This window comes from Chrysemys picta, chromosome 2, assembly GCF_011386835.1.
Source record: "Chrysemys picta bellii isolate R12L10 chromosome 2, ASM1138683v2, whole genome shotgun sequence".
Taxonomy (NCBI): domain Eukaryota; kingdom Metazoa; phylum Chordata; order Testudines; family Emydidae; genus Chrysemys; species Chrysemys picta.
The window spans coordinates 80,087,094-80,231,272 of NC_088792.1; the positions used below are offsets into that span (position 1 = coordinate 80,087,094).

The 144,179-nt window shown below is 43.8% G+C and overlaps 4 protein-coding genes and 1 long non-coding RNA gene across 13 annotated transcripts in view; 3 read left to right on the plus strand and 2 right to left on the minus strand.

Annotated features, from left to right (window-relative positions):
* Positions 1-47,351: 47,351 nt before the first annotated feature.
* On the minus strand, positions 47,352-63,298 carry MTURN (maturin, neural progenitor differentiation regulator homolog). Its single transcript, XM_005278667.5, has 3 exons — positions 62,824-63,298; positions 56,550-56,672; positions 47,352-49,471 (listed from the first exon to the last, which is right to left on the minus strand). The coding sequence occupies exons 1-3, from the start codon at positions 62,983-62,985 to the stop codon at positions 49,361-49,363; spliced, it is 396 nt and encodes a 131-aa protein (XP_005278724.1). The 5' UTR covers positions 62,986-63,298; the 3' UTR covers positions 47,352-49,360.
* Positions 63,299-84,970: 21,672 nt separating this feature from the next.
* EAF1 (ELL associated factor 1) lies at positions 84,971-111,123 on the minus strand. 2 transcript variants are annotated; one of them, XM_005278665.4, is made up of 6 exons: positions 110,990-111,123; positions 106,032-106,126; positions 102,723-102,859; positions 100,820-100,986; positions 92,673-92,903; positions 84,971-87,476 (listed from the first exon to the last, which is right to left on the minus strand). In XM_005278665.4, the coding sequence occupies exons 1-6, from the start codon at positions 111,090-111,092 to the stop codon at positions 87,430-87,432; spliced, it is 780 nt and encodes a 259-aa protein (XP_005278722.1). In that variant the 5' UTR covers positions 111,093-111,123; the 3' UTR covers positions 84,971-87,429. The 2 variants fall into 2 exon arrangements, with proteins under 2 accessions (XP_005278722.1, XP_065439654.1); XM_065583582.1 differs by lacking the exon at positions 110,990-111,123 and adding an exon at positions 108,364-108,405.
* On the plus strand, positions 111,077-120,890 carry METTL6 (methyltransferase 6, tRNA N3-cytidine). Of its 8 annotated transcripts, none has more exons than XR_006172308.2 (7): positions 111,127-111,214; positions 112,594-112,662; positions 112,765-113,146; positions 114,358-114,492; positions 115,593-115,763; positions 117,189-117,298; positions 120,229-120,890. XR_006172308.2 is itself a non-coding variant. In XM_042840767.2 (7 exons), the coding sequence occupies exons 3-7, from the start codon at positions 112,850-112,852 to the stop codon at positions 120,375-120,377; spliced, it is 870 nt and encodes a 289-aa protein (XP_042696701.1). In that variant the 5' UTR covers positions 111,127-111,214; positions 112,594-112,662; positions 112,765-112,849; the 3' UTR covers positions 120,378-120,890. The 8 variants fall into 8 exon arrangements, 7 of the variants coding, with proteins under 7 accessions (XP_023963412.1, XP_042696701.1, XP_023963411.1 ...); XM_042840767.2 differs by having other exon boundaries at positions 115,593-115,771; XM_024107643.3 differs by having other exon boundaries at positions 111,145-111,214; positions 117,157-117,298.
* Positions 120,891-129,442: 8,552 nt separating this feature from the next.
* LOC135981371 (uncharacterized) lies at positions 129,443-133,895 on the plus strand. Its single transcript, XR_010598363.1, has 3 exons — positions 129,443-130,063; positions 131,223-131,297; positions 131,520-133,895. It is a non-coding gene; the product is annotated as an uncharacterized LOC135981371 (long non-coding RNA).
* Positions 133,896-142,943: 9,048 nt separating this feature from the next.
* The window catches only part of LOC135981372 (uncharacterized), a 2,356-nt gene continuing 1,120 nt past the window's right edge, over positions 142,944-144,179 (plus strand). The window contains exon 1 of the mRNA XM_065583583.1: positions 142,944-143,873. Coding sequence (XP_065439655.1) covers positions 143,336-143,873 — 538 coding nt within the window. The 5' untranslated portion in view covers positions 142,944-143,335. The remainder of the gene's footprint in view (positions 143,874-144,179) is intronic.

Consider the following 144,179-nt stretch of genomic DNA (forward strand, 5'->3'; position numbering starts at 1 on the left):
GGTGCCCTGGTTCGACAGGGAGGATCCGCCTTCCGGAGGCACCGGAGAGCCAGAGCGTCGGCTTGTGGCGGTGGCGAGCCCCAGCCATGGAGGAGCCGGCGTGGCGTGGCACGGTGGGCAGCAGCCCTGCAAAGGCGGCAGCGCTGCTAGCAGGAAGTAGCCGTGCCCCCCGCTCCTCCTGCCCAGGCTGTGGTCTGGCGCCCCCCCCGGGGGGGCTCCTGCAGGCTACAGCAGATGCATGCAGGCGCTGGCCCCTGTGTGCCCCCCGGCTCCCTCCTCGCCGCGCTCGGGCTCTGCGGCTCCTGGGCATGTGAGTCGCTGCCAGGGGGCTGTGCATCCACCAGGGGAGTTCAGGAGGCGGGGGGGGGGAAACCTGGTCTGGGGAGCAGCCCTTGGGCACGGCTGGCCCCTGGGGTCTATAAAGGCTTGTTGGGATTTGCCCCTCAATGAACCGATGTGCAGGGAGGGGGGCGCGAGGTGGAAGTTTTGCCTAGGGCACAAAATATCCTTGCACCGGCCCTGGGGGGAGGGGAGCCCTGGGCGATAGCCCCAGGTAGTGTCCCATTTTCCCTTTGGGGAAATATGGTCACTCTAATGAGAGAAGAAGGGCCTGCTGGGGACCTTGTGCCCCCAGGGTGGAAGGGGTCCCTGCTTACCTCCAAGTTTCAGCCGGAGCTGAGGGCGCTTTGCAGGATTGGGCCTGTTAAGCATCCAGCTCCAAATGCCATGGAACCAGGAGCTCCCAACCTTTCTGCTCTGTCTCGTCCTAAAGGAACATGACTCAAAACATTCACAGCTTGCCCTGGAGATAGCATGCGTGAAGTGGAGGGACAACAAAGCAGCTGGACACCCCAGTAGAAGTCACTCAATCCTCCAGGACTCTCACTCTTTCTGAGAGCTCCCAGGGAGCACAGGCTGCAGCAGCAGCAGGTCTGCCATTTTTCCAATGGTACACCATGTGCCATTGCCAGACCTGGGCAGCTTTGGTGGCCACTACAAAGGAAGAGGGGGGGCACTGGCCATGGCCTCCTTCCCCAGGCCTTTTCAGGTAGCTGGTGTCCAGAGGGGCTAACAGAGAGCAGCTCTCATTCTGGGCAATCGGATTGTGTGTTGTCCCTGCACAGGGGCACTAAGCTGGGGAAGGCCATCTTCCCCACTGAATGTGAGCACCCACCAGGCACACTCTAGCCCTGGATTAGCTTTTCAATATGGTAGAGGTGGGGCTTAGGGATGCTGTAAATGAACTGACCCTGGCAACAGGCCTGGACTACGAGAGTTTGGGATCTGGATCTGAACCTCCACAAATGTCAGGAGAGTTCACAGATGGTGGTCCAGTTCTGGCTTATCTCCAGCATTAATCTGCTGACTGAAAAGAAGAAAGAGCAGTGACTGATACGGTAATGCAGCATCTCCCATGCAGTAATGCATCCACCCCTAAAACACTTTTCATAACCAAACACACACCTGGTTTTGCACTATAACAGATGTGGGAATGAGATGTGATAATGAGACACAGACAGATGCATCTCAGACACCTGTGCACTGGCAGTGAACATAAAGACACACACACACACACACAGCCTCCCATAATTCTTTCGATCATTCCTCAGAGCAACTCCAGATCCAAACATTAAGCATCAGGTTTTCTGACCTTTCGTGCTAGCACTGCTGTGCTATGAAATTGTTTCACCTCTTTTGCATACATGCGGACCCACAACATATGACCATTGAGTTGATGGCCTGTCATGAGGTGAACTAACAGTAACGGACACGTGAATAGATTTTCCTTAGGGACATAATGTCAAGACAGACGGACATGCAGCAATGGTAAGTACGAGAATTCTCATTTTAAATGGTTGTTATAAGTGTCCCTAGAAGTGGGGCTGACAGATGTTATTTTACAGGAAGAAGGGTATTAATTCCATATTAGAAGATACACATGCCAGTTCTCTAGTGACAGCTAATGGGTCTGATCCTTCGAGGAGAACTCCCCTAGAAGTCAATGGGAGTTCCAAGCATGGAGATGCAAGATCAGCTCCACGAATGTTTCTCCATGAACATTTCATTTTGATGAGCATACTTTGCTTTTGTTATTTCTTCAGATTTGACAGCCCCACTGCGTATCTACTCTGGTTGAATGCAAAAGCCTTGTCTAGTTCAACGACTGCAGCTGTGGGATTTGATTCATTCCAGCTGCCATGGTGGATGCACATTGCACCCTCCCCTCCTCCTACATCATCAAGGTCCAGTGTGTCTGGGGGTTGGGGTTACTAGACCAACTTTCCTTTCTCCCCAGGAGAAGTTAGGCAGAGATTGTGCATTAGCGCTCCCTGTGAAGTTTTCAACTTGTGTCTGGAGGTGTGTTGGCCATGCCCCCTTCCTGGACAGCTTAGACCAGTTTGGAAGTTATGTTGGCTGTGGTCTGTTCACTGGAGTGGGAGTTGTGTCTGCCTTGTGCCACAGCAACCGCTTTTAGGCAAACCTTTGTCAGCAGGGGTCTTGCAAAGTATGATTTGTGAGCCCTTCAGGGGTTGTGTGTGTGAGGGAAATACAGGTGGGACCCAAAGATGAAGAAGTAGTTACACTAGTGCGCACGCCTTTGTGTGCTACTCATAACACACGCTCGGATCATCCTGTAACGATTTCTCTAACAACAGATAATTATTTCTCAATGTAAACCAAGCTTCTGAGACCCATTAACCATACCATTTGTTGAGGGCTGGATGAGTGATTTTGAAATAGAGAGCAAAGAAAACCCAAGCTGCCGTGTTTATAGAACTGAAGCTAAAGAGATTTTGAAATAGAATAGATTCCTTATTTTCCTAGGCAAATGTACCTTGGTTATAGGGCATTTTTTTCTTATATTGTGGAGAAGATGGCAGCACAGGAAAAGTTGGTGCAATGGGTTAATACACTATTCTTTCAACTCTAGACACGGAGCCAAACCAACCCTGTTTCTAGGAGCAGCAGGGATGAAAGGTACACAAATACTGGCCAAGAGTGGTTCAAGGAGGGTCTTAAGGGGAAGAGGCATTCATCTTCATTCCAACTTGCAGAAGCCCCTCCGAAATGCCCCAGGATTGGGGCTTTGGGAAGGCAGAGCTGAGGGTCATTCACTCTTCACAGCACCCTTCCATTGCAAAACTGGGGTAATTCCTGCTACAGCTCTACATTGTCCTTAGGCAGGAAGACCATTGCCACCTTAGGGGACCCATCTGGCAGGGGATGGGGTCCCTGTGAAGTAGCAAGGAAGGCCAGTCCTTCAGTGATGCTCTGGGATTTCCCTTCAGATCTCAGGACAGCTGGACATTTGGAGGGCCATCTCCTCTGCTCACTGCTGCAAATGCCTCCCCTTCCTTCCAGGAGGAAGGTGTGTTGGAAACTCCAAGGGCTTTGACCCTGTACAGTCCAAGTGTGACGTGCTGTGGAAATAAACACACATAAAAGTGGGCAGCACAGGAGTACGTCAATTCTGCATGAGAGCACTGCTCTGCAACAGCCAAGTTATTCCTGCCTAACAGCAAGAGTAAGATCAAAGACAGTGGGGGAGAGAACACAACTAATTGCTTCATTAGTAGGACAATTCCACCAATTCCCATGTCTCCTCTGCCACACTCATTCAGCCCCCCTATTTTATCTTGCACTCAGGAGTACAAGGGAGCAAGTCAGCAAGAAGACTGAAACAGTTCCACACACTTCAGAAGGCTATGCCTGCTGCTTAGGATTTCTTACCCCCAACAGGTGGGCATTTACCAAGCCAAAAACTATTAGGAGAGCTGTCAGTTTCAGGAGCAACTATCACTGAGATTATTTGTCACTCAGCTGGGGGTGGGGGAGGAAGGGTGTAAAACAATGAAGTAACTCTTCTCAAGTGCTTCGTATAGCTTGATTGTACTATTGTGCCATTTAGTGAACTGAGTCTGATAGGACTTGGGTCAGATTTTCAAAGTAATTAGGCAGATAGATGCTTAGTGGGATCTTCAAAAGTACTAAATATTTTTGAAAATCTCGCCCTTGGAGTACAGAAAAGTTAAGTTTCTCTCTCTCTTCAACAGCTTATTCTGATTCTTGTTCTTTGATAATGAGAACAACTGAGTGTGAGTTGAGTTCCACCTCACTTCCCCTCCTTGTTGTTTCAGACCATTTGCAGATTCAGGAAGACATCACTGCATTGGTTTATGTTTGGTTTGGGTTCAGAAGGTTTTCTTCACAACCACGTGGGCTAGAACTTATTTTTGTTTTTAATTGTAAGTTTAAATTCTACAGAACGTGGCTGTTCCACACAGACAAATATAGCAAGTGGTTCAGGTGTTTTGCCACCACATATTACTAGGACTGTGGTAGCACCTTAGAACCCCAGTCATGACTCAGGACTTCCACTATGCTAGGCGTTGTACAAACACAGAACAAAAAGATGCTCCCCGTCCTAAGAAACTTACAATTTAAAGAGAAGACAACAGAACAGGTGGTTAGACAGGCAGGCAGATGGGGGTGCAAAAAGAAAGAACGTGACAATATTGATCAGCATAATGGGCACCGCTCTAACATAATGTCCCCACATTTAAACACACCAGTAAGTGGAAACAAGTCCAGCCAAAATGCTAGTTTATTACTTTCCATGTTGGTGACCCCAACTCAATATCCCACATGCCTATCTTCAGTGTGAATTATTCCTCTTCTCACCCTCTCTAGGCACTGGACCAATATTCTCCATTCCCATAAGTCAAAAGGCAGATAAGGGAAGTCCATATTTCTAAAAATGGCTGCCTGTCAGGGATGCTGAGTCTCCCCTACACACTGCAGGCTTGTACTCTAATAATTCTTACCTTCTGCCTCTACTTCTTCAAAAGGATTCTTATAAATTTAACCAAAGACAGAGGCCCACATTTCAAAAGAGCTGTACATCTAAATGAACTTGCCTAACCGTCCCAATGCACAAATGCAAGTTGGTTCTACCCTGTTTCCCCGAAAATAAGACAGTGTCTTATATTAATTTTTGCTCCCAAAGATGCGCTAGGTCTTATTTTCAGGGGATGTCTTATTTTTCAATGAAGAAGAATACAGTACACATTTTTTGTCTTATTATCGGGGAGGTCTTATTATCGGGGGGATGCCTTATATTACAACGAGAGGCAAAACTGTAAGTAGGCCTTATTTTCGGAGGATGTCTTATTTTCGGGGAAACAGGGTATGCACGTATAGATATGAATGCAGTGTACACCACTAGGGGCGGGGTTGTGTGCCCAACCAGTGTGCATGCACTTTTCGAAAACACCACCCATATCTTGGCTTGAATCAGCATGAATATCATAAGTAATTCAAATCTGCTTCAATACCAATAGCATTGTGACATTAATGAAGGCTGACATTTATTATAGCCAAGTTTCCATTTGTTGTCTGAAGTGTATTGATTGTTACAGCGATCAAGCCATTAGACTTTTTTCAAACAGATTACTATTTACAGTATTTTCATCGTGTGGAGTCTCCAATGTATTATGTCCGCTCTGAGTATCTTTGCTGCAAGGCCAATGTCTCCTGCAGTAATGAAGAAGCTGGTTTACATTTATGAGCGGTCAGCACCTGGCTATCTGGATCCACACCGAAGCATTCACCGGAACAGTCAGATTGCCAGTGTATAGCCCTTAAATGTTGTCAGAGGGAGGCAAGATATTTAATAAGAGTAACATACAAAACCAGTCAATACCTATTCTTCCTAAATCCACACATTTCTTTTAACCATTACAAAGTTCACCATTTGGAAGGAAGGGAACAAAAAATTAATATACAACATTAAGCTTGACTTTCTCCAGGTGAAATAACCTGATGGGAGCAAGCTGAGATTCTGCTTCAGGGCTCATTTTAAGAAGTGACTCAAAACTAGACAGGGTGGTGGAGCAGGAATCCATGAATCAGAAGGGGTGGAAAGAGGTCAGCAAAAGCAGTGGATGCCAGGAATCGGCAGGTATCCAGGGCCTAAACTGCCAGGATCCCCCAGCCAGGTGAATAGTTCTCTAATCTAACTGGACCCCAATTAGCTATGGCGTGCATGGATCAGTAGCTGAGTAAATATTGGCTCTCATCTCACAGTCATGTACTAGGGAGTCTTTGCCTTTTGCTGGTTTGTTTCCTGTTCGAGGTCATCTGCTCTGAGCATTACACCCACCATCTATTTTTGGATCATTGGTTATTCACGCCTACATGAGTCACCTGGTATTTAACATCCTAACATTGAGCCTCATTTTGAAGGTGCTGAGGGCCTCCCAGTAGCGACTGAACACATTAGACTTCCACTGAAGAGAATGGGAGTCAGCGGAAACTGAGGGCACTGAGCAACTCGCTGGATTGTGCCCTAATGCTGCAGGTCATAGAGGTGCTGATAAACGTCACCCTGACGTAATTGTTCCATAGCTTCCTCTTTTCTAGCTGCCATCAGTTCACAGATATGAGTAACTGCAATGCATTTCATGAAATACTGCAGTGAGGGAGAAGGGCTCGTGAGCATTGCTTGACCCATAGGATGCATTATTAGGATTTTCAACCCACTTAGCAATGTCTATTGGAAAAGTCAGTTTAATGCAGTTGCCAGTGTTGCAAAGCAGTGTTCTAATTATCTATTAATCCACTTTTCTTCTTGACAAAGTCTGCCCAGAGGGGGAGTTGTGCTAGCACAAGATGCTCCACTAACAGACTCCGAGACAGCAGTGAAGGCCCAAAAGCACTGATTCAGCTTACTTCTGGACAGCCTCTTGCAGAGGGGTTCTGAAGTTACCCTCTGTGACAGAATCCCAGAGGAACAAACCATGCAAATTGTGTCTACCCTCCCCCACAGCATAGTTCCCTCAGGGTTCTGAACAATTATGGCCATCTCAGGAAGAATGACTGTCTTTTGCCAGAGATGATCTGTCCTGTGATCAGTTCTTGTAGATCAGTTTCTCTCCCCCTTTTCTTCTTGTCTGAACAGACGGCCAGTGCACTCTTTTGGGGCCTAATCCGACAGTTTTGATGAAAGCAGAACTCCCTATGAACTGAAGGACTAAAGAATCAGGACCTATGTCTGTCCTTTCCTAACTTCCTTTACAGAGTTTGAGAATCCTTATCACTGGACACTGCCTGTTTGGGGTTAGGAACCTGAGGGAATCATTACTGGGCATTCTGACTTTGCTCCTTTGCCTGCTCCTCAAGCGAAGACAGTAACAAGTATAAACCTGCTCAGGGTACTCTGATGGTTGGGTAGGGTCCTGGGAACCTCCAGAACATGGCTGTAAGGTGGCTGAATACTGCAGTCTGTCAAGAGGCCACCAGGGCAGGCCCAGAACAGCCTCAATGGCTGCAACAGGTGTCACTGATTGTGTCTAACTTGGGAAAGCACAGCAGGCATCCATGCCTTAGGCCTCAGAACCCAGAGGAGAGGGGGTTTTGTTCATTATCAGACAAATAGGTGAAATTAAGCATGATGTCTGAGTCAGAACCTGGTGCCCTTATTCCTGTGGCATGGTACGTTACCCACCAAGTGGCCCGACTGATTTCAGTGGGACCCCTTGGGAAACAAGGCACTGTTCATGCTGAGTGTGGGAGTCAGAGTCTGGCCCTTTCTGAACCTGATCCTCCAAGGCTCTGAGTGCCTCTTGAAAGATGCTGAACAACTATCACTGACTGTAGCCACTGGGAATGGATGGCGCTGCTGAGCACCTGCCAGGATCAAACGCTAAGAGACGTTTCTGGGAGCTCCTGGAATGTCCCAGAGCAGTCGAATGGACTTGGGAAGAACAGGCCCCTGTAAAAGAACTCCCGCTTCAAGACCTGAAAAGAGCTAGCCTGAGATTTCCTAGACGTTACTAAAGAAAAAACACACTGAACTGGAATCTCCATTTTGCAGTTCGTCACAATGTTTACAATTTAAAAGCCCCACTTTTATTTTGGGACACTCAGCAACTTGTTGCAGAGTCAGGCCTGCAACACAATATTGAGTGCTCGTGACACAGTGCAACTCTATTGTCACACTGTGATGTCATATCACAGGACATGTGACTTCCAAGAAACAAAGACACAAGTTATTTGTTTCACAGGGCAAATTCAAGAGTGGGGAAGCCCTGCCCTGGCTCACAGTAAGAAGATATTGCTTAGTTTTCCTTTGTTAATTATAGTCCATGAAGTTATGCACATGCATAAGTGTTTGCAGAACTGGGCCTATATTTAGTAAAACTTCCTTCAAACTATACCTGAAAACACTTTGCTACATTTAAATGATACAATATGACATGTAGTATAATGAAAGCAATAGCCTTGCAAGGACATTTCATGATAAATAAACAGAAGAGTTCACTAATATGTAAGGGTAATGGTAGTGGGCAAGGGAAATTAGAAGCACAAGAGATTTTTTTCAGAAGACATGTTCAATTAATTGGAGAGATATAGAACAGTTGTGGCAGGGGCGGCAGAAGAAGAGACAATATAGAGCATTAAAAGGCATTTTACATTGTACTACAGAATTGCTATGGTGGGACATATCCTCTGCTCGTGTAGACTGGGATAGCCCCTTTAAAGTCAATCCACAATCTGAAGATGGGCTACAAAATGTTGTTGTTATAAACTATGTGTATAAGTCACCAATTAGGTTATTTCAATGTAATTTATTTTGCATTATTAAAACACTGTCCCAGGGCCAGATTCAGCCACATTGATGCCTATCAGTTTTATAACCCACTAACCAAATCAGCGTAATTGCTTTTGGTTTTTGCGTGGATTTATCCAAAAGCACCATAACGTCCAGCAAACGACACATGGTGAAGACAGACAAGTCATGCATGTCAAGTCAGTGGTAACAACCAGCTGTAAATAAACGTGAACTATGCTATCGACAGCCACCATCCAGGCCTGCCTTCTCTCAGCAGAACATGCGCAGGGGTTGGAAGAGTCTAAGGCAGGCAGGCAAGCAGCCAGTACTCCTGGATGACATGCTTCATCTGCTCCAGCTATGAGCTGCTACTGTCTGTCCATTGTTTCCAGGGGTGCAGCAGCAAGCCGTTTGACATCTGTACATACTGGTCAACCAATTGCCCTAGCGCTCACAACATCCCTATCTTCTCCCAGGGTAGGCCTGCTTTGACTGTCTCTCACCCAGCAGGTGCAATTAGAGACCGAGATCTAGCACTATGTGAACACAGCGCTTAATAACAACTTTAAAGAGAAGCATAAACCCTGCTAGTTTGCCACAAGAAATATTGTCCCCAGGAAATGAACGGTTGTACTCCATAATATATATGACATATGTGCCTGCCTGTGACAGAGCGGCCAAGCCATCTATCACTGAGCAAGAACAGAACTAGCCATAAGCACAGGATATTTCTTGGGAGCCCAAGGGCTCCTGTGCAGATTCTCAGGCCACTCCCATCTCCACCCTCTGAAGCATGAATAGAAGGAAAGAAATGTTCAGCCTGATTTTTTCCTCCCCTCTCAGCCCCAGCAGCTTTGTACTCTGCATATCAGAAGCCAGGCCCCAGGCAAAGCTCAGAAGTGAGGACTGATTGAATCAGCTCCACAGGTAAGAGAGAGAGTACATACCCTCAGGGTCGGTGCAAGGAAGTTTCAAGCCCTAGGCGAAACTTCCACCTTGCGTCCCCCCACCCCCAGCCCTGCGGCAGCTCCCCGCCTCCCCCTCCACCCTGAGGCGCCCCCCCCTGCAGCAACTCCCCCCCTGCCCTGCGGTGCCCCCCCGCAGCAGCTCCCCCCCCCCGCCTTGAGCCGCCCCCCCTCCCCCGCGGCAGCTCCTGCCCCGGGGAGCCGTGTGGCAGCTCCCCACCCCAGCTCACCTCTGCTCCACCTCCTCCCCGAGCACGCCGCCCCCGCTCTAATTCTCCTCCCAGGCTTGCGGTGCCAAACAGCTGATTGGCGCCGCAAGCCTGGGAGGTGGGAGAAGTGGAGCAGCGACGGTATGCTCGGGGAGGGGGCGTAGCAGAGGTGAGCTGGGGTGGGGAGCCCTGCAGCAGCTCCCCCCCGCCCTGAGGCACCCCCGCGGCAGCTCCCCACCCCCCCCCGGCCCAGGGAGCCGTGTGGCACTTCCCCACCCCAGCTCACCTCTGCTTTGCCTCCTCCTCAAGCAAGCCGCCCCCACTCTAATTCTCCTCCCAGGCTTGTGGCGCCAAACAGCTGATTGGTGCTGCAAGCCTGGGAGGCAGGAGAAGTGGAGCGGCGACCGTGCGCTTGGGGAGGAACACTGTAAAAAAAAATTGGGGGCACCGCTTTTTGGCGCCCCCAAATCTTGGCACCCTAGGCAACCACCTAGTTTGCCTTAATGGTAGCACCGGCTCTGCATACCCTATAAGTTGTAAGGCTCACTGTATTAAAACGAGCCACTCTGTTAGTCTTTTCTCTCTTTCTCATTGAAGCTAGCACCTGCTTTTTTGTTTTCAGCCAAATATTCCTTTAACCATATAGAAACCCAGTCCCAAATACCTGTTTGTGTGAGGTGGAATAGACTTCCCTGAGACAGCCTGGCACAGCTGTATTTCCAAGTACCAGGAAGAGCTTTGGGGAGAAGGGGAAATGAGCATGGTACTGCTTGTACACACTCCTGGGGATGTTTTTTCTTGTGTACTCAGTGAAATGCTCTGAGAATTTTTAGATCTCCTGATAGCTTTTTTTCATTTGTTGGATTTAGTGCCTGTTTGGGATGTTTTATTTGTTCTTCTGATAAATAAAAAGTGCGATTGTATCAAGTTTGCCCTGGGAGATTTTTTTCTCACCCTTTTCATGGGCAGTTTTCAGACACAAACTCCTCTCACTCACATGTAGTGGTGACAATTGTTTGATTTAGCACCATGGTCCGAAATACAGGGCAGAGCATAGCGACTCACTCAGGCTCTCTCTAGGGCTAGGACACAACAACCAAGGGCTGCTAGTCCTCCAATACCTTCCCATAATCCCTCATTCCATTGCTTTTTCCTGCCCTCTACCTATTCCCTGATCAGAAGTCACCTACCACTGAGAATAGTGCTGGAATGACTTACTCCCCTGATTTGTAATGAAAGGAGGCACAGAGGTAATATTGCCTGCACTCTATCTCCTCTGCCATCCAGGGAGAACATTCTTCACCTACTGCTACTCTTGAGACAGAGCTGGGAAGGAGAAGTTCATGAATCCTACATACTCCCAGCTCTAATATGAGCAAATCACTTCACCTCTCTGCCTCAGTTAGTACTAGTGTCAGGGAGCTCATAACACAAACCTACCTCATGGGGGTGTTTTGAGATGTGAAGTACTGAGGAGGAAAATTCTAAAGAGTGACACTACATTGGCTATGGTGGAATGGAAGAAAGCTCTTGTCTGTTAGTAACAGTGGGAGGGAAATTTGTATTAAAGCTAATGTTAAAATTAGATAATACGCAGGTTAAGGAAAGAGTGTCTATACATCTGGGTATAATGCTTAAATTATCCAAAAGTACAAAGTTTGGTTTAAAAGTCATAAAATGCACATAGTACCTAATCTGCAATATTCTAAAGGTTAGTACATTCAGCGATACAGTTAGAGTATTAGCGTAAATACAGTACATGTCCAGCAAGTGCGTGCCCAATCCAGCAAGGCACCAAGCACCCATGGAATTCCAAAGCAAGTGACACATGCACACTAACCCACCCCACATATAGAATAGTAACTTTTATATAGCACTTTTCATCAGTAGATCTCAAAGGACAAATATACAAGATCACTGACAGAGGTGAATTTGCAGCCTTACCCATTACTCATCAGACACATACGGTGACTTTGGCGGAATGGAAATGGAAGCCCAGTTTGTGGTGCTTGTGAGCCACAAGTGCTGGCACCAAATCATGAATGGAATGACTGGATAAAATACATGCATACCACAGGGAAATAGATCAGCAATTCAAAATGGTAATACCCAGCATGTCTTAGCCATTCCTTTACCTTTAGGGCTAGATTCTGCTAGCTGATCCATGCAAACAAACACTTGTACCCATGCAGAGATGAAGGGTTGGGGTCTAAGTGGCCACAGCATACCAGATATAAAAATGAGAAAAATAACAGCATCCAGAATACTTATTGTGTCAATGTCTATGCTTTAGAGACAAGTAAAACCATCACGGCTAAAAGGACTCCATTACTTTCACACGTGGCAGCTATGTTAGAGTCAGACAGGAATCCCCTCTCCACCAGGAGTAAAGGAACATAAGAGACTAATTACTGATATAAAACAGTGAAGCTGCTAAATCAAATATATGTTACATCATATATTTTGTCATATGCATTACCTATATAGAGAGTTAATCAGTTATTATCAGCAGCTAGATAACATCTTTATACCGTATCTGATTCCCACTGACTGTACGTAACCACAAGAACTTCATAGCACCCTTGTCTGGAAAGCTCAGTCCTTAAAGGCACAGCCCCTAATTTCACAGGCTGGAGCCTAAGACACTATCATGTTTCACCACCACTTTGGTGTAGGAATACTGGTACCCTGTATTGTGCTATAACATTGTAATCCATTGATTCAGTTTGTTTCTTTTGCTTTCAACTTACAATAATGTGTACGTCAGTCTGATTCAAACTCCACTGGAGCTAAAGATGGTACATTTACACTAACAGGCAGGGAGATGATTGGCAGCAAGCACAACACTTTGTTACGATGTCAAGGATTTGGCAAGTTACCTAGTGGGAAAAAAAATTCCATCACAACATACAGCTTCCCACTGACTGACAGGCTTGTACATAACAGTTTGTGCATTGAGCCAGTCATCTGGGGTCTCTATCCATCCCATGCTGACATTTTGCATTCCCAGAGAATAGCAAACAATATGGCACCTTTTCTGCTTTTTTCTTTTGAGTGTTTCCAATACATTAGTTCAGTGGTCCCCAACTTGTTATTGTTACCGCGCCCCAGTGATGGGTTGGTGGAGGGACACTCCCCCTACTCTGCGTGCCTCATTGCATGTCCTGACGTACTTGCCTCTGTCTCCCCTTTTATTCTCTCCACTCCCTCCTGTTGCTCCTCCCCACTCCCACTTGTTTCTCTCTCTTTACAGTGTAGTTTTTTGCTGCCTCTCCCTCAACCTACTGTCTTTGGGATTTGTTCTTTCTGGTTCTCTTCCCCTATTCCCCCGTTCAGCCAAAGGCTACGTGCTGCTTAGGGTGTGGGGAGGATATGGTGTCTACAGGGGCTGTGAGGCACATACTTTCATGGCTGAGAAGTGGGGAGCAGAGAGGAGCTGCCCCTCCTCTCCCTGGCTTATCCAAGCAGCACTTTCCCTCCTCCTTGGCTGGTGTGAGGAGATTGGGGTGTAATTGTTTCAGCTTAGGCCCACCCTATACAGTTTTGTACCAGTATAACTATGTGGGTTAGGGGTGGGATTTTGCTACTAAAATCATTATAACCAGCACAACCCCTAGAGTGGATGCAGTTACACTAGGATAAATGTGCCTTTTACGGTATAGCTTCTCCCCCACCACACCATCATGATACCTGTATCAGCCCTTTTATACCAGTATGACGGTACCCCTACTAGAGGCTTGTACCTCTTTAATTATCATATACTGGTGTTGTTAAAGCAGTATGACTTTTGTGTCTAGACAAGCCCTTACTTTAACCATTGAGTGAGCACAGAAAGGCCTGTGGTGACAAGCTGTAGCCTCAGCCCATGGCCCTGTGCCTGTCAGAGGCTCCTAGAGCTAGTTCATTAAACGGCATTGCAGAAGGAGGGAAGGAAGGCAGGAGGCTTTCAAGGACCCATGAGCCCATCTGCGTGGAAGCACATTTTTAGTGCAGGGATGAGGGAAGGATCCAGGGAAACATGCAGCTTCCTTTGCCCTCTGTCGTTCTCTCCTCTGCCTCCTCTCCCAGAGTCCTTCAGGCCCAACCCCAGGTTAGAAGATGTGAGTTAGTGCAAAGATTCTACCTTAGAGTTTGAATTCACGTCTTTTTTTTTTTAATTGTTTTTTGGTAAAGGCTCCAGGTAAGGAGGGCTCTTTCCAATACATGACCTCACTGCCTGTGTGCTTGCCCACATATTAGGGACTGGAACCTGTGAACTCTACTCACAAATGTGAGACATGCGGCGAGTGAGGGCTACTCATGGGACCAAGGAGTTGCAGGTTTGGGCCTGAAGTGACTAATTTTTCTAAACATGGGCATAATCACCAAGTTAATATTTAATTTCCCATGGAAAAGCTGTACGTCCAGCTGCTCAGAGCATTTGAATAGATTAGTTAAGTTGAAAAGGGCTCTTGATTTCTTATTTGCATATTAATTTCTTTGCCTCTGCTCAGGCGGCATGAATTAATAGCTTTAGCAACCACAGCACAAAAGATGTGCTAGGGGACGTCTGGCGACTGGGGAGGCTGCTGCCTTACCAACAAAAAGCATGGAGTTTATTAGAAAAGGGATCAGATGTCAGACTACCTGAATTCAATGAGGTGTGTTAATGAATCCTGATAAAGCAGTAACTGAGGAAAGGAAAGACAAGAGGGGCTGGAATTCACAGATACTTAGAGCCAGCTCTTCAGTGATGGACCCTTCCATACAGCTCCACTGGTTGCAGTGCAGTTATACCAGTCCACACCAGCTGAGGATTTGACCTTCAGGGTGTGATTTTTCAGAGGTGCTGAGCACTTACAGCTCCCACTGGAGTTGAGGGAACTCGGTGCTCATGAAAAATCAGGCCCACGCTGTTCCTTTAGGGCTTAATCCCACAGACTCTTACCTCACACATGTAATCCCCTGGATTTTTCCGGGATTGGGCACGGGAGAAATTGTTATTGTAGTAAGGGGCTGCAGGATTGGGCCCTTGAGGAGCAGGTGTCTCCTGGCCATGGCTAGGATGCTGATTTGGGCAGCCTCAGACACTGAGGATAGCAGATGCTAGCCAGAGGAACAGCAGAGCCCAGTATGTGGTTACACTTCTGGCACACTGCATCTCGTCATGTTAAATCAAAGCCCGTGGTCAGTCAGTTGTGAGTTAACTTTGCGTGACATGAGCTATCAAGACAAGGGATTTCTTTTAAAGTCAACTAAAAATAGTCCCCTCCACCCCAATGGATTTATGGTCTTTGCTTGCTAAAGCTTGATCAAGGGCAGGCCCTTCCTCCCTACCTCATTCTGTTAAACGAGTCCGTTTCATGTAGCTTTTCAAATTATTCTTTTCTGTCCTACTAGCACAGTTCACTGCCTCAAACAGGTCAGCCGGAGGGGTTGCCTGCTATACAAATACACATTTTTTCAGTCTTCATGCCTGCGCCCTGGGAAGCAACATTTTCATCTGAAAAGAAGTGGCTTGAATAGCTGCCATGAAGAGCTTAATTTGATTTGTCCAGGAATAGTTTTATCAACTCTGAATTATACTCCCATTCGAAACCTGCCTTATTTATCTTAAGTTTGCAAAGTAACTAATGATGTACATTTATCATAATTAACATAGGGCCCAATCCTAAAGAAGCAGTGGGTCTGATTCTCCATTACTAAGTTTCTGTGACAGCAGGGGTAGGGACAGAGACAGGGTGCAAAGGTGGCCAATTTTGTGCTCCCCCTGTTGTGGGGCTGTGCCGGGGCTTGCCCATCCTCTGGTGCAAGTTAGAGCGGCCTTGAGGACATGCTTTGAGGCTGCTCAAACTTATGCTTTGCTTTCCAGGGCCCCCATGGACCCTGGAAAGCAGAGAATAGCATGGAATGCCCCCACTGCACCTACAATGAGGGTTTGGAGCAGGGTCAGTGTCTTATGCCAGCTCTACATCTGCCAGGGAAACCCTCTACCCAGGGGAGTGTTCTCAGGGGATGATTTCTGTCCCCTTTCAGGTCTCTTTACACGCCACTGGCAGTGTAACTGTCACTCAGACCCATTCCATGGCCATCTGGTCACACATGTTCCAGATCTGCACGTCCAGGCTGAGTGCAAAAGGCCAGGTATCCTAGCTATGCTCTTGGTAGCCAATGAAGAGGAACTTTGGGTTAGCAAGTAAAGGGAAGGGGAGGGGGGAAGAAACCTAACTCTGCATTTACAAGATGTGGGGCTGCTCTGAGAAGGGGAACTAGCAGCTGTGGAGACATACCCGGGCTGAATAAGTCTCTTGCATGTTGCATGGCCTATAATAGAGCCTTCTTGCCCAATTCACCTTTGGCAGAAGAGATTTGATATGCTGCAATTCTGGTTATTTGCCCTAACACCATTGCTATTACAGAAACAATCAGAGTAGATTATTGTTTTGATTGATCCTCAATTTTCTCTCCAGCATTTCTACCATCATTTACACTGGGCATGAAGAGCTCCCGAGGTGCTGACATAACATTCAAGCATTTGTATTCGAATTCCAGTAAAGCTACATCGCCTAAATTCATCACAGCTCACTGGAGTTGGTAGGTTTTGAATGTCCAAACTATGTGGCCTAAAACCTCCCTGACTATGAGTTTCCCTTTGAACAATCTTTACCCCATTCTCCGGCAGGTGACGGGAATGTAGTTTCCCTTTATAAAATAAATTAAACTCTAGTAAAGTGAGAGTTAGGCCCAATGCTTAAAGCACATGCTTAAATCCATCCCTATTCAGAAACCACTTACACATGTGCTTCAGTCCCATCAGCTTTAATGAGACTTAAATGTGCTTAAGCACTTTGCTGTATAGGGCTGAACTGTTGAATCAGGGCCGTAGTGAGAGAGGGGTTCTTCTACTTTTCTCCTTGTAAATGGCAAGAGAAAGATCTCTGGAATGTTCAGATTTCCTTTTCTAATGCTACTTGTGCTTTACAGCATTTTGCTCTGGGCAGGTGGAGCAAGGGATGGTCAATCTTATCTACTTAGCTTCAAGCAGCACATGGGAGGTTATTCCTTTACTGTTTCAAAATGAACATGTAAATTCCAGCCACATTGGAGTCAGTGAGCAGCCAGAGGCTCTTTGCTACTGTTGATTTAGGAATGCCCTACGACCAAGTGACGGGAGTGGGGCGGAGATATGAATCTACTGAGATTTATTCATGGGGGCAGACCCTATACTTCTTCACCATCCTTCTCAAAGGGTTGTGGCCACTCGTCCCGACTGCCCAAGTATGTTCCAAAAAGCTGCAGCTTGGTAGTTGTAGTGTTGCAGCTGATGACGGACACTCTGGGGATTAACATTTGAGAACAGAAAGTGCTGTTGGCCCAGGTAGCCTCCTTGTGATGGGCTGATTTATAGAAACAAGACAAGTGGCAAACTGATAAAATTTTATTCTTCCGGGGTCCTATCAGACAGACCAATTTTATAGACACCGAGGAAAGGCCAGAAAGAGGCAGAGGTAGAGACTGAAGTTTGGAATATTTTTAGAACCCAATCGTGCCACCCGTACTCAGACAGAACCGAAATAGATTTTCATAGGCGTTTTGCTGGAGGACTGCAGAATCAGGCCCTTGCTCTGCTAAAACAATGAAGGCATCCACAGGCAGGTCCGATCATCCCCATTTTGTAGACGAGGAAACTGAAGCATAAAGTGATTTGTCTGAGGTCACACAGAAGTTAAATGCAAAGGAAATCTACAGAAAAGAAGACAGCACCTGATACTATTCCTCACCATTGGTGAGTCGAGACTCCTTTGATGCAATGACTGCATATTCTTCAGGCCATCATTCTCAAGGAGTTCTCTCGTCTTCCAGGGTAATGCCCTAATTACGGCTGCTTTGGCCATATCTGGGCAAACACCCCCTTTAAAGGTCTCTGTCAGCCCCATGATGCTGCCATCCCAACTTCAAGCATGGAAGTCCTTAGCTGTATGTAAGGCAGGTTCACACTTCTAATGCATACATGTAAGTCAAGGAAAGCCGTCTTCGTAACAGATTTGTTTAAAGATCATAACACAGCAAGAATATTTACTTTCTGTTTCGGATGGAAATAAATATGTGAGGCCAAGGCCTCAAATGTTTAGCTGACAAGATAGAAAAATCAATAAAGAAAACAACATTAGTCAAGGCAAGCAGAGCCTGCCCAGAGTTGGATTATATCAACTATAAACTCTGCCTGCAGTTGCAAACAGCTGTTACATGTGTGCTGAAGGGATTCTGAGATTGTTTGCAGAAGCATGAAATTCCAGTAAACTTGCAGGGCTCTGGGAAGAGACAGTGACATTGACTTGAAGAGATGTCATCCAAGTTGTGTTAGTGGCAGTTCACAGGGTATGCATGTTGCAATAACTGGAAATCCAGAGACAAGGATCAGATTAAATCTTTTCCTTACATTATTAGTCTGTGATGACAGCAAAAATGAGAGAAATCCCAATACACATGGTTTCATGCACACTGCTAAGAAAACCCAAAGAACAAGATCTGTCAAGTGGCAAAAACCAGCCATGGATTTGTCACTCCCTGTGTGGGGGCAGAGGTATCCTAAATATTCGTTTGTACCTAGGACTCGAGACTAAGGCTGATCCTGCAAGGAACTGAGTACCTCGAGAGAATGGATGAGAATTCAGCATCTTTAAAGATCAAGTCCTACAAAGCAATTAAAATCACAGCCAATGTAACCCTGCAATGAAGTAGGCAGCTCTACACTGCCACAGTACCTAGCATATGAAAATGCATGGAATACACAAGTCTATTCTGTCTCCTATGAGCAATTTTTTAGCATGGGCAGGAGCAGAATGTCTCAAAGTGACTCAGCGGCTGGATGTTTACTTCACACCAGCAGGAAGCACAGCAAGCACTTAAGCTGTCTGTACATGGTGAAGCGGCTGGCAGCACATCTTCAATTTTTAACGGAGACCTGACCAATGAGAGTTAATAGTCCTGTTCTATAAATGTATCCAACCCTACATTATGATACAACCTAGTTCTTCCACAGCACTTATCAGTAGATCTCAAAGCACTCTACAAAGGTCAGTCTCATTATTTTACAGATGGGGAAACTGAGGCACAAGGCAGTGAAGTGCCTTGCCCAAGGTCACCCAGCAGGCGAGTGGCAGAGCCAGGAAAAAAACCCAGGTCTCCGAAGCCCCAGTCTAGTGCTCTATTCAGTAGGACACACTGCCTCAGCAATGTTACAGAGCTGCATGGCTAAGCACCGATGAGTCAGGAAATGTCAACATTAAGATTTTCTGCACAACCTTAACTCTTCCAGGTACGCATCAGGATACTGCCTTACATAATCCCTAGTTCTGAAGTAACGCAATTCCATACACAGGAAAATATGGCAATATTAAACGTATCAGGCTAAATGAGACAGGGCCCCATGAATCCCAGCCTCATTTAGTGCCCATCTTGAGGATGGGACTGGAGAGAGGTGGGGGGAAATATCCCAAGCCAGTGGTTCCCTCCAAAGTCAGCAATCCCCCCCTTCAGACACTCCTTTCCGGTAGAGCTCAGGAGAGCAGATATTTTGTGGCTGCTCTCCTGCAAACTCCCGAATTCCCTTCCCAGGGCTCTTCCTCAGCTGCCAGGTCAGCATTATCCTACTCAAGGAATATCCATGGGCTCAGGAAGATGATGCCACAGAGGAAAGCCACGGCGCTGGCACTAGCAACCTTGCTACTCTAACAAGCAGCCTTAATGTGGAAAAATCGTTCTCTCTTCTGTCATATCCAATCCCTGAACAAAGCAGTATGGCCAAGCATGTACTGAAGATACAATTGATACTGTGTGTCAATGCTGAACTAAACTAACTACAATTGCAAGAATCAGTTCCATTCCCCCTGCCTCCACCACTGATTGAACAGGAGACATTTTAACTTAGGACATTGGCTGACTTTTCAGTCAGAAATTTTGACATAGTTTTTTCATTATTTTACCAGATATTCTTATAACTCAGTTTAGATAGAAAAAAAAAACCTAAACCTGAAAGTTATTTAATGTAATCACAGGCTTGTAGGGGTTCAGACCCACTGAGGCCAGGTCTACACTAAAAAGTTAGGTTGACCCAGCTACGTCGCTCAGGAGTGCGAAAAATCCATAGTAGTTAAATTGATCTAACTCCCGGCGTAGCCAGTGGGCAAGTCTACACTTAAAACACTGTGCCACTGTACATAGATGACTCGTGCCTGATAATACGGGGGGAAAGGGCACAATGTAAATGGGGGGAGCCACATGACCACCCCATGTATCGCCTCTGGGAGGAACATTCCACCCCACCTCTCTGGGCCAGGGCAGCCAATCCCACTGGGATCACAGGAGCGGGGAGCATGTGCTGTGCCTCTGGGCCAGGCCTGCTGGCTCCTGCCTGACTCACAGCACTAGTGTCTCCCTGGAGCTCCCATGCCCTCACAGACACCTCAGCATGGGTAAGGCATGGACAATGCCCCTACCTCTGGCTGAACAGAGGGACTCTGCTCCCGGCACCTTCCCCAGCGACCCCCCTGCCCTGCGCCCAGCCCAGGGCCTCCGTGCTTTCCCCATCCCACCACAGTTACCTGTGGGGGACTCTGTCCTTCTCCTGCTGAGCCTCCCCACAGCACTTTTCCAGCTCACTTGGCCCCTGTCCCCAGCAACCGGCCCAGGTGGGGCAGAGCTGCTTCTCACACCGGCTGACTCTGCTCAGGGTTGCTGCCTCTGTGCAGCTCGGTACTGGTCTGCGAGGGCCCGGCTGGAGGTGGCCCCTCTGCTCCCCACCTGGGCTAGCTGCCGGGGCAGAGGCCGAGTGAGCCGAAGTCCCCCTACCCTCCAGCACGTTTCCGTCTCGCTTGGCCCGTCCCCAGCAGCCGGGTCCAGGCGGGGAGTGGAGGGGCCACCTCCCCAGCTGAGCTCTCTTGCAGACAGCGACCCTGAGCGGAGTCAGCTGGCATGAGAACTGGCTCCGTCCCATCCCCTCAAGGGGCTGAGTGATCTGGAAGTGCCGGGGGAGAGGCACAGCAGCAGAACAGAGCTGCCCTCCCCCAGCGGCAGGGCGAGCAGAGCAAGGGCTGCCAGGGCATCTCGGCACTTGCTGAAATCTTGGGGGGGAAGAAGGAGAGACACAGGACTTTTCCATCTCTGTAGGTAATCTACCTCTCTGAGCAGCATTAGTTACGCTGATGGAAGCGGTGTGAATTTTTTACACCTGAGTGCCATAGCAATGTCCACCTATCTTTAAGTGTAGAACCAGCAACGTTAACTTAAAAATCCTGGGCCTAATTCTCCATTGCCTTGCAGCTTGTGATTTACACCTGAGAAAAGAGTGGAATTTTACACCCATTTTGCACAGGTGTAAATGGCTTCACATGGTGAAAATCCATGGGCAATCAGACCCCTCTGTTTTACACAAACATTTCCTCATCTGTGTTATTAGCCTTGTAGATAACAAGACAAATCCAGTTTACTGTTTCCCCCATCACATGCTTTTACTTTTTGTGCAATGACAACTCTCTCCACTAGACATTGGGTGGGGTGGGAGCGGAGTCACTGAGGCCCTTTTCCTGCCTCAAATTGCACCACTACCATGCTAAAAATTAAGCACATGCACAAATCTTGGCAGGATTAAGGCCTTAGTATAATTTCATTTGTGTCCTACCCAGTGTGCAGAAGGGAAACGCTATCACAGTAATCTATTTTGCCAGCTGGACAGTGCCAGAAGCATTTTAATTCTCATAAACAGACAGATCTTTTCTAATTAGATATCCGACTGAATTGCCTGCAGAGTGGCATAGCATGTAAAGCTCACTCTTCAATCAGTTCCGAACAGTAAATCTTCCGATTACAAAACTATTGAGAGATCCTTATATCTGGGGATTCTTTTGCTGGAGAACAACTATGATTCATAGTAATGAAAATGCTTTGGACTGCGAGTCAGCTCCCACTCAATTATTGATTTCCATAGGAACTGATTAATAACTGTGACAAAGCTCTGTCTGTGACTCAATGGGTCCTGCATTTCCTGGCGGATTTTGCTAGCTTCAGAGGCTCACTGTGACCCTCCACGTAGCCCTTCTCTCTCTCTAGAGACAAGGGTCACAGCTTACTGAGCCATTTTCATCATAAGCCAACAAGGGAGGTAAGGAGAAGCAACCCTCCCTCACACAATCTCTGTTGTCTCCCAGTCTCAGTGATTAATCAGGGAAGGGAAGGGGGAGCCCGGGCCCGCCCTCTACTCCGGGCTCCAGCCCAGGGACCCCTAAAATTAGTAGCTATGGTAGCTGACATTTTAGAAATAGGATGTGTACAATTCCCTAGGCCACTTCCCCACAGCAGCCCCCACTCAATATCTCCTTCACCATTACCTCAGGGCCTCCTTCCTTTCACCTGATATGGATTTGTACTACTTCATTCCTCCCTCCTATAGCTCCTAACACCCACAGCTCACTGACTAAGTGGGAGGCTTTTAACTAGTTCCAGCCAGCCCTTGATTGGCTTCAGGTGTCCCAATCAATCTAGCTATCTCCACTGCCTTCTAGAAGGATCTTAATTGGCCCCAGGTGTCTTGATTAACCTGGAGCAACTGCCATTTGGTTACCATGGTAACAGGGATTTGTTTAGCCTGGGGCTAACATACCTGTTCCTCACTACTTTACAGTAGCCATCTGGCCTTGCCCCATCACATAACCTAAATGTAACAGAGATATGTAGTCTATTCTTGCTAACCTGCAATATTTGGATAGGAAATCACAATTGAGAGCATCCTCAAGCCTACAGAAAGGGAGAAACATATGTTGGACATGATAGAAACCCACTGGGCCAAAGAGCCAGTTAACTATTCTGCCAGTTATTCAGAGGCCACCTGCCCCCACAGGAGCTGAAGGATAAGTGTTTTTATTGAAAGGGGGGAATTGATTAATGAGGGCAGCACTGATTAATATTATGATTTAGTGGAATAGAGCAGCTGTAGTCACTCTATTTTTACACTAGTGAAAGAGTTCTCCAGACTGAGCAGCCACTACTTTGGGTTTCAGATCCATAAGATCAGAATATGAGTACCCATATTAATGAGAAAGCGTAATGTTAGTAGGGAAGCAATTATGCCAATACCTGTGGTCAGATTCTGACTATGCCCACTAAGAATCAGAGGTTTGCAGAAGCCAGAGCAGACTCCATCTTATCTGAGTACTTGTGTAGTCAATAAAAATGCTGTGCCTTGTTTCCAAACAACCTGACTTTTGAGTGCTCATTAGCCATCACAACACCTGACCAGAAGCTAATCAGGACTCTGCAAATTATACATTCCCCGAATGCAGGTTAATCTTCACCCCCTCCCCAAGCAGGGATCTCTGTTGGGACACATGCAAGACCCAATTGCTCACCGTGATGTAACGATCTTAGAATAGGATTCATAAGTGGGACACAGATACCAGGTCAGAGAGGACAAATCTTCCAGTTGTTTTAAAGACTGAATGAATTCCTCTGAATTATAGTTTGAACTTACGGAAATCAGATACTTTTAAAATTGTATGAGGCACAACATTCCACCTGGGGCCAGGTATTCTTGTTGATACAAAGTAGCCAACCAGTTTCAGGTTCTTCAGGGATGGTGGTGGGGAACCATGCTGCTCCTGTTCTTGGTCTGCCTCCTCCCACTGTATGAAGCTCAAACTCTTGGGAGTTTCCCAGAGCAGCTTTAATGAGGAAACCATTCTCAGAAGTTTGATCTGCCAAAGGCCAGTCCCCTCAGCTCATGAAAATGAAGAGGATACCATGCCTGATATTCACTTATCAAATGGACTGAATGAAAGCTGTGATCTGATTGGCTAATGCAGTTTCCAAGCCCTGTAACTATTAAACTGCAGCACCTCATAAGACTGAGTGGTGAAAAGCCCTAGCCTGATCCCACTTGAAATCCATTGCAAAATTCCACTGATATGATTTCAGCAGGAGCAGATCAGTCCTTTTGTTTGGCAAAACTTGTTCCACAGTTTGACTGCTTATCCAAACCTTTTCAGACTCCTGCTTCCTCCTACTCTGAAACTGTAGGCTTTGCCCCCCTTTATCCTCTAAAAACCTTCCTCCATCCCCCCTCGCCCCAAATCCTCAGGCTGCATCTCTTCATTTACTAGGGTTACCATCCATCCATATTTCCCCGGACATGTCCAGCTTTTTCATCTTTAAATAGCCGTCCGGGAGGAATTGGTAACAAGGTTAAAAAGTCCGGGATTTTCCCCCCTCTCCTCCCTCCCTCCCTTCCATGCAGAGTGCGGCATAGCTGATTGGGCGGCTGGGCCTGATTGAGCTGCTCCCATTGGCCTCCAGCAGCCAGTGCCCTTCCCCTACTGCCTCAGCACTCTGTGGGGGAGGCGTGTTTTGCCTCAACGTGGAGGAATCAGCATCTGACCGGCATGGGCATGGTAAGGGGAGTCCCGGGGGGCAGTCAGGGAGCCGGGAGAGGGTTTGATGGGTCGGGAGTTCTGGGAGTGGGGGTGTAAATATGAGGTGCGGGGGGCAGCGGATTATATTCTTTTGTGGTGCCTGAGCTCCAGCAATATCCAGGGCCCTGCTCCAGCAATAGTTGGAGCTGGGTCTCTCCCCCGGCCCTGCCTGGAGCAGGCTCCGGCCTCCACCTGCCACCCCCCCAACACACGTTTTCCCCCCCCCGCCTGAAAGAAAGCAGCACGCGCCTCTCCCGTGCCTGCTTGTGCTGCCGGAGTAGCACATTCCTACGCGGAGCCCTGCTCCCGGCAGCAACTGCTGTCTGCTGCCCCAGGGTCCTAGTGACCCCCATCCACTAATGGCAAGGCAGGCTTCCCTTACCCTTCCCTTCCACCCTAGCCCTGAGCCTCTCCAACGCCCCAAACCCCTTATCCCCAGCCCCAATCCCCCCACACCCTAATCCTCTGCCCCAGCCCTGGGCCTCCTCCTGCATCATGAACCCCTCACCCCTGCACCCCTCCTATCCCCAAACTCCCTCCCAAACCCCCCTCCCCCTTCCCACAGCCCCCTTCCTGCCCTCAAACTCCCTCCCAAAGCCTGCACCTCCTCCCTTTGCACTGCCTCCAACCCCCAAACTCCATCCCAGAGCCTGCACCCCTCACCCCCTCCTGCACACCCACCCCCTGCCCCAGCCCGGAGCCTGCACCCAGCACCCAAACTCCATCCCAGAGTCTGCACCCTGCACCATAGCCCAGGACTTGCACCCCAGACCTCCTCCCTCCACCCAGCCCCCCTCCCAGAGCCTTAGGCAGGTGCGGGGGGCAGAGTGGAGGGGGGTGGGTTCTGAGCACCACCAAAATTTCTACAAACCTGCCACCCGTAAGGGTCGGGGCAGTCAGGGGACAGGTAGGGTCCTAGGGGGGCAGTTAGGGTGGGGGGTTCTCATGAGGGGGCAGTCAGGGGACAAGAAGCAGGGGGGGTTGGGGATTCTGAGGGGGGCAGTCAGGGGGTGGGAAGTGGGAGGGAGTGGATGGAGGCAGGGCGGGGCTAGAGTGGGGCTCCCCCCCCCAGTGTCCTCTTTTTTGATTGTGGCAATGTGGTAACCCTACATTAACTCCCAAACTTCTCCCAGAACACCCACACTCACCACTTCAGGTCATGCACAACTTATAAGTGCAGTGATTCAAGGTCCCAACTGACAGGCTGCCTCCTCTGTCCTCAGGTGGCAATCGTCAGATACAGACCCCAGAGAGTTTCAGGGAAAGAACTGAGAGCAGTTTATTGTAGGACGGAAGGCAGAGGAAACCTCAAACTTCTAGCACTCAGGCTAACTTGGAGATGGGGGTAACAAAATGGACCATGTGGTTGGCCTACCCCAGCATCAAATGGTATTGGCAACACCTCCCTGAAAGGCAGACTCAGACCAGACTCCACCCACTCCTCACCCAGCTGCTCTGGGGATGCGATATCAGTGAGCACTTGCCTACTCCTACACACCTAGACCCACTGTCCAGCTAGCTCACACAGGTCTCTAGTCTAAGGCACAAACTAGCCAGTCCATGTTTTTTTCTCCTGAGACAATTTTAATTAGTAGCTTTTGGCCCTAGTTCTAGTGTAGTTGCACGGGGATAGCTAAAGGCAGAATTTGCCCTGTGGAATTTAAATAGTTAAATGGTTATTGTTTCAGAGACCACAGGAAATGTAACCAGGATAGCAGAGAGAGCCTTGCTCTCTGTAATACTGACCATCAAATCCTCCGCTGGCAATAACAGCTCTGTATATAGTTATTTATTATTGTGTCATCTGGCCCAGTTCTCAAAGATTCATAGACTCTAAGCCAAGAAGTGTCCATTCTAATCATCTAGTCTGACCTCCTGCACAAAACAAGCCAGAAAATGTTGTTAAGTGGCTCCTGAATCAAGCCCATCCCTTCTGGCTGAGCTAGCACATACTGTTCCTTTTAGAAAGATAGAGAGTCTTGATGTAAAGACTCCAAGTGACGGTGAATCTCCTCTCACATGGCTGTAAATTGGGCCTCACTCCGCTAAGTCAGAGGAGTTAAATCAGTGGAAAACTGATGGATGTGAGAGGACAATCAGGCTCAGTGTTTTTCATGAGGTTACAAACCAAGTAGCTGATCACAAGAGAGAGATGCTGCAGCATTGGGTGGGGTTTGGTGTGCATGGTTCTCTTTTTTGGTCATGTGTCTAAACAAGGGGTCGGCAACCTTTCAGAAGTGGTGTGCCGAGTCTTCATTTATTCACTCTAATTTAAGGTTTCGCGTGCCAGTAATACATTTTAACATTTTTAGAAGGTCTCTTTCTATACGTCTATAATATATAACTAAACAATTGTTGTATGTAAAGTAAATAAGGTTTTTAAAATGTTTAAGAAGCTTCATTTAAAATTAAATTAAAATGCAGAGCCCCCTGGACCGGTGGCCAGGACCCGGGCAGTGTGAGTGCCACTGAAAATCAGCTCACGTGCTGCCTTCGGCACGCATGCCATAGGTTGCCTACCCCTGAGGATTTGGGCCTTACTGCCTTGAGGCCTCTCCAGTAGCACAAATCCAGCATAAGACAGCATTACAACATGCTCAGTTGTATCTAAATTAAATAGTATGCTTGCACTGGAAACGAAGGGTCTGATTCCCTCTTACCATGTGTACCAGGAGTAAACTCACTGAAATCAATGGATACACACTGGTGTAAATGAGAAGACAATCAGAATCACAGGCCCCAACAATGCAATTGGAAGGGGCCTGCAGGGGAGCTTTAGACCTAGGGCTTCCATTCAGGAGGACACCTGGGCCTGAATAGTCTTGCTGATGTCAATGGGCCCCTATGCAGAGGGCAGTTGCAGGATCAGGGCTTAGGTTAGCATTAAAAAAACCATAAACGAACACTCTCAACCTGGAAATGGCTCAGTTTCAAAAAATGACTTTAATGTAGTTTATGGAACTGCCCCTGTCCCTGACCCCCCCCTTTCACCCACCCCCTAACATTTTTTGTTGTTTTACGATCACATTTTCCTATTTTAAAAAAAACACGTTTCTCCCCCTTGCTGGTGGTTGACAGACCAACCCAAAGGACATGGGTAACTAACAGTCCGAATAGTGAAGCTAACTCCATACAAAATGCTGCCAAATGCACTGAGGATTTTTTCTTCTTCTTCATCTCTTTCATTTCCAGTAAAGTAATGTTATTAGGAACAAACGTCTCTGACAGAGTGATGTTTAAATGGGGAGTGTCCCTTTAAACTACATTTTTCTAATCAAATACATAATTTTCAAGCACCCAAAATCAGTGTTGTATATTAGACATAGAAACAAACTGATTAAAGCCTCATTATGAAACGCACAATTTCTATCAGCTTTTACTTCCCCTTGAGGGCTTTCATATTAAAGCAGGCTTTGGGTTTTTTAATTAGCCCTTTTTACATGGCCAAATTACCCTGGAGTCTTCTACTTGATTTTCCAGTACCCAGGGAAGGATTTTTTTTTTTGAACTGTTCAAAACTTGACTAGAAATGTATTTTCTATTAGTCTTCGCTACCAGTGATAATAAGGCTGTATTAAAGACATTCTGATAATTTAAAGAGAGGAAAGCAGAATGGCAGAGCACAAACTTCAAAGCAGCAATAGCTTTGATACTAGAATCTTATTAATTTCCTCACTTACACAAGGCAAGTTAGCAATTCACTGAGGTGAAATTCACTCTCGCAGCTGGGGCTGTGGGAGGCCTCCACTGAGCAAAGCCAGCATGGCTGATTGCAGCCATTCTGCAGCCATACTGTGGGCGGGGAGCCGGGTGTGAGCTGTTAATGTATTTTTATTCCGCTTCTTGGCTTGTTTTATTTTAACGTTCAGTATCATTATTTATCATTCGCATTGCCATACTACCTAGGAGCCCTGGTCATGGACCAGGGATTGGCAATCTTTCAAAGAAGAAGAGACTTTTTGTTTTCGTCTTTGACGAAAATATTTCGAGAGTCGCATCACACGCAAAGCTACCTGTAGAGTTAGAGTTTATCAACTAATAATAATTGAACATATTAATGTTATTACTACTCACAAATACTTTTAATGCGACTTCTGCTGTTGTTCAATATGCCGTGATTTTCATTTCAAGCAGGACTCAAGACTAACATCTTGCAGTTGGCGCCTCAGTTTGTATTTGATGAAATTCATTTTGAAAAACACGTGTTCACAGAAGTATGTTGAACCAAAGATTAAGAGAAGCCCAAATGCATATTTCTTCAGCTGACTGTACGTATCTGGTAGATAATTCCACCTGTTGAATATAATCTGGTCTTGCTGTTTACGGTTATCCATTTCAGACCACTTGTGTTGTAGCGCCAGGGTAAATTTCTGCCTTTCCAGATTTTCAAGTTCAGTGACAAGATCTTTCAATTTTGAATTCCATAAATCCTTGTCTTGCAAGTCCGCTAATTCAAGTTCAAATTGCGCTTGATTGATTCCCGCAAATGCTGAAAAATTCAACGTCAGCTTCAAGCGGTTTTAACAGAAATGACAAAGTGGCCTTTTCCCTTCTGAACTCGTGAAATTGGTCAGCAAATGTAGCTTGTATTTTGATGACTGTTTCTGCAAGGAACCTAACATCAATGTCACAGTCGTTTGTTTGTTTGTATTGCTTCGGTTTTGGGAAATGTACTAACATGCCCATCTCAATGTCCCTTACAAACAAAGACAGCTTTCGTTCAAATGAAAGAACTTTTTCCAAAAGTGAAATTGCAGTATTTCCTTTTCCCTGTAGCTTCCGATTCAACATGTTCAAATGAGAAGTTAAATCCACCATGAAATTGAATTTCTGCAGCCAGTGAGGATCCGTTAGTGCCACATCCATTAGGCCCTTTCCTCAGAGGAACACCCAAATTTCCTCAAGACATGATGCAAACCTCACCAGGATTGCACCTCTGGAAAGCCATCTTACCTTGTTATACATGAGAAGATCAGAATATTGGCTGTTAACTTCTCAAAGAAGTTCGCAGAACTGCCGATGATTGAGAGCGCTTGCCATTATTTTGTTAACAATCGGCACAACCATTTCCATTACTTTTGAGATTTCCTCTGGAAAGGTTTGTGCACACAGCGCCTCCTGGTGCATTATGCAGTAAAATGAAATAACACCGTGCTCCATACTTTAAGTAAAGAAACAAAACCTTTGTGTGCCCCCTTCATGCCTGGTGCTCCATCTGTAGCAATAGAAATTATTTTCTTGGTGTCTATCTTTTTGTTTGACATTCAGTGACAGCAGATGCAATATCTTTGCCCCAAGTTTGTCCTTTGAGTGGCAATAACGTGATCAGCTCTTCTTGAGGACCTTGATCTTTAATGTATCTGCTGAGTAAGGCAACCTGAGCAATGTCATCCACATTGCATGTCTCATCGCAGGCAATAGAAAAACCTGGTGCTGATCTAATGTCACTAAGCTGATGGCTGGTTGTGTATGTGGCCATCTTAATAGTTCTGTCCTTTACAGTCTTCGCAGATAATGGCATTTCTCTAATTTTCTTAACTATTTCATCTTTGCTTTTAAAATTGCTCAAGAGGTGCTCAGGTGTTTTAATGAAACATTCTTTCACATATTCTCCATCTGTGAATGGCTTCCCTCGTTTGACAATTTCTTGAGCTGCCACGAAACTAGCAGTAGTGATTCCGCTCGGCACTGTACAAACACAGCACCCCAAGACAGGCCCTTCCGCAAAGAGCTTACAATCTAAGTGTAAGACAAGACACAACAGAAGGCTACAGACAGAGGGGGGAGTACAAAGAAACAATGAGACAATATTGGTCAACGTGACAAGCTGTGGTCTAAGCACCTTGCAGCCTAACTGTTTTCTGGTGTTTATCTGTTTCATTGGTCACACCTGGCGGGTTCTCTCTACCATACCCAAGCCCCATGCTTTTCCCAAGCTCTGACTGCCAAGTCCTAAGGCTGCAATCTACCCCTCACTGAAAAAGTCAGTTCCAGAATCTATGCTTTTTGGGTAAAATTTCTAGTGTCTAAGAGACATAAGGAGTCTAAGACCCAGTGAAAGTCAATGGGATTCAGGCATTTTTGAAAAATGTATCTGTATTTTTTTTTAATTGCTTATACACTTAACCCTCATGACTATGGCTGTGAAGAAAACCTTAAAAATATGAATAGTGCTGCTGTCTTCCTCAGTTTGCAAACAGCTTGAAAGAATCATTTTGAGAGTTATATTCACTATATTCTCTATTCACCTCAATGGATTGTTGGCTTGGAAACATCAAGAGGACAATTTAAATGCCAACATTAACTATTTCATTAACTGAGCATTGTAATAGACACATGCAGAGAGGGAGTTTAACCTACAGTCCCAAACTCCCTGGGCTCCAAAAGCCCCACTTTCAACCTAGCTGCCAACACCTCCATGTCCTGGTGACTTCCATGAAGCTCTGCAGCGTCAAGACAAAAATCTGCACCATACGGAACTCTGCACGTGTGAGAAGAGTGCCAAATAAATGGCCTTTAATATCAAAGGGCCCAATTCCCCCTCCCCTCCCACATTTATTGCTTTCCTCAGTGGGATTATTTCAAGAGTAAAGTAATACTTGATACAAGTACAGGTGTCTGAATTGTGCCCCCCCAACAATAATACAGGCCTTCATGTACCGATTAGACTATTCTTTTTCGTATTCCAGGCAACAAAACGCCTCCATTTTAGTATTTAAATTAAGCAGCCAAAGAATTTCCAATGTATACCACCAACACAATGCTCCAGATGCCACGGGCCTTGTAGCACAGTTCAGGTCCATCTTACCGGGCTGTACTGGATCAGCCTTGGATGTACATACTTTCTTTCCATCTCTTTGTGCTCACTGCTACTGAAATAATTGTTACTGCAAATATGGGTGTTTCTTTTCCTAATATTTCCATAGGATCATGCCACATGGGGGCCCACTTGCTGGTATGGAAGAGGGGCTCCTTTGCAGCATATGCTCCTCTCCAATGCAGCTCATCATAGCAGGGGCTCCATGGCAGTTGGGGCAGGTCCCACAGGAGGGAGGGAGAGGCGCATGGACTGGCTGCACTCTGTGGCACAGTCCTTTTTGCTTTAACTGCCTGTTGATTCCCTCCACAACTGCTGCACAACAAAGGTGGGCTGGCCACCTCCTCTGCAGTTCTGAGTGTGCCCTTCCTCCTGTAGATCCCCAGGATCTGTGAGGTTGAGAGACTTTACGGCTGCGCGCTCCAAATCCTCTTCTCCCTCCCACTACAGGGTGTAGTTTGTGGAAAATTCAAATTCAAATTCTCTTGCTTCTCTGGCCTTCTCCCATGTGTTTCTCCACAGGCAGGGTGATCTGGACCTAAATGTTTTAGTCATCAACTGGGAGCAGCAAGATCCAGTGGACTGAGAGTCAGGAGGCCTGGATTGAAATCCTGGCCTCTTTGAAGTCAATGGAAGTTTTGCCATGGGGCTGAGGATTTCATCCATGGGTTTGCTTCCTGGTTCTGTGCTTTGTTCTCCCCAACTATAAAGTAGCAGCTATGTTCCTTAATCCTCCTTTGTAAAAGTATGTTAAGATCTATGGATGAAACGTACTATAGGAGAATTAAGCATGACTTAAATTCCTGCAGTGGTGAATCCTTTTGACCTCAGCATCCAAACTGTTTGTTGAATTTTTTTTCCAGCAGACTTTGTTCTGCAGAGATCTTTGGCACCACATAGTAATGATTAATGGAAACCTCTAACATGTTGTGAGAGGTTTGGGACAAACTGATCTAGTGACCATTGGGAACTGCTGCAGAGCTGCCTTTGATTCCGAAGAACCCCTGCTAAAGCAGTGGTACATGGTGAGAGTTGCTGTTTTGCCTGGCTCTAAAATCTAATCTGCACTGATTATACAGGGAGCTTTATTCCAGAATCTCTGGATGTAATTTTATTTATATTTTTCACCCATGTTGGATTAGATGGCGAATGTCAGGGTTTTGTTGTGGCTGGAGCTGCACGTGTACTGTACACCAAACCAGGGTAGCTAATGCTGCACTTGGAAGTAAATGAAGCTCTGGTGAGTGCTGTACACCCAGCCACTGAAATGGCATGTGGCCAACAAAGCCAAATGAAGGACTTCCGCCTTTCACCTGCTAGTGGCCTGCCAAACATGCGGTTTTGCTTTCAGATAATAATAGCACCTAGTTCTTACACAATGCTTTTCATCTGTAGGTCTCAAGGGAGACATCACAACAACAGAACACCAGAGTGAGAGGAGAATCAGGCCAGGAGGGGTAATATTACCTGCTCAAGGCAAATCAGCAATTCAACTGGGAAGCTGGGATTAGAATGCAGGATTTGTTGACTCCCAACCATTAGCCCATCTTGCCTCTCACTACAAGGATTTCATTTTGCTTTGCAGTGAGAAGGTGGCTTTCATTTCATTTCTAGTCATAGATTCATAGATTCTAGGACTGGAAGGGACCTCGAGAGATCATAGAGTCCAGTCCCCTGCCCGCATGGCAGGACCAAATACTGTCTAGACCATCCCTGATAGACATTTATCTAACCTACTCTTAAATATCTCCAGAGATGGAGATTCCACAACCTCCCTAGGCAATTTATTCCAGTGTTTAAACCACCCTGACAGTTAGGAACTTTTTCCTAATGTCCAACCTAGACCTCCCTTGCTGCAGTTTAAGCCCATTGCTTCTTGTTCTATCCTTAGAGGCTAAGGTGAACAAGTTTTCTCCCTCCTCCTTATGACATCCTTTTAAATACCTGAAAACTGCTATCATGTCCCCTCTCAGTCTTCTCTTTTCCAAACTAAACAAACCCAATTCTTTCAGCCTTCCTTCATAGGTCATGTTCTCAAGACCTTTAATCCATTGCTTCCTATTCAGTGCTCAGTTCACGACCCTCTGTCTCTGCACACCAGGCAAGAAGTTATGTGTCAGACAAGCAGCTTTCCTCAGAACACACCCTTTTATTGGTCAGAGGAGCATAGCGGAATGGAAAACAGGATCACTTTAAGTCGTTAGCATCGCAAGTGGCCTTTTTATTTATTACCTGCCAGACTAAAATAACATTAGTAGATCTCATGTGAACAGCCTGTACATCTGGAAGGAGAACAAACCATGTGAATAGATGCCAGAGGCTGTCATCTTGTCTGCAGAGAAACGAAAGCTCCAGGAAGCCATGGCTGAAAGGAGCTACAGGGAATGTGCAGCAGGAAGGGACAGCTGTTGCAGTGAGCAGTCTCGCAACTGTCATCCCCAGAATGAAGTCCCCTTGTTCACTTACCTCATGCCATCCCTTCTCTATCAGATCTCCCCCAACTTTTCCCTCTTTGTCATTGACCAGCTGTAATGGGTTGTGCTCACCATGGTGGCGCCTCCTGCTGGTTGCTCCAGGAATCATCTCTGTCCATCAGCAGGGCACCCTCCTCTTGTGGTGTCTCATTCTTTGTCACTGCTTCTCCACCACCTTCGCTGTCTGTTGGGACCCGGGTCACTCCGAGACCATGGCGGCCTCTTCAAGGCACAGCACAACTCTAACCCCGTTGTCTCCCCCATTCTGGGGGAACCGGCAGTCCTTTGCCCAGCCTCTCACCGCAGTGGTGAACTGCAGCCCCTAGTCCAGCCCCTCACTCAGGGGCAAACTGCAGTCCTTTGGCTGGCCACTTCCCTCGGTGGTCAGTGGGGCAAAGGGGGGGCCCAGGCCCTCCTGCTACTCTGGGCTCCAACCCAGGGACCCTATAGCTGGTAGCTGCTCACTGCCTCTCCTTCCCCTCTGCCGCTACCTGCTTTCCCTGGGCCACTTCCCCATAGCCCCAGCACCTACTCATCCCCTGTATCAAGGTCTCAGTCTGAGACAGGGCCGGCTCCAGGCACCAGCCTGGCAAGCAGGTGCTTGGGGTGGCCCCTCCGGAGAGGGGCGGCACATCCAGCTATTTGGCGGCAATTCAGCGGACGGTCCCTCACTCTGGCTTGGAGCGAAGGACCTCCCGCTGAATTGCCACCACAGATCGTGATCGCGGCTTTTTTTTTTTTGTTGGCTAGTTGGGGTGGCCAAAACCCTGGAGCCGGCCCTGGTCTGGGAGCCAGCCAGGCTGGAGCTCCACTTGCTCCGCTGACCCTACCCAGCACTGCTCTGTCCCAGGTACTTCTCTCTACAGGCAGAGAGTTCTTCTCCCTCAAGCTCCAGGGAGAGACTGCTCTCCTCTCCGCCCTGCAGCCCTTCTTATAGGGCCCAACCTGGCCCTGACTGGCTGTTTCTAAGCCTTCCTCTGGTTGGCTGGGTTCTGTGCAGCCGCTCCAAGGGCTGCTATTAACCCTTTGTCAACCAGTGAGGGGCAGCTGCCCTGTCACACCAGCCCTGAGAAATGTTCATGTGAATATCCTGTGTCATTTAGTGTAAACTGTTCCCTTCAAATGAATGGGAAGCACTGTCTTGAACTAGGATCAACTAGAAGCTTCACTCCATTGATGAGACATACTTTTGCTTTTTGTTTCATTTTTTTTCCTTCCCCAGAAAGCTGATTTGAAATAATCAGCCAATTTCCCGCACCACTAGAGGTGTAATTATTTGTGACCATTCCACAGAGATTAGAATATGTCAAAAAATGATTAAGTTAGACATTCGTGCTTGGCACCATTCAGTTGTTCTGCTGGTTGTTCTCCACTGAACTCTGGACAATAATCACATTTAGAGATGAGAATATATCCCCTTTAAAAACAGACTGAGGCTGATTCCATATTATTTTCCTTGAGAAAAACTCCCTGCTTTGAAATTCCCACCTCCCCCAGAAAGAACAGAAAAAAAAATCATATGTAACACCATTTAGACAGGATGATGAGATGTCTCTGAGATTCCCATCTCAAGTGCACTGTGATGGGGTCTACAGTCCCCACACTGAACCAGGGCAGGGAGTAGAACAATACTGGGCTAGGGAGGCCCCAACCCTTAACAAGGGCAGGGCATGTTCCCAGGAGAGGCACAGTCAAAAGGACAATGGTAGCCCAGGGAGGGGGAATGAGCTGGATGTAGCGCTGGGAAGCCAGGCTGATGCCGAGCAGGGAGACGCAACCACTTGGTGATGGCTGCTCTAGCAGCAGGGACTTAGGTCCTGCCTACTCTCCCTTTGGGAGCTGAAAGCCCTCAGAGAGATCGACTGACTGAACTAGACACTGAGAGACCATGGAAACTGGTGACCATGCTCCAGACTGGCAGGAAGTGACCCGGGGATAACATAATTTGGATTTGCTCAGTAACTGGGATGGACACTTTGAGACACCTTTAGCACCCTGGGTTGGGATCTGGTGGAATGGGTGGGCCTGGATCATCTTGCCTTCCCCCCCTTTCACCTCCAGCTTGTTTGTAGTGATGAGCTCTGGGGCAGCAATCAGAGCATCGGGGCGTGATTGAGACTGCAGCTGGGGCCCCCTCTAGGAGGACTAGACCGGCAGCACCTGAAAGGCCGTGAGCTGTTCACTAGTCCAGCTGGTCTCCAGACCTTCCCACTACATGCACACTGCTGTAAACACTGTTTATTTGCTACTTTCTCCACTAACCAAATGTTGGTTTCACTGGCATGACACATGTGACTTATCGGTCAGTGTGTTATACATTGCATGCAGAGCTGACCATACAGTATGTCCCTGAAACATTGTCCCTTGTGTACTAAGGGTAAGAGAATTCTTGCCTTGCTTACAAGTCTATTCCAAACCAGGAGATCTTGGATCTTTTTTATTCTTTCCCCAAGGGCCTAATCTAACTCTCGTCAATGGAAATATTCATAGGATTTAAAAAGGAGTTGGATCAGGCACCAACTTTTCTTTTTTCAGTCAGAGGCTGAAGAAGTAAAGAGCCCACTACCTGCAGCTGCAGCAATGAATCCTGATGTTATCTCAGGTAATTGGGATGGGTTATGTCAGAACAAGGGGATGCATTTTTACTTCTTTAAACATGGCCCTTCATTGTATTGTAAGGAGCGTTGTGTGTATGTCCCGCTTACTGCAGTTTTCAGGGGAAGGAGTCTACTTTTAGTGTTTTTGCACTGTCAGCAACCCACATGGCTTCAAATTCCTTGAATGGACTCTTTGCAAAGAATAACTACTCATGAGTTAGTGGGTCAAAGTTTTATTTTTATTCCTGATACAGTTCCTAGTTTGTTAAATATATAGTGCTCATGAACCATTAAAGCAGAAGTAGCATGCATCGTTGTGTAGGCGTGTAAATAAAAACACTTATAGAAAAAGTGGCAGCTGCAATAAATAAGCCCTTATTTCTTCCCCCTGATGTTACCTACACTACAGCAGAAAAAAAGAGATGAGAAACACCCAAGCAGTATATCTGGCTTTAACAATCAAAAAATACACTGGGAAGTGCAAGGTGAGCACTCTTGTAACTGCTGAGTGGTGAATGCTTGAACTGTCCTGCCTGATTATGGATTATCTATTAAATGTGTATATAATGTGGTCACACCCAGAGGTCCTAATCAAAGGCTCAGGACTCGACTGTGATCAGCACTGTACAAACACATGCAGAGTTGTGATCCCTGAAGAATTTACAATCCAAGGCCCCAACCCTGCAAACACTTGCACAGATGATTGATGTCAGCTTGGACCAACTCGCATGCATAATCACTGGCAGGATCAGAGCCAGAATGACCTATGGAGGGACTACACTCACGACGTAGACAACTTTCACACACATTTGCAATTTAAAAATTACTAGAAACAGATGATACTTCAGCAATCCCCAGCAGCCATTGGCCCACTTCCAATGGGCATTGCACCATAGATGGGAATGGGATGGTGTTGTGATGAAATCGGGATCATTAAAGCAGCCTGGTGGAGACAGGCTTCAGAGCGCTCCTTACTGCTACCCCAAAAGAGAGAAGTGTCTGACTCTCCGGGTCCTGCTGCCAATCACAGCACATGCTCGGGGGAGCTCCCAGCCTGTCTTCAGCACCAAACCAGCTGACTACATGCTCTTGGGTCAGTTAGGACCAAACCTGACTGCAAGGAGTTACAAAGGGTTCTCACAAAACTGGGTGGGCAACAAAACAGCAGATGAAATTCAGTGTTGGTAAGTGCAAAGTAATGCACCTGGGGAAAAACAGTTCCAACTATACATACAAAATAATGAGCTGTTACCACTCAAGAAAGAGATCTTGGAGGCAACATGGATAGTTCTCTGCTCAATGTGCAGCAGCAGTCACAAAAACTAACAATGTTAGGAACCATTAGGAAAGAGATAGCTAATAAGACAGAAAAAATCATAATGCCACTATATAAATCCATGGTATGCCCACATCTCGAATACTGCATGCAATTCTGGTCACCCATCTCAAAAAAGATGTATTCAAATTGGAAACGGTACAGAGAAGGGCAATAAAAATGATTAGAGAACAGATTCCATATAAGGAGATTAAAAAGACTGGGACTGTTCAGCTTGGAAAAGAGATGACTAAAGGGGGGATATGATACAAAATCATGAATGGCCTGGAGAAAGTGAATAGGGAAGTGTTATTTATCCCTTCACATAACACACAAACAAGGGGTCACCCAATGAAATTAATAGGCAGAAGGTTTAAAACAAACATAAGCAACTACTTCTTCACACAACGCAGCCAACTCGTGGAACTCGTCACCAGGGGATGTTGTGAAGACCAAAAGTATAACTGGGTTCAAAAAAGAATTAGATAAGTACATGGAAGATAGATCCATCAATGGCTATTAGCCAAGATGATCAGGGGGCAACCCCATGTTCTGGGTGTACCTAAAAGTCAGACTGCCAGAAGCTGGAACAGGATGACAGGATGGATCACTCAATAATTGCCCTGTTCTATTCCTTCCTTCTGAATCACCTGGCATTGGCCACTGTCAGAAGACAGGACACTGAGCTAGATGGACCATTGGTCTGACACAGTATGGCCATTCTTAGTTCTTAATACAGTGTTGGCGTGTGTTAGCTGGCTTCCCACCCAGTGCATTGAGGATACATCTACATTCCAAAAACAAACCCGGAGCAGTGAGTCTCTGAACGTGGGTCTATGGACTTGGACTCATGTTCCTGCTTGGGTTGGAGCTCGGGCTCCAAAACCCAACCCCTCTCATTGGGTTTCAGCGCCATAGCACAAGCCCTGCAAACTTTGTAGACCTGGGCTCTGAGACTTGCTGATTTTTGTTGTTTTTTGTGTGTGTTGCAATGCAGAGATATCCTTAAGAGAGCTAGGAGTATATCCTGCCGTGCTCCTGCAGGGGCCCTCTGATAAAGGATCAGGGCCCCAATTCAGCAGAGCTTATAAACACAATTGTCATCCCTATTCTGCAAAGGACCAAAGCATGTGCATAAAATTAAACATGTGCTTAAGTGCTTTATTGAAATGGAATGTATTACCAACTCAAGGCCTAAGCATCCACCTACCCAACACCACAGGATTTTATGCACAATCATTTTTTTAATTCAGTAGCTGCTTTGGCTTTAAGTAAGAAGCAGAAACACGTTCCCCTTGCATCTGCAAACTATTACAAACCACACTACGTCACTAGGAGCCTCTCCTCAGAGAACAATAAGTTGTATCCACTAAAACCCTAATGACAGGTTTCAGAGTAGCAGCCGTGTTAGTCTGTATCCGCAAAAAGAAGAACAGGAGTACTTGTGGCACCTTAGAGACTAACAAATTTATTAGAGCATAAGCTTTCGTGGACTACAGCCCACTTCTTCGGATTCTTCGTGGGCTGTAGTCCACGAAAGCTTATGCTCTAATAAATTTGTTAGTCTCTAAGGTGCCACAAGTACTCCTGTTCTTCTTTTTGCGGATACAGACTAACACGGCTGTTACTCTGAAACTAGGACAATTAGGTGCCCAATTGGAAGTATGTGGGAGCTGGTGCCTGACTTCCTTTGCCCTCTTTGGAAATCCCAGCCTAAAAGTGGCACGTGACCACTTGAGTTTGCTGTTTCACTGCTGTGCTCTCTAATGATCAAATTGTAGGCCTGGACCTGTTGGCAAACGCACCCTCCAAGCATGTCTGACTCTACCTGAGAAGCTGGGGAAGGCAGGAGAGCTGGCTTTTACCCATTTTTAAAAACCATTTGAGCAAATATCTTTTACCCATTTAAAAAAATAAAACCAAAGCAGATCCTTCTCCAGTTCTGAGCTGCCCTAACTTAATTTGCTGAAACCGCGTTAGGCAGAAGCAGCTTTTCGCTATAGCCCCGATTCACATGCTTAAACCCCATTCACTTCAGTAAGGCTTTAGCACATGCTCAAGGCTTTGCTGAATCAGGGCCTATATTAGCAATTGCTTCTTCTAATCTAATGCAGTATGGGACCTTAAAGGTGATGGTAGTTTTGCCATCACGCTCTTTTATAATGGGGGCGGGGAGGGAGAACCCACTACCTTGCATTTCACTTTTCTTTATCTGTTCCTTACTTCTCTGTTTTGGCTGGAGGACTCAATTGAGATCCATGGATGACCAGACTAGTGTTCACATGGAAAGCTCTATCCTGAGCAGCAGCTCTCCCTTCCATGGATATAGGGATGTATGAGTAGTTGGAAGGAGTGGGGAAGGATACGGATTCTACAGCTTGTCTTCCCATTCATTTCAACAGAGGGGAAGCTTGAGTGGTCCAGCTTCATTTGACATCACTGTTCAAGCCCCATGAGAACACGTCAGGGTCCTTCAGCAAAGAGCAGGATGTGGGGATGTGAGTGATCCTCTTCATGGGTTACATAAGAATGGCCATACTGGGTCAGACCAAAGGTCCATCTAGCCCAGTATCCTGTCTTCCGACAGTGGCCAATGCCAGATGCCCCAGAGGGAATGAAAAGAACAGGTAACCATCAAGTGATCCATACCCTGTCGCTCATTCCCAGCTTCTGGCAAACAGAGGCTAGGGATACCATCCCTGCCCATCCTGGCTAATAGCCATTGATGGACCTATCCTCCATGAATTTATCTAGTTCTTTTTTGAACCCTGTTATAGTCTTGGCCTTCACAACATCCTCTGGTAAAGAGTTCCACAGGTTGACTGTGCATTGTGTGAAGAAATACGGCTGCTACTCTGAAACCTTCCTTTTGTTTGTTTTAAACCTGCCTATTACTTTCATTTGGTGACCCCTCTAAGGTGCCACAAGTACTCCTGTTCTTCTAATTGTCCTAGGCTCATTTGGGGGGGGGGGGGGGGGAGGGAAGCCTTACCCTTAAAGTTGCCTTTCTTCTTCACTATTTTTCTGTGCCAGTCTCTTAGCCCATCCATGTCCAAAGCAGGATTTCCTTGTCTCACAACCTATGCTGTAATTAAGTTTTTCTGTCCCTTACCCGTTTGTATTTTGTTTTCTTTTACCCTATTCTGACCCTCTTCCCCGGCACTGAGCAAGATATGCGACACTGCAAAGAAATCTCACAAGCCAGTACTGAATGCAAATGGAGAAGTTAATATAATTGGGAGTGAATCACTCAAAATTTAGGTTATACTGACCTCTAGGGGACTACAGTAAAAAGCCAAAAATATAAAGGCCTGAATTTCCATTTACACTAAGGCCCCTTCACAACACCATGTGGCGATGTAAAGGGGCCTGAAAGTACATGTAGTGTAATTATACCCGTTTTCAGACCCCTTTACACTGCCACAGCTCTGTAAAGGGACCTTAGGTCCAAATTGTTCCCATTCCCTAGTTTCTTTATAATTTTGATACCTTAAGAAAAGCACACACAACCATGCACCTGTGTGTTTAAAACAAAGCAAGATATACATTTGCAAGTTATATAGTATTTTGTCAATTGCTGGGGCCAAGTGAGAAATGTATGAGCAAAATCCTTCTCCGATGCGGGAGGTGAAATATGAAGACTTATAGGACAAAAGGGTTTGTGGTTGTGGGCTTTTTAAAAGGGTGTATGGATCTGCTTAGATGGCATGCTTTTATTATGTTTCCTTTTGCTGCAATTGTGGTTGATGATGGAGGTGGGGCGGGCAGGGGCGAGATTTGCAATGTGTAGGCTACTGCTGGAACAAACTCTAAACCACAAAGCTAAATTTATCACATCACTGGAATAGCCTTGCTCTTTTACTGACATGGAAGAGGGAGTGCCCCAGACAGTTGTGCTGAAGCCCTGTGCCTCCTGAAGAGCTGTCTGAAACTCAGAGAGACAAGGTGGGTGAGGTAATATCTTTTATTGGGCCAACTTCTGTGACTGAGAGAGACAAGCCTTTGAACTTACACGGAGCTCTTCTTCAGGTCTGGGACCCAATTTCCTGCCTGATCCACAAAGTGTGGACACCTTGCCCCCAATGGGAATGGTTCAGGATACTCCACTGAGCATCCAGTGACATTTTCCTCTTAAATGGTGTCCCCTCTGTTGAAGGGAATGATTCCAGCCACAGAACGTATCAAAACAATATGTAGAGCGCTACGGTTAAATGCCTGTTCTTCACAGACGGAAAGTTATTTCAACATAGCGAATGACGGTGGATTCGCTAGACTGGCACAGTAGTCTTTCAAACAAATCTGGGAACAGTACGCCAATTTCACAGTTGCATTTAAAAGTGCAGTGTTTAAACAGACATATCAATGGACAAGTATTGCCATTTTCATTTATAGATAGAATGGGTAACTTCCCAATTTCCACAAGACAGAGGAGTTGTTAGGTGCTCAACCAAAGCCTGTGGAGCAACAGCAACTCATATTAGGACAGTGAAACTACTGCCTCATGTTGTCAATGTTAAGATTCGCTATTGGTCCATTTAGCTGAAAACGGCTGGTAGTCCTGAATTCTGGCCTCCCAAGACACAGCTTGATCTGTAGGGTTTAGAACTAAATCTCATACAGTGCCTTACATTTGCAAATTGTATTTGTTCCACCGCACACTGATGCTGCACAAAAAATATTAAGCTCATACCTAACCCTTTCTCCCTCTGACAGCATGTTCTTTGAGTTGTATACTCTGTCCTGGAACCACTGTTTAGCATTATTTCACTCACAGAGAAAAGAATCCAGAAGTCATCAAAGTTTGGTAAGCTCTTTAATGGCAAGCTTATGGTATAACTACATTGTTGGATTTGATGCCTAGGTGTCGGGGGAGAAAAAGTAGGAATGGAAGAATAGACAGGGTTCCATTGAAAGTTCACACCTTTTAAAGCATTTAACAAAAGGGCAACATCTTTTGGCAACCCATTTCACAGCTTTGTAGTCACAAACAGAGACAAATCTTCCAGCAAGAAAATGAGAAAAACCACACTAAAAACAGTTTTGCATGGCAAATAGCTCGTTATTTCTGCTTGATATGTTGCTGGCTGGATTGAGCCTAACATTAGTAGAGTAAAACTTGACAACAAAAATTGATTTAGACTGAACTCCAGTTTTGACATTTATTCCCCTACTCCCTAAAGACGAAAGTAGACATCCTTTACATGCAATGTTACCACATATCTTTGTCTACATAAATAACAGTAGGCCAGTACAGAAAGGGAATTTCAAAAGCTCAAAGTATTTTACATGAAACTGGTGTAGCTTTCCTGTGGTCAGTACTGGCTAGCTTAAAGAATTTTTTCTACAGACAAATGAACACCATTTGTGATACTCTATAAGTTCCTGCTTACAACTGAGCTCTGACTGATGAAGCAATGTTACATGGCTTTATTTAAACTTGAGCTTGTAATAGTGTAGCTGTGCCTTTATGCATAATACCCTTTAGAAATAATAAAACAGGTGATGTTAAAAAATCCCAACGTAATGCATTTGACCGACAATTTAGCACACTGAACTGGTCATTGGAGGTAGGGCTCTTAAACAAATCTCCTCCTACAGGGTGCAATGTGCATCTGCCATGGACATCAGATACCAACAATGCAATCTGGTAAATTTCAGACCAAGTCTGATTAAATCCTAAAAGGGGCAGTTTCTGGTTTCAGAGAGGACTTGATATTTAGGTATTGAGGAACTCTAGGGAGAATGATGTGTCTCATTGTGTGTTTTTATTGTAATAACCCCCTTTGGAAATTTAGGCCCCAATCTTACTCCTTCGCTCATAGAGAATGCATAACTCTCCTTCACTCCCAATGACTTCAGGGAATCCACCCACACAGAGCCTGTTAGGATTTAACACCTTCACTTCCTTCAGTCACTCCTGCCTAGTAATCAAGGACCATGGTTTTCCAACTGGGAAATCATATTGTAGAAGTGGGTTGGAAGAGAAGGGCTTTGCTAGATTTAAAAACCAAACAATAAAATGCCCCCCTTTGTTCAACACAATTCAGAACAGAGTACACACAGACACCGGATACAAAGTGCCTGCTTCCTTAGCAACTCAATCTTCAGAGCTTGAACCCCAGGCTGAGCAAGATTTTCAAGTGACTAGTGATTTCAGATGCCTTTGTTTTTGGGTGCCCAAGATGGGACATCTTGAAGGGACATGATTTTGAGAGATTGAGTGTTCAGCATTTCCTGGAAATCAAGCCTCATTAAGATGTCTCAGTCTGGACACCCAAAATCACTAGTCACTTACCATCAAACCTTAACCAGTGTGCTTCAGTCTTGGGTCCTGGTAAAACATTACTAAAAGTACTCTTTAATGAGAGAAATTGGACAGCTATTCACTGCTTCTGTGAAACAGTCATCTGCAAACTACTTTGACTGTAATGGACCCTTGGGACGGCTTTTCACAGCTTATTAAGAAGTAACTACAGCTGGGGCTGGATATGCCACAAGCTGCTTCGCTGCAGAACACCTTCTCCACTCCTGCTCCCCGACTCAAACAGCATGTCCTGCAACACAGGGTGAAATCACAATAGTATGTGCGCAGGCCACTGACAAAGGGAAACTAGCTACAATTATTTTCAGCAAAAATTGCATTTTATGAGCTTACAAATTTCAAAGGCACAGAGCTACCCAAAGTGTGTGTGTGTGGAACTGACTAGCTGAGAAATAATACGGGATAGGGCTCGCGATTTGGACAGGGCGATCCTGAGAGGTTCAATTTACTGATTACGACCGTGCGTGGTGGGGTTGTTAGTCCCCACATCTGTGTCCGTGAACAAAGAATTTAGTTTGTCTCTCGAATTAGTTGCCTGTATCCAGAGCAAGCTCTTTGGGGTCTTTTTGTTCTGTGTTTGGACAGCTCCTAGCACAATGGGGTCCTGGTCCATGGCTGGAGCTCCTATGCTACCACAATACAAATAAATAAATACCAACGCCAGGAAAAAAGGTCTCTTAGGCCTGGTCTACTCTTAAAATTTAGGTCAACATAGCTATAGAACTCAGGGGTGTGAAAAACCCACACCTCTGAGCCCAGGTCAGCATAGCTATGAACCCCCAGTTAGAATGCTTCAGTCTGCCTACCTACTGTTACTCAGGGAGGTGGAGTTCCTACAGTGATGGAAAAAGCCTTCCGCTCTACTCTGTGCTGGTTAGGCCTCAACTGGAGTATTGTGTCCAGTTCTGGGCACCGCATTTCAAGAAAGATGTGGAGAAATTGGAGAGGGTCCAGAGAAGAGCAACAAGAATGATTAAAGGTCTTGAGAACATGACCTATGAAGGAAGGCTGAAAGAATTGGGTTTGTTTAGTTTGGAAAAGAGAAGACTGAGAGGGGACATGATAGCAGTTTTCAGGTATCTAAAAGGGTGTCATAAGGAGGAGGGAGAAAACTTGTTCACCTTAGCCTCTAAGGATAGAACAAGAAGCAATGGGCTTAAACTGCAGCAAGGGAGGTCTAGGTTGGACATTAGGAAAAAGTTCCTAACTGTCAGGGTGGTTAAACACTGGAATAAATTGCCTAGGGAGGCTGTGGAATCTCCATCTCTGGAGATATTTAAGAGTAGGTTAGATAAATGTCTATCAGGGATGGTCTGACAGTATTTGGTCCTGCCATGAGGGCAGGGGACTGGACTCGATGACCTCTCGAGGTCCCTTCCAGTCCTAGAATCTATGAATCAACATAGGAAGCATCTACACTATCATGCTACAGTGGCATAGATACTGCAGCACAGCTGTGTCACTATAGTGCCTGTAGTGTTGACAAGCCCCAAGTTAATCTTTTCTCCATCCCTCCCCCTTGTTACCCCCACGTTTATCAATCATTATGCTAATTTTAACCTACACAGAACTACACCTCTGACTGAGGCCTTATAGGAACATGTAGCAGTTTCTTTATGGTCTGCGTGGGATCCAGAAGCAGATTGCTTGGAGTGAAGTCTAAGATCTCTCAGAAATCCTGGCATTTTTTCTGAAAGACGTCATTCTACTCTCTTGCCCTGCGCTACCCTCACCCCACCAAAACATAGTTGTAATATTTATAAAACCGATTCCTTTTTTCCTGACGTTCCACCTATTTCTGAATCTCCCCACACAGCACTCTGCTCATCGCAAAAGTGCAACTTGGATTCAAAAGAGCCAGGTCTGAGAGTCTCTGTTCTGGTACATTTATATTTAGTTAGAAAATCAAATCTATACATGGAAAAAAAGACTGGTTTTGCCCATTCTTTTTTACTGTCTTTTCACCAACATTCTGATTTGAGGACGGGCAATAATAAAATACTTATCAGTGTTCATCCCTAGATCGAAAAGCACTTTATATGGGTGAGTAAACATTACTATCATCTTCATTTTACAGGTTGGGAAATTGAAGTACAAGATTCAGGTTTCAGAGTGGTAGTCGTGTTAGTCTGTATCAGCAAAAACAACGAGGAGTGCTTGTGGCACCTTAGAGACTAAGAGATTTTCAAAGGAAAATACAGGAGTTAGGCACCCATTTCCCACTGAATTTCACCAGGATCTGGATGCATAACTCTCACAGGCTCCCCTGAAAACCCCAGTGACTCACCTAAAGTCAAGAGTAAATCAGTGGCAGAGCTGATAAGAAACCCCAGATTCCCTAACTCAGGCTCCCACCCTGCAAGCTCTTATCCACGTGTGTTTGCAGGACTGGGATCTCAGGCGGTGTTCTATCCACTGGGCCATAACTCCTCCTTTTACTTACTGGGTAAGTGGCTAATAATTCCAACTCAGACAAGGGAAGTGAGAAGGAAAAAAAAATAGTAAAAAGTTTGGAACCCTTGTGGTCCCACTAGATAATTCAGCATTTCTTGGATTGTTTGATAAATAAGAAACAATACCATAACAACACAGAAACAGATATGGTCAAAGTCTAAGAAACCAGTATTTTTGATAAAATACATTCTATATTAATGCTCATTCAACATTTAAGACACATGTAAATTTATATTTTATCCTCTCTATATAAAATTCCAGTTTATTTTAAATGGTGCATGGTAGTAGCCTGACCCAGCAGTGGCTCAACATGCTCAGCTCCCAGCAAAATCAATCGGAGACAAGGGGGTTCAGCACTTTGCAGGACTAGGCCCTTTCAGGAGCCTGATTTTCAGTCCTTATATGGGCAAAACTCTTGCTGGCTTCAATGGGAGTTTAAGGGGAGTGCAAGCTGCAGGCTAGGACCCCAGGCAAGTTGCAGAAGTCACTCACATGGCATATGATGTTCAAAATAAAAACACATAAATGAATACAGGAAATAATATCTCTATCTTCATAATTTACAGCTTCATCTTTGCTTATAACCATATTAATGCTCAACTACTCATTTGCAGCTCAGAGTCTATCAAAATGCAGGCAAAGGTGGCAAAGTCAGACTATATTACAACTCCATTGTATGTAGTTCACAAGGGCCGGATCCTCCAGCCTTCACTCACTCAAGTAGCTCTTACTCACCGAAATAGTCCCATTGTAGTCAAACAGCCTGATTCTCATTTGCATTAAGCTTCCTGCAAATTACATCTATACCCATGTTAGAGCAGTGCGAAGGAGCCTTAATGTAAGGGAGAATCAGAAGCTATGTACATAGTCATTTGCACCTATGCAAAATCGGTTTAAATGGTTAGCAAATCAGAATGGTAGTATTTTATACTCACCTTGCATAGGTGCAAACAATGCACTGCTTTAGCTTCAAAGCAGAGGAAAATCTGCCCCAAAAGGTCTATTTGTATGAGCTGGAATCAAAGGATCAGCACCTAAGGAAGTAACCCCAAAAAGCTCCTCTGAAGGACGCCCCTGTGTAAAGTTATGACAAGTCTCTTTTAGATGGAAAGGAAAGAAAAACTTGGGTACTTAAAGCAGGGATGGAAACCACTGGTATTACACTTTATTTTGGTAAGCAAAAAGCCTATTACTGCTGTACAGTGTTATACAATGAACTGCCACAGTTCTCACACCACTAGTCCATAGAAAATGTGTTGCAACTATCATATTTATGCCTGCATGCCAAGAGAATGTACAAAGTTTCATTAAGCTCGGTTTCTTGTCTATTTTGTGATATTCTTAAACTCAGACTTTTACAGTGTTGCAGACACTTCTGTGCATATTCAAATACCATTTTCCATCCTGGTTACAGAAAGTTTTGCCTCTGTTAGAAAATTAAGTGTTATGCATCCCCTAAGCCTTCATCAGACACACAAATCACCAAGAAAATTAACTCTTTAACTAGCCTTTAAAACAATTTCCAATACATACATATCCAATAGGAGATACTGCTAATAACAGGGTTTTTAAAAGAGTGTCAGTTGTTTCTGAGAGTTGTCCAAGCATTTTTTCTTCACTAAGTGTTAATTTTTATAAAGCTAACGCTGTATTAAAGGGCTTTGACGTTTGTGACCTACATTTTGTGTTTTTAAAAAAGTTGTCTAAAAACCAAACAGTCATTTAGAAATACTTTCCTAGATAGTGGAAAATTGCTGTACGAGAATGGAATCCCTTCTTTTCTTACATTTTCAGAATAAAAGGTGAGTAAATAAAGAGGTCCTGTTGTTTCACCATCTGACACTCACTTGAGAGTCACACCTGGGCAAATGAGGTGTAAAATATTATGGGTCTTACTTTAATTTACTCTAAAACCCCCTTCCACCACTCTGGGGGACAGGTCATCAGCTGATGGAAACTGTCATCATTCCACAGGCAATTGACACCAGCTGAGGACCCACCCTAGGCAATGTAAAGGGACCTTAAAGTGGGCATAAATTACATCTGTGCTCCCTTCAAGACCTTTTTACACAGCGAGAACAATGTAAAGGGGCCTTAGTGAGAATGAGAATCAGGCCCTACCATTCTGGTTTGGTAGCATTTTACACCCACTTTGACAAGTATGAATAGCTACACAAGGTACAAGACACTGAAGAACAAGGCCCAGTGTGAAGAAGCGGATTCCATTATAACTTGAAGAGCCAGGTGCTGGTTTATACGATTAGGGCTTCAAAGTTAAGTTGCACTTTAATTCAGGATGCTGCAAGATTTGAATGAAATTGTTGTTTTATTAAAGCCAGCGAAGCTGAAGGTTGATTTTCGTGCAGGAGGAGAATAAGCAATGGAAATTTTAAATTCATTTAATTTCTATTAAAACAGTATTTGGCTTTGGAACAGATGGCATCAAAGTACCAATGTGTATCATCATGTGCACTGATCACACAAATGTCCTAATTATGCCCAGTGATTAACCCAGCACCTGTACATTCAGGTGGTGTTAAGAAACACTAAAATGTGCTGCACAAGCATTTGCCTAAATTTTGTCCCTCCTAAGTAATAATTTTTGTTCAATCTTTATGTGCACTTCTGCAATATTAACCACTATGAAACTAGTGCTTTACAGGCATAATCTCTCACAGTTTGATACTCTGACTGGTAGTATAGCAAAAAATAAAAATTAAAAAAATTGTTGAATTAAAACTAAAAGTGCAGATTGCATTTATTCTCTGCATTCATTTTCCTCCGTAAGGTCATATGTGAGTACTTCACACACTATTCAACAGTTACTACATTCAAAGTACTCTACATTCATGTCAGTGAATGTTATTCTCAAAACACAAGTCAAAGAGACAGTCAGCGACAAAACTAGTTCTAAATTAATGATGGCAGAATGCTACCAAGACAACTCCATAGAAACCCCACTGAAACAGGAGTGAAATTCAGGTCACTTCTTAGCAAAGCTCATCACAGAGATATTTATGTATTTTTTTTTTTTAAATTTTGATTCTGGGAGCCATATTTCCCATGTGATGCGCTAATTCAAAAATGCTAATGCAGGAGCACATGACCCCACCTGGTACCAAGGGATTAAGATCTTTTAATTCCTCAGATAATTACTGCTGGCTGACACCCATTTGTTGGTGATCGGCTTCTGGTTCCTCCTCTTCCACGTCTGCGTTATATTCTTCAAATGCATCATCATCGACATCTGGAAGCCCCAGTAACTATTTTTAAAGAGAAAATGGGAAAGTGTAATAATCAATGGCAAAGATCAAACTGATGCCATATTGCCAATTCGTGCAATTTTACCATGAGTCTTGCCCCAATATTTGGCTTTTTTCTGAAAGCCCCAGAGTCACGAGGTTATGTGAGAATCTCAGCTTTCTTTTTAAAAAAGTAAATTTCCAGTCCTCATGGTTGCATAGAAAAGCTTCAAAATGTGAACCAAGTGCACCCTAAAGGCTCAGAAACCAGCACACAAATAAAATTATTCACAAACATTGGGGAGTGGGGGGAGGAAGATACCTTATGATCTTTATGCCAGTCATAATTTTTGAGGCCTGAAATGCATGATTTTTGAACACTTACGGTTGGCAATACAACTGATGCTCTAAATTCAAAAGGACCCTGTGTAGTATACTTCAGTTCTAGTTAACTCAGTTTAAAATTCTCCATTTGCACTGCATTCAATAACCCTACAAGATGATCACACTTACTCCTTTTGCACCAAAAAGGAAACCATTCTATCCCACAAACACGGGAATGTCCAGAGTGCAGCTCATTGAGTTAGATGGGGTAGCCATAGGTGCTAAAGCCCTAAAAGACCAGAAGATCCTAACATGCAATCGCTTCATCTTGAACTATTCACCCTCTCAATCAAGTTGGAGCATTTTATGCTGAGTTCAGTAGTCTTAGCAGGAGATAGCTGCATATTAAAATGAAAATTGGCCACAATCCTCTCAAATTTCTACAAATTAGATTTAGGCTGCTGACAAGGTACCAATTAGGGCTGTTAAGCAATTAAAAAAATTAATCGCGATTAATCACACTGTTAATAATAGAATACCATTTATTTAAATATTTGTGGATGTTTTCTACATTTTCAAATATATTGATTTCAATTACAACACAGAATACAAAGTGAAGAGTGCTCACTTTATATTTATTTTTTATTTCAAATATTTGCACTGTAAAAAACGAAAGAAATAGTATTTCAATTCACCTCATACAAGTACTGTAGTGCAATCTATTTATCATGAAAGTTGAACTTAAAAATGTAGAATTATGTACAAAAAAACCCTGCATTCAAAAATAAAACAATGTAAAACTTTAGAGATTACAAATCTACTCAGTCCTACTTCTTGTTCAGCCAATCGCTAAGACAAACAAGTTTGTTTACATTTGCAAAAGATAATGCTGCCCACTTCTTATTTACAATGTCACCTGAAAGTGAGAACAGGCGTTTGCATGGCACTGTTGTAGATGGCGTTGCAAGATATTTACATGCCAGACACGCTAAAGATTCATATGTCCCTTCATGCTTCAACCACCATTCCAGAGGACACACGTCCATGCTGATGATGGGTTCTGCTCGATAACGATCCAAAGCAGTGCGGACCAATGCATGTTCATTTTCATTATCTGAGTCAGATGCCACCAGCAGAAGGTTGATTTTCTTTTTTGGTGGTTTGGGTTCTGTAGTTTCCACATCAGTGTTGCTCTTTTAAGACTTCTGAAAGCATGCTCCACACCTCATCCTCCTCAGATTTTGGAAGGCACTTCAGATTCTTAAATCTTGGGTCAAGTGCTGTCGCTATCTTTAGAAATTTCACATCTTCTTTGCATTTTGTCAAATTTGCAGTGAAAGTGTTCTTAAAATGAACATGTGCTGGGTCATCATCCAAGACTGCTATAACATGAAATATATGGCAGAATGTGGGTAAAACAGAGCAGGAGACATACAATTCTCCCCCCCCCGAAGGAGTTCAGTCACAAATTTAATTAACGAACATCATCAGCATGGAAGCATGTCCTCTATAACGATGGCCTAAGCATGAAGAGGCATATGAATCTTTAGTACATGAGGCACGTAAATATCTTGCAACACCAGCTACAACAGTGCCATGCGAATGCCTGTGACATTGTAATTAAGAAGTGGGCAGCATTAGCTCCCATAAATGTAAACAAACTTGTTTCTCTTAGCGATTGGCTGAACAAGAAGTAGGACTGAGTAGACTTGTAGGCTCTGAAGTTTTACATTGTTTTGTTTTTGAGTGCAGTTACATAACAAAAAAACAATATTTGTAAGTTGTACTTTCATGATCAAGAGATTGCACGACAGTACCTGTATGAGGTGAATTGAAAAATACTATTTATCATTTTTACAGTGCAAATATTTGTAATAAAAAATTATATAAAGTGAGCACTGTACACTTCGTATTCTATGTTGTAATTGAAATCGATATATTTTAAAATGTAGAAAAAAAATCGAAGGAATTTAATAAATTTCAGCTGGTATTCTATTGTTTAACAGTGTGATTAATCACGATTAATTTTTTTGAGTTAATCGTATGAGTTAACTGCAATTAAATCAACAGTCCTAATACCAATACTTCTCTCAGTTGGGCAAAGTTTGGATGCCTCAGCTCTATAATGTTTCAGATCATTGTAATGGCAACTGTTTGTTTTAGAAGATGGAAAAACTGTTTGAACTTTTCCCTCTTCCTCCAAAAAGAGATTGGCAAACCAATGAAATTCAGGAATACATAAACACATCCCAGTCAAAACAATGCATCTGCTTTGAAAATCTCATACCTCACAAAACTTACACAAACAGCTATTAATATCTGCAAAGCAAAATCATATGCTACACCTTATTGATAATACTAGGTATTTAGCCTGCTAAGACTGAAAGAGCAACCACAGACACGCTGCACCTTCCTTGGAGAGGGATTCAGCTGTTGTCTCAAAGGAGGGGAAAAAAACAACCATCTCCACCAGGAAAGGGAAATTTTTATACAGGGATATGAAAATTACAAGGCCAACTTTTAAAAATGTAAGCTAGTTTATTATATTTTTGCATTCAAAACTATTCAATGGACACAAGGACAATATCCAGCTGTGGCCTTTGGGCCCACCAAAGCTCATGGTTTTTGGGCCCACCATTACTTGATCTGAGGGAAAACTAACCACATAAATGAGCATCTTAATCTTCATATTGGGGGTGAGGGGAGTTTCTAGCTCTTTGCCTGCAAAATTAGCACAAGAAGCATAATGAAATATAAACATATCATGAGGGTCAAAAAGGACAAACAACAGGACTCTGCTTCTGTAGAGAGAGGCTGGGGACCTACGGATCTCACACACACACACACACACACACACACGCTGTACTTGTTATATAAAATTAATCAGTTAAGGGAGGAGTCTACTCCAAAGAAGCACCTTGCTAGTCCTCTCTGAAATCCTTAGGGAATTAAATCCATGGACGTTAGGTACCTAAATGCCTCTGAGAATCTGGGCCTAGGTGACTTAGGAGCCTACGTGCCATTTTCAAACGTGACTTGGGCAGTTAGGTGCCAACGTCTCTTTACTTTCAATGGGAGCTACACTTCTACAACACATAGCGCCTTTGGAAAATTTTACCCTTTGTTATTATTTATACTGCAGTAGCGACCAAAGGGCCCAATCAGGATCTTGGCCCAAAGCACTAGGCACCTGTACAAGCATTTAGGAAGACCCAGTCCAGCCAGCTGAAGGAGTGCACCAGGAAGAGATGGGCTGGATGAAGGAAGACCAACAAGCAAGCACAGTACAGCAAGTGATGAGAAAACAATCCAGAGTCCAAAGTTTATTTATTCATTCAGTCCATGCTATTCATCTATCAGGGATTTTGGGGTGAAGTGGGTCGATCTCTGAGTCTTACATAAGATTGAAGGCCATGAGCATGTCAGCTTTTACACAGAAAATGTTCTACTTGTATTTAGTCTTTCATACTGAAGGTACCACACATTGTCAGAGGACTGGAATTTGCAGAAAGATGTTGCTAGTACATCTAACCAGAGAACAACAGTCATTTGTATTTAGGGTATATGATTCAGCTGTAAATAAATGCTTTGGGTAGGGACTACGTTCCCAGGATTTTTTTTTATCTTGTATATTTTAACTAGTGCAAAGTGTCTTGTATACTCATGGTGGTATCTAAATAATCCAATAGTTTGTAAACAGCAGACCTGGGGGAAGGTGATAATGTATTTAATCAAAATCTAACAAACAAATATTAAAATATGCATATATACGGCTTAAGAAATACAATGATTCTACTCTAAAAATAATGTGGATGCACTAATTCTTTCACATCAGGAATCAATGGCCAGACAAAAAAATAGGTGCTTAGAACTACCAGAATAAATGCTTCACAATCTGTATTCAGGAACTAAAATGGCATAGTAGAAACAGGTGTGTTTGAGGAAATGAGACAAGGATGCAGAACATCAAAAAAGCGATGAATTTTGTGGGAATTTTATTATTTGATTTTTTGCTAGGAAGAGACTAAATAAGCTCAATTTAGTCCATCCAAGAGAAAGTTAAGAGGTGACTTGATCACACTCTATAAGTATATGGGGAAGAGATTTCTGGTAATCTGATCTAGCAAAAAAGGCATAAGATGATCCAATGGTTGGAAACTGAAATTAGACTAATTCAGACTAGAAATGAGCAAGTTTGTCATAGTAAGGGGAACTTATTTCCAATGACTAATTATCTAGGGATGTGGTCGATTTCAGCCACATGTAGTCTTTAAATCAAGACTGGATATCTTTTTAAAAGATACACTGCGGCTAAACCAGAATTTATGGGCTTGATGCAGGAATTACTCTGTGAAATACTATGGCTTGTTTTACACAGGAGGTCAGACTAGATGATCACAATGGTCTTTTCTAGCCTTAAAATCTATTACCTTTTATTTCTTCAGTTTAAGAGTGGCTTAATTTGGTTTATTTTAAACCAATTCCTAATAGACTTAAGCTAAACTTAAATAAACCTGATTTAAACAGAAACACGAGTGTCCAAACTGGGGTTCGCATCAGTTTAACTAATTTGGTTTGAAACCACTCCTTTAGTTAAACAGCTGGAACTTTCTTGTGTAGACAAGGCTTTAAGCTACATTGAGGGAAAGAAAATCTCTCTCAAGGGATGGACATTGTTCTGGGAAGTGTATTTTTATATGTTTACCATAATTAGAGTAGCTGCACGGATGGATCGAATTTCCAGTCCCTTCTAAGAAAAGTGTGCATTGGCTCTATTCACCTTTGCTCTCTAGATGGATTTTTTTAAACTAAGTTCTTTCACAGTTGCCACTGAAGTTGGCAGTTGGCCTTTTAAGGTTGCAACACAGAGTAAATGAGGCCCAGTATTTCATAGGCACACTCCTGGCCACTTGCCTTTTGTATTAAACTCTTGGGATGAAGTTTAGTCCGCATGATCAGCTGGTCAAAATATCATCAAAGAAAGTGAGAAAAAAATTGTCTAAAATGTTTTGTTTTTCATCAACAGTTCAAAAACATAACTAGCTTCGCTTACTGACATGATCTAAGCCAGGGGTCGGCAACCTTTCAGAAATAGTGTGCCAAGTCTTCATTTATACACTCTAATTTAAGGTTTCACGTGCCAGTAATACATTTGAATGTTTTTAGAAGGTCTCTTTCTATAAGTCTATAATATATAACTAAACTATTGTTGTATGTAAAGTAAATAAGGTTTTTAAAATGTTTAAGAAGCTTCATTTAAAATTAAATTAAAATGCAGAGCCCTCTGGACCCGTGGCCAGGACCTGGGCAATGTGAGTGCCACTGAAAATCAGCTTGCGTGCCGCCTTTGGCACGCGTGCCATAGGTTGCCTACCCCTGATCTAAGCAGACATAGTGAAAGCACATGACTCTGCCAATAAACCTCTACTCTTCTCTATGACACTCCAGTTATTCCACTTCTAGGCCACTCAAGAGGAGAGGCTGACAATATGCTATATTATGTGGTAGTTTAGCAAGACAAATGTCCAGTCGGGACTATGCTGAGACCACCAAATTCTCTTCACTTTGACAAAAGCCACGTTTTAATATAGGTCTCTGGCAGCAGATGGCTAGTACAGTAACATGAGGTATCTTAGCCCTATACATCTCAGCGCTATATAAGGACTGATGAGCAGAAAATGTTAAGAGCAAAATATAACAAAATAAAAATAAACAAAAAACTCAAACTATTACTATTCCACTCATTTGCTGAGACGCTACCCTGAGCTATCTCAACTATCGGGTGATCTCAAGGCTAAAATCTGAACTTACAGTTTTGTCCCCCTCTGCTTCCCCAAACTGTATTTGCTTTATACAGATCCTTGAAAAACTCCCAAATTCCAGTGCCGGGAAATGACTCTGCCACCAAGTCCTACATAGCTTTGTAGCGCATGGGACCCCAGTAAGAGTGAGTGCTGAGAGAATGTGGAATTGGTCAACACTATGCTTGGCTGATGCGGCAACTCATGAGGTCAGGTGATCAAGGGACAACTACATAGAACACATCACCGGACATCGGCAATACCAGAAGGGATGAGCTGGAGTGCCGATGAGAAGCACAGTCAGGAAAGTAACAAATACTTTCCTCATGGACTGTATTTTCTAAATGGACAACCAACCTAATTCTCAATTACTGAGGGACAATCTCCACTCATTGATATATTTTGCTTTCCACAACCAAATCTCTTTACAACTTTTCATGAGTGATGTACCCGAGTATTCGGATTCTAATATCTAAACTGTATTGTTAAATCTATTCACCTAAATTTGAGTTATTGCTGATTATGTACTCTATGTATCATATGACTTTTAAAAACTAACGTTATATTTGTGGATCATCTAAGCGCTATACCCAGATGTACAGACACTCTTTTCCCAAACTATGTATTATATAATTTTTTTTAACATTAGCTTTAATAAAATTTTTAATTCCATTCTTCATACTCAGGACTTGATCAACCATGTACAATTCATCATCAGGGTGGGGTGCCAGTTCCACTGGCTGGGACATCAATTTGCTTCCCACCACAGCAGGGAATCTCAATTTGTCAAACAAGAAGCTAGAAATAAAAAGGCATCTGATTTACAAGAACAGGCTCCCTGTACTCACTGTTAGCTTGTTTGAGCTACTTGACTGGACAAATAAGCCATTGTGAAAAATCTGTCTTGTTCTCAATGGCACATTTTATTAAAATCAAAAATATAGTAAATATATAGAAGTAAAACATGCACCTACAGGCCTGAAAGATTTGAAGACTTTTTCCAGTATTTCATGGAGTGTCTTTTTACCACAGGAAGAGATGTAGTCCTGTGCCAACTGCAGGAAAGGTAAGCAGTCCTCACTTTCACTCCACACATGCTAAAAGACAATAGCAATGAAAGAAAGAACAGGAGTTAATAGGAATTCATGTGGAGTTTTTCATATGACTTTATAAGATGTATGGTTTAAAGATGTACTGGACCTGCAATTTAAATTTGTACTAGGGATACAGATATTGCTTTACTTCAGGAACTGGGTATGGTCCCACATTTTTAAAGGCTCCAGAGATCCAACTTGGTTGCATTAGCACAATATACCAGGAGATAGAGAAAAGGATGAAGGCTTGGAAATAAATTAGAAATACACTGTTCATGATTGAACCAGGGTGGGGAATCAGAATGTCCCAAATACACATGTCCCATCTACACATTGCCTCATGTATATCATTTTACAAGTAAAGTTGCTTTTGTCTAACATCAGCCCTGCAAACTCAGCTTGGAATCTGAAAGTCAAGATGAGGTTTTTCCTTCTGATGCATCATCCGCAGTAATAATGCCCCCAGCAACACATGAGAAATCTCATTCTTTTTCAGGTTGTTTGACCCTGTAATTTTGTAAACAACTCTCCTGATGATGCACAAGAAGAAATAGAATCCTGAGTATGTCCATGGGGTACTCTGACCTGTCCCACAGCCCGGTTCTATGAAACTCCAGGCCTTCAACCTTTCCTGTAACCCCTGCATATTCTGCCAATACAATGTTGTTTGAAAAAGACTGCATGCAAGTGCTGATGAAAGCCTTCAAACAGGGATATGATTTACATGGAAGTGCAGGGTGAAAACACTGTTTACAGGATGCTTTCTGAATGCCTTTCTCACTGAGATTCTAATGACAGAAGCATAACGCTGCATGGAAAGGTAGATGCTACAACTTCCCTTACTTTCCCCCCAAAGTACTGTGCATCTAATGTATCTGTTAGTACATGAACAGTAGGCTACACTTAATAAGGGTAGAGTAGAAACTCTGAAATTAAACTAATATTAAGGAAATAATAAGAATAAAAAAAGTCTCAATCCATAACATGCAAACTTATTTCCTAGTCAGTATAAATTAGCTGACATGAATTAAGTTCTAGGTTTCTACAATTAAGAGATTGCAAAACATCAGCTAAGATATCTCTTTAAAAAGAAAAATTATAACTACCTTTGTACTAACCTCACTTGACCTACATTTTCTTTGATGCCTGTTACAGTTTACAAAAGTAGTGTGTGTTTCTGAAGTGAAATTTCTGCCAATATATTTCTGCCAATACATGTAAAAATGGCCCCTTCCTACTGAGTAGATTTGCTTCTGATATTTGTCTGGAATCATACCTGCCCACTTTAGTGACAAAAATATGTTTTTTACAGGGAAATTTAATCCCATGTAACTTCACAGTGCTATTTTTTACAGAGTCAGAGTCCCACCACATTTTAAACTCCACTGTCAATTTATCAGCATTTGCTCAAAATAAACTGGTCTGGTGCATGAGGGAAAACGCAAGCAAATTACTCATCAGAAAATCTTTTAGTCTTCAGAGAGATTTTTTTTTTAACAGTGTAAAGCAATAAGCAATTAAGGCTACCAGCGATTTCCACATCTGCGGAAGATTTAAAATTTTGGTTGCAGCAACAAACGTATTATGGAAGCATTTCATATGGGAAAGGCTTGGTTTCATCTACCAAAAGAAAACATGAAAGTATTATCATGATATCTAATAAAGCTGCACCTAGTCTTTTCTGCAAGTTCAGTACTGATGCATGCAGCAACTTAAGAATGTGAATCTAAACAGTCTGATTCACGAGTCTCCAAAAGAACCTGTAAAAGGAATTTGTCTTTCACAATAAGATAAATGAAAAATGAAGATTCAGCTCTTGCTTTGGAAGTTATAGCAAGACATAAAAACTGCACACACACAGAAGATGCTTTTGTTGAGAAACCCACTAAATCTCTGCAATCTCTTTGCCATAGGGAAAACAGCCTGCTGGTAAGCTGGGGTAACAGAGTTTAATTGTAGCAGAGCAATAAGGAAAAGGTAAACCTCATCCTCCAGATAAGTTGTTTTCAGGCTAGATCTATTTTGCTCCTGGTTGCTTTGTGTTAACACAAAAGCACACAGCTACTAATTTCAACCTCAGCTGACCCAGGATCAAGGTTGAAATATTTAATTTAGCATCTGTGAATACAGCATGCAATCTTTGGAAAGCAAGGCTGAAGCAGTTCATTGTATAACGCTTGAAGGTTTTTCCATTCAGTCTTTAGTGGGTTCAGCAGTATTAAACGATATTTATCAGATCACTTTTTTCAAAACCTACCTGTTGAGCATGCTAGTATAGCATTTTATCTTTACTGAGGTAATTTTGTTGATGAAGAGTATTCAGACTAACTGATTCTGTGCTAAGATATACTAGAGGAAATCTTGTAATAAGGTAACGCAAAATTGGTACTTGTAGTATCATTTAGTATGAATACTAGAAATAACAAAGGGACAACAAAGAATACATAATATAAATAATAACTTATTCCACCCTCACCCATACTGGGTAAGGTTATATAGCAAATCCAATGAAGTATTTGGGGGACACTGTAACCTATAAAAGCAGAAATTAAGGCCCAGATGTTAAAGGTACTTAAGTACCTAAAGTGCAGATAGATGCCTAGTGTTGAAGGCACCTCAGGTGCTTTTGAAAATCCCACTAGGTGCCTATCTGCATTATAAGGTGCCTAAATACTTCTTAAAATCTAGCCCTTAGAGATCTTCTCATGTAATTAAAACTATGCAATACTGGAGTTCTCAAATATTTTCATAGTGTGAACCACATCTTAACAGGGCTTGCTTTATGGACCACATCCTTTGCATTCACAATCACACAACATTCCCGTCGCAACTACAGCAATTGCTTAAGTGGAAAAGTAGTATTAGGAATGTATTTAATATATGTTTAGCTTCTTTTAATGTAATTCAGCAGGTGCAAACTAGGAGGAATCACCTACACCCATTGACTAGCCAGTTCCCTCTAGACCGGTACTAAGTGCTTTGTGGGCCACAGTTTGGGGAATTTTTGATTTCATCCATGATTATTATTTTCCCCATCTATTTCTCAACTACCCCCTGCCCTTACTGGTCTTCCTCTTCCTTCTGTCACACTCTTCTAATTAATCATTTCATCCTTCAAAGTTCATGAATTATCACATACATCTCTGGCACCCCCTATATCAGTGGTCCCCAAACTTTTCAGGGTCGTTCCCTTCCCTTACCCCTGTCCTCGTACCCCCGGGGAGCCTGGCTCCCTGGGAGTGGGTCTGTGGCCGGGGCTAGGAACAGAGCTGCAGCCAGGGCAGGAGCAGAACCACAGCTGGGTCCGCGGACGGGTGTGGCTCTGCTTCCTTCCCCAGGCTGGCAATGGAGCTGCGGCTGCAGGTGGGGCAGGAAGCAGATCTGCAGCGGGGCCTGCAGCTGGTGCGGAGCCATGGCCAAAGCTGGGGATGGTCCTGGGTCGTGGCTAGAGCAGAGCTCGGGGAAGGGTGGTGCTCCCTCCCGACCCAATTGGGGGCTGGCCCAGGCCCCACACTCCCAAACATTCCTCTGCATCCCCCAAGGGGGGCATGCCGCACAGTTTGGGGACCTCTGTCCTACGTACTCTGTTGAAGTCTCTTCCTTATTCTGAAACGAACATGTAAAGAAAAGTGATGAAAACACTATGGGCCTGATTCTCATTTATACTTAGAGTATATCTACACTGCAAATGCAGGTCTGATTTGTTTCTCATGCTAGCTAAATTAAAGCTAGCATGGGTATGCCTACCTATGTTACAATCACACTTGAAGTGCAGACATGCCCTTTGACCCCTTTACAACATTCTGACAGTGTAAAGAGGCCTCAAAGCATGTAATTACACCATTCTGGCAGTGAAAATGGGCCTGGAAGTTGACATAAATTAAAGTCAGACCCATTCATGTGACCAAATAGGAAGGGTCCTTAGTGCAAATGAGAATCAGGCCCCAGGTTTTTATTGTTTTCTTAAAATGAACTTTAATACACAGTTCCACATATAATGAAAACTGTCTTTTGGAGCATTTAAAAAAAGAGTCTGCAAAAATGAGTCTGTCAGGCTGGTATAATTAATATAGTGAACAGATCATTATTAGTCCTGAGCTGTTATACTAAAGAGACATCATCAACTGAGGAAAAATCATTCCTGTCTTTTTTGTAAGAGGACTAATCTAAAAAAGTACCTCCTGAGGGGACTACAGCTGAAAGATTGGAGAACACAGTTCTGTTTTTCTGGTAGCTTTGGGTTGGGGGGATGGAGCCTTTCAAACAGAACTGGGAAGAAAAAAGAAAATGTGGTTGTAAAACCACAAAAATTGGCAGGATAGTCCAGGGGCAGGAATACGATCTGAAACTACTTATACGTTTGTGGTTTGGTTTTTTTTTTAATTGACTAGATTTCAACTAATGTGGATTATATAACAATACAATACAACACATAAATAAGAAACACATGAGCTTTCTCTGTGGTGTAGGATATCATTAGAATCTCTAGATGGAATTATAGTCTTAGCCCAGATCCTGCAATTGGATCTACATGAGTGCCCCAAAAGTGCTACTGACTTCAGTGGGGCTTGGCATTGCCTCAGAGGCTCACCTGCAGGTATCCAGTTGAAGGATGTGGCCATTTAGGCTTGGTCCTACAGGGAGTTGTACACATGCATAGGTGTTTGCAGGTTTGGGGTGTCAGGATCCAGTCCTGCAATGGGCAAAAGGGCCTCCACACACTGGCAGAATCCTGACTTTTGTTATACAGTAGCTGGTGGATACATTAGTCCTTCAGTTAAACTCTACACCGTCTCCTGATTTGTAATTCTGCAATACCATCTGCACAATGTGAGAAATAAGTATCTTCCAATTGTGTTTTGTGCTCTTTGGGCAAGTCACTTACTGCACTTTGTCTCCATTTACCCAGCTGTAAAATGGGTTCTTATTGCACCTATCTATCAGAGGTTTTACGAGGGAGAACTTGCTAACAGTTGTATAGCAGATTGAGGGATGTAAGGTGCTATGAATTAAAGTGTTATGGCATTTCTTCAATAATGCTAGAAGCCATTTTAAAAAAAACATTCTTTTATGTATACTGAACTGAAGCTTTACAATTTATAAACCCTGCAGTAAAGGTCAGGTTTTTCCATTCAACACTAAGATGTTGGAGTTGGGGGGAGAACACCCTCTTGATCCTGAAGCCATTTTTGTTACCATCATTGTAGGAACTTGCTGCTGAACTCCAGCAGGCCAGGATGTGCAGGCAACAGAGGCTGCTGGGGAAGGGGGGAGAGGAAAGGCCAGCACCTGCCCCCATCACACTGTAACCAAGATGGGAGTGGGGAAGGACATTTAGGAAACAGTTTCCTGGAGGATCAAGGGTGACTAAGAGTAAATTCACACAGCCCCAGATAGGGGATGGGACACAGGGGGAGGGGTGCCCTGTCATTCTGACTCCATTTTATTCTCCACATTCTCCATTTGCTGCGACAGCAAAGCAGCCCCCCAACCACAGCCTAGGGGGGCAGCGCACTTAGTGGTACACGAGCCATAAGCAAACCACAGCGCAGGAGCAAGAGGGGGCCTGCATCCTCGCCCAACCCCCAACTCCTCCAGCAGCACAGGGTGGGGCTGGGGGTGCTGCGAAGGGCCCCGTGGCTCCTTGCCCTGCCTGGGGCGGGGGCCGCCTCCATAGGGTGGTGGCTGCTCCCCCCGGCAGCCCAGCCTGCCAATGACCACCCAGCACCAGACTCCATTTTACAGCTTTTTGCTACGGGCTGGGAATTCTCTCTCCTCCCCCCCCAGCCAAGGGCTCTGCCAGCCCCGCCGCCCTCCCGTCTCCCTCGCCGGGCTTTGCCAGCAGCTCAGTCCCCGGCCTGGCTGGGGCCCGCTCTCCCCTCCCCAGCCGCTGCGGCCGGAGCCCCCCGCCCGCCCCGCGCGGAGGCAGGGAGCCCGCCCACTGCGCCCCAGCCGCAGGGCAACCGGGCTGCGCCCAGCCCCACAGAGCGAGGGGAGGCGGCGCCCGCCGGCGGGGTGGGGCGGGTCACTCCCTCCCAAGCAGGCCGGCGGCCCCAGGCGCTCCCCGCGGGCTCCCACCCAAGCAGGCGGGCCGGGGGAGAGGGCGGCTAAGGAGCGAGCAGCAGTACGGGGCACCCCCAGCCCAGCTACTTACGAAATTGTCCCCGCAGCCGCTGTCCGGACACAGCACATAGAAGGAGACGCCGGGGTCGGCGTAGAAATCCATCCTCCGCTCCGTCTCCTCGGTGGCGATGAGCTCGAAGGGGGTGTTGGAGCACCACTTCTCCGCCACGTCTGCCAGCTGCTGGAAAGCCATGCTCGCTCGCTCGCTCCCTGCAGCCGCCGCCGCGCTCCCCACGCGCCCTCGGGGCCTGGCTCCGGCCCTCCCTCCCGCTGGAAGACGGGTGTGGGGAGAAGTCCAGGCTGGGGAGCTCCCGATCCACTTCAGCACCTCGGGCTGCGGCTCCCACTCAGCATTATTTGCTAACTTACATGTATTGTTTACATGCCGTGCGTACAAGGCGCCCTCCTCCTCCTCTTCCTCCCGGTGCTGCTGCTGCTCCCTGTGCAGCCTGACATTGGCTAAGCGCGGCTGCGTTGTGTGTCTTGTGTGCAGGTCATTTGCGGGTGTGGGTAAAAGCTGGATGTGGCCGGCTCCTCCTGGATTCGGCCACAGCCAGGCAATTTTTGGAACCAAGCGCCCCCAATGCCACTGACTGTGTAGAGGACGAGAAAGATCAGTTTCTCCAGGGCATCAACAAATTCCAGACCCCGGAGCATCCTGGCTGCGAAAAAACGTATTTGGCTGCTGGATCCAGCCAATTTTTGAACCAGACTCCCAAATTCCACTGCATAAATAGAGACTAGATGCTCTGATTCCACCTAAAAACTCCAGTCCCAGATGCATAGCAGTGCCACAAAAAGCTGGATTCAACATCTGAATCTTGCTGGATCCAGCCAATTTTTGCTACCAACTCCCCAATTTCCACTGTGTAAAGGGAGACCACATCTAACTGCTTTTGCTCCACAAAGAAAAATCTAGAAACCAAAATTTCGTTGTGCAATGATGCTGCAGGCACTGAGATCCATCATATTTCTGTGTTGGCTCCTGCCAAGTTTAGGCCCCCAAACCACAAATTCCATTGTCTAAATAGAGAACAATGTTACTACTCCTAATACTGTAGTAAAGCTTGAACCTTCATGCATGCTAGCTCCATAGTATTGCAAGCACTTGGCTCCAACATATAGACCCTACTGGATCCTGCCAGATTTTGGATCCAGGACCCCAAGGTATATTGTCAGAAGAATCAGCACATATTGCCATAACAGTAAAAGCAAAAACATTAAGTATTCTGCCACAAAAACATCTGTCTACCACTTGGACCAAGCTGTATTTTTGGCCCCAACCTCCCAAAATCCAATGCCTAAGTAGAGAACATATGTGGATGTTCCTACTGCACTTAAAATTCCAGACCCGGACACACCCTGTGCAAAACACATCACCCCAGATCCAACGCCTTGACCAGATTTTGGCCTTGAACTCATAAATTCTGAATAAGCTTAACTCAGAACCATGTAGCTGTTCTGACTCTGCCAGACTAATCTGGACTTTGATACATCCTTGTACAACATATAACCTGCACCTAAAACCTGTAGGATCCCACTAATATTTGACCTAAACCAACAGCTTCTACCAGCTAAACAGAATAAGAGTAGGCACTCCTTTTCTACTTGAAAAATCTGAATCCTGCTATATCTTAGTTGCAACAGTACTGCAAAAATATGCATTAGAATCCTTCCAGATCCTGCCAATTTTTGGCCCCACCCATCAAAAATGTACTTGCTAAAGAGACATAAATTCCACTGACTGGACCCTGACACATAAGCACCTGAAAAATCCAAACATGAATCTGTATCCAGCAAGATCTAGCCCATTTTTTCAATTAGATTTCCAGAGTTTCACCTTCTATATAGAAAACAAATGTAGTGATCCTTTTACACTAAAAAAATCTGTATCCATTGTACTCTGTTTCAGTGAAGCCACAATAATCCAGGTGTGCCAACTTTCTAAATACAGACATATTTCCACTAGTCCACGAAAGCTTATGCTCTAATAAATTTGTTAGTCTCTAAGGTGCCACAAGTACTCCTGTTCTTTTTGCGGATACAGACTAACACGGCTTCTACTCTGAAAACTGTAATTCTACTATCTGTATAGGCAATGAATGGGACTGATGTACCAGAATATGATGGGCTATGTTAGGTTCAGCTTATATGTGGTTTAGCTGATCAACTAGTAGCATAAAGAAGTGAGAAGGTTACTCTTTGGTTACAAAGCCCAGAAACTAATGGGCTTTGTAACCAAAGAGCAACCTTCTCACTTTCAAATACTGGCTTATATAATTTTGATCCCTATCATGAATGATCCCATTTCTGCTGTTTGTTTCACTGTGGCTACTATGTGTTGGTACGTACAGTCAAATGAAAAATCAGTTTTTAGACAATGTCAGCTAATTGGTATTTTTTGTGGATCAACATGTTAAGTTTGGATAAAAGCTTTAGGTTCACACAAAGCCTAAGCTGTTGGTGATCTGGAAAAGAGTCCTGTATGCATTGTTGAAATAATGTATTCATTATAATCTTCAATCAAAAGTATTAATTGGCTAACACTTAATCATGCCTTTGCTGGCAACATAATTGATGAAATCCTGAGCAGAAAAAGAAGGTGAAGGTTGAGGAGGTATGAGCAAGGAAGCAATTGTTGTGGAGCGAAGGATAGGGATCAACTGGAAACATATTGTTATTGTGTTTGGAGCTTTCACAATCTACACCACAGAGGACAGGAAGAAAGGTGCGACATCTATCTACAATTTACTACTCTAGATCAGTGGTTCCCAAACTTTAACAACCTGTGAACCCCTTTCACTAAAATGTCTAGTCTCACGAACCCCCTTCTAAAAATGAATATTTCCAGGGATTTTCTCCTTCACCTGAGCATAAATTATAAAAAGAAGTAATCTTGGAAATATAAAATGTGTTTTTATGACATGCTTATTACACACTATTTATTATTAATTATTTATCATTACAGTATTTTTATTACATTATGAAAACGGCAACACTCTTCCAAGATCTCACTTTTGTAGCTTGTATCACTTTGAATAAGCCTGTTATAAGACAAGGCTCCTATGTTTCATCAAGGAGTATCAGATGTGAAACAGCATAAAGGTATTTAAGAAGCCAACTCAAAGAGTTCCTCCTACACAAGCATTCAGGTCTTGAGCAGTCCAGGAAAACAACGCACGTTACAACAAAGCTCAAACTAGTTCTTCATAATAATTTAAAAAACAATACTAGCTGCTTATTTATTTTAAAAACAGCAAAAAAAAATCCACCTCCCTTTCCATTTCTTATAAGGAGTTTTGAAGTTTAAATTTCCTCAGTGTGATCGATATGCTTGCTTTGAGCTGCTTAGCTCTTGGAAGTCTAGAGGCTCCCGGCTGCTTGCCCCGTGCTGCCCTGGGTCCCTATGGACAGCTCTGTCCGCCATTAGGGAATTTTTTCCCAAGAACCCCCTGTAACATTTCATGAACCCCCAGGGGTTCACAAACCCCAGTTTGGGAACCACTGCTCTAGATGTATATTACAAAAAAAAAAAATCCATTAAAATATCAGGAAGGTTGCCAAGTCAAGCACTGGTATGTTAGGAAATGCCAGAATGAAGGTTGCCTGTGCCACCTTAATTATCTCCAATGTATTTATACATGATGATACAATTACATGATCACAGACTCTTTTGTCCACAGGACCTCTGGCCCATTCACTGCATGGAATAGATGGTGCTGTGAAAATGAATCAGGGTTATGTAGTGAAGGAGGCTGTTATCTGTAGGACCCCTGCCTCATTTGTTGCAGGAGTTGGAAGGTATGTAGTGAATGAATCAGGGAATTGCAGGAAGAGAAAACTGGTCTCATGGGTAAGGCAGTTGAATGCTGCCATGGAGAAATTGATTCTGTTCCTGCATATGCCACAGAGTTCCTGTGTGATGCCAGGCAAGTCACCTACACCAAAGGTTTTGCAGTTTGCCATAATCTATGTCAGGGGTCAGCAACCTTTCAGAAGCGGTGTGCCAAGTCTTCATTTATTCACTGTAATTTAAGGTTTCGTGTGCCAGTAATACATTTTACATTTACAGGGGCCAGCGGACAGAACCCCAGACTGGCAGCGAGCTGAGCTGCTCAGCCCGCTGCCGACCCGGGGTTCCGTCCGCCAGCCCCTGCCAGCTGGGGTCCCGGCTGCTGGCCCCGCTCAGCCCACTGCCGGCCTGGGATTCTGTCCATCCAGGTCAGCAGCGGACTGAGCAGGGCGGCAGCCGGGACTCCGGCTGGCAGGGGGCCGGCAGCCGGGATCCCAGACTGGTAGCTGGCTGAGTGGGGCCGGCCAGGACCCTGGCTGGCAGGGGGCCGGTGGACAGAACCCCAGTCCGGCAGTAGGCTGAGTGGGGCCAGCAGTCGGTACCCGAGGCCAGCAGCAGAGCCCCTCAGGCCGGCAGCAGAGTGCCACTGAAAATCAGCTTGTGTGCCGCCTTTGGCACGCTACCATAGGTTGCTGACTCCTGATCTATGTGTTCCTCATTTTCTGGGTGCAACAGGCATAGTAGCTACAATGCTGCAAGTGATACTGTCGCACTAGGGCCCATGAGGTTATGGGGGCCCAACCAGCAGAGGCCGCTGGTTGGGCTCCCATAACCTACAGGTTATATATATATACACACATACAGGTTTTCACTCTGTATGTGTGTATATATATCTCCTCAATATATGTTTCACTCTATATGCATCCGAAGAAGTGGACTGTAGTCCACGAAAGCTTATGCTCTAATAAATTTGTTAGACTGTGGCGTAACTACAATGGTGCCTAAGGTAGAGCGCAAAAAGAACAGGAGTACTTGTGGCACCTTAGAGACTATCTATTGGCAGTCAGGGCTCTAAGGAGCAGGAAGTGACTCCCTGCCCAGCTGCTGGGGAAGTGCTCCTGCCCCCTCCACAGGGGCTCTGAGGAGAAGGAATGGGGCCCGAGCCCCAGGGGGTTGAGGAGGCTGAGGGGAGAAGGTTGCAGGGAGGCTGGATGGGAAGAAAGTCCCCAGCTCCAGGGGATGGATGGGGATCTGGTCTCTGGCCCTGTGGGGGTGGAGGAAGCTGGGGGAGGGTTGCAAGGGCTGGATGGGGAGCGGCCCCTCATGACAGAAATGCCTGGGAGGAAATTAATGATTTTGTATTCAGTGCAGGTGTAAGGTAAATAAGGCCTGTGTGACACATTGAATATGGAGAATAAAAATAAATATTGAATGGCTACCGATTCATGGAATGAGGCAGGGGGCCTGTGGGAAAACATTATGTGACCATATTAATAGTACTCATACCTGGTCTTACAAAGAACTTTTCATCAGTAGATCTTAAAGTGCTTCACCATCTTTAATGTATTTATCCCTACAACAGCCCGATGAGGCAGTGCCGTTATCCCCATGTGATAGGGCATCCAGCCCCCACATGAATAGGAAGGGGCCAGAAAGGCCCCGGCAGCAGGGCTTGCTCCACCTCTCCATCCTGTCAATCATGCATTGATAGGGAGGAGGGCTTTAAAAGGGAGGGAACTGCAGGAAGCAAGGCACCAGACCGCAGGAGTGACTCCTGATGCTCCAGAGTGAACTCCTAGGCAGGAGACCTTCACCCCAGCCCTGAGGAGCATATAGCAGACTCACAGGGTAATGCAGACAGGCTGAGCCTGTCACAGAGTCCCAGCCACAGCTATTTCCCCAAACCCATTACCTTGGGAGTAGATTGTTGGCAGCACTGTAGAGTCACCCCTCCTTTCTTCTGGGATCTCAGGGCGAGAGTATCCCGAAGGCGTGGGTGGTTTGTGACTTTCATTTTGATTCCCCCAACCGGAGAGACTTTTAAGGAGGCCAACAAAGGGCAGAACCTACCTACCTGTGCCATGGATATTAGGGAAGAGGGGCTGGTGTTGCAACCACCCCAGTGTAGATAATTGGGCATGGTCAGGTTCACCCATCCCGAGGGAGGAACCACCAAGGACTGTTACACCTCATTTGACAAATGGGGAATTGAGGTGCACAGAGAGGCTAAGTGACATGCCCAACGTCTCACAAGAAATTTGTGGCAGAACAGGGACTGGAAGCCATGTTTCCCAAATCCTGGGCTAGGGCCTAACCACTGGACAATCCTTCCTTTGTGTAATTAAAGATTGTATCATAATGAATATTTGCAAGAGGAACCAAATTAAGGTTGCACAGTCAGCTTTAATTCTGGCATTTTCTATCTTTGGAGGGCTTGACTTTGCAATCTGAACAGTCTTTTAATGTAGCTTTTTTATATAATTAGTACAAAAATAAGATATAAATAATACAGAATTTCCTCCTTCACCCTGACATAGTCAGTTAGCAAGTTACACATTGGCAGCATGGCAGAGAAGGGTTTTCAGGGAGGAATGGAATGAGGGATAAGGAGGAGCTTTGCAGATTAACCTAGGATGGGCATTCCAAGCATAAGGGACAACATCCAAGCTATGTCCAAATCCTGCCATTTCTTCCTTCTCACCATATCTAAGATCCAGCCTTTTCTCTACCCCTACCAGAGAGGTAAACTTAACAGCATTTAGTGAAGATGTGGCTGAGTGAGCAGCCATTCTGGTGCATGCAGCATTCTCGCCCCGCTGAGGTCAGTCACAATGAAAGCCGCTGGGCTTGGCACGCCCTCTCCTGGATCACCAATAAGGGCTTGCTCTGTCTTGTGTGTGTTGTTTGTTGTGCCTGCAGGTGGATTGCTAGGTGCTACTGACTGACTGGGCTCTGGTTCCTGGCAACGCCGAGCAGTCAAGGCTGAGTCTCAGGCTGTGGCAGTTTAAAATAAATGAGAATTCAAGCAAGCAGCTTAACACTCATGATTTATGTATAATTTCAAAGCACTGTGAGAACCGCTAATGAATCCTTACAACCCACTCTGAAACATGTATTGTTATCTCCATTTAATAGGTAGGGAAGCTGAGACAGGTTTTGAATGAGATATTTAAAAGTCTTATTGCAGCACATGCAGTCAAAACCTTATCACATCCTGCATTAGAAGCCATTTAAATCAGACTGTAAATTTTCTGAGGCAGGAATCTTTGTCCTTTAGACATGCATACTTTCAAAACGGCCAAACAGCAATCCAAAATGAAGAAGTCCCTCACTTGGTTGGTCTCAGTCGCTCACAGAGATTATTTTCACTAGTGTGTTTGTGGCACAGCCAGACTTCTCAGGATCAAAGGATTGCAACATTCTGAGATAGACAGGATGCCCATTGAAAATCTGGGCAGCAGAGTTTGGATTTTTGCCTTTGAGAAAACAAACAGAAAAGAGACAGTTCTGAGGAAGAAACAATTAACGCTTGTTTGAGTAGACAAGTAGATGGTCAGTGGAGATGAACTCTGTCTAAGCCTTTTCAACATATTGTATAAATCACTGATCATGATTTTGTTAATGGCATACTTTGAAAGCTCCAAACAATGAAGGCTGAATTTGGGGAAGAGGGACTGTCTTCGGGAAGTGGGTGAAGGAATGAAGAAAAAGCTGACCTTGTCTGCTACACCAAGTGAGGGATACAAAGGGGAAGATACAATCTGGGTCCCTCATGGGGATACATTTATTTTTCAATCCACCAGTGGGACACAATGGCATAAATGCCTTTTATCATTCAGACTGAGACAGTTGCCTTTCCAATGTATTCAGGCTAAATTTGCCAAATAATTTTAAAGAGACAGTGGTATCGACAGTGATTGACAATAAAAAGGTAACATTTACCCTTTGAGGATTACTATGGTATGACCATAAGATTATATAAAAAGGTAATTATCAATATTGTAAAGGTGACCACTGATATTGTACAGGTTTTCCATCATCCCAGATATAAAGAGCCACACATGGGAGGAAATACCAGCCACACGCACCTTCTGGCAGATAAGCCAATTTACTAGCATTTGCATTGCTTTGCTGAAAAAGTACTCAGATACTGTGGTGATGAATGCAGTCTCAAAACCTAGAAAGCTAGCTTGGGAACCAATAGGATAACCAGATGTCCTGATTTTATAGGGAGAGTCCTGATATTTTGGGATTTGTCTTACGTAGGCACCTATTAACTCCCCATCCCCGTCCCAATTTTTTTACACTTGCTCTCTGGTCATCCTAGGAACCAGAGACTGTTCTAGTCTTCTGCTGAGGGGAGGGAAAAACAGGACAATGCTCCTGTGTAAATATATCCCACAATTACTATGCTGTCCTGGAGATATTAGTTGACTCAATATGTGTCACGCAAATGCTGTCTGCACTGCAATCCTGGAGCATGGTGGAATGACAAAAGGGTGCAGAACACAGGAGTGAGGTAGAATATCTGAAAGATTCCTGGAATACAGTCAAATTGCTGGACAGGAACAGGAGACAGTTTGCCTGCTGTATTTGTGCTCTTTTGAATACTGAGCTAATGTTTTCTGCTATCTTGTCCAGAGGACTTAATATCTGACAAATCCAAGTCCAGGAGCATGCTGCCTTCAAGTTTTTTGTTTGTTTTTGTTGTTGTTTGTTTTTGTTTTAAGAGCCCTCTTTGGTCTGTTTGATTAATTGCCAAGTAATTCACAATAATTTGCTTGACCAGCTGTCAGAACAAAATTGTCCTCCCGTGGTCCCCATTATGCACACTTTTTTCAGGTCTAAATACAGAAAGGACATTAGTGTGAACTTCAGTACGTTATTAGAGCTATTTCCCTGCTGTGCCTGATTGTTGTATCACATAGGACCAGATCCCTAGATGCCTTTGGATGCTACGTGGATCGGGATTTAAAACCAATGGTCATAGGAGCCTGAATACCTTTGAGGATTACAGCCACAGTGCTTAGTGAACCATAAGTTATGGCCCATTAATGATGGGGTGGTAGCCTTGGCTCTCCGCATATGCCTATGAAAAGAACCCCTTTGAATCCTAACAAAGATGCAGTAGAAGTCTGATTCCATTGAAGCCAATGCCAAAACGCTCATAAGCCTTGACTGCACTGGGGACAATTTCTAAATGATTCCTGCTCTTGCTAACTCTGCTTCAGCTGCATTGGTGAGCAGCTTTGGGAGCTCTAGTGTAGGGAAGGGTCCTGCCACTGGAGTCATTTTCAGCACCATGTCTATTAAACTTTCTCTGGAGTGGTGCAATAGGCATGACCTTAGAAACAGCTGCAGCTGTGGGACCTTTGGCTGCACTAGGACTCCCAGTGTTGCTAACAATGGTGCAGATGAACTAGTGTTAGCAATCACAGGAAATGTTTAGACACCCTCATATTCTGATAAAGCAGACTGAGCCTTCGAGGTACTCAAATAGAGTATCCTCTAGTCTAGCACAGCAATTCTCAACCTGCGGGTCATCAAGTGAGAGCCAATAAGTCACACCCATCAGCTGAGAGCTGCAAAATTCCTGGCTCACTGGTGTACCTTCAACCAACATTTTGGACAAACCATCCTGTTTGGAAACATGACTGTCTAAGGTCCAAGTCTAGGTCATTAGTTTCCTTTTAATTGCTTATCACTTGACTCCTTAGAATACTCAGTTTCTCAGAATGCATAGAAAGTGAGTTGTAGTGGATCCTTGTTAATACTGAGTCTATTATTTTTCTACCAGTTGTCAAGGCAGACGGAGAAGATGCAAGAGCAAGGAAGCTGCAAAATGATGCCAGCTGAGAGGAAGACATTGTTGGGGGGAGGAGGGGAGGGAACATGGCTTAGAAACATCTTTTTTTCTCAGCTCTATTTTTAGATCTAGGCTTTCTTCTTCTTTTTCCTAGATTAAAATATAAACACAATACATTTACTGCTGCTGCTCCTAGCTTTGAAGTCAGTGGCAAAAATCCCACTGAGTTGCAGAATCATAAAAATTTAAGGCTGGAAGGGACCTTGAGAGGTTCTCTCATCCATCACCCAAACTGAGGCATGATTAAGTATACCTAGATCATCCCTGACAAGTGTTTGTCTGACCTGTTCTTAAAACCCTCCAGTGATGCAGATTGATTTTAGTGGTGAAGGATCATGCACACACTGAAGTGAAGATAACTTAATCAGGGTATGACAAATCCTCTTCCCTGGTGAGAATGATTTTCTGCAGAATTTAAGCTTTCATTTTGGTTGTGAAGATCACCTGCTAAATGTGACTGGAGTGTAACTTGATGCAGTGTTATCTTCCTAGCTCTGCAGACAGGCAGTTCCAGTGCCTCTGTTGCTGCTCATACCTTTGCTCAACAGCAGCAGCAGTATCCTTCTTTGCCTCCTGGCCTGGAGTATTAGGTCATGTTTCTGGGCACTGTTAAATAGCAGCACATGCCACTCCAAACTGCATTCAAATGGTGGATGTTATGTATTATGTATTTAAGTGCTGACAATATGCTAGTGTTTGTGAGTAGGATGTTGAAATACAATGGTGATGTTTGACCATGCAGCAAAGTTAGGAGGCACAACAGGCTAGATTCTTCTCTTTTGTAACTCTATTGGCTTCAGTGGAGTTACACCAGGTATGAATATAACTCAGTCTGTTTTTATTCAGCTGAAGCTCTGAGGATCCCTCCATTCACCCTCTCTCTAACTTTTCTCTCAAAGCCCATCCCTGCAGTTTGCATCCTACCTCACGAAGATGAAAAACACAGCGCACTAGTGAATAATTTTAAAACAGTGGAGTGGTCAATTTGATTTTTCTTGGTACATGTGGAAGTGGGGATGATGTAAAATTGTTTAGTATTTAGTATCCATTTGAAAATGCAACATTTCTGGTCCTACTTTCACCATAGCTATAAGTTGGACCTCCTGATCATAGGAATGACAAGTTGTGAACTTTACCTAGATTATTAGGAGTTGATGTAATTAGGGAGGTAGTTTTCCCTAGATTTGCATTAAGTCTTGGATTCAACCTAAGATCACAGTCAAGAAGCACCGTGATCTCTACAGATCACCAAATAGGATTTTCTATATTTTTTAAATTTTCTATCATTTTATTATATTAAAATAAGAACACAGGCTCGCTGACACTGTCTATTCCTATTTCTCAGATGAATAGCTCCACTAGTATAAAAGGTATTTTCATAATAATTCCAAATCAGCTGATTGCTTGGAGTGCCAGAATTTTTAATGACTTACTATTTTAAAAATATGTAAATTGACTCATCACCCATCATCTCTTTAGATATGTAAATTTATTGAAAAAGATGCCACTTCTCCTTCTTGAGATACATGCTTAGTTTTATGTGCACAAATTTGGGTTTCTAGTACTGGTGATTTTAAATGCATTGATTTGTTTTCCTTACCATGGCTGAGAGAAGCACTAGACAAATGATTATGTGTGTGGCAATACAGGAAGTTACACTGGTATAGTTAAATTGCTATAGTTATATGGCTATAATTCCCCATGTGGAATCAGAGTGCCTTTTTCTGGTTTAGCTTATATTGGTTTGGAAGTGATTTAAGCTAAACTGGAGAAAGCCACTCTTATTCCATAATAAGAGCATCCATGTATACCACTATAACTCTAGTGGTTTAATAATACCAGTATAGCTTCTTGTGTAGATGACAAGCCCTACATTTATTGAGGATGGTGTGGGGCATTAAGGTCTATCACAGGACTGGATCAGGAGATCTATTCCTGGCTCTGCTGACTTCCTCTGTGACCTGGCCAAGTCACTTAATCTGCCTTTGCCTACTTCACAGGGATGCTTGCTAAAATCTATAACATCTATGAAATTCTCTACTGGAAGATGTAGAAGTGTCAACTACTTTCTTGTGTGTTACTGTTATCATAAAAACCACAAAAAGACTGCAGCATCAAGTTTTAATATAATGTTTCTGGGATAGAGTAAATTGCTTTTCTTAATTTTTTTAAATCCCAGAATATGTATATTATTTGTATAATTATGGGGCCATTCCACATAACATACTTTGAACTCTGGTTCTGGTAACTGGGAAGCAGATGTTGAGTCATTAGATTAACTGTCCACCAAACATGATGTCTTGGCTGAGTGATACATTATGGGACTGATCCTCCTCTTGTTTACACTGATGTTAATTCTCTTTGTCAGTGTATAACATTTGGGTGGGCTAGAGATTACTTCATTGCTCTTCTCCAGTGCCTAAAAAAACCCGCAAGTCCCATAGAAAAGTACACCTCTACCTCGATATAACGCTGTCCTCGGGAGCCAAAAATCTTCCCGCATTATAGGTGAAATCGCATTATATCGAACTTGCTTTAATCCACCGGAGTGTGCAGCCCCCCCCCCCCCCCCGGCCGGAGCGCTGCTTTACCGCGTTATATCCGAATTCATGTTATATCGGGTTGCGTTATATTGGGGTAGAGGTGTAGCTGGAGACCCAGAGTTAGTCTCTAAGGATTTTCAGCAAGGATTGCACAGGGTCAACCTCCCCACATTCAAGTCTCAAAAAAAACTAAAGAAATTAATTTAAACAACTTTATAAAATCTTATGATAAACAAATCTAATTTTTACTGCATAACATGGCTAGTTTATAATCCACAGACATTATCTACATGGTTATACATAAACATAAAGAAAAATTAAAATCTGAACAGTTCAGTCCCCACAGAAACACGAGAAGAAACTGAGAATTCCCAAAAGCTTAGGTTGAGTTCCCCTAAATCTCAGTTAGAGTCTTTGATCACCAAATCTATACAGTCTGCTGAGTCTAAAATAACATCTTCCCTCCACTTGCTTATAGGTATCTTCAGTTGGAATCCATGCAGACTCTTCCTCTGCTGAAATCACTGTCAGCTAACTGATGAACCAATCACTCAGTTAAATGTATAGATTTAAAAAACACCACCCAGTTACAAGAAAATACAAAAGTGAGAATAGTAAAATATAAATGAGTCTTTCCCCATTACTACATTTAAAGAAAAGTTGGTGAATCGCACTAATTAAGACAATTTAAAACAGTTTGGCTAAAATCAAAACAACACTCAAAGCATGCAATTAAAATAGAAGAAATTATTTTCCCCTCCCAATTTCCCCTTGTTATAATTAACATTGCCCAGGCTTCCCTGTTAGAGGGTTAACAATGTCACTAACCTGCTGCAAAATGCTTCAGAGTTAGAGAAAACAGCCTGCTTGCTTTCTGCTCCTGCGCTCAGCTTCTCCTAGGGTGACCAGATGACAGGTGAAATATCGGGACACAGCCATGGGGGGCGAGGAGGGGAGAAAAAAAAAAAAGCCGCCGGAGCCCCCCCGCACCAGCTTGCCTCGTCTCCATCTCCCCCCGTAGGAGAAGGTGCCCAGCTGGTGCAATCCTGCCCACTCAGCCAGCAGCATTTCAGGCAGGCGGCAGTTCTGCCCTGCAGCACAGAGCACCCTGGGATTAGAAAGTGAGTGGCTGGGACGTGCTCAGCCTGCAGTCGCTGTGACCCCACCAAGTTGCTCGGCGCGTGGGGTGAGTCTGTCCCCACGTACAAGAACAGTAGCGCCAACCTGCCCGCGGCCCGTCCCTGCGCTGCGGCCCCGGGTTTTTGGGGCAGGGCACGGCACACGCAACAGCTGGGCAAAGGGGCCCGGGGACACAGGAGCCCTCGAGGAACGGGGGCCTCCAGCCGCCCCAAGGGCGAGGGCCGGTGGACGGCAGCCAGGGCCGGCTTTAGGCCGATTCAGCCGATTCGGCTGAATTGGGCCCCGCGCCAAGAGGGCCCCGCGCTGCAGCTGTCCACCCCGCCCCCAGCTCACTTCCCCCTCCTCCCCTCCCCTGCACGCTCCACCCCCTCCCCTGCTTCCCGTGAATCAGAGATTCGCGGGAAGTCTGAGACGAAGCAGGGGCGGCCAGCAGCACAAGGTAAGCTGGGGTGGTGGGGGCGGGAGAAGGGCTCTGGCCCGGCTTGGCTCCAGCCCGGCCCCGCGGCCCGGCTCCAGCCTGGCCCGGTCCCCGCGGCTCAGGTCCCCCCCTCCCCGGCGCGGCTTCTGCGGCGCGGCTCGGGTCCCCCCCCCGGCGCGGCCCCCGTGGCGCGGCTCAGTTCCCCCCCCGCGGCGCGGCTCGGGTCTCCCCGTCCCCCCGTGTCCCCCCGCGGCGCAGCGCGGCTCGGGTCTCCCCGTGTCTCCCCCCCCCCCCCGCGGCGCGGCTCGGGTCCCCCCCCCCGCGGCGCGGCTCGATTCCTGGGGGCGGGGCTTGCAGCAAGCCCCGCCCCCAGGAATCAGGCCCCGCTCTTGCTAAAGCCGGCCCTGGTGGCAGCTCTGCCCCTCAGGCACGGGGTCTGGGCGCAGCACGGGCAGCCTGGCCGGGTGCCCCGTGGTCTCTCCCACCTTATAGATTCATAGATTCTAGGACTGGAAGGGACCTCGAGAGGTCATCGAGTCCAGTCCCCTGCCCGCATGGCAGGACCAAATACTGTCTAGACCATCCCTGATAGACATTTATCTAACCTACTCTTAAATATCTCCAGAGATGGAGATTCCACAACCTCCCTAGGCAATTTATTCCAGTGTTTAACCACCCTGACAGTTAGGAACTTTTTCCTAATGTCCAACCTAAACCTCCCTTGCTGCAGTTTAAGCCCATTGCTTCTTGTTCTATCCTTAGAGGCTAAGGTGAACAAGTTTTCTCCCTCCTCCTTATGACACCCTTTTAGATACCTGAAAACTGCTATCATGTCCTCTCTCAGTCTTCTCTTTTCCAAACTAAACAAACCCAGTTCTTTCAGCCTTCCTTCATAGGTCATGTTCTCAAGACCTTTAATCATTCTTGTTGCTCTTCTCTGGACCCTCTCCAATTTCTCCACATCTTTCTTGAAATGCGGTGCCCAGAACTGGACACAATACTCCAGCTGAGGCCTAACCTGCGCTGAGTAGAGCGAAAGAATGACTTCTCGTGTCTTGCTCACAACACACCTGTTAATACATCCCAGAATCATGTTTCCTTTTTTTGCAACAGCATTACACGGTTGACTCATATTTAGCTTGTGGTCCACTATAACTCCTAGATCCCTTTCTGCCGTACTCCTTCCTAGACAGTCTCTTCCCATTCTGTATGTGTGAAACTGATTTTTTCTTCCTAAGTGGAGCACTTTGCATTTGTCTTTGTTAAACTTCATCCTATTTAACTCAGACCATTTCTCCAATTTGTCCAGATCATTTTGAATTATGACCCTGTCCTCCAAAGCAGTTGCAATCCCTCCCAGTTTGGTATCATCTGCAAACTTAATAAGCGTACTTTCTATGCCAATATCTAAGTCGTTAATGAAGATATTGAACAGAGCTGGTCCCAAAACAGACCCCTGCGGAACCCCACTTGTTATGCCTTTCCAGCAGGATTGGGAACCATTAATAACAACTCTCTGAGTATGGTTATCCAGCCAGTTATGCACCCACCTTATAGATGATTTCCTTAATTACTTGCTCCATTATCTTCCCTGGCACAGAAGTTAAACTAACTGGTCTGTAGTTTCCTGTGTTGTTTTTATTTCCCTTTTTATAGATGGGCACTATATTTGCCCTTTTCCAGTCTTCTGGAATCTCTCCCGTCTCCCACGATTTTCCAAAGATAATAGCTAGAGGCTCAGATACCTCCTCTATTAGCTCATGGAGTATTCTAGGATGCATTTCATCAGGCCCTGGTGACTTGCAGGCATCTAACTTTTCTAAGTGATTTTTAACTTGTTCTTTTTTTTTATTTTATCTGCTAAACCTACCCCCTTCCCATTAGCATTCACTATGTTAGGCATTCCTTCAGACTTCTCGGTGAAGACCGAAACAAAGAAGTCATTAAGCATCTCTGCCATTTCCAAGTTTCCTGTTACTGTTTCTCCCTCTTCACTGAGCAGTGGGCCTACCCTGCCTTTGGTCTTCCTCTTGCTTCTAATGTATTGATAAAAAGTCTTCTTGTTTCCCTTTATTCCCGTAGCTAGTTTGAGCTCATTTTGTGCCTTTGCCTTTCTAATCTTCTAAGCATTCCTGTGTTGTTTGCCTATATTCATCCTTTGTAATCTGTCCTAGTTTCCCTTTTTTATATGACTCCTTTTTATTTTTTAGATCATGCAAGATCTTGTGGTTAAGCCAAGGTGGTCTTTTGCCACGTTTTCTATCTTTCCTAACCAGCGGAATAGCTTGCTTTTGGGCCCTTAATAGTGTCCCTTTGAAAAACTGCCAACTCTCCTCAGTTGTTTTTCCCCTCAGTCTTGATTCCCATGGGACCTTACCTATCAGCTCTCTGAGCTTACCAAAATCCGCCTTCCTGAAATCCATTGTCTCTATTTTGCTGTTCTCCCTTCTACCCTTCCTTAGAATTGCAAACTCTATGATTTCATGATCACTTTTCACCCAAGCTGCCTTCTACTTTCAAATTCTCAACAAGTTCCTCCCTATTTGTTAAAATCAAGTCTAGAACAGCTTTCCCCCAGTAGCTTTTTCAACCTTCTGAAATAAAAAGTTGTCTGCAATGCAGTCCAAGAACTTGTTGGATAGTCTGTGCCCCGCTGTGTTATTTTCCCAACATATATTTGGATAGTTGAAGTCCCCCATCACCACCAAATCTTGGGCTTTGGATGATTTTGTTAGTTGTTTAAAAAAAGCCTCATCCACCTGGTTAGGGGGCCTGTAGTAGACATCACCCTTGTTTTTTACCCCTTTTAGCCTAACCCAGAGACTCTCAACACTTCCGTCTCCTATGTCCATCTCCACCTCAGTCCAAGTGTGTACATTTTTAATATATAAGGCAACACCTCCTCCCTTTTCCCCCGTCTATCCTTCCTGAGCAAGCTGTACCCATCCACACCAACATTCCAATCATGTGTATTATCCCACCAAGATTCAGTGATGCCAACAATGTCATAGTTGTATTTATTTATTAGCACTTCCAGTTCTTCCTGCTTATTATACTTCTCGCATTTGTATATAGGCATCTAAGATACTGGTTTGATCTTGCCTCCCAGTTTTGTCCTGATTCTCCTTTCTTTCTGCCAATATAGCCCACACTCTCTCTCGTTTCCGACCCATCTCCCAGGTCTCCATGTTCCCCACTTACCTGTGGGCTTTGCTCACCTGTCCCCGTCGAACCTAGTTTAAAGCCCTCCTCACTAGGTTAGCCAATCTGTGTCCAAATAGGGTCTTTCCCCACCTCGAAAGGTGAACGCCATCTCTGCCTAGCAGTCCTTCCTCGAATAGCATCCCGTGGTCGAGGAAGCCAAATCTCTCCTGACGACACCATCTTCGCAGCCAGGCATTCACCTCCATGATGCATCTGTCTCTGCCCGGGCCCCTATCTTTGACAGGAAGAATCGAAGAGAATACCACCTGCACTCCCAACTCCTTCACCCGTACTCCCAGAGCCCTGTAGTCACTCTTGATCCGCTCAGTGTCACACCACGCAGTATCATTTGTGCCCACATGGATGAGTAGCATGGGGTAGTAGTCAGAGGGCTGGATAATCCTTGACAATGCCTCCGTAACATTTTGGATACGGGCTCCCGGCAGGCAGCATACCTCCCGAGATGAAATGTCAGGGCGACAGATGGGTGCCTCCGTCCCCCTCAGCAGAGAGTCTCCGACCACCACTACCCTACGTTTCCTATTCGCAGTGGTGGCAGCAGACCTCCCAGCCTTAGGGGTACGAGACTTCTCCTCCTTTACTGTAGGGGGTGATTCCTTCTCTCCTGTATCAAGAAGAGCATAACAGTTACCTATTACCATGGCGGGAGGGTTCGGAGCAGGGGTGGAGCACTGCCTGCTGCCAGAAGTAACCAGCTACCAGTGTCCACCCTGAGCCATCTCCTCCTCCACGAGTGGTGTATCAGCAGTCCTGTGTACTGGGACAGCTACCTCAGCTGTCTCCACATGGACACTGTCCAGGAATTGCTCGTGGATTCGGATGCTCCTTAACCTAGTCACCTCCTCCTGTAGCTCTCCACCTGCTGCCTGAGAGATTCCACCAGCAGGCACCTTTCACATTGGATGGTCCCCCCAGCCTGGATATCAGTAAGTGGAAATTGCAAGTCACAGTCTCTGCAAAACCACACCAGCATCTGGGTAGAAGCATCCATGCTCAGGCGCTCTGTCTGGCTACAGGCACAGGTGGAGGAGACAGTAGCAGTGCTGGCACAGGTGTTGCAGGTCTTCCTAACCATCGTAAGCCTCCCTCTGTCAAACTCCCGTCTGCAGCCCCCTGTCCGCTGAAAGGGTTGTTTAAGCAAGAAGTTTTGAATGTAGTTGGTTTATAAGTTTTAAGGGGAATAAAGGGAAAACAGAACCGGCAAGGGACCTTCGCCCCCTTCCCGCTCCCCTTCCAGACTCCCTTGCGAAACTCCCTGTTAGCAGCCCCTTCATGCGGCTCGGAATGCTGAACAAACAAGCAATTTTGTCCTCCCCAAATCCCCGCCCTGGCCCTACCTTCTTCATGGCCACGCCACGCACGCTGGTGTCACCCCCTCCCTCCAGCGCTTGCTCCGCCATACAGCTGATCAACGCAAGCCTGGGAGGGAGGAGAAATGCGGCGTGCTTGGGAAAGAGGCGGGGCCAGGGCAGGGATTTGGGGAGGGATCCAATGGGGCAGTGAGGGGGCGGGGCCAGGGCGGGGATTTGGGGAAGGATCCAATGGGGGAAGGAGGGGGTGGAGTCAGGGCAGGCGCGAGCCCCTCCGGGCTCTGCCTGTGCGCCTGAGCGGAGGGCAAAATTGCTTGTTTGTCCAGTGTCCCGACAGAACATTGGTCGGGATGTGGGACAAACAAGCAAATATCAGGACCGTCCCGATAAAATCGGGACATCTGGTCACCCTAGCTTCTCCCAACTCACACTGGGCACACCGCCCCCTGCAAAGCAGCTGCCCCTGCCCTGACTGCTTACCCTCATGGAGTCTGACTCCAGCAACAGGAGAACCTATTGGAGCATACCCAAAACTACCACACCCAATTCCAGAAGCTTCTGGAAGATTCAGCCTAGCAACAATGACCCAGACACAACTCACTCCTACCTCCGCCCGATGGGTCTCTCAAAGAGATACCTTCCTTTTAGGCACATGGGTTACAAGTGGTTTAATTTTACTATATACACTAGCATGGAAGAAGAATCTCTAGCTGGTATAATCAGGGCCGGCTCCAGGGTTTTGGCCACCCCAAGCAGCCAAACAAACAAAAAAAAGCCGCGATCGCGCTCTGCGGCGGCAATTTGGCGGGAGGTGCTTCGCTCCGAGCAGGAGTGAGGGACCGTCCGCCTAATTGCCGCCAAACAGCTGGACGTGCCGCCCCTCTCCGAAGTGGCCGCCCCAGGAACCTGCTTGCCAAGCTGGTGCCTGGAGCTGGCCCTGGATATAATGTATTTTCCTCACTTGCAAAAGGCTGCACAGACTATTTTGTAACAAGATGGGGCAACTGCAAGGCTGGCTTTCAGTGTGGGACAGTTGTGAAGTCACAGAGAACCCTTCACTTGTAGGGCTCATAATCTGTCAGCATCCTTTCCCCAGTATGCTCTTCTGACCTGCCTCCATTTCAGTTTGAAAAAGGAACAAAGGGACATTCTAGTATCACAGCAATCCATGCCCTTCCATCTGCCTTTCTTCTCCCCCACCAGACAAACCCCAGATCCCTTGCCCAGTTACTAAATTGTCCTGTCCCTACATTACTACCTACATAATTTCCTGCCAACTGTTTTATTTCACCCAGAGCCTTACAAAACCTGGGGCTTACTCTTGTTAGAACATAAACATCTAAAGCTTGTTTGGAGCATGGGAATAAAAATCATGTTGTTCAATGTAATATTTGATAGCTGTTTTCCTGAACAGATGCTCAGTTATTTTTTGCTAGTGATTATAATGTCTGACAGCCAACAAGATGTTAATTAGGACTTAAGGAAGTAACAGACCTAACGAGAAAGAGGCTTCCCTCCAGGTTACCAGAGTACGGTGGAAGAGCTTATGAGGTGGCTGGTGCTGTGAAGTTAAAAACCTGTTTGCATATTGGAGCTAAGACTTTGTATAGAGAATTTTTTTATATAGAACCAGGGTCCTGTATGTCTGTCCCATGGCTTTTTGCATTGGGGTCTAGAGTACAGGGCCGGCGCAACCCATTAGGCGACCTAGGGAGTCGCCTAGGGCACTACAATTTGGGGGGGCGGCGACCCAGGCGGTATTTCGGCGGCAGGACCTTCTGCCGCCTCTGTGGGGGCAGAAAACCTGGCGGCGCTCCTGCTAGAGTATAGCTGAGCTGGCAATAATTTAAGCAAAAATTTTCATGCAAGTCTATGCAAAATTTTCAACTAATTATTTAGCATATTTCACACTGCCCTAAATTGTCTCTTTTTGCAAAGGTTATGGGGAATTGACAATTATTCATAGCAAAACCTGTGAAAACAAAAAAAATCTACCTGTGTGAATTTTAGCAGAGGTGCCCTCCAACAGATGCAACATTTTCAGAAGCACCTAAATGACTTAGGAGCCTGTTTAATTTTCAAAAGTCACTCAGCCACCTCAGAGCCTAAATCTCACTGACAGTCAATGGGATTTAGGCTCCTAAATGACTGAATAACTTTTAAAATGGGTTGGGTTCCTAAATCATGTAGAGGCTTTTGAAAATTTTACCAATGGCATGATAGCCTAAGGCTAGAAGACAGGGAGCCCTGAGTTCTACTCCCACAATTGCTACTAAATGCCATTAATACTTTGCAGTTACATGGCACTATTAAACAATAGGCTGTTATTAGGAAAATATTGTTATTTGTACTTTATAGATGGAGAGATTGAGAGTCAGAAGCTAGTCACTTGGTAACATTTTTCAAAAACACCTTAGTGACTTAGGAGGCTACACCTCATTTTTAGACTTTATTTAGGAAGTTACAGGTTTCACTGAAAGAAAATGAGACTTAAGCCTTGTGTACCCGGTAAAGTGTTTTCAACATTTTTGCTGTTGTTGTTGTTGCTGCTATCACTATATAGATGAAATGAAACAAAAAGAGCATAGCTACATTGCTTTGCCTAAAGCAGCTTAAGCTACTTCCCCTGTGAATCATAGCATCCAGGCAGCACTGCTCTTTTTCAAAATAAGCACACAGCATTTTGGGCAGGGATCCCAAGGTGCAATGTTCTGCTAGGCTCAATGTGTTATAGTAGTGAATTGTGGGACACCTAGTGGAACTGAGTGGAATTCTGGGACTTAAGGTCAAACTCATGATTCTGTCCATAGTCTCCCACAATTCATTAGGGTTTTGCTAGCCAGTACATTTTCAAACTGTTTCAGGATCAAACAAATTTTCAAACCACTGTCAGGTAGCAGGGAGGAAAAACTATTGCAAGCACTTTCACCCTCTGCCCTTAGCCACACAGCAATTCAGTGACAGGAACAAAATAAAACCTACATCTCACCCCTCTACTCCAGGGCCACGGACACCACTCCCACCCTCTCATTCAAATCCCTCCTAAAAAAATAAAAATAATCTCCTTCTACAGAACCTTTCCCAGAGCTGCAAGATAGTGGCAGCAATGATGAATGCCTTGTCTAGCCCAGGATTTAAAGGTTTGACGTTAGCTCAAGCTATGAAAGTAGTTAGCTCAGTCAATTTAACACCTTCTAAAACTCTAGCCAAGAAAAAGCAGTTGTACTTTAGAATGTGATAAACTGGTCAAGTTAACTAGGGGAAATTTTGGCTTTAGTTCAAATCTAACATCACACTTTTAAATCCTAGGGCTCATCTATGCTTAACACGCTACAGCAGCTCAGCTGTGCTGTAACACGTCAGTGTAGAGATTACCTATGCCAACGGGAGGATTGTTCCCTACAATATACACTCCAGTGCTTTGTAAATTGTGCTAAATTCTGCAGTGCTAAATTGAAAATGCCCAAGCAATGGGGTTTCCAATGACTCCTTTAAGGCACTACTCCATAATCCAGCATCTCACTCAAAAAGATTTTGCTGATGTTCAGCCTCAAATTTTCCCCTTGATAATCCATCTGTCCCTTTACTACCCAAGTGCAATTTTAACAAGTCATGATTCCTCATTGAGAATTGAACCTGGGATCTCCAATGCTAATAGGATGAACCTCTGCCACTTGAGCTAAAGGACTAGCTCCATTATCTGGCAGATGTAGTAGACTAATGTCCTCTGTGGATCAGCCAATAGAGGGGGATACCTAACACAGTGAACAGGTTACACAATGAAGCATGAAGAGCTGCCGTAAATAAAAATATCTTCCACTCCAAATAACTGCAAGCGACATTTCCATTCGTTTCCCAGTTGAAAAGAATACACATACACACATTTGGATTACTAAACATTTTTTATTTAAATAAAATGAATTTGAAAGAGAAAAAATGATATAGCTTTACACTGCAAATTATTTTTTTACATAACTGTAAACACGCATATGTTTAGCCTATAATAAAGCAAACTATGCAAATAAACTTTAGGCACAGTATTCTCCAAATAGTTACATGTAATTCAATTTTGTATTATTCCTGAGTACCCATTTCTCTGACCCTAGAGAAAAAGACACAAGTGAGAACGTTTTCCTATCAGCCTTCCCTCTTAAACCAATTGGTTAAGTCTGGTTTCTGAGAACATGGGATGTTCCAATTTGTTTTGCTGGAACATCAAGGAATACAGCATGGGTACACAAGAAGCCATAAAACCTTTTGAGAGAGTGGGGTACAAGTGTGGCCTATGTTGACCTTTCGGGTATGTATATTTTAGGTCCTCTGGCTTGATGAGTGCTGACTCAGTACTGTTAGTGTGCCCAGTATCTCAGACATGATCATAGGCAATGTCTGGTATATTCCTTCTTATGTTGTCTTACCCCCTTTTAAATTGCATACACTCGCTGAATAATCAGAACACTTCCTATGAAACACCCCATATTTTAGAGGGCACAATGCAGCCACTGAATAACTTATAATGAATTGTTGCAGTAATTAGATACTTCACTGCTTAGCTAACATGTAAGTCAAGGGAAATTCAGGATGATATTTTGGAAGCAACATTATTACTAATTAGATTGCAAACACATATTCAGTTAAATAGCTGCTATACCAATTGTTAAGACCAAAGCTTTTGCAGCTTGCTAGAAGAGAGCACCTGTATTCCCTTTGCTCACAGAGAAAAATCAAATCATTTTGGTTATAAACCAACTGTATTTCTTAATTATGTGTTAAAATATGTATACATGTATTCTTTTAGAACCAAATATTTTTAAAAAACATATGTACAAAGATGCCTCTTTAAATATATATCGAAGGCAGGAAAATAATCTGGGTTTTATAACCTTCCTTCAAAATCCCCCTAGTGCCCTCCAATGCATTAAAAAAAAACAAAAAAAGAAAAGAAAAAAAACCCTAACAAACAGGGAAACAAAAACACACAAATGATGGTAGACTACTACTGATAGACAAAAGCCAGGAAAGTAAACATTTAGCTTTGTATTTCCTGGTTTACATTAGAAGTATTCTGCCACTTGCCTTATGCCATGTGGGTAACAGCTGAACCTGAACCCTGTGCGGAGTGGGCAGCACGAACCTCATGCACCACTTAAGTCCCATGTATGCACAAAATGAAACAAACAAACAAAAAATTTACAGGGGTAAACGTTTCTTGCTCTGAAGAACGACAGGGCCCATAGTCCCTCATGAGATCCACGCCAAGGAACAACCCGGGGAAAACTCCATGTAGGGAACCTTGGAGAAGGTGGGCTGCTTCCAGCTGCATCTGAAAACTGTTTATTCATCTATTTGGTGTAATCATCTTGTAGCAATGGGCTCTAGCCCTGCAGTTGCAAATATCTTTTCTCCAGTTCCAAATGGAGTATTTTGGAGTAATTTAAATAAGATTGATATTCTATATTTAAACCATTTTCGTTAGAGACTGAAAACCAGAATTAAATGAGACTGTGTGATATATTAGAGAAAGTTGTCCTAGTTCTTATTTACATAGGTAGGTACTTTTGTTACTTAAAACACCTAAGAACATTACTTTGAGAGAATACCTGTCTCCAATGCCAATTATTACACATACACAGTGTGTGTACATGCGTGACTGTGGTTTGTTTATGAAGGTAATGTGAACAGCTTCTAGTATTGTTTCCTTTAATAATGGAGGCAGCAACTGAAGTTTTATTTAAAATTATTCTGTAAGGCATTGGTGCAACAAGGTAATAATTGAAGAGGCAATTTTATAACTTCTTTTACAATTGTTTAAAACACTCCCACATCACGGTTTGCCAAAAATAGCAATAAAAAGGCATTAGAAAAGCCCCAAACTGAAGAAGACAGTTTAGTGATGAAATTTAGTTTACACTCCAGCTCCCACACGGGTTTTTTAATGAATTGTTGGCTCACGTCTGTCCTAAACGCACACTTTCCCTTAATGTACTACGGCACTGAACATCTCTCATGAACAAGAAACATTTAGATTACATCAAGAGAATATGCATTATGCTTTACAGATCAATAGTAGTCAGGGACACAGACTGGCTTATCCACTGTACATATCTATTTAAAACTGTAAAAGACTAAGAATATACATAAAATATACACTTAATAAACAAAGTAAAATCCTCCTCAGCTTCTGTTTAGGATAATATTTGATATTCCATAGGTTACACATTGCTTCTATTAAAATTCTACGCCCGGAGCTATTCCCGTGCCAATTCCCTCATCAGCACTGGGCTCACTGAAAAGTAAATTAGTTCTTCATATATATGCAGCAGAAAAAGAGAAACCTCAGCCCTAGTCATCACTGTCACTTCCAGACTCACTCAACTGCAAGTCATTTCCTATTGGGGACAAAAAAACAAGAACACCAGGTCAGAAGTTAATTCATACTTTGATTATATTCAAATTTAAGAATTATTGTATTTAAACTGGAGATTTAAATAAGAATTACACAGAAATGAACATGAACAGCATCTCAGCAGTTTGTCTAATATAATCACTCTCCATATTCAAGAACATTAAAATTTGCACAGAGTTTATTTAAGGCCCAATCCAGGCAAAGTTGAGTCTCCTTGGCTCCACAACCACAAAGGCTACTACTCCCTGTTCAAAAAGAAGCATTCCCCTTCTCAGCAGCTGTGGAATTAATTCCATACCCTCCACCCAGCCAAACTGCCATATATGACTTTTGGGCAGGACACTAGGGAAGTCCCTGGCTCCATCTACACTATTAAAATAACCATTTTTTAAAGATAGTAGTTTCAGTAGTGAAGATGGGGCTGTTCTATGCGGAAGTTCTATGGCCTGTGTCATACAGGAGGTCAGGCTACATGATCACAGTGGTCCCTTCTAGCCTGGGGATAAATCAGGAAAGTGCCAGCAGCTCAAGAATATTGGGCTGAGCCTATTTGATTGCTCTGCTTCAGAAGTCAGTGAGAAAGGGGAAACCAAGGAGCTCTGTGGCCCACAGACAGGTCAGAAGCAGTGAGGCCCAGAGCCCTACACTGTCCTCATAGTATATAGTAAAGGTCCCCAAACTGTGGAGCGCACCCTCCTTGGAGGGGGTGCAGAGGAAAGTTCGGGGGAGCACAGCAGTGCCTGGATCAGCCCCCATGGAGGGTGGAGGAGTGCCACCCAGCTCTGCCCCCAGCCACAGCTCTGGCCCTGCCCCCAGGCCCTTGCCGCAGCTCCAGTCCCGACTGTGACCCCCTGGCCTCGACCACAGCTCCAGGCCATGCCTCCTGGCCTCCTGGCCATGGCTCCCAACTGCGGCTCCGGCCCCCCTCCCAGCCGTGGTTCCTGGGGGGCACAGACAGGTTCCATTACAGGCAAGGGGGGGCATGATGGAAAAAGTTTGGGGACCACTGCTATATAGCAACTGTCTGCCGCCTCTCTTGCAGCATTCTGGTGAACATGAGAATGAGAAATGTCCTCTTCATTCTTGGGTAATGTACATGCTTTCTTTTAAGCTGGCCTATAACATGTGCCCTATCATCTTCCACATTCCTGCCCTCAAATGCAGGTCCACTGCAAGGGAGCTACTAAAAAAAAAGACAGTGGCTGTTTCATTTCCTTTTTAACATTTTTGGGAGGTTTCCATGCTATGGCAAGCCTTCCCCTGTAGAGGTGGTCTTCATGTTACAGAAATATCAATGGTTTGTCCATGGACACATGTTGGATCAAGCCTTTGAAATTCAAGCACATTCCAAGCATGGCAAATCTGACCTCCTAAATAAGGGCCTATCCAAAGCCCACTAAGTCAGTGAATAGACTCTACTGACTTCAGTGGGCTTTGGATATGGCCTTGAGTGAAGATCTAAATACTAATTAGCAAAACTCACATTTCTCTCTACATCCTGGACTAATCAAGGAAGATTAGATGCACCAGATTCACTTTCATATTTAATTCACCAAAACCCTCCATGTTTGAATTTACCCGAATCTGCTGCAGAAACCATGGGCACATAGCACACATTTTAGGTCCAGTTTGTCAAGGAGCATATGGAGGAACCACAGAGGGGATACAGCAATTTGACTAGCCATAATCTCCTCACCCTTGCCCATCTCTTATGGTGGACAGGAGCGGGTCTCTCTACAGTTCCTCCACATCCTCACATTCTTTATGCGTTTAAACTGGCAGTGAAAAACGGGTGGGATAGCTAGGAGGATGGCTGGGCACAGTAACACAGGAGGGGATAACATTTGAGCGAGTGTGATGCATAATTTAGTTGCACTTCTGACCCTTTCTCTGACCTCCCTGAATGCACCCTCCTTAGATGCTGGCCTCGTACCTTCACCTCTCTCAGGGTGGAATCCCATGATTCTCCCACCCTTAGACTTGGTCTCAGGATATAGAGACCAGCCTGCAGGTAACAGCCTGTGTGAGGCAGGGGACATCTTGCCTGCCTGCTTCCCTCCACACCGATGGTCCCCAAGGACTCACAAGGGAACGGTGAGCTAGCGAGGGACGCTGGTGTAAGATGTTTGTTGTTTTGTATGATCTGTATTCTCCTATGTGGTGTATGATTAAGTAAAAGAGCACAATGCTCGCTCTGTGTAAGGTGTGGGTGTTACAGGCTTCGCAACTGCCACATGCCCCTGAGAGAGTTAAACTGTAACCAGAAGCTTCACACCTCTTGGATGGAGTTCTGGGAGAGGGGTATGTTGGAACAACTGGGTTATCTCAGGGGTCAGTGCTGGGCCTGGGGGCACAGAACAGATGGGCAGAGGAGAAGACAGAGTCAGTGCCCAGGAAATGTGCCAGAGAGGCCCAGGGAGAAAACAGCACTGTAGCCTGCTGAGGCTCTAGAACAGAGGTGGGCAAACTACAGCCCGCGGGACACTCCTGCCCGGCCTTTGAGCTCCTACCCCAAGAGGCTAGCCCCTGGCTCCTACCCTGCTATTCCCCCACCCCTGCAGCCTCAGCTCACCCCGCCGCCAGCACAATGCTCTCGGCGGCGAGCTCCTGGGGCAGCGCAGCTGCAGAGCCGGGGCCTGACCCACTGCTCTGTTCTCCATAGTGGCATGACTGGCTCCAGCTGGGCGGCACGGCTGCCTATCCTGCTGCTCTGGGCAACACGGCTGTAGCGCCGCCAGCCACCAGTGCTCCAGGCAGCACGGTAAGGGGGCAGGGAGCGGGGGGATTGGATAGAGGGCAGGGGAGTTTGTGGTGGTGGTCAGGGGGCGGGGGTGTGGATGGGGTCGGGGCGGTCAGAGGGCGGGGAACAGGGGGGTTGAATGGGGACAGGGCTCTGGGGGGGCAGTCAGGAAGGAGAGGGGGGGTTGGATGGGGTGGCTGGGGGCAGTCAGGGGTGGGGATTCCAGGGGCGGTCAGGGGACACGGAAAAGGAGTGGTTGGATGGGGCAGGGGTCCCGGGGGGGGCAGTTAGGAAGGAGGGGGGGGGGTCGGATGGGGCGGCAGGGGGTCCGGTGGCTGTCAGGGGACAGGGAATGGGGGGGTAGGATGGGGCAGGAGTCCCAGGGGGGCCGTCAGGGAGCAGGGGTGGATGGGGCAGGAGTCCCGGGGTGGAGGGGGCGTGTCAGGGGGTGAGCAGCGGGGGTGGGTCAGATAGGGGGCGGTGGCCGGGCCATGCCTGGCTGTTTGGGGGGGCACATCCTCCCCTAACCGGCCCTCCATGCAATTTTGGAAACCGGATATGGCCCTCAGGCCAAAAAGTTTGCCCGCCCCTGCTCTAGAAGCTTAAACCATCCAGGGACACAGAAGGTTGAATTCCCCTCACAGCAGTCCCAGTGAGTGGTCACAAGAGGGTGCTCACTAGGTACTGTGTCACCTTCCTACTTGTTTAACAGCACTGTTATTAAATTAAACTAACCCAGGAATAGTCAGCATCCCATTAACCCAATATAGCCATGCAGTAATTATTCCAATAACCAGGTCATATGCAGTATTCGTCGGTTATTACAAGTTAACTCCACGTCCTTTATACATCTATATCAACTTCTAACTAAAACACACACACACACACACCAACCAACTTCACTAAGGGGTTTACTATATATACACCCAATCCCGCATTTCAAAAGCTCAGATTTTTTTTTTGTTAATTTAAAAAACAATTCTTCCCCTCCCCCAAGTGTACAGACGCTCCCCGGGTTACGCAAGACCCAACTTACACAGAAAGTTCCCTAAGGCATAAATAAAATTTTCGAGTTGCAGAAAATATTGCGTAGAGTACGGAAATGCAAAGTACTGTACTGTAGTGTGGTGTGCGGAGGAATACAGCAGTAGCATCTCCTACAAGGGAAGGCTTTGCGCTCTCACAGCCTCTCAGTCTCGTGTTATTTCAGTGATACCGTATTTCTGTTATTTCACCCTATTATTGCATTCAAATCATGCCTGGAAAGCAAGTGCAGGACCAGCTCGTAAGCGAAAGAAGATTGATTTAGAGCAGAAAATGTTGTAATTGTTTGTTTTTTATGCTTGCACAATATGCGTTTGCAATTTATGTTAAATTTGGGTTACGCAAGGCTTTCTGGAATGGAACGATTGCGTAAGTTGCGGAGCATCTGTATCCTACTCCTCCCTGATGGGGCTTTGCTGCCCAGTCGCACTGAGCGCCAGCTCCAAAACCCACTGAAGCTGATGGGAGTCTTTTGGGTTTTGGCTCAAGCCCTTGATGCCTAAGTAGCCTCTATACCGGGGTGGGCAAACTTTTTGGCCCGACAGCCACATCTGGGTGGGGAAATTGCATGCAGGGCCATGAATGTAGGGCTGGGGCAGGGGGTTGTGGTGTGGGACGGGGTGCAGTGTGCAGGAAGGGGCTCAGGGCAAGGGGTTGGGGTTCTGTAGGGGGCTCAGGTCAAGGGGTTGGTATGCAGGAGGGGTGCGAGGTGCGGCAGGGGGCTCAGGGCAGGGGGTTGGGGTGCGGGATGCAGGAGGGGTGCGGGGTGCAGGCTCCAGCCCAGCAGCGGCACTCAGCAAGGCTAAGGCAGGCTCCCTGCCTGCCCTGGCCCCACAACGTGACGCTCTCGAAAGCGGCCAACACCACATCCTGCAGCCCCTGGGGGCGGGGGAGGTGGGGGGAGCAGAGGGCTCCGTGCACTGCCCTCGCCTGTGGGTACCTCCCCTGAAGCTCCCATTGGCCGTGGTTTACCATTCCCAGCCAACGGGAGCTGCAGGGAGCGGTGCCTGCAGGTGAGGGCAGCGCATGGAGACTTCTGCCCCACCTCCTTCCCCCAGGCCAGAGGAACATGGTTCCGGCCGCTTCCGGGAGTGGCGTGGGGCCCGTGGCACCACAGGGATGGCAATCCCGCAGGCCAGATCCAAAGCCCTGACGGGCCGAATCTGGCCCATGGGCCATAGTTTGCCCACCCTTGCTCTATACCTTCAAATAAATGAGAGCTTTTTGTTATAAGGTCTCCCTTTCACATATGTCAACCTGCATGCATGCAACTGCTTGGGATAACTATTTGGTAAACTATACTCTACAGTGGTATCTAAACCTGCTTAGAAAAAATATGCCTTTTGGTGGCATATCACAGGTTCCCACAGCAACAACACACAAAACTTTACTTACTGAGAGTGTTCATTAGCTGATTGCTTCCTTGTGGCCTGCTGGTACCATTAGCAACAGCATTTCTGTTGTTGTACTGCTGGTGTGGTGGCTGAGAGGGGGAAATGCGTGCAGCTTCTTCCCCGTCACTGCTAGAGCTTTCATCATCACTCCCAGAAGAGCTCTCAGAGTCCGATGAGCTGCTACCACTGCTGCTACTCATCTGTTCAATAATTTCAACCTCTGCTCTTAGCTCTGGAATAAGATGACATTTGTTGGGTCAAAACATTTACAGGCCTCTGTGAATTTCAGGAAGGGAATGTTAAAATGCAACAGTTTTGTCAAGTATAATTTACCAAGCACAATGAACAAGTCTAAAATCAAATCAAAAGGAGAGAATTGGGGGCGGAAAACAAAAGATACATACAAAAGATACATACAACTAAGTGCTGCAGCTGAATCTAGAGAAGAGGTAATAATCACTGCTTCTCTAAACTTCATTTCTTTCACTACCACTTTATATGTTTTCTATTTTTAAAACCAGTCCTTACTGTATTATTCATTAACTGAGTGCTCAATGTGCCAGGCACTTTACAGACAAAACAGGCATCAAATGTAAATGATTTGGGGTCAGGGTATAACAGTTGACACAATGGGTACAAATTTCAAAAGTACCCAGTGACTTAGGAGCCTAAATTCCATAGAAAAACCTGTGGGATTTAGGCTCATTTGAAAATGGTATCAGATGCAACAAGTGACAGTTACAATTAGGAGAGAAGGGGAATACAACAATAAAGTTATGAAGTTCTTTAGATTTGCCATGCACTCTTCTTGGTGGTTCCAATGGTAATATGAAAGTTATATCAGCAAGAGTTTGGAATAGTCACATTACTTACCAAGGATTTAGATAAGTCATCCCAAATCACACCATTGTTGTATATTTGAATATTCCATGTTACTAAAAAACTATTGGAAGGATTTTTTGAACATTTTGTGGGGACTACAACGTATATCCCTCCACCAGTAACATTAAGCATCTACTTACCATAAGTCCAAAGGTATAGGGATCAGAGGGAGAGAAATAATAAAGCTAGCATTATTTATATTATGAAAGCACCCAAAATCTTCAGAGTTCAAGACTCATTGTGCTGGACATTGTACACACACAAGCTAAGAAATGAGTTCTTGTCTTAAAGAACTTACAGTCTAATACAAAGAGTGGGAGAAATCAGGTATTATCCCCATTTTACAGATGGGGACCTAAGGCACAGAAAAATGTAAGTGTCTTGCACAAGGTTACATAGGAATACTGTAGCAGAAACAGAGTTTGAACCCAAATTTCCTGAGTCCTACTCTAGTGTTTGAATCACAAGACCATCCTTTGTGTGTAAAGTATCTCCAAAATGACTTTGAACAGAGCTTTTCTATACATAAAAATGCCATGACATTAACCTTCATGATCTCGAACGTTTCAGGATTAAGGCTAAATACTGTATCTGATTGGAAAGGAGAGGGTTCCAGATGCCCGATGATACAACAGCCCTACAGGGTCAGGAAATAAGACTAAAGAACCCTGCTAAGCTCTCAGCCTCCACTGTATTTTGGCAATGAAATCCATTGGGTAATTATGCACTGGCTTAAAGTTTCTTTTTTCAATTTTAAATTTGCTACCTTTCAATTTTTAAGTCAGCTACATTCAACTGGAATTAAGGAAAACAATATTATACCTATACAATGGAGCAATAGAGTGTCTAAATCAAGTTGTACTTCTTGAGGAAATGAGGTTGTTTTTGCAATTTGGCTGTTGAGGCAAAACATACTGGTTATGTTACCTACAGTTCATCTGTTTGCAAGACAGCCATTTCTGTTCAATCTTTTAGATTTAAAAAAAAATCTGTCATCTGTTTCTGTTGGATTTACATGACTGGGTCAATGGCAGGAGTAATATATCTTTCAAAAGTGATTTCTTTCTCTCTTATTTTCCTCCCCACTTAGTCTTGCAGCTTTTAGAATTTTATTTCTGGAGTCTGAGAAATGGACAAGGAACACTCCCAAGTCTGGGTTCTCAATTTATTCCCAAACTGCGTGTTTCTAGAATCCCATAACAACTTTCAGGCTTAGAGGATCTCTCACTGTCTAAACTAAGCAACTTGGGGAAACTAAGCACAATGGAAAATGGAAATCCCACAGATGTGAATATCTTTTGCCCTAGCTTGATTTGGTAAATTTTCCACATGCCTCAAGCGATACTTTGGATCAAGGGAGTTGATAATTATAACTACTCACTGAGCACTAAAAATGTACATGGTGCAAATATTCACAGTCTATGCCTCAAAGAGCTGAGAATCTAATGGACAGAAAAGATGCACTGGGAGAACTAGAGGAAGGGGTTTCCACCCATTTCCTTGTTTATAAGCCTTGTGGAAGAAGCGAGTCATATGTGGAAGATATGAATGAGAAGTTGGGATGACCTGGCAGACTGAGACTGGGAGGGCCCTCCAACATAGGAGTGTGGTGCTCTTCTCAGGGCAGCACAGAACCATAAGCCACTGTTACCCTCTGTCTTAGCAAGGGAGAGCTTTGCTGGAGATCAGACTACGTGTGAGCTCCCTGACACACCAGTCTGTCCGCTTCGCCAGCAAATTCCTTGAGATTCTGCCAGTCTTAACCTTGTCTTGCAGGTAACAAATCAGTGAACCCCTGTTCCTGAGTTCTCCAGAGACGTCTCTCTGTAGTGTCCAGTCCCTCTGACTGGATACTCTCAGAAATTGTTAAGTGTGCTATCTTGAAAGAGACAGTACGCACACTAGCTTGTTAGGTTAGCTGAGGACTCGCTCTATACTTCAGTAGAACAGCACGGAGATGGTTTACAGTAAAACTAGGAATAAGTTTATGAACAAAGAACAGATAGTTAAGTTATACTAAGCAGAGATAATAGAAAATGGTTACAAACAAACAAAACAAAACATGCTTTCTAGTACCTAAAAATTAATTCTAGCTAGTGAAGCCTTTGCCTAAACAGCTCGCTCACTTACAACATCTCCAGTTCACAGAATCAGAGCTTGTTGTCCCCTTTGTTCCCTAAGAGATGGATAAAAAAAGGGGTTCTCTCCCCTTCTTTTTCTAGTCCAGTAAGCCTTTGAAATGTATTCTTTGAAAATTAAACCCAGACACAGTTCCTGTCCTCTGCTGGTGTGTAGATGCCATCCTGTCTTCCTCATCCACTAATCAATTTGTTTTTTTGACTGGCTTAATCAGTTTGTTTACCATAAATGTAAATGTACTCTGTCCTCACCTGGCTCAATTTACATCGGAGACCCAGGCAAACTGGCAAAACAACATTCCTTTGTCTACAAAAAACTTGTTTATTTGCTCTACTCAGATTGCTTGATCTGAACATATTTTAGGAACATATTTCCAGCACAGACATAATTATTTATACACTAACCATACATACATCATGCAATAGTATTAACAACCACCATGTCAAGAGTTTTTACATATATCTTACAAGATATCGTTTGGCTACATATTCTGACAACAGCATGGTGGGGGGCATAAAGAGGCTCTTAGGGTCAGAAGGAGGCAGCATGGAAGATGGTGTGAAGATGACAGAAGGGAGAGGAAGACGTTGATGAAAGAGGAGTAGAGGTTGGCAACACTGGTGGAAGGAAGAGGATAGGAGGTATGCAACAAGACAGTATTCAGTAAAGATGAAGGCTGGAGAGGAGGTTGGATGGGAAATTTGAACTGGATATGGTGGGCAAGGGAGAGCCAATCGAATAATTCAGAGAGAGAAGTGACATGATCTGATGGGCAAGGAAGATAGTTTTGGCTGCTGTGTTTAGGATGGAATGAAGGGGAGCAATATGGGTGCCTGGCAGGTGAGTGAGGAGGACATTAGACAAGGCAGTGAATGATCAGAGCATGGAGATGTGTTTTAGCCACCAGGAGTGGAAAGAAAGATGTCCTGGAGAAAACAGTGGCAAGATTTGTTGCCAACCTTGATGTGTGCGGCTAAGGAGAGCAAGAAAATGACATCAAGATTGTGAGCCTGGGGGACAGGGCTGGGAAGTTGGAGGTGTTATCAGCAGCAACAGAGAGCACTTAGGAAGGGAGATAAATGGCTCAATTGGGGCTTTTTTTCTAATCAATTGCTGCTTCTTGGGCTTGCAGTTTCCTTTCAGATATCTCTAGTCTCGTCTCTCAGCTCCACGCACCCAATATTTTAAATTGTTCATCTGTGCAGACAAGAAAATGTTGTCTTTGCTGATGTCACAACTGCTCTTATATCATTAAAAATGTATCATGCAGAGTTTCCACAGGTCTTTTAGGAGCCCTACTGAATTCCAGTTACTTCAGTCTGTCAAAGATGGTGGTTGAGTCAACCACAAGACGAGGTCCAAAAGGAAAAACAAATCTGCTTTATTTATGTCACAATTTGTATTTTCCTGCTTGTCTGCTCTGTTGCTTTATCAAGGCATTCTTTAGTGCAGTCATTAGTATGGATGATTTAATGTTCTGGTGCCTTTACTTTTTTTTAAACATGTGATGATTACATTGCATAGCCTATATGCTGCGTTTAACTGTGAAAAGTCAAATGCTTATCAGCATACTTTTCGTTCCTTAAGATCAAACAAACAAACCATGTTAATGCAATAGTGAGGTTGAAAAGGTCACAAAAGTCAGGAAATGCAAAAGTTAATGTTAAAAAACCTCTCTATGTAGCATATGTTAAATACATACCTTAATGAATGCACTACATCTGGCAAAGTTGATATTGTTGAGGGAACCATAACTTTTGAGTTTTGTGCATTTGATTTCTCAACCGTAGCAATTTACTTAAAAGAATAAGTGAAACAAAAACGTTCTTAGCTTTTTCTGCATTAAAATAAAAGTATACTCGGGAAATCACTGGCTCCTTTGTCAACAAATCAGTGGCTAGCATAACGGGGTCCTGGCCCATAACCAGGGCTCCTAGGTGCTACAATAATAAATACTACTAATAAATCAAATCTACTTAGTTACTTCAGTAACTAAGAACAGGGCTTTTTTGCTCCTTTTCTCTGCTGTCAGTAGATGCACTGGATTTTATTCTGTTTCATGCACCTTCAACAAAATTCTTATCTAGAAGTCCCTGGCCCTGAGAAGCACTGAGCATCTAGAACTCCAATTAAAACCAATGGGAGTTGTAGGTGCTCAGCATTTGGCATTATGAGGCCATAAGTCCCATAGCACATTAGACAGAAGTAAACAACTTGATTTTGACAGGCTGAATTTACAGAGAAAGCAGATAGAAAAAAAATAAATGTTTTACATTGAAATTCAGCAAATTTGATTTACAAGTCCACAAGAGACAACAAATATGCAATTATATTATGTCATATTGGAAGTTATTTTTCAAAGTACAACTGTACTTTAGAGCACATTTTAAGCACTAAATTCATAGTTTTCCAGCAACACTGGAAAACTTGTACTTTTTCCAGATACTGTATACCTACATTATGTCAACATTATTAAAAATGCATCTGTTGTGATTAAGTATGCTATATAAATATGTCAACAATTTTTCCTGCATATACCACAATATGATCATTCATTCTCATTGCACAGTGACATGTGATAAGGTGCAGATAAGTATTCATAATGCATGAAATCCTCACCTGCACTCTGGCCCCTTGATGCTGTGTAAAAGGGCTGCAGGGGCATAAAGAGGGCCAAACCTCCCCATAACTAATAGGTAAAGGATTCCCCTGCTGCTAGCACTGCAAAGTCAGCTCTAAAGGTGCCTCACAAAGACCCTCACATATGCCACAGAGGGACAGGCATGTCAAGTGTGGGGCCACAGTATGCTGTGAAAATTCTGGGCAGCACACCAGCCCATGGGCAGCCTGGGGTGGTTGCTGGAACTTAGAGAGGATCCCAGAGCTGTGTTAGTAACACCAGAGGCATCCCAGCCCCTGGAGCATCTTAGGATCAGGAGGGTGCAAAGCCACTTTAGATCCAGCCCCCTACAACTTGAGAGTTCTGTGCTGCACCTGTTAGAGGCACAGCAGAGAACCTCACCCAGTATGCTTTACTTTTCTTCTGTACAAAGTATGTCTTTCAATGACCAAGAAGGAGATGGCATGAAACAATAAGAGAAAAAAAATCCTGTAACTTTAAAACCCTTTAGGAGTAAAGAAGAAATACGGGAGTCCCAAGGACTGAAGACTGTTTCCTGGATCTAGTTGACTTGTATTGTTCATCTTCGTTGTGTCCAAATGCCTTTTAATTGTGCTTTCCCTTCACAGGTTCTCAGAATTATAAGACGTGTCAAAGTGTTGGTACTCTAGTTCCTCATTGTTACAAGCTTATGTAAAGAAAGGACTGAGGAATGTTTAGAAAAGCTATAGAAGCACAATTATTCTGTAGGCAAGAACTAAACTGTTGATGGATCCATACTCTCTATTAGAACTTTATGTGAAGGGTAGATACTCTCTGTGAAATACAACTGATCTCTCAGATGGTACTTTGAAGTTCTCTACAATATGGGACATTCAGATACTGGAGAAGTTATCAGACAGCCAGGACATTCACACTTTTGTACAACAGGTCTTTTGATTTTAGAATATGAAGACTCTCTCTGGAATAACCGTCACACCAGACAAATATGTAATTTTTACTGCAACAATATGACCTTTAGTCACTGCTGTATACCTTTTTGAAAAGGTGTCCGATGATTATTTAAGGCTATGTTTACACTAGGAGCACTTTACTGGTATAAGACTATACTGGCAAAGCACTCCTAGTGTGGGTGCAGCTATACTGGAAAGCTGCAGTTTGTACCAGAATAATAAAATCTTTCACACACCCACACCCTGCACCCTCACGGAGTGAAAACAAGCTATGCTGGTAAAAGTGCCATTTGGCTGGTGTAACTGTCTACAGTAGGGGCTTCTACCAGCACAGCTATGTCAGTCAAGGGTCACACCTCCTCACAGCTATGCCAACAGAACTCTGTAGTACATACCTGGTTTAACTAATATTTGTTTTCTAAACTGTATAATAAGAACCATACCAGATAATTTGATTACTAACTTCATGTATTTCCCTGTAGTCTGCTTGTTTGGTTGTTTTTTTGTATTTGAAGGATTTTCAAAATAAAAAATTAGATATAAACACAGTGAGAAAGGACAGGAATTGCAACTAACAAACCCTCAGACTTCAGCATGGTCTTTCAGTCAACATCCTGGTGTTCAGTGCATTAGAAACTGCGCAGGAGTGAATATAATCTGCTCCTACAACCAACATTCAGATTTTTTAAAAGTAAAAATGTCATAAAGTGACTAGTATAAGTTGAAGAAAATCTTGCTGAATAATATAGGATAATTAACGTAGGCTGAGCCCATAAGAAAACTAGCTGTATGGACCAGAGGGAAAAGACAATGCAAAGGAAACACCTGAAGTGGAGAAAGGAACAATATGGTCTTAATATACAACATATGCCTAGAAAGCACCTGGCTTTTCAGTAAAATATAAATTAAACAAAAAAGAAAGTTCCTCGCTTCAACTGCATTGTCCACAATATACCCATGGAGTGCACCACCCAGGTGGAAGGGATTTGGGCAGAGATTCTGTGCATCAATCCCCAATAGGCCTAACTTTTGGGCACAGATACAGAAACACTGAGATTAGGAGCCTGATGCTACTGCTTAAGTAGGAGATTTATTTAATTTAGGCACTCAATCCTTTCCCTCCCAAGATACCTGCATAATAAATATAGCAACTACATAGCAGTGTGGTCCATATTGTGCAAATTTGATCCCTATCCAATTATTTGATGGATCTCACACCTGAAGCCTTTCTGCTGGATGAGATAGCCAGCCAATTCCTGTTCCAGCCAACTGTGATGATGTGCATCTTTTGAGTTAATATCATTTTTATGGAGAAAGAGTCTGAAAGAGATTAAATTATCAGCAAAAAAGGGATGCTCCCATGCAGAGAGATGGGGACAGTTTGGATGACTACGTTGACAGAAGAAAATAAATAATTCACTAAGAATCCTTAAAATGAGATACATTGACTATAAACCAGCAGTCATGTACCAGCCTTTAATAATTTGAAGTTCTTATGTATCTTTGTAAATGAACAATTATAAAACAGATTTAAAAAAACAAACCCTTCTTTACCTCTCTTAATGTCATCCAGCTGAGGTTCAGGTGAAGGGTTGTCTTTCAAAGGGGAGGTTTTGGGTCCAGCTGCTGGCTTGGATGGGGCTTTGAACTGTGAGGAAGGCTGGGAGGCTCGGGCAGCCTGCTGTTCTATTCGTGCCTGGATCTTACTGCTGCCCTCAGCCCTGAAACAACATAAAAAAACAGTCAGTGGTGCCATAGAGCTGTGTTCATTTGTTCCAGTAAGATCTGAATTCATATATATGTAATGAGTTTAGACTGAATACAAATTTACTTTGCATCCCGTAGAGCTATACAGTGAGTTATGGATTTTAAATATAATACTGCTCAAAACCTACACTGCTTTGGCACTCAGCATCACCACTGACTTCCATGGGAAGCATGCTGTAAAGTGACTGTGGAGTGAGGTCCTTACTAACTGTGCTCCAGAACCATGTGAGGTTTAGCAATATCTTGTTCTCTATTCAAATAGCAGTAAAGGTTTTTCATTTAGCAAAGAACATCTTCTTAATACAATCAGCAACTACAGTAAAATACATTTACATCGCGCCTTTCATCCTGAATGATCCCAAAGCTCTTCACAAACATTTAGACATGAAATACAGAGGGATCACTTCATCCATCATTGAAATGCAGCTAACTATCAGAAGATGCACAGCAAGCCTACCCAGCATTTTACAACGCGAAGTATCCTTTTTGATTACATACAGTACCTCATCAGATGAAAGTTACTAAGAGCAGAGAATTGTTACCAATATTGATTTATGCTCCTGAAACTACAGAAGGAATTTACGTGGGAAGAATGTAATTACTCCACTTTGAATTTTAGACTAAAACCCCTTCTCTTGCGAAGAGTGCTAAGGGATCTTTAAAGACCAAAGTGATCATGACAACAGCTTTACATCTCATCTGAATGACATGACCTCTAATAGCACAGTGCCTTGGAACATCATGCTCATGCACTTGTAGGGCATTGACTCAGAGGAAAGCGTGGCAACTATTGAATCACTACCCCCACGTACAACAGCCTGGATTTGTTCCTTGGAGATCTCTGATCTAGCTGCCAGCCTGGTCCCAGCCTGCATCACTGTAAAGTTTTTGGGAGCTCTCAATCAAAGTTTTTACGGCTGCAGTAATACAGGTTATTTTAAAGGTGTCATGTTTTTAAAAAATATTTAATAATGGCATGCTCTATAGAACTCAACTAATATGCATTCCCCACTGCTAAAAGAACTTGATTCAGAGACTTTAGGTACTTACATATTAGCACTACTCTGAAAGATATTTTATCTGAACACTTTCTAGAGTGTCATTTGTGTACTGAGGTATGGCTATCAGATCAGACAGAAGTTCTGATCTCAGCAGTTTTTAGGCAATTACCTACATACTATTTATTTCTCCAGCATTCATTTTTTCAGAATCTTTGCCCATGAAGGGTTTGGATTTTTGCTCTGTTTATCAACTTGATGCAGCCATGTTCCCCCACTCTAATTATTATATATAATTAGACTTCCTCAGGAAGTTTCTAGGTCCATTACTTGTAACTTCACCGTCCACTTGACAGGTTACCATTTCCATCTTCTTCAGAAAGAAATTATTGAAAGCCATCTAATCTTTTGACCAGCTTCTAAACTTTTATACCACCAATACTGTTCAATCATGAGTTACAATTACCACCTTTCAATAACGGAGAATCTACTAATTCTTTACTCTCTGTTACATAGACACAATGGAGATTTCCATATTTAGGCATGATAATTGTCCTCATAAAGTCCAGGAAACTCAGTAAATAAACAATACTGCTAATTCACAAAACTCATAGCCATAGCTAAAGGTGACCCTATTAACATGAATCTCTAGCAAGAATTCATCTTATTAACTGTATGTGCCCCAGTTTTACCTTGTTTTCTTGACTTGAATGCTACTACTAAGTTTTTCCAGCACATATTCCCCAGTGTCATGATTGATAATAAGTACACAATCCTTCTGATATGGTCTTTTATTTCCTTTGAACACAGTCATTGGAGGAGTTGAGCCCTGGTGTCAAAGAAAAAGCACACATTCATTTGCTTATACCCACACTATACAAGCCATTTATACACAATAAGTCTAATGAATATATGCATGCTTCTGACCTAATATCAAGACATTATCATTTACTTTAGATTGAAAGTGTTTGTTCATTTCAAGAAGGGATGAATACATTTATATGCATTATGTCAGACTCTTCCTCACTCATTATTATGCTTTTAATCATTTTATGTGGCTTTGCAGTGATTAAACACATCTACCCTTCGGTTACTATCATTTACAGTTCTACTTTCCATCATGGTAACAACTACATTTTATTAGTTTGCCCTGATAAATATCAGAAACCTCCCTGATACTTCTACCAGCTTTGAAAATCCTGGGTTTGGATACTGAATATAAATCTAATTACGCATTCAGTGGAGCTGTGACCTGATGAAATGTACGTGTACCCAATACATCATTTAAACTGCCTTTATATTTAATCCAGCAAATAAAAAACAACACCTCTGTTCTATGTTATGAAGCAAATATCACATGCTATACATTAGCAACAACTGATTTAAAAAAAAAATACAGTTTGTTTGTTTGGCAAACCTATTGCGTGAAGACCTACATTCTGGAGCAATCTGGGGGGTTCTTTATGATACTAATTAACATTGGGTGAATCAAAAAATTGATGCGCTTAGTGTAAGGGGTGTACAAAAGTATACTCTCTACTGTGAAACCTACTCAGATTTTATACATACAATAGCTGTATAGTTACAGAGAAAGGTGAATGGTCCTTACTTACAACTGAAGAAGAGAGTCCTGATTCAGAGAACAGAAAGCAATCTTTACACATGTTCTTGGGAAGCACCCTGAATTGAGGACGGTGTGCAAAAGCACACGCTTCCACCCCCACCCCTCTTCTAAAGAAAATATAATGTCTTCACGCTTAAACTAAAATTTTAAACTCTCCGCACCATCAAAAATAGGGTACACATATTCATCTAAAATGGTTATGGAACAATACAAACTGCCTACATCTGGATTCTTCAGAGATGTTACAGTAAGACAGTTCCAATTTGGATAAGATCATATTCTCATGTAGTCATGCCTTCACAGATATTTACAAAATTACTACATCAAGAAATTCAAAAGTAAAAAAGGATTGAAGAGAATACAAAATAAGCTGAAAGTTAAGTCCTGGTCATCCTTGACAAATAAAGAGAAGTTAGACAAACATATAAAGCACAAATATAATGGAAATTGTGCTAAACTTATATCCAACCATCCCCTATTCTGTGGAAAGCCTGGAATTTAAAGAAGAGCATAATCTTTGCTGAGAAATAAAGAGAAGAAACTGAAGATCCAATGAAGCACATCAACAGTCCCTCTCACATGCTTAAAATTAAGCAGGTATGTAAGAGTTTGGAATGCCTAAATACTAAGCAACAGAAACCAAAATGCTATGTTACAGACTATTCTGTTACAAAGGCCAGAAAAAATCCACTGAGCGAAAGAGCTAAAGTTTAACAGGATTGTGATGAAACCCATAACTAAAACAAGAGACAAAAAGAATTCCTCAACAATTATTTGACCATCAAATATTAAACCACTACATCCACAAAGCACCCGTAATCCCTGAAACTGTCCACACACTGAAAGAGACACAAAATTTTTTCCTTCAAACAGTGGTACTGTCAGGGATAGCAAAATTTCAAATGACAAATTGGAACCTGAATCCCATCCAATTGTTAGGCAGCTAGTGCAATTGTTTGTTGGAATATGAGAAATAAAGCAGGATCTAGAAGATCAGTGAACCCTCATATATTGTTTTATCAACATTTCAAGAAAGGGAAGCTTTGAGATCATATATCCCATCCCTTTTCAGAGAATTGTCCATTTAACTAGACTGAAAGCAGCCACTATGCATATGTTGCTCCAAATCAATACTGACTGTGTTCAGTTTGGTTAACTGGAAAACCCTCTAGAATATAGAAGAGACAGGTCAAGCTGAAAGCTGTCCATTCTCATAAAATAGTACATTAAAAATAATCTTATCAGAACAGGCATCTGGAAAGGGGATGCACTACAAACAATCTTATTCACCCACTTCAAAAATATAGGAACAATACCCTTCCCAGTCAAAAGGGAATATTCTAATTCAAAAGTCAGCATTACTAGCATTAATTATGCTGCTATCTGCTCTCAGAATTACTTCAACAAGATTAGTATACTATATAGATTAAGTTGAGGCAACATTTCATATAAGAGTGAAGAAGGTAACGTTATTTAGAAAACTTTCTTGGGAGCAGATCCTCTCCGGTGTAAATTATCAGCTTCATCCATAATTTTTCCAGCTGAGGATCTGCCATTTGGATTCCAACCTGGCAGAAAACTGTTGCCTATCTATATTAAGCCTATCTATGTTGTTTATAAATTCACGTATGCTGGATTGCTAATTAGCATTAGCTCTCCAGCTAATATACAAATCCAGTACCAGAACACAGGTGCAGTTTTTGTTTTGTTTCAACTCTTTATTATCAAAACAGAAATATGTACAATCATTTAACCATATTCTTTACTGTCACTTGTCCATCATCCTTGCACAATAAATCTTTACTATATAATTTGTGGAGGGATTGGATTTAACCTCATTGCAACTGACTAGGAATCCTGGGGAAGCTTCTGCAAACATGGGGTGCAGGATGTTGTTTGTATAGCTTTCAGCAACAGAAAGAGCTGTTTCAAAGGCATAACTTCAGTCTTCTGAAAATTGGATCTTGACCTGAGTCAAGGATAATCAGACTCCCATACTTAAAATGCAGAACTAAAAACTGATGGAAATTAGGTAGGGCCCCACTCAGGATTAAAAGTCTTCTTGTACTTCAAAGAGTACTAAGAAGGATTAATTGTAAGCAAAGTAGATTGGATGTTTACAGAAATAACACTTTATAGAGATTCCATTTTACAGCCCTCTCCCAGAATGATATACTGAAATGCTAGTAGAAAGACAGTGCAAAAGCTGCTCAAACAGTGGACTCATGTGTTTTAGCATTGTGATCAAAGGTGAAGAGGATAGATTTAAATCCATTTACACTAGAATGTTCCTGGCTAGCAGATACTAAACCCACATAATGAGAATTTGTTACGAAGTCAAAAGGTAAATTTGCATCATAACACAAAGTAAACTTACTGGAATATGTGGCAGTGTAATTGTTACTTCATCTCCTTTACCAACCTGGAGCTCCCCCTCACAAGATGTGTCTATAGATGCTGGCTTAAAATCATCTGAAGAGGAAAATAAGTGGTATTAAATACATTTCACATCTAAATTGTTTCTAGAGTCTCCATGGTTTCTCTTCTGAGATAACTCATCTCCTGCTTTATTTCTGATTAGAAGGAATGTAAAACATGGGCCAATGCTACTATTTAAAGAAGAGCTGGACTAATGCATAGGCACAACAGATCTAATTCTGTGGATACCCGCTCCTTAAATCATGTGATTACCTCAGATTTTAATCTTTCAATTTTAAAAAAAAAGTAAGTTTCTAGCTATTCTGGTGAAGGAAAAGCTTCAACATGTAACCCAGGTATAACCAATGTAGTGACATTTGAGTCTGAAGACAGTCTGAAACAAGCAGCCAACACAGCATGTGAGAGCGGGTCACTTGCCAGGATTATCAGGGTTTATTCTCACAAACTCAGTTCCCTGCCTTGCGGGGGCCTTGGGCACTGGTACATCTCAGTCCCTCCTCTTCTCTGCCTGTGGCATATAACAGTCTAGTCTCCTGTGGGCTGTACTATTTTAGTCTAATTTCAGTTTTTGGGTTTAGTCATGGGTGTTGGTGGCCTGTGTTATACAGGAGTCAGACTAGATGACTTGGTGATCCCTTCTGGCCTTAAACTCTATGACTCTAAGTGGTGAACTGCTCCACGTATCTCAACAGATTGTTAACTGTAGGACTGGGCGGTTTGTGAGGAGACCTGCCATCATGACCTCAGAAAACTCTGTCTGACAGAAGCAGAAGAATACAGTGAGCCCAGCTCACCTACCCATGCAGATACACCCTTGCTGTGATAATTTCTGGTCAGGGCCCCAAGGCTTCTACCTATACTTCTCCAGGTGGGAGAGGGGAGCAGAGAGAAGGCCTGCATGCTATTGCCCCTATCTGTATGGGAGGGGGGCCCCTAACAAAGCCATCCCAGATGGAGAGTGGGAGCATGACACAGTCAGAATATGCCTAGGGCAATTTAAAGCCCTAAGATAGTCCTGGTTTATAGGGGGTTACTTTGATTGATTAAAATGTACTTTGCACCTCTGTATAAAGTAATATCTCCAGAAACTTTTCTTAATACATTTACATATTTTCTATTAATTATCCTACCGCACTACTGAGCCATAAAGGAGAGAAAAACGGATGTTCAGAATGTATGAAGTTCAGACATGATTTAGACAAAACTGCAAAAGTAAAATCAGAACATGAACCAGATACGAATATGGCAGATAATGACATTTTCATAAGTGGGCACTCAATTCCAGTGTCTAAGCATACAAAAAGGGGGGGATGGATCAACCTTCACATCGCACTCCCCGGCAGTACCCAGCCTGGGAAAGCTAATGATCCAACCAGCAAAACAAATTCGGTGATGAATCCTGGTCACAAGCCACCTGAGGCACATTGCGCATACGCTAAGAAGCAGCATAAAAAACTGTCCAGTTATATTCACTGCCAAGACGTCTCTTAATTATTGTATTAGTTGTTAAAACGTCCACTTCTTAGAGCAAATTTAAAATGAAGTTCTACTATGAAAAGTAAGTTTGCAAAAAATAGCACCTTCTTAACATTGTCACTAAGAGTAATACCTGCTGGGTTTAATGATAAAAATAAATGTAACTGATTTTTACTCTGCTAGTACTACAGAGACAACACAGCAGACAGAGAAAGTGAGTGTACGACTAGATTTAACCCCATTTCATGCATTACCAAAAGAATTAATAGTTCTAATTGCAGGGCCAAGTTGTGCCCTCACTTACATCTGAGTAACTTTGTGAGTTAACAATTACTAGTTATTGTTTCCCCAAATGTATCAGTGTGGACTTGCTGGGTCAAGCAAGGGGCAGCTGCAGAAGGTTTCCTAATCTAGTTTAGCAGCCAAAATGGAGCAGGCCTCTTAGCCCACCCTCATTTCTTATTAAATGCTACGTGTGCATGTATCATACATAATTTTGTTTGTTTGTTTGTTCTGAGCCTGACACTTTACCAGAGCCTCCTCATTTACAAGTTTGGCATACATCCCTCTTACATATACATATAGGAATGGTACGAGCTGGGGTGACTGACAAAGGATTTCAATACTAGGCTTCTTTCCTAGGGTCAGTGGTAGATGAAGATACGCCATGCAAACATTTGGCCAACAATTGGATTTCTCTTGGGAAGTTTACTGGTTTGTGTATACCCTTGGTTAGTTTTGTAATGGTTATACTAATTTTATGACCCTGAAAAATAGTCCATGATTTTATTTACCAAAGTCAAGTTTTCCTAGAAGCATTTTCCATGGATTGTCCAGGATACTAAAAAAACCCAACAGTATAATTGATCCCGGGTTAAATTTTCAGGCCCAGCATTTATAAAAAAAATTCTAGCCTGGAAAGTAAATACATCTGATCTGAAGCTCATTGAGGTACAATCATTGACCGACATTTCAGAGTACAACTGCATTCTAAATACTTTACGCTGTAATTTCCCCTGAAGATGTGATCCACTGTCTTTGTCCTTCCAGATATTGTCTCTTAACGTGATTTACATGCAAGTTTGAGTATTCGGGAAAATAGCTGTGACTCAAATATTGCCATACATTGCTCTAAGTGAGAAGTATGGAATCTTTCAAACCAGAGAGCTGTTCCTGCAATCCTTACTCAAGTGAGCGGTCCTAAGGAAGCCAGTTACCCTTATCATATGAATAAGGGGGCTACAGGATTGGACCTGAGATTACATGGAAAAGCCCTATATGCTGCATTAATACAAACCCATCTACTATACAAATCCTCACATTATTTTGCTGTTATAATATTAAGTATTGTTTTAGTCTTTAGGTGATGTTTAACTATTAATTTTAAAGATACTCATACTGAGAGGGGAGAGAAAACAGTATCTTGTGAATGAAGTTCAAGGATAAAGGCACAGTGAGGTCACTATTAAAACAACCTCCTAATATATTACCAAGTGCAAATAGTATTAGAAAATACTAGTTAGAAGATTCTTGCTATTTTGGGGGAATTTTTTTTTTTAATGCTCTTTAGAAGAGCCAAGTAAGGTCTAGACCTTACTTAAGAACGGTTCTGGTCAGAAGGGTGATTGGCACCAACATATTAGCCAACACTTGCAAACTGATATGACTCAAGCACATTTTACTGAAAAGTCACTTATTATAGAACTGCAGAGTCAATATAGCCGTGAAGAGCTAGCTGGGTTATATACTGCCTCACATATAACCAAATTACCAGTTTAATCTTTGGCCTCAAAAGAGCAGCCATACTGGTGAGACCAATGGTCCATCTAGCTCAATATCCTGTCTTCTGACAGTGGCCAATGCCAGGTGCTTCAGAAGGAATGAACAGAACAGGCAATCATGAAGTGATCTATCCCGTCGTCCACTCCCAGCTTCTGGCAAACAAAGGCTAGTGACACTCAGAGCATGGGATTATATCTGGCTAATGGCCATTGATGGACCTATCCTCCATGAAATTATCTAGTTCTTTTATTAACCCTGTTATAGTTTTGGCCTTCACAACATCCTCTGTCAATGAGTTACACAGGTTGACTGTGCATTGTGTGAAGAAGTATTTCCTTTTGTTTGTTTTAAACCTGTTGCCTACTAATTTTATTGGCTGACCTCTAGTTCTTGTGTTATGTAAAGGAACAAATAACATTTCCTTATTCACTTTCTCCACGAGTCAAGATCTTATCATATTCCCTCTAAGTCATCTCTTTTCCAAGCTGAAAAGTCCCAGTCTTTTTAATCTCTCCTCATACAGAAGCTGTTCCAACCCCTAATAATTTTTATTGCCCTTCTCTGTAACTTTTCCAATTCTCATATATCTTTTCTGAGATGAGGAGAACAGATATGCATGCAGTATTCAAGATGCGGGCGTACCATGGGTGTATATAGAGACCTTATATTTTCTATATCTATCCCTTTCCTAAGGGTTCCTAACATTCTGCCTCAAACCTGCAGCAGATATTATTTCTTTTCAGGTGGACCTTCCTGCCCACATGGAAGGCGGGGGCCTTTAGCTACCACTGTATAAGAAGCAAAAGGAGCAAAAGTGGCATTTTTCCCCCTGCAGGGAAGCTTGAAGGGCTGTCAGAAAACTCATCTTCCAGAGCTGCCAAGTATCACTCATTTGGAGCCAGAGACTCCCTCTTGGAGGGAATGGGGGAGGTCATGTCATACTCTTTACAGTGTACTGAAGGATTTTGATGGACATTTCAATAAATCTTAAGAAACTTTGTGTGTGATCTCCCTTATTCAGACTTTCTCAGATGAAGCCAGAGCCCTGCATCTTTCACAATATAAAGTTTAAATTATGTCATCTGATCTGACACTCAGTAAGAGACTTACTTCCCCCTCCCCCACCCATCCGTAATTTTTACAGTTACTTTCAAACTAGCCTCACTTTAATTTCCCTCCCCCCATCTAAATTTGCAATTGAAAGCTGCTGCTCTCCACACAACCAGGTAAGAGCCTAGGAAGGAGGACTGGTGAGGAATGGGCAGAGAGGGCATGGCGAGCTGGCAAGGGGTTGGAGTGGTAGGGGCAATTGGAGAGTTAGGGGCTAGGGCTCAGAGGCAGGAAGGTAACTGGGTGGGAGCCGGCAGGTGAGAGGAGGACGATACAGGGGGAAGGGAGTGGCGGATCCCAGCGCACGGAGTGTAACGAGGGTCCCTGGAAAAGTGAACAGGGTTGGACTCCTCCTCTCTCCGCTGAGGGGGTGCAGCTCGGGGAGGTCCCCGGGCTGGGGGGGGGGGTGCAGGGGCTGTGGGCCGGGGGGTGTCCTACGGTAGAGGAGTAACGGGCTAGGCCGGGGGGTCCCCGGAGGTGCAGGACCCCGGGCAGGGCGGTGGGTCCCAGGGAGCGCAGGGGGCTCACAGCGGATGGTGTGGAAGGAGGCCTTGGGCCGCCGCTCGAAGCTCTCCCCCAGCTGCAGCCCGTGCTCCTCCTTGTCCAGCAGCGGGTTCGCCGAGCCGTTCATGCCCCTGCCCGCGCCGGACCCGGACACAGCAGCACCCGGCAGCGGCGGATCCCCCGCCCCGCTCCCTTCCGGGGCAGCGTGTCACCGGGAAAGCCGTCCGGCTGGGGGCGCGCCCCGCGCGGGTAGGCCCCGGGGAGGGCGCAGGATGGGGGGATGTCGGGGGGTGGGGCAGGGAAGGGGTGGGGGGGGGTGGGGAGGGTCGATTGGGGGTTTCTGACTTGGGGAGCAGACTGGGGATGTCTCAGGGGCAGGACGGGGGGTGTCTGTGGGGGAGGGGAGGAGGTGTTAGAGAGCAGGACGGGGTGTCTGACATGGGGAATAGAGGGGTGTGTGGGAGGGAGGGCAGGATGGGACTGTCTGACACAGGTAGGGTGACCGGACAGCAAATGTGAAAAATTGGGACAGGGGATGGGGGGTAATAAGAGCCTATATAAGAAAAAGACCCCAAAATCGGGACTGTTCCTATAAAATCGGGACATCTGGTCACCCTAGACAGGGAGGTGCAGTCTGGGGGGCAGGCTGGGGGTCTCTGACACAGCGCAGCCCTGTGCGTGCAGGATCAAGTTCCCAGTAAGCTGTGTGGCCCATGAGTTCTCTTTAAGACTGGTCACGTCTACACTGAGAAAAGGCATCATGTAAACGTGTTAACTAATGTGATGATAAACTTAACTTAGTACCTAGCCTAGCAGAGATGGAGACAAGTTGAGTTTAAAAACAAAATAACCTTAAGACCAGCTAACATGTCTTTAAATGTGATTGTCCATGTTCAGACTAAGTGCAAAATCATGTATAACACCGTTAGTTAATATTTTCCTTGTGTAAACATGGCCAATGAAAATGATCAATTTGGAGTGTTTTTGGTCTGTCTTGTTAAAAAATGTATCTGCTTCGCTTTATTGTCTGACAGAGCACATTGTAAAGCCTATTAGTTTACTCAGACTTTTTTTGAATCTGTAGGCTGAGTTGTGAGGTTTTTGTTCTTGCAGGGTTTGGGAGTCTTGTTAGTATAACTTTGTCATAGATTTTTTAAGACCAGAAGGGATCAAATAGTCTGACATCCTGTATAACTGACCAAATAATTTTGACCTTGTTTTAACTTGATTCTGTATACATCTTTAAACTTCGTATTTGTGAATGTATAATGTCATGACATCACTAAATAAATAAAATATAACATTTTTGCTTTGGTGAGATATTGTTGGTTTTTACCTAAAAATGGGGATGCTGTCTTCACCCTTTGTTTTACGTTTTTGAATTTCAGAGGTCAGTAGCTCACTTTTATTTTTTTGTAAAATAACACAAAGGCTCCAGTCCAATATGTGCTTACACCAGCATGGAATCCCACTGGAATCATTGGGGACATGAATGGGTGCAGTGGATCAGGTTGCAGAATCAGGCCAATAGTGTGGGGACAAGGTGGTAGTCAGTTTTTGTGGCTTCTGTATGATCTATAAGAGGAACAGAAGTGTGTCTTGTTGACCATTTTTGTTTTTAATCTTAGAAATCTTAGGAAAGTCAAGTCCGATCTTGCCTGGTTTTGCTGGAGGACTTTCATGGAGGTTTCAGAAAAGTAGGTTTGGTGCTTTCTCAGCCTGGCACTTACAGTGAGTTACAAAAAGTCCCTAAGAAGTGCAAACTATAACCCCTTTCTCATTATTTCTTATGTTTCTAGGGCCTTGATTGTTTTGTCTGAAATCAAAGATGGAAATATACACCTGAGGAAAAAAACACTTTAAATCTGCTTTGTCTGTATTCATATGGATGAATCCAGGATGTTCCAAGAAAACACATTTGATAATTACTTGAATTCAGCAGCCCCAATTTGTGAAGATGGTGCTTTCCAAAAGAAAGGGCACAGTGCAAGGACCCTTAGCCCTGAAGAAGCTGAGAAACTGTCAAGAGATCAAGCCTTGGTGTCTGACTTCAAAAAACTGAAACTGGAGAAAGATGCACAGAAGAACTGGGATCTATTTTACAAAAGAAACAGCACAAACTTCTTTAAAGACAGGCATTGGACAACTAGAGAGTTTGAAGATCTAAAAGCATGCCGGGAGGTGAGCCATATACACTAATTCTACAAGTAAAGGGGCAAATATTGCTAATTATTTTCAAATGATTTAATAGTCCACCAAATAAGATGTCAGTGACAGATCACTGTTATACATCAAATGTGCAGTGTTGTGTAGTTGATAGCTTCCATGACTTCTAAGATTAAAAAAAAAAAACTGAAATTTTTTTTGATTGTACTTTTCATCCTGTTCTTTCCTCAATATCTCCATGAGTAGGCTCCATCAGGACCCATCTGAAAGTTTCAAATGTTGGAATCTCTTATGAAATCTTTGAATAATAGTTTATAATTGATGTATATTTTACATTCAGACCCACTCTCTAGAACAGTGGTGCCCAAACTTTTCCTGTCGTGACCCCCCCTTACCAGTAATGGAATTTGTCCATCTCCTGCCTCTCCCCCCCCCCTTACTGCACAATTGGCTCAGCAGAGGAGCTTGGGCTGGGGGCAGAACTGGGGCTAGAGGCAGAACTGGCCTGGGGTTGGAGAGGGAATCAAACAGAGCTGGGCCAGGAATGGGAGCGGAGCCTGGGCCAGGGGCGTGGCTGGGTCCAGAGTGGGGCCATGGCTGCAGGCAGAGCCTGGAGCGGGGCTGGAGTCGGGTCGGAGAGGAGCTGGCGGCTGAGCGCGGCTGCGTGGCGCTCCCTCCCCAATCCCCATGGGGGCTGGCCTGGGCTTTGCCGCATGTTTCTCTGCACCCCGTATGGGGGCATGCCCCACAGTTTGGGGACCACTGCTCTAGAATATTTGCTCTGTGTTCTAAATTAGATCTAAGTTCCTCTCTCTCTTCCAATTTGCAGACACAAGTTGCAAAACTTTTGAGCACCCTGTTATAAAGTCACCTATCTAGATAGTCAATACATTAAAATATACATTTTAGAAACACATTCAAATGTATTTGTTGTTCACCCTATTTAATAAAAGGGCCTAGGCAAGGAGGATAGTATAATCTGATTGTTGCTGAAATGAGTAGATCACTAATGAGATTTTAGTAATTTCTAAAGAGAAACTTAATGTAATATAAAGTAAAGCCTACACTTCACAATGTCAAATTGCCAGTGGAAGGATACTTGAGATTTTAAACTGATGATAACTGAAACTCTGATCCTAACTTTAAAATGTGAAAAGCAGTATCTTTGTACTATGAGGATCAACACAAGTGATGTGCTGTATGCTTGGCCTCTTTCTCCCATATAGTTTGAAGATCAGAAACTGACCATTCTTGAAGCAGGCTGTGGGGTTGGAAATTGCTTGTTTCCACTTTTAGAAGAGGACTTGAATATCTTTGCTTATGCCTGTGATTTCTCTCCAAGAGCTGTTGAGTATGTAAAGGTTGGTGTGGTATTTGTCTGTATTTTTAGTGTGCTTCTTTAGAAATTTGTGTTCATCAGATTCCAGATTATCTAGCTTTGTTTTCTTGTATAAGTATGGTAAATTGTCCTGTATGGAAGAGGAGAGAAACTGATATACCGTACTGTAGCTTAATTTACAAGAAATTGAATCATCACCGAGGACCTGATTTTCTAGTATTAAATCATATTACTGTAGTAGTAATTGTGAATGTTGTACTTGGATATTTCCTAAATGTTAAGTTTGGCCAATGAGAATAATAGACTGATTCAGCAATTAAGTCATTTCCCCCCCTCCAACATATCCATGTCCTGGTAAACTACACCGTACAACCAAAATTTGATTTGGGACATAAACTCAGCTGTGACATCTTTTGCGAGGAGGGACAACCAGAGTGATATTGAAAACAAAAACTTAGAGGCTCTTTTCAAGAAAATTTGGAGGCCTATTATAAACAGATAGCATGTTTATACTCAATTCATTTTTATACAATACAGTACACCCTCTCTAGAATGCCCAACAAACCTTTGGCTATAGTGATCCTACCTCCAGCCCCGGGGCCACTGGTGTAATTATATTGTGTTATTTTGACAAAATATGCAGAATTTTGCAGAATTTTAAAATGTGGGCAGAATTTTTAATTTTTTGGCAGAGTTCCCCCAGGAATAGTGACACAGCACAGCTGCACCGGTGCAGCTGCTCCACTGTAGTGCTTAGTGAAGACGCTACCTATGGCAACAGGAGAGCTTCTCCCATCAGCGTAGGTACTCCACCTCCCTGAGAACTGGTAGATATGTTGATGGGAGAAGCCTTCCTGTCAACATAGCACTGTCTACACCCGGGGGGTAGGTTGGTATAACTCCATCACTCAGCTGTGTGGATGTTTCACATCCCTGAGTGACAAAGTTATACTAACATAATTTCCTAGTGTAAACAGAAAGCTTGGAGCGAATGCTCTTTTGTAGTTCTGTTTCCTTTCGTTGCTCTCCCAGTTAAAATAAATAATCACAAAATACAAATTTATCTTTTATAATTTTATAATGAATGCTTTCAACTAAAGCAACATCTTTTCACTCCCATAGAAGAACACTTTATATAATATTGAGAGATGTAAAGTATTCCAATGTGATCTGACCAAAGATGACCTTCTGGAAAATATTCCAGCGGATTCTGTGGATGTTGCCACATTAATATTTGTGCTTTCTGCCATTCACCCTGACAAGATGCACCTTGCCTTGCAAAATATTTATAAGGTAAATGTGTAAGTATGACTTAACAGTTTTGGGGGTTTTTTTTAAAGTCTTTTTTGACTCAAGAATACTATTCCACTCTGAAAAGAAACTATGTGAAAATGGCACCTCCTTAGTTAGTACTTTACTCCCTGGATGAATTCAGTCACATTTGCTTTTGCTTGGGGACAAAAATAAGTTTTTTCTTCTGTTGGTTCTGAGTGAGTGACTTGGATTCTCCTCTGGCTTGTGCATCATCAACATAACTAAATTCATATTACAAAAATGTTCATGTTGATAATATGACATCTAAATTGCTGTAGGACTGGCTGTTAGAAGAAAAATCTTTTTTGCAAGTAACCTAAGCAGACTTGCTGTATGGTCCTTGAGACGCAGCACATGGAACCACATGATGCCATTTTTACAGCATGACTTTTTGCCGTTTTAAGGAATACCATTAAGAAAATACAATTATGGCTTGTTTTTATAAAAAGGAAATCAGCTGATTAATTGGCTGAAAGTCAGATCAGAAATGAATGTTGCTTTCTCTAGGTTCACCAGGATTATTTTCTCATGGTTTTTGGTTACCATTTTTATCTATACCTATCTAATAAATAATAATATAATATATTCATACTAAGCATCTTAACACACTAAAATAAAAAAAACCTGTCACAACAGTGCATTTTGATGGGAACTAAGTACCATTATTTTTCCTTTATCTGAATTTAAAGGTTCTATGGTAGTGTGTTAATGTTGATAATGATTAAGGTCCTGATCCTGATAACACTAACATATGTGCTTAACTTTATACACAGTGAGTAGTCCCATTGAAATCAGTGGGACTACACACAGTATACAGAGTTAAGCATGTACAGAGGTCTGTGTGGGACTGGGGTCTTAGGCTTCAAACCAGAAGTAGAGGAGCATTAGCGTCAACTCCTGTGAAGTGCTGAGATTTTTCAACTCTGATTGAGGGTACTCAGCATCCTGTAGGAGCAGGCCCTAATATGAAGAGCTGAAAAATGCACAACTATTTTGAGATAACAGTTGTCCAAAACTATTGGCTACTGATCGGGAAGAAAGGTTCAAACTTTGATTTCTCATTCTGTTTGCAACATACATTTTTTTTATTTGCAGTTCATATTTGGATTTTTATATTACAGGATATCTGCTGTATCACATCAGCTATAGTCTGAGTAATAAAGGTTAAGTTTTGATATACTTCAGAGTTTTTCTAAAATAGAGATTTATTTCTTAACTCAAATGGGACAGAGGCTAATTACTGTTTTCTTTGTGAAGATGGGTTAGCTCATTTAATCCATTTGTTCACTTCTGCAGAAATTTACAAGTTCTCTCTCCTTTAAATAATTTTGTTATGTCCATTTTACTGATATAGCTGTATTTTATCTGATAGGTATTAAAACCAGGCAAATGTGTCTTATTTAGAGACTACGGGCTCTATGATCATGCAATGCTTCGGTTTAAATCTGGCAGCAAACTTGGAGAAAACTTTTATGTTAGACAAGATGGGACAAGATCATATTTCTTTACTGATGGTAAGATTTAATAGAAACTTTTTTCTCTGCAAGTTTTTTGTTTAAACTTGCTTCAGTGAATTGTTGCTATGCCTTTAAGGGTTGCTTGATACATATATGAACTATGAAACCTCGGTGTAATTTGTTTTCTAGCTGTACATGGTTATTTTATAAAAGTGGCAGGACTGAAGGAGCAATTTGATCTGTTGACAGAACTACCTATATGTACCATCATGATAGGCCATGGCAGCATAGGTTTAGAACTTGTTAGCTGCAGTGGCTTCATTCAGATCAATACTCTGAAAGAAAGAGAAAAATGCTTAGGGAAAGATTTAGTCTCATACGTCACTAAGCAACTAAGGGGTGAAATTATCCCATAATAATCTTTTTGCAATGTTCTTACATATTGAAGCCTGATTCAAAACCCATTGAAGTCAGTGGGCTTTGAAACAAAGGTTTGACTGGAATGAAGGAAAGCTTCTACAAAACTTTCACTGAGGTAACACTGTGCTAATAATTTGACTAGTTGTGACTGCTGTCTCTTCTGGTAGATTATTTCCAAGTTCAGCCAGCTCTACATTTTAGTAAAGTTAACTTTAAGGCATTTCATTATCATCATCTTAGGACATTAACAATACTTACAGTAGCACCTCAGAGTTACGAACACCTTGGCAGTGGAGATCGTTCATAACTCTGAACAGAACGTTATGGTTCATTCAAAAGTTTACAACTGAACATTGACTTAATACAGCTTTGAAACTTTATTAAGCAGAAGAAAAATACTGCTTCCCCCACCTTTTTTTTATTGATTTATGTTCAACACAGTACTGCACTGTATTTGCTTTTTTTCTGTTTTTGGTCTCTGCTGCTGCCTAATTGTATACTTCCGGCTTCAAATGAGGTGTGTGGTTGACTGGTCAGCTCGTAATTCTGGTGTTCGTACCTCTGAGGTTCTACTGTATATAGTCTTTCATTGAAGGATCTCAAAATGCTTTAAAAAAGAAGATAATTGTCCCAACTTTATGGATAGGAAAACTGAAGCACAGAGAAATTAAACAATTTGCCCAAAGTCTTGTACAAAACTGGGATTGTAACTCTGGTCTCTTGACTCCCAGTTTTGCTCACTGAACACTAGAGAACAAATACTTCCCTATATTAATTATGGGGCTTTGTGAAAGAAAGAAGTCTTTTTTCTTCTTTAAAGGAAAATCAAGTATTGAAAGTCTCTTGGAGACCAATTTGGAGCCAAGTAAATAATGTTGATATTTTATGACATAGTCAATTACCTAGTTGCTGCTCATATTTAAAAATAAAACGAATTCCATTGATCATTTTTGAGATGTTTCTATTCTTTAAAGGATATTGATTAAATTTAAGATAAATAATGCAAGCAGCTATGCAACTTCACCCAAGCATTCCTAGGGTCATTTTTGTTCATCAAATAGCTTGTTTAGTTCCACTTATACTGGTAATTGTAGTAAACTGATCTCTGCTGTTGGAGGGAGGGACTGGCGGAGCCAACCTAGAAATGGAAATTTGAATCCAGTGCCTTGTTAGGCAGTGGAGTGTTTGGATGGGAAATTCTTAGTCAGGTTTTTTTCCTTGAATTTTGAAGAATATGCTATTACCTGCTGTCTCATTTTATTGTGGTGATATGAAAACAACCTGTATATTGTGCTACAGTAGCAAATAACTCTAAAATATCATTCACCAGTGTCCGTTCTTTCTAAAATGGCCTGTTGAGTTTAATTGTGATCTAACAAGTTTGTTTTTCCAGGAGGAAACATATTGTCTAGTGCAGCAAACTGTGCTTTGTGACCACTTGGTGGTGGTTCATGGAGGAGCTTGCCAGTCAGGAGGTGCTAGCTCTCCTCCTTATCTCTCAGCTGAGAAACATAACACAGATAAAAAGAGAGAGGTGAAAGGAGGAGCAAATACAGACAGTGATTGTTCCTTTTTAAAAAGGGATATATGCCTGGCTCAAACAGGACTATCTGTCTCTCTCACCTTCTCAGAGAACTAATTTTTTTACTCCCCCCAAATTATTTTTAATTAGTAGAGGAGTGAGTGTATAGATCTTGCTCAGAGCCTGATTTCATTACAGTGAAGTTGTCCTATGGTGGCAGTATCTATTATTTATATTTCAGTAGCCTGTATTTCTCGCACTGTACAAAGAATGAGTAACAATTTTTGCTATGGAGAGTTTACAATCTAATTAGGTAGAACAGATAAAGAAAAATGTGAGGGTAAACAGATAGGCAATGACTCGCCCAAGATCAAACAGCAGGTCAGCAGCAGAGCCAGGTCTTCTGACTTCCAGTCCAATGTCCTGTCTGCGAAGCCTCACTCGTTCCTCTAGGGAAAGAAATACTTCACTAAGGTTTCTTCTGTGTGTATACAGAAAGTACGTTTGAACTGTGGAGGCGTAGTATCAACATTTCCAATTTGCCACCTTGCTTTTTTTCTGTTTAACTACAATATGGGAACTTGGCCTATTTTCCCCTCCATAGAGAGCAAGCCTGAGGCTAATCCACCACTGAAATCTTCAAAGTGGGGTTGAAGCGGGACTGAAGATGGTGCATTGGCTTTGTGGTGGCCCACTACACAATGTGAAAATAATTTCAGAGTCATTCACAAGAGGAAATGGAAAACTTTCAATTTAAAATGATAAATGTACACAATTTGGGAAACAGGATTGTGTTACCAATTTAAAGCCGTCCTGCAAGCTGCTCTGCATGAAAGTAGAGCCTCATTGACTTCAGTGAAGCTCAGTGCAAGTGTCGGTGGCTGTCTGCACAGAGCAGCTTGCAAGTTTGAAGCCTTCGTGATTTTCATGAAAGTGGATGTAATTAAGTAGTTAAAAACAAATGCTTGTATAAATGCTCACTGATGCTTAAAAACAGTCTGTACTAACTTTTAGTAACACCACCTTTCATCTTTCTCCCTTGTAGAGTTCTTGTCTCATCTCTTTATGGCTGTAGGATATGAGCAAGTGGTCAATGAGTATGTGCTACGAGAAACTGTGAATAGGAAAGAAGGTCTGCGTGTTCCAAGGGTTTTTCTTCAGAGCAAATTTCGAAAGCCTCTAAGTGAAGCATGAGTATTTGCTAATGAGCCACAGAAATGCTTGTTTAAATGGGGCAGTGAGGGGGGGAATTCTAGTGTGGTGTTTTTCCTTGGCTGTACTATCCTGGAGTCTGCTAAACCAGAATGACAGAATCATGTTTTCCAGCCTTCTGTTGTTTTTGATCCTTGGGTATAGAAGATGAGAGTGACTGTTAGAATACAATTTTAAGATAGGATAAAGATACATATATACAATCAACCTCTTTGAGTGCCTAAATTTCCCCTTTTTAAAGTAAATTCCGTGCACCATTGTTAGAGGCTCTTGTGTGATTTTAATATAAAAATGGTTTAAATAAGACAGTCTGTTTTTAAATAATTCTCCAAGGATTTTGCATAGGATTGTAATTTTCATTAAGGAAAGTATGTTGTTGAGCATAAACTGGTTAAATGTTAATTATAAACCGCTGTTTCCACTAGTTGTAAGAATGGATTAGTGTTGTGTCCCTTCTCTTTCATATTAAAACTATTTTATATTTCTGCTAATGGACACTTTTTGTTTGATATTCATTTTTATAATAAGGCCTATTAAAAGTTATAGGGGTTTATTTTCTTTTCAGTGCATATAGGCGTCTGCACCTAATTTATATCCGGTGTTAAGAAGACACACTCCATGTGTGAAAGGTTAGCCAAAATACTGTTTTTATTATGAAAACAATCATCTGTAGCAATTTGATGAACTATTTCTTAAGACATCTATTAATCATTTATAAGCTATTTCTGAATGGAATCTTAATATAAAGCGTGATTGTTACTTTTATACATGCTTCCACTTTCTACCAGCAAAGAGAGACTTTTTGGAACTTAAGGGGGGACAACAGCCCTGCAAACACAAAATCATTGCCTCTGTAAAGCATGTGACCTGACGCGGAACGTTGCCTTGTTTGTTTTGCTACATCTTATAATGACAGGTTAGAAATAGCAGGAAGAAACATTTCTTTTAATTTATGTCCATCTCTTTTACAGGTGTTCTGTTTCTTTCCTGCTTCCACTCCAAAAATTAGTTAAGCTGTAGACCTGTGACCCACTAACAAAGCAATTAAGCCTCAAGGCCCATCAGTTGATGGCCTGGTGGGGCTGTTAGTTAGTGAGGCCATCAGTGCTTCTTTGGCATGAGTGCAGTATGAGCATTTATGTCCATTTCTCAAAATGTTTCAAGGGTGACTGATATGACAACCCCCCGCCCCCTTTTCCCTTTTCAGAGAGGCTGAGGCTAACAATGTCCTGTTAAGAACAGTGGATGCTTTTTGCAGACAAGCACCTGCCCATTACATAATGTTAGGGAATAGCCAAGAAGAATGAAGTGGGGGGAGAGACCTCTGTGCTTTTCCCTTTACACACCCTGGCCTAATCTTTGTAAATTGAAGAGCCAAGAATCACATGCCTCTGTTGCTTTAAAAAGACATTTTGAATGTCACAGGGCTTCACTGAGTCTCGAAAGGGAATCTGGAGTCTCTTCTCTGAGCAGTGTTGAAAGAGATGACCCTCCACCACCCCAGAATTCATTCGCTGCTGGCAGAGAAAGCCCAGGAGTTGATATCTTGCTTAGTGAGATGACTGGTGGTTATTTAACCCAGAAGGTTACAAAGTCCTCTGAATGGTACCCTAGTCCCCAAGTGATGTCTAGGTCCCCTAGGCAATCCATGTTGCAAGAGGATAATCTCCTTTCCCTGAGGTTTACACAAGACTGTGACCAATGCCTGATTCACACCGCTCTGAAATTTAATATTGTTCGAAGTATCTATTCAATGCTCTGCTTCCTGGGTGAAGCAGCATGGCAGTTTTGTCATCATCCTGTTCTCAGGAGAAGCTGGTCCTAGCCCATACCACATCCCAAAATCAGGCTGGGTTTGTTCTCCGTAGAGTTGTATTGGGGGAGAAAGAGGGGGGAAAAGGAGGTGAGGCTCTTGGCTCAGCTCTGAATGCCATTAGCATTGTGGTTCTGTTTGTCCCAGAGGGAGGAGGTATTTACTACTCTAGCCCTTGCTTGCTGTAGCATGGTTCATCTACCTTTCATGTAACTAGGGAGGAGAGGAGAAATGCCTGCCAACTGTTTCATGGTGACCAGGCTTACAGTGGGGACTGGAGCACACTGGGCGGGTGGAGTAGGATACAGTGGAAGAAGCCTAACCCTTCCCACCTACAGAGAACAGACAGCAGGGAGAAACCTTGAGGTCCCCCCGACCCCATCTGGTGATGAATGGGAAAAAGAAAGAGGGGAAAAGTCCAACTCTGCACAAAGGAGGGAAGTGGAAATGTCCCCTGCAAGTGCTGAAGGTGGGAATAAGCATGCTTTCCTGTTAAAGATGATGGGTGTGGGTAGTAAACCACTGCCTTCCTCTCCCCCCAGAAGATACATGTAGGTAGAGGTCCCCTTTTGTTGGAGCTTATTTGAAATGGATGATCACAGGGCCTTGCTCATGGGCCTCCATACTTCTGGACCAGTATCTAGAATTGTGGATACTTCTCTGAACTCCGAACCATTAGAAGTCTTCATAATTAAATTATAATAAAAATAACCTATCTTAACTACAGCTCACACACAACCCTCTGGCTGCTGAGGATTTTGTAGCCCTAGAATCCTGTCTTATCTCAAGAATTGTTCCGGGGGAGGAATGAGGGTAAGGTGTGTAACAGGATCTTAAAATGTATATCCATGGTATTCTCCTCACCTATCATGCTGAGAAATTGCTCTGCAGAACTTTTAATGAACATGTGTTATGCATCTTGCTACTCGAGTTCTTGTCAATCAAGCAGGGCTGCTGTTTTGTTGACCTGATTATGGGGAGATGACTTCCTTCCTGTCCCCATTAATCTCAATGGGCTGCTTGATCTAGCTTGCTTAAACTTATCCAGTGAGGTGCTCCTGGCTAGATCTGTTTCAGGCAAAATTTAAAACAGAAAACAATTAGAAAAATAACCATGCATTTGAAGGAGAAAACAGGCCCATAATGGGAGGCTTTGTGTTAACCTTGGTAACTAAAAGGCTGTTTATAGATTGGGTTCCCTTGTGGTGTCCTGTGGTTCTGCAAACAGAGTGGTACTTTGGTTTTAAGCAATTATCACTGTGCTCAGCCTCCTACTGAATATGCACAGCTTGAATGGAAACAACATAAAAGCTATGAATATTGGCCTGAAAATGTAATTAACTCAACGTTATACATCTACAAATGTCAGTAAACTATATGCCAATGTGTGGGAAAGGATGCAGGTTTGGTCTCACAATAGCCAATCTGCACATGCTGTTCACCATGAAATCAGGGAAATGATTAGACCTGACAACCTTTTTCTGTTGTTTGGATTATTAAGTTCATGCATTTGAACATATTGGAGATATAAGATGCCACCAAGGTATCTGAAAGCTTGCAAGAAAATAAATAACGAGAGTAAGTCTTCAGAAAAAAAATTAATTTACCACAGATCTGTCGACTTTCAGAAAATACTGTTCTTACTAGACACTGGATAACATGCAACTAAAATGAATTGTTTTTCTGGGTAGTGAATCTTTTGAAGGAAGTCATGTAGGTTTCAAAAAAAGACTGCCTTACAAAGTGCTGCAGACACAGATAATTATACCATTTTAAGTACAAATGATGGTCCGTGATACCGCCGCTAATACGTGCAAGACATTTTGGAAAGCAGATTTTTCCATTGTTGACTGGTTTTCCTTCGTTCAGTGCTGCTATGCATACATGATGGGTTTTCCAGCAAATGAGTTGTCTGATTATGCTTGTTATTAGGAAGAAAAATTGTGAACAATTTGAAGCGTTTTAGTGCAATGACTTTACAGTTATGCATTCTGCAGAAAGATCTCAGCCTCCCAGAAGTGCAGTTGATTCAATGCGTAAGTACATGTTGGCTCTCTCCATTTCTACTGTAGCATATTTATTAGAACAAAGGCAGGCAGTGAGTCTGGGTTGTACAGAGGCCCAGAGACTGTATTTTGCAAAGATAAAGTAACTAGCCTAGTCAGTGGCTTTTAGCAGAAAATGTTTTCTTTGTTGCGTTTAAAACAGATTGGAAGACCGCATAATAGTTTCAACTTACATAGACTTTCTGGTTTTATATTTGTATAAATTGTTAGTACCAAATATGTTGGTATTTTTAGTAGCATCAATGAAGTGGCAAATGTAATACATGTGTCTTTCATTTATGGATCTATCCATTATTTGGTATTCATTTGTACACTAACTTTCAACTCTCAGTACACCCATTCCATGCTGTATGGTAAATGGACAGCCTGATAATGGTTCTCATGAAAGGATTGAGTAGGTATGTGCAACATGGGCTGGTGAGCCTGGAGCTAAAATAGCCCTGATTACAGGATGAGTCACACCTGGATTGAATTGGGTGCTTTCAGGCTAAGAAGAGCAGGAAGTTGAAGTAAAGGGGGGCAGCCTGGAATACTGCAACTATGTCTGTAGATGCTGTAGGGAGCAAGAAGGCTCCTGTAGGGACCTGATTCAGCAAGGCAAAAACAGAAGTAGCAGGAGAAAGCTCTCCAGGCAGGGAGGCCTGGGAGAGACTGTAAAGGCCAGTAGAGATGAAGACTGTGTGAGTTTGTGCTTCGTGGTGTTTTTGGATTAATCTGGAGAGAGAGACACTGAATTGGGAGGGAGGGGGAGGGGTCTAGAGAGACAGTTTGTAAAAGAGGACTAAAGAAATGTGATTCTTTGTGGGGCTTGTTTGAATGACTTATGAACTCTTAAAGGGCCTTGAAGAGTGGGAGAAACCGAGCAGGACATTCCAGAATGACCTGTGGCCATGAGGAGGCACTCAAGAGGTGGCTGTGCAATATTAATTGTAATAGCAATCTGTAATAGCACACAAAGATAAACATCTCCATATATTTGGCCCTGCCATATCTATGATGTAGCTTTTCACAATAGTAGAAAATACCACTGCCTTGTGAGAGTCATGAGCTCTCTGCTTCTGCAGGGGTGCAGTGAGCAAGCACTCCCAACACAGCCTTGGCAACAGAGATGATCAGTCTTAATTAAAAATTGGCTGCCAAGAGGAGTGATCTGAGAAGATGACCTGGATGCCAGAGGGAGTCTGTTTATTGAACAGCTACTGTCCTTAGGAGACAGTACTTATCACATTAAAAGAGCTGTAATTCACAATAACAAAGGTGGTTGGGGTTGGCAGAAGTAGAGCTTGTTCACTTGGCCAGGTCCTTAGAGGAGTCTGGTGAATGATGTTCATGCCCTCTGCAGCCTAATCTCTTAGGGATGTTCATGAATTGGTCGAAGGATTAGAGGCGTTTAACCACAGTCTGCCGAGTGTCCCAAGTCCCAGTGCATGCAGAATTTTTTTTTCTTATAGTCCGCCTTTGGACTTCAATTTGTGTATGGTGTTTGGATGCAAAGAAGAGCTGCTGGTGTTCCAGGCTCTATAAAAGGGCTGTGATGCCACGTGTATATATGGGATTGTAGTTTAACTGAAGTCCAAAAAACAGTGACTTCTGAGGTTTTTTATTGAAATCTTAACTTCAAGCTGCTGCTCTGGGAAAATGATAATTTAATCTGAAGATTTATTATGATGTCACATTTAGTGGGAGCTTGATTCTTTTTCACTTCACCAGACTTGTAGCTGCTACACAAAGCCTACACTGTAAAACCTGTTCAGAAGAAAATGAATGAAAAGCTTTAAAGTAAAAACTTGGTTCCTCTCTGCACCGATACAACAAATAAACCTGTTAATTCCTTTAGTAGTGAAATGATGCTGGTCAGAAAGGGGAAATGCTTTCGAGAATTAGCTGAGACATTGTCTAGAAATACAGTCCCCATTTATCAGATTGGTGCAAAGCCTTGAGGTCCTCTTTGAGTAGTCACTAAGCTTGGATGACCGGGTAGCATCAGTATGAAAAAATTCCTGCTTTCATCCCCAGCTTTCTAGGATGATGCATCTCTTCCTCCTGGACAATGCCCTCTCTACAGAGATGCAGGCATGTGTCATGTCAAGGCTGGATTACTGTAATTCACTTTATTTGAAGGTGAATGTGAAGATCTCCACAAAATACAGCTGCCCACCTCCTTCAACGTTCTAGGCCAAGGGGTTGGCAGCCTTCAGCATTGGCCCATCAGGGTAATCCGCTGGTGGGCCGCAAGACATTTTGTTTACATGGTCCGTCCGTAGGCACGGCCCCCCGCAACTTCCACTGGCTGCGGTTCACCATTCCCAGCCAATGGAAGCTGCGGGAAGTGGCCCAGGATATGCTGGCCACCACTTCCTGCAGCTCCCATTGGCTGGGAATGGTGAACCACAGCCAGTGGGAGTTGCGGGGGGCCGTGCCTACGGACGGTCAATGTAAACAAAATGTCTTGCGGCCAGCCAACGGATTACCCTGATGGGCCGCGTGCCAAAGGTTGCCAACCCCTGGCCTAGGCCATTATGAACATGGACCTGATGCTTTCACATCCCTCCCCTGGCTCCCACTTAGCTTCTAATACCAGTTTAAGGCTTTGGTCCTAATCTTCAAAGCAATTAATGGATCAGCCCCCCCCCCCCAGCTACATTAAAGACCGAATGTTGATCTATGAACCACTTGGACAGTTGCACTCCTCTGGGGCAGTGAAGATCACTGGATGAAGTGGACCAGGATGAAGCATTTGAGAGCTGAAGACAAAGCACTCTTGATTCAGGGGATCCAATTTTTGGGAGAAACTTCCAGCAGAGATTAGGTGGATCTGGAGTCCTAACTGTCTTTAGAAAATGCTGCAAAACCTTCCTCATCAAAAAGGCCTTTCTAGTCTAAGAAGGGCACTCACAACATTGACAGTCTTTGAGCCCCAGCCCCCCACCATCTAAAAGAAAAAAAAATCAAAATTCCTATCCCAAATGGGGTGGGTGTTTTTTTTTTTTTTTTTTTTTTTTATCCTAAAACGGAGAAGTGCCAGAGCCTCCATGAAATCAACTAAGAACTTTGTTCTTGCTATTGGTTTTATGTGGAAGGTACCCATATTATGGTGATGGGCAGCGATATAAAAATCTGACAGACTATGGTGCTACTGATGAAGTCTCTGGAATTGAGGTAAAAGGGGCGTAAACCCTTAACTATAAGGATAGCATCTTCCAAAGATGATCTTGAAAAATCCCCTTCCTTTACTTTCATGTTTATTATGGTGGTACATAGAGACCCCAGCCAAGTGGGGCTCCATTGTTTTATGTGCTGTACAAACACACAGTGCAAGACGGTTCCTCCCATAAAGCTCTTACAGTTTTTAAATGCAAAAGACTGATAAAGGGTGGGAGAAAAGTAATGTTTTTCCCTATTTTACAGATAGGGCAAGTTATTTAATTTGTGTGTCAGTTCCCCAATTCTCAAGTGGTTGGTAGCAGTAGTGGTACTCAAATCCTGATCCGAGTTCCTATCCAGTGCCTTAATCAAAAGGAACTTCTTCTTGTCACAGAGCATATTCTCTGCTACAGTGAAAAGGAAGCACTGTTGAAGAGGAAACATGGCTAATACATTTGTTACCAGTAAGATGCAAGAGACCGGGGTCTAGCCCCACCTCTGCCACTGGCCTGATGGATGACTTTGGTCAAGTCATTTAATCCCTCTGTGCCTCCGTTGTCTGTCTATAAAATGGGGATAGTGAGACTGGCTTCCTTTGCAAAGTGAATTGAGATCTATGTATGAAAACTGCTATGTGAGAGCTAGTTGGTTATTTATGAAGTGATGTAATCTTTTTCCTGAAATTGCTACTGCCTCTGTTGAAGTGAATGGTAATATTTCAATTGACTTAACTGGGAGTAAGGTCAGCCCCCAGCTTGTAGCTTTTACGCAAAGCTCAGGCATCACCTTTGGTTACCAGTATACAGTACATCGAAGTATGAATTGGCTCATAGCTATGGCAGTCCTGACATATCCCTCCTTTGCTGATCCTCAGAGGTTGGGGATGAAGGGAAAGGAGGCACTGCTCATGTCACCAACCCCAATCATTCAAACTAGTGAATCAGACCCCTCCAAATCACGTAGCTTTTAAAAATAATACATTTTGGGGGTTTATTTGCCTTCTGGATTTTGAGCCCTTGGAGTTTATAAGCTTTTCCCTATAACCATGAATGCTAAAAATGTTTTTCCTTAAACGGAAGCCAAGATTCTCATAATCACATGACTCCAGAAGCTGGGGCTTGAAGAAAAATACAAAATATGATGATTGGCAACCCTGAACTGCTCCTAAGCCCAGTCCCACCCATCATTGCAGCTCAGTGACTCTGACCCTCACAGCATTCATAGAATCAAAGAATATCCGGGTTGGAAGAGACCTCAGGAGGTCATCTAGTTCAACCCCCTGCTCAAAGCAGGACCAATCCCTAACTAAATCATCCCAGCCAGGGTTTTGTCAAACCTGACCTTAAAAACCTCTAAGGAAGGAGATTCCATCACCTCCCTAGGTAACCCATTCCAGTGCTTCACCACTCTCTTAGTAAAAAAGTTTTTCCTAATATCCAACCTAAACTTCCCCCACTGCTTGTTCTGTCATCTGGTACTACTGAGAACAGTCTAGATCCATCCTCTTTGGAACCGCCTTTCAGGTAGTTGAAAGCAGCTATCAAATCCCGCCTCATTCTTCTCTTCTGCAGACTAAATAATCCCAGTTCCCTCAGCCTCTCCTCATAAAACATGTGCTCCAGCCCCCTAATCATTTTTGTTGTCCTCCGCTGGACTCTTTCCAGTTTTTCCACATCCTTCTTGTAGTGTGGGGCCGAAAACTGGACATATTACTCCAGATGAGGCCTCACCAATGCTGAATAGAGGGGAATGATCACGTCCCTCGATCTGCTGACAATGCTCCTACTTATACAGCCCAAAATGCCCGTTAGCCTTCTTGGCAACAAGGGCACACTGTTGACTCGTGTAGTGGGGTGGCTGCCCCACCCCTATGCTAGAGGGGGCTGCAGCAGGCCAGTGGGGCTGCGCAGATGAACAGCCAATAGGAGGAGGGCTTATTGGGAGCCAAACAGGGCCCAGATTGGAGACAGCCAATCAGGGCCAGGCTCAGCCCTATAAGAAGGCTGCTCAGGGAGAGAGCAGTCAGTCTGTCCTAGACCTTCAGGCTAGGGAGGGAGGTCTGTCTCCAGAATAGGAGACCAGCACCTCGGACAGAGCAGTGCTGGGCAGGCTCAGGGGAGCACAGTTGGGCTCTGGCCCAAAACCTGCCAGACTGCAGGCCCTGAGAGAAAGGGCCTAGAGGGTGTGAGGGACCAGAGGGGAAGTGGCCCAGGGACAGTTGCACAAGGGGAGAGAAGGAGGGCAGGAAGGCTGCCACTAGAGGGTCCCTGGGTTGGGACCCAGAGTAGTGGGCGGGCCTGGGTCCCCCCTCCCTTCCCCCTTGTACTGCACCTGGCCATGCAGTAGGGTGGCTGAGACAAACTGCAACCGGCTCTTGAGACAAGGGGCTAGCTTTTAGAGGTTGTGGTTGGCCACTGAGACCAATGTAAGGACTGCTGAACAACCCCCACCCCCCCCGGAAGGGGTTGAGGCTGGACTAAGGGGCACTGCCGGAGGGCAGTGGCCTGAAGAGACGCTGCCGAGCGGGGAGCAACGGGGGTCCAGACTCCAGTGAGGAACAGATGACGGACGGGATGCCACCAGCAGAGCGCGCTCCCCATGGACTGAGCTATTTTCCGGAACAGCCAGTGGGAGGCGCTGTGGTGGTGAGTCCCAACTTGTCATAACTCCTATCCAGCTTCTTGTCCACTGTAACCCCTAGGTCCTTTTCTGCAGAACTGCTGCCTAGCCACTCAGTCCCTAGTCTGTAACAGTGCATGGGATTCTTCCGTCCTAAGTGCAGGACTCTGCACTTGTCCTTGTTGAACCTCATCAGATTTCTTTTGGCCCAATCCAATTTGTCTAAGTCCCTCTATATGCTATCCCTACCTTCCAGTGTATTTACCACTCCTCCCAGTTTAGGGTCATCTGCAAACTTGCTGAGGGTGCAATCCACGCCATCTTCCAGATCATTAGAAAATATTGAACAAAATATTAGTAGGGAAAGGTGGAGAGAGGGTGCTTATGCCTTATCCTGTAATTGCTGCAGCCTGGTAGCTTGCTGGATTTATAGCATAAACCTTTTGGCAATACTGTGTTTTTAGTACAACCCTATTTTATACTATTGTTTAAAGTCCAGCCACAGAAGAACTATTTATCTATACAATAAGAGTCCAGGATTGTCTCTCTGTTGCCTAGAATGTCTGTGTAGTCAGTACAAAGTGATGGAAACAGCTATATGCATGATTGAGAGCTCTTTTTGTTTAGAATATCACCAGGTTCAATCATCACTGATATTGGCAGTCATTTACCATTCAATTTTGAAGTTCTCTGCCTTTTTTATATTATGAATTACACCTGTACAGGTACAGTAAGGCATGTGTCTACACCATGCCAAGAGTCCTAGACCTTTGTGACATCAGAGGCAACTCAACCACTCACCACTTTTATGCTACAGATAATTTGCATGCAACAATTTTATTGGTTGTATGAGGGAGACTGCACAGAGGGTGGATTACTTGGCCAACTGCTACACCTATGCAAGAGCTCAGACTTTCAGCTGTTAGTTTAAAAATAATAAACCTTTAAAAAATGTTCATTTTTTTTATGTCAGAAATATCTTCAGTTCACACAGTATATTTTGTATTGGGATAACTTGCAGTGGAGAGAACAAAACACTAAATCACTGGCCTACTAGGTAGCCATGTTAAAATTAAGCGCCTAGGCTGGCTTCAATAAAAAGATGCGAAATCAAACTCTGACAAGTTTCTAACTGGCCCACTTGGAAGACAGCTCATTTTCACATTCTTTGTTTTAAATACCCAGAGATGCAGAATCCATCAGCAGGGTTGCTTACCTGTGCAAAAATTAAATGAGAGGAAAGGAACAGTTGCATTAAAAGTAAGTTGACTTGAAAGAGAAAGGAATAAGTTTTCGACATTTTGCTCACAAGGTGGCAGTAGATACTTATCAGTGCTATCTTTCTTTTAAAGCTTAACAGTAAACCTCCACCTAAATCATTAATCTAATCATGGGGGGGGGGGGGGGAGGGGGGAAATTATACATGGGAGGGCCTATGGCCTTTCTGATGTGCCATTAAACCTTTGTTTCCTTTTTAAATAGCTCTTGGATCCTGAAGAAAGAAGGGAAAATTAGGACTTACTTCAAGAAGGGGGCCAGCTGTTTGCATGCTAATTAGGGGGAACATCTTAGCATGATGCAAAGGCAGGATAAGGTGAAATTCCTATTACTGTGAATGGCAGCTGTGCTGCTAATTGTTTCCTGTAGCTGTGAGGCAGTAATATGTTGCACTGACAATTAGCAGTTTAATTTTCTCTCTCATTTGATTTTTATGAAATTGTTACCCTAGAAACTGCACTACAGGAAGATACTTAACACCTCCCTCCTCTCCAAAAACGCAGGAAACAATTCATTTTGGAATGTACCATTTTCTTCATATTCATTGTGTTTTATAGATGAGGTGCTCTTCCATCAGTCGGTCGGTCAGCCAGAGCAACAAAGGATCTGCACTATTGGCTATGCTGTATCCTGCATGTTAATTATACTGAGCACAGCTGTAGTTCAGTTTGCCATTTTATTACTTCCTGCACTGTACTAACCCCCATCTTGTCACCTTTAACGAGGAGGAGGAGGGTAAAATAGGTAAAAGCCATAGGTAACTTGCAGTATTATTAAAATACCGTGGTGTTAGCATAAATCTTTCATAGCAGCTTTAATAGCCACATATGAAATTGGCTCAATAGCATCTTCTACAATAATTCTTTCTGGCTTATAATACTGTAAACTTTCCATTTCTGCACTGGCAGGTGACTAGCTTTGTAGTAGTGGTGCCTTTCAATCATCTTTCTCACCATTCCCCCCCTTTCTAGCATTTAGGGCTAGATTGTGTCCTGGCCTTTTGCAGCCACTTAGGGTGAGGATTCCCCCTCATCCCTTTTCCATCAGAGGGCTTAGGGGGTGGGGGGAAGGCTGTTTGGATTGAAATGCAGCGCCCAGGAGAGCATAGAAGCTGAGCTCCAGATGCTTTCCTCAGCAGTGACTGAGTGACAAATAGGTGGGGAGTAGATGGAGCCATTGCTCCTCACCCCCCACCCCCCCATGCATGTGTGAATGGAGCTGACTGGCGCTGCAAGTGGCAGAATGCTGTACCCTAGACAGCAGTGTCACAAAGCATTCCCTTCTCCATCATATGCAACCTCTCAGAAGCACAATGCCTCTTGGTACTCCCCTGTGGCAGTCTGTCTACATACTACTCCTTCCATCCGGCGGTGTGCTAAAAGCACTATCTAGCCATCAACTTATTCACTAAGGGTGGGATCCTACAAAGTGCTGAGAGTGCCATCACCTCCCAGTGAAGTCAGTGGCACCTTACAGGACTGGGCCTTTACACAGCACATTTCTGAAGTACCATTTGAAGAAAATAGTATACTGGCGAGGGGAAGGGAGAATTGTGAGTGAACTTACAGGGGTTTGTTTTAACATTACGTTGCTGGCACCTTGGGGCATAGTGAAAATTCTCCTTGCTCCCCAGACTACCGTGACTCAGCATTGATTTCCTTTCTGTGGTTAAAGCAGTCAGCCAGCCATTTCCTCATGTATCCACCACAGCCATCTCACTAACTTGTTTATTCTGAAACAGCTGTGGTCAAAATTAAATACATCACTTAAAAACGCTCCCATCTGAATACAATATGGGCTGAGGGAGGGAAAGCAGGAGCTCCTATGATAGCGCTAGCCCTGAAATCAAGAGTCTGTTCCTAGGAGTGAGGCAAGGGGTGAGGGTGACAAATACCCTTATCTTCAGCACTTTTACAAAACTACAATACACTTTTTTATAAGGTATGCCTTGTGAGGTATCATTTGAAAACTCATTATTCACTGATTATTATTGTCCTGATACATACAACATTGCCACATATTTTAAGTTTATAAGATTCTACTGTATGATGTTACTAAGGCACATTCCACATCTGGGCAAGCAGCCCAAACCAGTTCATCGGGGACAAAAGGCTAGTCAGCACCTCAGCCAGGTGTCAGGATAATCAAATGAATCTGGTTAAGTGGCCATTATTTGGCAGGAAGAAGGGTGTGCATGAAAAATTTACATCTTTGTAGACAGACTTACTGTCACCTGAACCCCAGCTGGAGATGAGTTTCGCAAAAAAGAAATGCTATAAGAAGGAAAAACAGAGGACATAAATCGCCTCTCTCCCCATATCTTTACTTACAGCATCAACAATGTTTGAAAGACAAAAGGGGCATTATTGAACTGGGGAAGTGGTCCTTGCTGAAAGATCCAGCCAGACTGCTGTAAGCATGTGATGAGAGAAACCTTTGCTTTGTTTTGACTTAGGTTGATAAGTTGGGTATTAGTTTGCATTTTACCTTTTTATTTCTTTGTAACCAATTCTTTTATGCCCGATTACTTGTAATCACTTATCTATCTTTCTGTAGTTTAATAAACTTGTTTTATCTAAACCAGTGTGTGTTTGCATTGAAGTAGTGGGAGACCTCTATTTGAGATAACAGGGTTTGTGCATATCGTTTTCTAGTTATGAAATGACAGACTTTCTATGAGCTTGTACTGCACAGAAGGAAAGATGCACATTTCTGGGGACAAATTGGACTGAGAAATTGCTGGTGTCACTCTGCAATATAATTCAGGAGAGGCTGGCTAGAGCACTCATCATTCAGCTGGGAGTGATTTTGCAGGTTTGTGAACAGGCCAGATGTAGCTGCTCACACGGCAAAGCAGTGTAAAAAGCACCCTAGGTTGGAGAATTGAAGGGAAACAGCTGTTCTACAGTCCAGATTATACCCTGGGGAATGTCCCAGTGGTGCAGCGAGCAGGCTATATGCGCAGCTAGTTGTTTTGAATGAAGGTTACGCTTTAAGCACTGGTATTGTGATTTTAAGTGAGTCTCAAGTGTGGTGACTGGAAACAGTTTTAAAAAAAGGGTTACAGTTGTTGTCTGTTTGCTTATTTCAGGTAAGGGAAATAGAAACAGCAAAGCAGTGTAAAAGGTGCCCCCAAATTGGAGAATTAAGGGGACACAACTATTCAACAGTCCTGATTGTACCCTGAGGAATATCACAGCGAGCTCTAGCCTAGACTCCTGGTTCCTGTATCCATAGATGAGCTGGAGGGGACACCAAGTTCAAAAATGTCCACTCCTCTATCTGGAGCCTCCTGCATCCCTTCAGAACCCCTGGGTGTCAACACACTGTATGCTACAATTTGGACTAGGTTTTTTTGCTTCAATTTCCTTCTGTCGCCCACTCCCCAAATCCCCCCTGATCCCAGCCTTGCTGTCCCTTCTCTGTGCTGCACTGCATCCTTTCACCCTCTTTCCTAGTATTGGTGGGGAGAAAAAGCCTTTATGTAAAGGAGAGGAGACCAGCCTTCAAGAGTGTCCATCAGCAGCGGCTTGTGTTGGGTGGTGCTGACAGAGCTGGATAGACGCTTTAGGCCCCATGAAATGAGAATAGTCTGCTCCATCATAACACAAACAACATGCAATTAGACTTTTCCCAGTTACCACCTTGCTCACCATTCCCTTGTATGTTCTATTCCTTTCCCTCCTTCCTTACATTGTTTTTTGTTTTTTTTGTTGGACTATCTGTTGTTTGGGACAGAGATCATGTTTACGCAGCACTTAATACAATGGAGCCCTGCTTTAGACAGGGCCTATTGGTGCTACTGCAGTTTAAATGATAAATGAAAGTGGAAGAAATTTAAAGAGGATACATTCTGTGGACAAATGTTCTGGCAAAATGCTGCCTTCACTGTTCCAAGTTCCAACTGTGCTGAAGTCTCATTTGCAAAGAGGAGGTGGAGGAGGAAATTACCTCACCAAACAGTGTTAATTGCTCCTCATTATATCTTTCTTCAACATATGTTTGATTTTAATTTTAGTTATTCCTTTTGGTAATAAGCACAAACAAATGTTGCCAGTAGGAGTTATTTTCTTACATTAGCAGTAACAATGAGAGCCCTGTGCGGATACATAATTTTTGTATTTGCATCCGATCGGCACACATAATCTGTGGATAGCTGCAGATGCGGCTATCCACAGATTTGAGGGCTCTAGTAACAATCTCCACTGGCCTTCCATTGAGTTGGGTACCAAGTTCAAGCAGTTTATTCTCATGTTCCAGACCTTATGTCACCTAGCCCCAACCTACTGCTTCAACCTGGACTTCCCACCCACCACCCTCTCATCAGGCATTTAGACCAGTCTCAATGTGCTCTTAGGCCCTGGTCTTCTAATGAACTCTGCTAATGAATCCCATATGGACACCATTGACTTTAATGGGGCTGCACATGGATGGAGAGGGCTGCCTACACAGTTCATTGTAGGATTGTGTCTTAGTTTCCTTCAACCATTGCTGCCTCCATCCCTTCTTCAACGTTATTCCTTGTGCATGGAATAGACATTGAAAACCTAATTCACTTCTCATAGAAGGCCTGGCAGGAGTGAGGTTTTAGGAAGGATTTGAATTAGGAACAGGAAATGGCTTGGTGACTACTTAATTAAAACACATACATGGAACCATCAATATGTGGCTATTGAATAACAGGATCTTATTGAAACCTTTCTCCTGTCTCTGTCCTTCTGAACACATAGGAAGAGACAGTCTCTGCCCTTATCCTTTTTTGGTTTTTACTGTTGGCTCTTGTCCGTATTTACAGTGTATACTCCTGAGGGCAGGGGGTGGTGGTTTCATTTGTTTTGAGGTGTGCTCAATGCTATCAACAGTAAGAGAACATCAGAGTGGACAGCAGAGTCGAGACAGTATAAATCACACCAATAGCTATGTATGGTTCAAGGAATTTTCAAGCACTCAGATATAACAGGTGTAAGTTCCACAAGCCAGATAGCTCCTGCTCATGTAACTTAGAAATGCTGCTGTGAACCATAGCACTGTTAAATTCTTTGATCAAAATATTGGGGGAATTATTAAATGGCAGCTCATGAGCAGGGGTCTGCTTTGGAACAGGGCGGCAACTGGAGGGGACAGGCATGCGAGGCCTAAGGGCAGGTGTGAGCTGCTGTGCACGTACACTGAATGCAAGCAGCAGCAGGCGGACAGTCCCTCCTCAAACATGGCACAAGAACCCTGAATGAAGCCCCTTGGACAATCTGACGTTCTGGGGTGGGAGAGTAAAAAAGTAGGGGGATGAAAAAAATAAAGGGCTTGAGACAAAAGGGAGATGGGGGAGAAGCAGAGACAAGTTAGTTCATGGCTCGTTGTTTCTAACGTGGGGTGGTTAAAAGGTACATGTATGCAGCACGCTTCTTTCGGCAGTGTTTGGAGTATGTACTTGGGTAGTCCCCCTAGCATGGGTATAAATAGCAGTGTAGACAGTGAGCCATAGCTGAGGTGAGAAAAGACATGCCTGAAGGGCATACGTACCCAGGTATCTACACACTTTCTACTCACCCAAGCAGTGTATCCTCCTTTTAAACTGCTACTTTTAGCAGTCTAGTGCCCTGCTGCAGGAGCCTTTCCCTGCTGAAGGAAAAGAATCTGTCAGGGGAGAGGCTCCAATGGGCAGAGGCAACAAGGAAAAGCTCCAGCAGAGAAAAAGCTCTGTCGGGTCCCTGCTGTAGGAGTCTTTCCTGGCCTCGGGGAAAGACAGTGGAACATGCTGGCAGACTCTCCCCACTGCTGAGCCTTTCCCTGCTGCATTCCCCCCTGCCAGAGCCTTTCACTGACAGATGTAGCTACACAGCGCAATGTGGACACAACTTGCTTTTCACTACGGTGTGTACAGGGCTGGTGCTACCATTAAGGCAAACTAGGCAGTTGCCTAGGGTGCCAAGATTTGGGGGTGCCAAAAAGCGGTGCCCCCAATTTTTTTTTACAGCGTTCCTATGCCCCCTCCCCGAGCGCGCAGTCGCTGCTCCACTTCTCCCGCCTCCCAGGCTTGCAGCACCAATCAGCTGTTTGGCACCACAAGCCTGGGAGGGGAGGAGAATTAGAGCGGGGACAGCGTGCTCGGGGAGGAGGCAGAACAGAGGTGAGCTGGGGTGGGAGATGCCGGGGGGGCACCTCAGGGCAGAGGGGTGGGAGGGGAGCTGCCGCAGGGCTGGGGGGGGGGCGCAAGGTGGATGTTTCGCCTAGGGCGCGAAACTTCCTTGCACCGGCCCTGGGTGTGTAGCTAAACACATTCTACACACCACTGCAAAAGGTGTGCAGTGTAGATGTAGCCTTAGTCTTTGACAAATGGGGCTGTCACGGGGAAGCTTTTTCTCATCCCAGACCAGGTAAATGCTAGCTATGTCTTTGCTGTGGAATGAGGTGTAGCCCTGCTGCTCCTGCTTCTTTGTTAAATAGATCTATGAAAATTAATAAAATCTTTCTTCAAACCCTTTTTTAAACACAACTATACCAGTAACGTTAGGAGAGGAAAGGTACAACCATGTGTTCATTCCCCCCCCCCACCCCAATCTCATGATTTTAAACCCATCTCATGACTTGGTGAAGCCTGACTCATGATTATTCAATGCTTTGGGTTGCTAGTACTGCACAGAGTCAGAAAAAAACCCATTTACAGAGCAGTGGCTTTCAATCTTTTTTTTCAGCTGTGGACCTCTAAAAGTTTCTGAATGGAGACGTAGACCCCTTTGGAAATCTTAGACATAGCCTGCAGAACCCCAGGGGTTCATGGACCACATGTTGAAAACCACAGTCCTATGGTGGTCACAACCTTTTGCAGACCCCTTAGATGTAATCTGTGGACCCCCAGTGGTCTGCAGACCACCAGGTTGAAAACCACCACTCTAGATGGACAAAGGGCAGGTATATGAAGTCAGAGTTATGGTGGTTTGTGGAAACTAACTTCGAATTTCCTGATTTACAAACAATTTTTTGTTCATTTTTAACTACAATATTCTAATGAGCTTCTTGTTTAAGGTATATTTATTTCTGACTTTAACTCTAGCAATAATTATTTTGTTAAGGAGTGATATACAATACATATAATTAGGGGGTCACACACTTTGTCCCTGGGTAGGCTGAGCTTACTGCACATACCAGGAGCTCCTTCCATTCCTCTCTTTTCTCCCACAAACTCTCTGTGTGCCACCCTCCCATCCCTCTCCTTTTCAGACAGTTCTTGCAATTCCCACTGGCAGGTGTTCTGTGTGTCCACCATTCCAGGGATCTAATGAATATATTATGGTGCTAACACTGCAAACACTTATACATGTGCTTAATGCACACAAGCGTTTGAAGGATTGGTCTCTAAGATGATAGGCATGCTAGAAATACCTACAATAGATATCTAGGTAAACAAATTGGGACTGTAGTTTCTAAAGACAGATGAGATATGTGACAGATTAAAGCAGTTTAGAGACATTCTAATTTTTTGTTATAATTTGTGCCTAATTTGTTTTACACTGAGACGGACATTAGGCTCTGTGGTATGTTTTGAAAAAATGGGTGGTTTAAGGCTCAAAGTAGTTTATTTTCCCCTTGATGTGCACATGTAACTTTCATTACTGTTTAATGAGAGTTGAGAGTATACATGGAAAGGAAAATATATTGTAATTTTCCATTTTAATAATTAGGAAAATATTGAATGTAGGGACCCTGTCTGAAAATTATGGTTTGGTACAAAAGTATTTCAGTGCTCTTAACAATTTATTCCACTTTAATGAGTTCTTAACACACTAAATTATACTACTAGAGTAAATCACATCTCTGGATGTGTGGATATGTAAACATTTTAAGTTAAAAGAACTTCTGTTGGCTATACCTGAACATGACAAATAATAGACTATTTCTTAATCCAAAAACTTAAGTCTGCCTTTTTATTGACTAGTAACAGTTTTTGGTCATGAAAACAGACTGTAAATATATAACAAAGATTGCCTCTTGCATAACCAGATAATACACTCTGGTCAGGAGTCCAAATTTCAAAAGCTTTTTAAAAGGGTATTTGTCTTTAAACCCTAAGTTAAGCCTTATTAAAAGTACAATAGCATGGACTAAATAAAGTAGAAAGAAGTCTTCTGTACTTTACAGTTTTAACATTAGTAATGACTATCTAATTAAAGTTCTATTTAATTTTAAAGGCATGGGTTCACTTTTTTCACTCTAAAATTACCATAAAAATCAGAAAACAAATTAGTCACGCATCCCTCTTCAGAGATTCCATCAAAGCATAATTATAGTAATTTTAAAAAGTAAATCCTCAGAGTGAAGTCCATAGTATCCGCTTGCACCAGCATAGATAGCAGAAGTTTATTTTTGAAGAGACATGATCCAACTATGCACACTTGGGTACCAATTAGGGACAAATCTTCAGTACAAAAGTAACAAGGAAGAGTTGGTGGAGGTTCATTGGAACAGGATCTAGAATAATATTCTCTTTTCTAACCATGTTCATATAGCAGCGTGAATCATACAACAATGACATGACCTCTCGCATACACGTTTTTGGGGTGTGGAAAATTCACATAAAAACAAGCCACTATCAAAATCATGCCAGACATTCTAACATCTCTGGGTGCTATAAGAGTGCACCCTCCTCCAGCAGAAATCTGATGCCTAAACTATCCAGAGTTCTTATACTGATTTAAGTAAATGGGTTAGGGGTGTAATTTTTACTGAAATAGTTAAATCAATACAACCCCTAGTGTGGGCACAGTTTTACTGGCATAAAAATGCTTAAAATGGTATATATTTCCCTTTCCCTGACAAGAGTAAGCTATACTGGTTTGAGCACCTTTTATACGGTGTAGCTTTGTCCACACTGGGGGTGCAGGGTGCTTACTGCCACTGTATAATTGACATAGTACGACTTTTGTATGCAGGTAAGCCCTGTGCTGATAATGTAACATGCCCAGTCAAACCAAGGATAACGGCAACAAGGGCTGCATGAGGTTAGCACCCTCCCTTTGCTCAGGTCACCCAAACTATGTCAACATGGGAGGAGTGCCTGTTATACCATTCCAAAAGGTGCGGCACGGACTGCTCTGGCCTCTGTTCCCCAAGTATATGCCAGAGCAAGGCACGTGGGTTGCTAGTGTGAACTGGCATAACTCCATTGACTTAACTGGAACTGTGCTAATTTACAGGGGCAAAGAATCTGGCTCATTGTGTCTAGCCATTCCAACTAAGGTGATGTGCATCCAGATCCCACTAGTATGTAATGAGCAACAATTTTGTCCTTAACCTTCTGTGCATGTCATGCTCCAATGGTAGGGAGAGCTGTAAGAGCATCTTTCCTGATCTCAGCCATGCTGGCATTTACTCAGAGGTGTGACAAGTTGCCATTTTCTAGTTTGTGTGAAAAGTGATACTTAAAACCCCAACCGTGCCAGCTTATTTGCTGAGTTCAGCTATATATTTATGCTGCTTTTCCTAGCAGATGTCAGGGCAATTCTGTGCAGAATGTGTTTGGGGACATGATGATAATTGGACCATTCAAAAGTAAAATAAGATTAATGAGTTGGTATTATGGCTATTGCTATAATTTCAGAGTGCCATACCTGGTATTCTTGATTCACAGATTTAACTGAAATGTTAGTGTTTTGTATGAGAGTCAATGCACAGAGCTTTCTTAAACGTTCCAAAAAGTAATGCACAAATACATTTAAACAATAAAAGGTTTTGCTTTGTGAAATAACGGTTGGGTTATTTTAATAGTTAAAATAAAACGTGTAATAATAATCACCACAGTTAGATTCTGGACATCTAAGCAATGGAATGCAGAAGTTGGTAGATGATTTCTCAGATGATTTATTTAAGATTGGATAAAATTTACTAATTTAATTGGTGCTAGTGTGACTTCAGGGTGGCATTTCCTATGTGTTATCTAAAAGTGTTTAGGAACTAATTTGATATTCACTGTAATCTTGAACTGACAATTATTTGGTATCTAGATGCAAGGCAGAGTCTGCGAATGATATACATGAATCCTACTTTAATTGAACATTTAAATTTCATTAGAGTTGTTGCAATCTCCTGCTATTCTGAATTTAGTAGTAGTGTCCATCACTTAATTCCATCCATCCAGTTTATATTGAAAATCTTTCTGTTATGAAGAACTGGTTCTACATTGTTTGGCTCCCATGCAAGTGACCATAACCCTGGGGCACAACCTTCCCTTTCAGAAATGGCAGCTAATTATAGAGCTGCTGCAAAATAATAAGTAACTCAAGTGAAAAGAAAATGGTAATTACACAGTAATTCACATGCCTGCTGCTGTGTTATCCCTTGATGAGTGTAATTGCTGTGTGTCACCCCTGTACACAGTCTGTATAAGCATGTTTGATGAATATGTATGTATTCCTGTAAGGGTTCTCCACTGCATGCTATTTTCTGCCAACATAAATGGATGCTGAGACAGCATCGTGTCTCCAGTTGTTCCCTGATCAAGCCTTCACGAGGTTTGTGGCAATATCCCTTCCTTATTAAAGTTAATGTCACTGGGGATTGCCACCTTCAACCATTTCCACATCCTTGGCACAAAGGAGAGTCTATTTCCTCCCTCGGGAGGATTACACAGCATTAAAGCTGCTCTCTCAGTGAAGATTAGCACGTTTTCTGACGGAATCATCCCTGTGAAGGGGGTGATCATCTCTCACCTTCCAGACTGCAGCGTCCCTGACTCACTTCATTCCCCTCAGCTCTCTCCAAAATGACTGCTTCAGAAAATCATCTTCTCTCTCGCTGCTATGCTCCTGGCATTCCCACCTGTGTGTTTCTTTTCCAACTCACTCAGCATCCCTTGCACCGTGGGAGGACTAATTACAAGAGGGCTTGCCATCTCCGGTGATGCTAGATCAGTGGAGATTGACATAGCGGACAGATTTCCTCAGAGCAAGTGTAATCGACATGGTGGTGTGATTGCCTATGCCTCTTTGACAGCAATTTTGTGCGTGGACAAATGATGTGTAACACGTATGGGGTCCACATGCGGTTTAGCATGAAAAATCTCTTTCCTGTAGGCATGGTCGGGGAGCAAGAGGGTAGTTCAGCATTAAGGCAACCAGGACGTTACCACATTGTCAAAATGTCTTGTGATATGGATAGTTTCCTAAGCAGGAGCTGGATTGAGACCACCACACAGCCATCAGATTATTAGAACAACCTTCAGCCACCACCAACCTGCACTGGAAACCTACCTCTAGCTCCAATATTTATCACACTATCAGACTGTATGGCTCAAGAAGAGATTATCTATTGTAATTGTCCTGATAAGAAAGCAGCTAAGAATTGTCACCAATTATCTCTCTTGGTAGACTGAGCGTTTGAATAGTTCTTTTACAAACAGAGATCTTAGAACTTCAAATGAACACAACAACTGAACCTGACAAATCTTGAGACACAAGGGGAATTTCACTGCTTTAGGTACCTGTTGTGCCTGCAGTCTTAGGAGCAAACATTATTAAAGGATTTATGCATTGAGACAGCTACGCTGTGCCCTTTAAGTGGCAGATCAGAAATCCCACCTATTAGGAAATAAAGTTTCCAGTAATCATCCGTTACTTCCAAGAACCTGGAACAAACCTCTGAGGCCTGGTCTACACTATGGGTTTAGGTCGACTTTAGCAGCGTTAAACCGAATTAAGCCTGGACACGTCCACACAACGAAGCCCTTTCTTTCGACTTAAAGGGTCCTTTAAACCGGTTTCTTTACACCACCTCCGACGAGGGGATTAGCGATTAAAACCGGCCTTTGCGGGTTGGAATTGGGGTAGTGTGGACGGAATTCGACGTTATCGGCCTCCGGGAGCTATCCCACAGTGCTTCATTGTGACCGCTCTGGACAGCACTCTCAACTCAGATGCACTGACCAGGTAGACAGGAAAAGACCCGCGAATGTTTGAATTTCATTTCCTGTTTGCTCAGCGTGGAGAGCACAGGTGACCACGCAGAGCTCATCAGCACAGGTAACTGTGATGGAGTCCCAGGATCGCAAAAGAGCTCCAGCATGGACCGAACGGGAGGTACGAGATCTGCTCGCCATATGGGGAGATGAAGCAGTGATAGCTGAACTCCGTAGCAGTAAAAGAAATGGAAAAGTATTAGAAAAGATCTCCAAGGCCATGAAGGACCGAGGCCATAACAGGGACACACAGCAGTGCCGCGTGAAAATTAAGGAGCTACGGCAAGTTTACCACAAAGCCAGAGAAGCAAACGGAAGGTCCGGGGCAGAGCCGCAAACTTGCCGCTACTACGCGGAGCTGCATGCGATCCTAGGGGGTGCAGCCACCACTACCCCAACCGTGTGCTATGACTCTCTCACTGGAGAAACACACAGGGAAGACGGTTCGGGGAACGAGGAAGATGAGGATGGAGGTACTGTAGGTAGCTCACAGCAGCAAGGAAGCGGAGAAACTGGTTTCCCCAACAGCCAGGATATGTTTGTGACCCTGGACCTGGAACCAGTAACCCCCGAACTCACCCAAGACCCTCAGGGCACACAGGAGACCTCTGGTGAGTGTAACTTTGTAAATATTTGTAAACATTACACAAAAAAAAGCAAGCGTGTTTAATGATTAATTTGCCCTGGCAATCGCGGCCAGTACATCTACTGGAAAAGTCTGTTAACGTGTATAGGGATGGAGCGGAAATCCTTCAGGGACATCTCCAGAAAGCTCTCCTTTATGTACTCCCAAAGCGTTTGCAAAAGGTTTCTGGGGAGGGCTGCCTTATCCCGTCCGCCATGGTAGGACACTTTACCACGCCAGGCCAGTAGCACGTAGTCTGGAATCATTGCATAACAAAGCATGGCAGCGTATG

Excerpts from the sequence above, each read along its gene's own strand:
- MTURN (XM_005278667.5), bottom strand. The coding sequence starts at position 62,985 with ATGGCTTTCCAGCAGCTGGCAGACGTGGCGGAGAAGTGGTGCTCCAAC. Across the intron at positions 56,673-62,823 it reads GCGGCTGCGGGGACAATTTC|CATGTGTGGAGTGAAAGTGA; the intron begins GTAAGTAGCTGG and ends ATTGTCTTTTAG. Across the intron at positions 49,472-56,549 it reads TCTTCAAATCTTTCAGGCCT|TTACTGGGGCTTCCAGATGT; the intron begins GTAGGTGCATGT and ends CTTTAAAAATAG.
- EAF1 (XM_005278665.4), bottom strand. The coding sequence starts at position 111,092 with ATGAACGGCTCGGCGAACCCGCTGCTGGACAAGGAGGAGCACGGGCTG. Across the intron at positions 100,987-102,722 it reads ATTCAAGTCAAGAAAACAAG|GGCTGAGGGCAGCAGTAAGA; the intron begins GTAAAACTGGGG and ends ATGTTGTTTCAG. Across the intron at positions 87,477-92,672 it reads TCAGCTAATGAACACTCTCA|GAAATGACTTGCAGTTGAGT; the intron begins GTAAGTAAAGTT and ends TGTCCCCAATAG.
- METTL6 (XM_024107644.3), top strand. The coding sequence starts at position 112,850 with ATGGATGAATCCAGGATGTTCCAAGAAAACACATTTGATAATTACTTG. Across the intron at positions 114,493-115,592 it reads GAGCTGTTGAGTATGTAAAG|AAGAACACTTTATATAATAT; the intron begins GTTGGTGTGGTA and ends TCACTCCCATAG. Across the intron at positions 115,764-117,156 it reads CCTTGCAAAATATTTATAAG|GTATTAAAACCAGGCAAATG; the intron begins GTAAATGTGTAA and ends TTTATCTGATAG.